This window comes from Peromyscus eremicus, chromosome 12, assembly GCF_949786415.1.
Source record: "Peromyscus eremicus chromosome 12, PerEre_H2_v1, whole genome shotgun sequence".
Classification (NCBI taxonomy): Eukaryota; Metazoa; Chordata; class Mammalia; order Rodentia; family Cricetidae; genus Peromyscus; species Peromyscus eremicus.
In genome coordinates, this window is record NC_081428.1 from 45074342 (window position 1) to 45218520 (window position 144179).

At 43.3% G+C, this 144179-nt stretch overlaps 1 protein-coding gene across 9 annotated transcripts; it reads right to left on the reverse strand.

Annotated features, from left to right (window-relative positions):
* Positions 1 to 49886: 49886 nt before the first annotated feature.
* On the reverse strand, positions 49887 to 103300 carry LOC131922193 (leukocyte surface antigen CD47). 9 transcript variants are annotated; one of them, XR_009382235.1, is made up of 13 exons: positions 103103 to 103300; positions 91830 to 92177; positions 90650 to 90733; positions 73187 to 73276; positions 63563 to 63670; positions 62371 to 62463; positions 61366 to 61458; positions 59778 to 59870; positions 57970 to 58013; positions 53979 to 54010; positions 52670 to 52694; positions 51985 to 52017; positions 49887 to 50122 (listed from the first exon to the last, which is right to left on the reverse strand). XR_009382235.1 is itself a non-coding variant. In XM_059276938.1 (12 exons), the coding sequence occupies exons 1-12, from the start codon at positions 103146 to 103148 to the stop codon at positions 50118 to 50120; spliced, it is 1050 nt and encodes a 349-aa protein (XP_059132921.1). In that variant the 5' UTR covers positions 103149 to 103300; the 3' UTR covers positions 49887 to 50117. The 9 variants fall into 9 exon arrangements, 6 of the variants coding, with proteins under 6 accessions (XP_059132921.1, XP_059132927.1, XP_059132923.1 ...); XR_009382236.1 differs by lacking the exon at positions 52670 to 52694; XR_009382234.1 differs by lacking the exon at positions 51985 to 52017.
* Positions 103301 to 144179: the final 40879 nt, after the last annotated feature.

Here is a 144179-nt window from a genome sequence, read left to right on the forward strand (position 1 = left end):
TTGTAAGTGTATTTTACTACTATTTTAAAAACTAGGTAAACTGAGATAGTCAGGACTTGCCTAGTTGTGGTCACTGTTGCTGTGATGAGACACGATGACCATAAACAACTCGGGGAGGAAAGGGTTTATTTGGCTGACATATCCTAAGTCCCAGTCAATTGAGAGAAGCCAAGGCGAGAACTCAAACCAGAAGTGAACCGAGAAGCAGAAGCCGACATGGAGGCCATGCAGAAGCACTGCTTAGCTTGCTCCTCGTGGCTTGTTTTTAATAGAACCCGGGACCACCAGCCCGGGGTGGTACCATCCACAATGGGCTATGCCTTTCCACACCAATCACTAATTATTAGGAAGATGTTCTACAGGCTTGCTTACAGCCCAGTCTTACAGAGGCGTTTTCTCCATGGGGGTTTCCACCTCTCAGATGACAGCTTGTGTCAAGTTGACATAAAAGGAGCCAGAACACTGAGCAAAGGTGCTTTTTGTCCACTGATTCTTTCCTTCCCTCTTTCCTACTTGCAGCACTTCCTCTAAGGACAAGCTCGGATGCAATCAATGATCCTCAGTGGCTGCAGGTACCTAGATGCTGGGCCTCCCTGTGTTGGCATTAAAGCTTATTCCTTATTTTAAACGTAAGGCTGTATTTCCCGATGAAGAAGATCTTCTTGAGCCATTAAAACTATGTTCCTAATAGCCCCACGCCTTCCCACAGAACTGATGTTATGAAAAAGAAATCATAGTAGGTATTTCAAGTAAAGAAAAATGAAAAATTTAATTTATAGGTGAAGTTTGGAGGAGGGCATCACACAGACACTGGGTATTGAAGTCTTCCCCTCCAGTTGCCATAGGAACCTGCTTGCTTTAAGCCCATGGGACTCTTTACTCCTGCTGCCTACCCAAGCAGCCTACCCAGCGGTCATTGATCATGGCCCTGGGCAGATGTTCTACCATTGCCACCTCTGTGGAGTCAGGATTTGATGTTTGTATTCCAACTGAAGACTGAAAAAGAGTCCTTGCTACCCACTCTTTTCGCATGAGGGCATCCCTTGGGCATAGTGTGTGCCGGAATCCCCTGGAAGAAGAGTCTGAGAAATGGAGTTGGTATGTCTCTAGTCCTTGTGATCTAGAGAGCACAGAAAGGCAGCTGCTGCACACAGTGGGCAATTTCCTGCAGGAACCCAATCCTATGCCCCAGGTAGATGAGGCAGGCTCTGCTCTGGAAAGATCATGGTTCCCATGTCACACAGGCATGGCTTGTGATCCCTGGGTCCTTGGGCAACAGCAGCCAAAGTTATTTCCCCAGCTCCTCCAGGAAGACACATGTGCTCTGTGATGTGCTTTAAAGCTTACGCCAGCCAGCCTGGGAGTGAAGGTGAATATTTGGACTTTAAAGATTAGATTGGACAAGTGACAGAGCAACTGATTAATGGGGCTGGTGGTCAAATCCAAGCCTGGTTGACTCCGGTCATGGCTTACTCTTTTGAACTTCAGATTTTTAACTTCCAGGGCTACTAGGTTTTCACTATGATCCTGGATGCCCATCTACAGTCTTAGGTTTGGCTCCTCATGCCCAGGAATATGGCATTCACTCTTCGACATTGGCTCCTCTTTCCTTCCTTCCTTCCTTCCTTCCTTCCTTCCTTCCTTCCTTCCGTCCTTCCTCCCTTCCTTCCTTCTGTCCTTCCTTTTATTTTGTAACTTTTATTAAATTTATTCTTTGACAATTTAATCCATCTATCTATCTATCTATCTATCTATCTATCTATCTATCTATCATCTACCTCTATAAATATAGAGATATATCTGATTATTGTCACCCTCATATCTTTCTTCTCCACCTATTCCTGCCAGTCCTCACCTGTCCTGACATGTCCCTGTCCCACATCCATATCCATGCCTTTTTGCTTTGTTTAGTGAACCACTGAACTTAACCAAGGTCATCTGTGTGACCATGGAACGGTTTGGAAGTATCCACTGGAACTTGGTGGGCTCATCAGTGGGTATGAAATGGAAGACTGTGGCTGCCCCCTCTCTGCAACCATCAGGAATGGTTCTTATTTTCAATGGGTTCTTTTGTCAAGAACAAGTCATCTATGGTTTCGTTTGGTTCTGAAATGCTACCCTCCTCCGCAGAGTAGATACAATCAACACTACTGCCTCCTTGGTTCTTAAGAATGCACCCAGTCCTGGACATAAGAGAGAAGCCAGGAACCTTCTTATGATTTCTGCTACCAAGCAATGCTATCATTATCACCCAAATCTGCTTAAAATGTCTGCTGTAAGGAATAGCCCTCAACTTGGTAACTTCCCAAACAGAAATATCTGCTCTTCCAATTCTAGAGGCTAGGAGTCTGAAATGTAGATCTCAGCAGCCTCCCTGGAGGACAATCTGCTGCCTTCCTGGTGGCTCCAGGCATCACTGGGGGGGAGGGGGGCTTCTCCCTGCCCCTGCACATCGTTAGTCTACGTGTCTATTCTCCTCTGTATCTCTGGTAAGGCTACTTATGCTGGTTTCTGGCCTTACCTGGATGATCCAGGATAATCTCTCCTCAAGATCTTCGCTTTCCCAAGTTCCCAAGATTCCTACGTGGCTACAGCTTCTGAGATGCCATGCAGCCCCCTCTTCCATCCTAGGGAACCTAGGGAGAAAGACTGGCTACTTCCTCCTCCCTGTGGTCTTTGGATGTGGGCCTATCTATTTTTTTTTCTCTATGTTATCCAGTTATTTCTGGACAATACCACTAGGGGAAGAGAATCAGCTCTCTCTAGGTACACATCAGAAAGTCTGATGTGTACAAATGTAGCATTGTTTTCCTGCTCAGCTATACAAAATTAAGCACAAGCCAACTTCCTTTCCAGCCACTTGATCATCAAGAAATTTCCAGATCTGCAGCGCGAGGCATTTCTGCTCTGTCCCCGCCCCTCACAGAAACCACATAGATGACTTTCTTTGCTTTGGGCACAAAAACACCACATTCCACTCGGCTTTCTTCTTTCTGGACTTTATTTCACAACGTTGTTTCTCCAGATTGCCTCACCGGTTTCTGAATTACTTCACTGTTAATCTCTATGGTGAATACCCAGAGCCAAACTTCCTGTTTCCTCCTGCTCTCAGCCCAGAGCCATTCACAACATTTTTTCATTTCTCACTCCTTCCCAGACTGTCATAATAGGAAGTTAAGGTAAGTCAGAGAAGTCGAAGATAGCCTCCCATGAAAGAGAGAAGAACAGTGGTTATTCTTCCATGCAGGATGTAGGAGAAGGGATTTCTGCTTTGGAATCTCAGTGCAAAGATGTCTTCTGGTCTCCAGCTCCAGAAATGCCTGGTTACCTCTCTTTCGGTGGTCAGTTCCACAAGATTCACAGACGCTCACTGTCAACCTTTTATCCCACTTAGGGACTTGCTTAGGGACTCATCATGTCCCCCTCCTACACTTAAATACAATGTCCTGGAGGGTCTGGTTTTGTGACTTTACCCCCACCCAGGCTACTCTGGGCACAGCTGCTCTAAACTCCAAGAAATAGTTCTCATTTGTACATCTCCAGCTTTGGAGATGGTTCACATCAATCTTCATTTAATAATGAAAAGCCTGAAGCAGTTGGCTGGAGATCACCACCTTCAGTTTACAAATTGAGAATCTGTGGTTAGAGGATTGGTGCGGAGGCACCAGCCGGAAGTGACAAGGCTGTAACCTAGGAGTCTTGGCCGTGAAGCTAATTTGCTTCCCATACTCAGACTATTCCTTACCATCTTGTTTTTTGTTTGTCCTCTTTTCACTGGCGATAAGCACTGACCAAAATCAACCCGGAGGAGAGAAGGGGTTATTTCAGCTTCCAGGTTACAGTCCATCATGGAGGGATTCCAAGGCAGGAACTTAGAGGCTGGAACGGGTGCAGAAACCCTGGAGGAACGCTGCTTACTGGCTTACACAGCTACTTTTAATATACAGGACAGGTCAGTCTTCCTAGGGATTGCACCTCTGATAGTGGGCTGGGCCCTCTCCCATGAATTAACAGTTAAGAAAATACCCATTGACATACCCATAGGGCTTCTGATTCTTCGGAAGGGGGACTCTTCTTCAACTGGACAATTAATTCTTCAATTGGATGTTCCTTTTTCCCAGGTGACTCTAGCTTATCTCAAGTTGACAAAAGCTAGTCATTACACCTCTTTTGTTTCCTATTTTCATCCCTGCTCCCACCTTAATTCAGTTCTCTACCATCTATCTTCCTCAATTCTTTCCACTAAAACTCCTGGACCTACATACACTGGCTTCACTATTACCTGTATAGTCTTAGGCACATTTCCTAACATCTCTGAGTTTCAGTTTCTTGGACTGAGAAGAGGAATATCATTCATTTCCAAGTAGGACTATGGTATGTATTTTGATGAAAACGTGAAGAGAGATGAGGAATAAGAGGATTTAGAAAAAACTACACGTGCAGAATTAAAATCCATCAACCTGGTTGACAATCAGCAGACATTCCTTTCCTCCATTTTTAACAGCAGGGATGTAAAGCTAAGATGGTTCACGTTCATCCCCCACTCACCTGAAACATCCTTATCGTAGAACTGTTGTATCTGATTTATCAGGAGACCCTGCCTATGCCGCTGTGGCTATGAGCTGTGACCAAATGGGAGAAGCCTCCCAGATGCGGCCAGAGTGATTAATAGCAGCCTGTCTCTGGAGCTTGGGAGTGGCGAGTGATCTGCGGTGCCCTGACTCCCCTTCTAATTCTATATTGTCATTTGCGGCTGTTGGCCAAGCGAAATCCCCTCCATCTCAGCATAGTGTCTGGCTGTGGGCCCTGGATTTCCTGGATCACCAAAGACATATTCTCTGGGCACTGGCATTTACCCAGAGCAGAGTACGAGCTCAGGACGTGTGGGCAACTGCATGTCTGCACTTGACGGATTGCATCTCGGGACAAAGTGTGGGTCAGAGGAAGCACGGCAGAGCCACGCCTGTGTGTATTCCCCTCGCTGCTACCGCAGTGCTGTGGTCTGGAGCTTTTGTGATGAGCTATCCATCAGCAGCACCCCATGCCAAGCAATGTTAAGAGCCGAGTCAGGCCAGAAAAGAGACAGGTCTCATTTTCAGATGCTGTGGTTGCTGACAGCGACACGTCTTCTGAAAAATGTAATAGCCGTCTTTTGCTAAAACGAGTACTTACCAGCTCCCCTTCTGCAGACATCCAGATGACTCTAGCCTTAGGGCAGGAGGATTAAAAAGAAAACTCCAACAACCTCAACAAACAGACAAAGAAACACAAACCCAACCCAGTACCCTGTTAAAGTTAGCCAGCCCCCCTCCCCCCATCCCATGTCTTGACTGCTGCCATTAGAGCACACACTGATTTTATTCAAGGGAAAACAGCAGTGAAAATGGCGTATTCTTCCTCAAGCCAGCTCTTAAATTGAAAGCAGAGTTGGTGGGACTGCAATCTGTCAGGAATGGGGAAGTCAAGGTCCTGGCCTGCTGGGCCAGCCTTCCTGATCTCACCCCCACCCCACCCCCGATAGAGTTGGAAAAAACACAGCAGTTCCTATTTCAAATTACACAGTTGGATGATGTTTCTCTTGGCTTCAAGTAGAAAAGCTGGTGCCCAGAGCCATTTTTTTGGCAAAAAACGCAATGTACGAAGTTTTTCTTCCTTTCTAACATTCTCAGCATCACTCTTAATCACTTTTCTTTTGATCTCCATCCAGGTTTCCCCAGACTGATTTTTTTTTTTCCCTTTGCCTCATCTACCTGTGAACTCTGAGGTATCTGAAACAGTTTCCCCATCTCTACAACGTGGAACAGTGTTCCACAACTGTAATGTGTATGTGAATCTGCTAGACTTGGTCCTGTTCTGAGAACAAAGTGCCCGAGACTCAGCAATTTAAACTAAGTAAAGAAGAGATGTTGAGAGGCTGGTAGTTCAAACAAAATTGCACTGGTCTGGTGAGGGCCCTCCTGGCTACATTGTATTATAGTGATAGAACCAGCAGGGATCCCGCATGTGAGAGGGCAGAGAGGAGCCAGGACTGCTTTGTTACATCAGCCTCTTCCAAGAGCCAACTCAGTGTTCCTAGAGCAGCGTTCCTTCCTTCCATTTCTTTTATACCCATCAATCTTGGTCGCCTATTTTCTTCCCATCAGGCTCCACTACCTTCCAATGGTCTGGCATCTGGGCTAAACCCAGAACACAAGAACCCAAGGTGGACGGACATACTCAAACCACAGCCAAACATAGGGTTCCTAAACTGAAAACTCGATCCAGTAGTTCTGGAGCAGAGTCTGAGTCTGTATCTCTAACAAACTCCTGGCAAGGATGATGATGCGACTGTTCTATGGTCCACACTTTGAATAGCAAAGCCATAAACCAACACCAGGTGAAGCCACCCAGAATAGCTGTGGCCATATTTAAGACAGGAAGAGGGGAGTTGAGGCAGGTGCTGAAATCCCTGGAAAAAATGATGACGGCCAAGGCCTGAGCTCCTGTGGGCTATTTTAGTCTAGGAATGAAGAAGTGGTTGCTCACATTTCTAGCTTTGTGAGGCTCACACTCAGGAAACATCAGCAGCTGGACACCGTGGTTCTGAATGTCCCCAGGGAAGGAGGACCAGATCAGACCTCACCCTACCGTGTTTGAAATGTTCCAGTAATGGGATTTTGAATAAATTAGCTATTCATCGTGAAAGAGGTATTATAGATAAATACCATACCTCATTGCTATTCTAAGCTGTCCACCAGCCGTCTCTTTTAAGGAGAAAAATAGAAGAATTAATGTGATTCTGAACAGTGATCTGCTTAATGATTTCAAGGTTTTTATCTGAAGAGGATTTCAATAAACTACTTTAAAAGAAGTGGAAGAAAAAAAAAATGTGTGAAGGGCTCATATAATTGCCGAAAGGTTGGTTCTCCAGGACTAGAAATCAAGAAAAAGGGTGAGTGTTATAGGGAGATGTTTAAGTACTTATTCAGGAAAACTAAATAGAAAATCAATCAGAAAAATAAAAAATTCATAAATCCAATTGCTTCTAATTGGCTTAGCACATAGTACAGAATCTCAAATGTTTGCCTGTGAACAACCCAGTCTCTTGAAATGATGCCTCTTAGCACAGGAGAGAGTATTTGGGTCGCATTCCTTTTCCTACCAAAGAGTACTCATCAAACCCACAGTAGTCCTTCAAAGGCTCAGACTGAAAAGCTCCTCATGGCGGCTATTTATGGAGAAATTCCCACTAAAGATTTACTTCAGTCAGGGAAGAACACATTTCCATTTCTAGTCCTTTAAACATTTATTAATTCCCTCCTATATATACAGCACTAGCCTGGGTCCCTCAGGAGGGACATTATATTGAGCAAAGATTCTCGGAAATTTGTGTTTTTTTTTTTTTTTTGAAGGGGAAAGAGATGAAAGCCTAATTAACGGAAGAACAAGATGGATGTGAGTGATTACTAACAGAGATCTCGTCACCCACAGCGTGAGAGGAGGGACGGGGGTGGTTTCTGATGAAGGGAACTGCAAAGGTCTTTTGAAGAAGGTGAAACTGACTCCAGTGGGTATGAAGATACTTCACACAGTGGGGGAAAACCCACAACTCTTTGAACAAATGGCCCTCGGAAAGACGAGATCGGCTCGGCGAACGACAAACTTGTGGCTTAGCAAACTCTACATTGTGAAAGCCTGAAGAAATGCCATCGATTTCCAACCCTCATCTCTGCCTGTCCATCTCTAACTTGTGTGGACGTTCAAACTCTGTCCATCTGTGATGGTATTGTGTTCCCCAAAATATTGTGCACACAATAAACTTATCTGGGGTCAGAGAACAGGACAGCCACAATATTAAACATAGAGGATAGGCAGTGATAGCACACGCCTTTAATCCTAGCATTCCAGAGGCAGAAATCCCTCTGGATCTCTGTGAGTTCAAGGCCACATTGGAAACAGCCAGGCATGGTGACACACTCCTTTAATCTCAAGAAGTGAGCCTTTAATCCCAGGGAGTGATGGCAGAAAGCAAAAAAATATATAAGGTGTAAGGACTAGAAGCATTTGGCTGGTTAAGCTTTCAGGCTTTTGAACAACAGTTCAGCTGAGATCCATTTGGATGAGGACTCAGAGGCTTCCAGTCTGAGGAAACAGGAACAGCTGAGGAACTGGCGAGGTGAGGTAGCTGTGGCTTGTTCTGCTTCTCTGATCTTCCAGCATTCACCACAATATCTGGCTCCAGGTTTGATTTTATTTGTAAGACCTTCTAACAATTTGTGCTACAGTCCACCTCCTTTGTTTCTCTTGTCAGGACAAAAGTCTCCCATTATGGCTGGAGAGACAGTGGGTAGGGTTCAAAGACTGGAAGACTGACTGGGCCTGGATTGCCAGCACCCACATCTGGCAGTTCATGACCCCCTATAACTCCAGCTCTACTGTATCCATGGGCATCTGCACTGCATGTACACACTCCCACACAGACACATACACATACAAATAATTAGAGAGAAAAGTAAACATTTTAATAAAATATCCCAGTAAACGCCTTTGTTATTGACAAAGTAAGGTTGTCCCTTCCAAGGAGTATTTGCTTTACTTAAAAAAAAAAAGTGTTTCTTTACTGTGTATTTGTTTAAGAAATAGAATTCAAGATAGGAGAGTATTCATAATGTAAACAGTAAAAACAACTTGACAAAGCTGCAGGTATCCCCCCCCACCAACTCCCTTTTTGTCTTGAGCATTTTCATTATTCCAGACCACGCTCAATATCTGTTTTTATAGTGGAGACAAAAGAAAACAATCACATTATTTTCTAAGGTACAATCTTTACCTCCTGGAGGAATTTCTGGCATCTGAGTGATGGTCACATTTTCAGGCCAGAAGAGTTACCAAGGGCCACCCTCAAGGTGGTACCTTAGTATTACAGGAGGAGCATGTGCTTTAGAAATGGAAGTCTCGATTTTGATTCTAACCCCATCTCTCAGAGCTAGGACATCTCTCCGTGCAAACTGGAAGTGATTGGTTATGAGCAAGGCCAGAATCCAGTACAAAGTCCCCTCTGATCATGACAGGAGATGGCAGGTGTACTGTTACCCATGAGCAAGGTCATCCTCAGCATGGATGAAGTCGACATGACTTGCCAGAAGGGCTGGCACAGCTGCAATATAGTATAATCTGAATGTTTCTCGGGTCCTACCTGGCCCCCCATGGACCCATGTTGCTTATAAAATAATCACTCAGAGGCTTAATATTATTTATAACTGCTCAGCCATTAGCTCAGGCTTATTACTGACTAGCTCTTACACTAAAATTAACCCATATCTATGTTTAGCCCCATGGCTTGGTGCCTTTTCTCAGTTCTGCCTTGTCATCTTGCTTCCTCTGTGTCTGGCTGGCAACTCCTCACTCTGTCCTTCTTCTTCCCAGCATTCTCCTCGTCTGCTCACCCTGCCTATACTTCCTTCCTGGCTACTGGTCAATCAACATTTTATTAAACCAATGTATAAGAGCATTATCCCATAGCAATATAGGTTATAGGGTCCTCTGCCTGTCTCTAGCTCAGAAGAGCTTCACATGCCCCTGCCACAGCCCTTGACAACCCCATACCACTCTCCTTGTTCAGTTCTTGCAGGCTCTTAGGGGAAGATTGTTTCTTCTAGGAGACTTTGCCCCACACAGAGCAGGTGGGGCTGATCTCTTATCACTCCTGTGGCAACTTCCAATTTACCAACATTCAGTGTCCTTACTCCTTAGAACATTCACATGGGTAAGTACTAGCTTGGTCTGTAGAGGGTAAATACAAATATTCTTGAGTGAGTTAATAAATAAAAGGGGAAGAAGTAGGGAGAGGGGGAGGTAAGGAGGAAAAAGCCTGCTGAAATTCCCTGCACTACAACCAAACAGACCAGTGTGGGGGAGTGAAGGATGGCGTGTTCAAACTAAGTTGGCAGCCGTCAAGAAAGAGTCAGAGATACCCCACCCCTATTAATATGCTAGGATCTTTCTGAAAAGAATGGAAAGACAGCACAGGGGCTCACTCATTCCTACAGGCATCAGCTCTGCTTTCTGCACAGGGCTCACTCACGTTTAACCGCCCTCACCATGATCCTGGGGCCTCATGAACTTCACGCAATAAATTTCCACAGGCTGACACCCTTCTACGGCTCGAGAGAGAGAGAGCTTCATGGGATCGCTCACCTGCTTTACAAACTGGTCGCCTTTTACTAAGTAGGGTAGATGAATATTTTAAAATAGCCTTTCAGGAAAATATAATAGAATATTCTATCATAAGGCATTCTGCTTCTGTTTGCAATGTAAAATATTTGATGGGGCCTGGGATGGGGAATTTGAAAGCCTCTCCTCATTTTGATCTTGGCTGCACACTAGAAGTCCTGGAAAGGAGGGGGTAAGGTTACAGAGAGGTGAAGATGCTCAGACAGGGATTAGGGTTCTGTGTAAGGAGCATCTATAAAGCATTTAGTGGGCTGAGCAGCTCAAAAAAAATGCCAAGCATCAGATACCTACCGTGTTAATAATTAAAACGTGTTATGCAGGTGTGGTGTCGGGTATTAAATTGTTTCACTCAATCCTATCTCCTCTGCCCTTGATAGCACACTGCTCCTGCTCTAGTTTTACCAGACACAGCAATCGATTTCAATGTGTACAAACAAACACACAAAAAGGTCTCATAGTCCTTAAACGGGAAATTCAAGAATTAAGCAGGACAACTGCTTCCCCAGCCTTGGGCAGCGCAGGTCAGGTCCAGTGTGCAGGAACGGAGGGAGAGAGGGGTGGGAAGACAGTGTTTATCTTGGAGAAGCTTGAGCCGTCACAGTACCTGGCAGGGGGAGCTCACACTTTGGTGTTTCTCCCCCTCCCTCAACGCACAGTACCTCCCTTTTGGAACTAGAGAGAAGTCTATTGTGTGTGTTGTACCGGCTCTTCCTATAATCCTCTCTTGTCCTTCTGATCCAGTGGCTACAGCTGACTGGACCTTGACAAATACTGAGGAAAGAAAAAAACATTTTCTAGGCAAAGGAAATCGCTTTTCAGGTGCTTGTTGCAATAATGTCTCAGATCTTAGAAGACCGTGCTATGGAGTGAGGGTAGAAGGAACAGAGTGAAGTCTAGACTCAAACGCTGTCTAGCCCTGCAGCCCAACAGCCCAGCAACCTTTAGAATGTTATCCTTTAAATATTGATTCAGCATTTGTTTAAACAGGAGGTGGAGATAGGCCAGGTAAAAGGTCAGAAGGAGGCCATATTCATCTGTCCCACAGTTCAGGCTGAGATCTGATCTCAAATATCGTGTTAACCCATCAAGGCCAAGGCTCTATGGCTTTTCCCAAAGACCAGCTTCTCCACGTCTCCCTCCACCACCTTCCTCACATCTAATTCTTTCTGTTATCAAGTTCCCAAGGTATAAGACAAATTGCTAAACAGTCTTATTAATAAAAAAAAATCCGGAGCCAGATATTGGGGTTAAAACTGAGAGATCAGAGGAATAGGACAAGCCACAACCACCCTCACCTTACCAACCCTCAGCCTCCAAAGAGACATGCTTTCTGTATACACATGCCTATATGCCTTTCTGTTCCTGCCTTCTCACTTCCTCTCTCCACCCAGCTACATCACTTCCTGTCTGTCTGTACAGACCTTCAGACCTCTATGGTTAGTACTGGGACTAAAGGTGTGCACCACCACTGCCTGGCTGTGTTCCCAGTGTGGCCTTGAACTCACAGAGATCTGGATGAATCTCTGCCTCCCAAATACTAGGATTAAAGGTGTGTGCTACCAGTGCCTGACTTCTATGTTTACTATAGTGGCTGTTTTTTTCCTCTGATCCTCAGATAAGCTTTACTGGGGTACTCAGATAAAATATCACCACACTGAGGGGTTTATCCTTTACCCACTTTCAAGTACCTTAAGCTTTCAAATGTGGTGATCTCAGAGAAGAGTGACTTCTTTGTAACCATTTGGTACCAAACTATGCTTAAATGTTTCCTCTATCACAGTGTTTCTCAATCTGTGGGTCGTGACCCCCCAGTAGTCACATATCAGTTATCCTGCACATCAGATATTTATATTATGATTCATAACAGTGGCAAAATCACAGTTATGAAGTAGTAGGAAAATAATTTTATGGTTGGGGGTCACCACAACATGAGGAACTGTATAAAAGGACTGCAGCATTAGGAAGATTGAGAACCACTCTGGAAGATTCTCCACTGGAATCGACCCAAGCATGTCACTCAGCTCTGAGAGGAGTGGTACATTGAAAAGGTGAGTTCATGACCACACAGGGCCTTGGCGGAGGACAATGGGAACCACTGGAAGTGTTAAACCGAAGTAATGTAGTTTGTGTTCTACAGAGGCTGCCGTGAACAGGGCTCTGTGCTGGCTGTGACGGCAGGGAGGGTCTGCTGCTCTCGGGGTGGTCAATATGAGAACCTCTCAATCCGCACAGAGGCGTGGCTTCGGTATTTCTCTTTTTAAGAGTAATCATTGTCACAGTGGTCACTTTGGTCTTTCTAATTCAGAAGGCCCAGGACAAAATGAAAACCCAGGCTCCCTTAAGAACTCCAAGATAAATATCAGCCAGGTATGGAGCTGGTTTGAGCCCAGAGCCCATGAAGCCTGTCGTATCTTTCCTGTTCCAAAATTTGCTGTAGTAATCCAGCTGTTTCCTGTTTCAACATCTCCGTTCTACACTTGCTGACTTCACTGTGCCCTTTTGTACCTCATCATCTGCTCACTGCTTTCCTGAATGTCACAGTCCTACTGGTGAGTGCGTCTCAATAATTCATGCTCAGAACCCCTCACAGGAGAGAGCTTGAAAAACTCAAATAGATAGCATCCAATGGGGATTGCTTTTTGTTAGATGAATATGAGCAATAATTAATCTCAAAGTCAGACTGAACTCGAATCATCCGTCCACTACTGGCCAGGCTGGCAGGAGCATATGGCAGAGCGGGGCTGGGTGTGCATGAAAGGCAGGCACACTTGTGTAATAGACTGCACTCGTATTAAAACAAAACAGAGAATGAGCCCTTGTCCAGGCTCTAGACCTACAAAGGATACTCAGAAAGACAATAGAGGGGGCTAGAGAGGGGGCTCGGAAGTTTAAAGTGAGTGCTTGCTGCTCTTTTGGAGGAAGTGAGTTTTGTAGTAGATGGTAGTCTGTGCTTTGCCCCTGAAGGACCGCCCCTAGTGAGGCAGCAGGTACCTGCCCCTTGGGCGTGGCCCAGATGGGGACCCTTAAGACCTGAGATGCACGTACGTGTGCTCTCTTCTCTCTTTGCTACCTCGTGGTCTTGAATGCTGCTGCAGATCAGGGCAGAGCTCTCAGGAGAATAGCACTAGACCGTGCCTCTCCTTTCTGGGATTCTGCTACAATCCCTACTTCCTGTATTGTGAGTTTCTTGTATCATGAGTTAACCTCTCAATTAATTCCTATAATCATTAAGCTTTTTTTCTGTGGATTGGTAGCGATTTAATCACTATACTTTCCCTCACCTTTGAAGAATTCTTTCTCTATCCAATATAAATCCAAAACTTTCCATCTTGATATTGAAAATGTTCAAGTTTTCCACAGTAAAAAAAAAAAAAATAAGTCTTTCCAGTAGCAATCTCTGAAGTCTCCTGAGGGAAGATGGGGCCCTATAACAATGACTCTACCCAGTCCAGAATGATGCCATGGTATTCATGAACATTACTCAATGATCAACCTTGGACTGAAAACTCTCCAGGACAGTTCCAAGATGAGATGGTCCATCATACTACACTTCTAGCCAGAATCTCAGACAACCTCACCCATTACTCTGAGACTGGGTACAGAATCTACAGTTAGTCCAATTGAGACCTAACTATCTGAGCTTTCTTACAGGACCCCACAGAGATACCATTGCCCCCTAAACAGCAGGAAGCAGTTCTAAGAAAATGACACCCCTTTTCCCAAAGGTTTCATGTTTCTTGGGTTATGGATGATGGCTATAGGATTGAGGGTGGAAGAAAATATTAGACTCAGTATTCTTAAGAAAGGAAAAGGGGAAATGGGTAGGTATAGGATACTAAGGTAGATTACTGTATATACTAGTAAACTAATTTAGTAAAATATCAGCCTTAGATAATTTGCACTGTTATGGATTCTTTTATATTGATATAAATGTAAACTATTTTTATATTCCTATTTAAGGTAATTTGTATATTGATACAAATACAATATATTTGTTGTAATGTACATATATTTCTACTCTTATTTGAAATATTTTGTATATTGATACAAATGTAAAATTATATTTGTCATACTGTGTGTATGTTATACCTCTGCTTAGGATATTTTATATATTGATACATATTTAGGATTGTTGTCATATTGCATATTGCACTATACATTTCTACCTCTGTTTAAGATATTTTGTGTATTGTCACAATTTTGAGGTCATTATCCTTTTACCATATATTTGCTTACAAACTATTTACCTTGCTGACATGAAGCCTTAGTCCTTAGGTTATTTAGGAGGATAAGACTTACAGATTCATAGTCATCTATGCTTGTTATCTCTATATATAGTTATGTTAGTTAGGTTGTCCAGATTTACAGATACATAGGTCAGATAAACAGGTAATCTTCAAACATTTCACAGACCTATAGAATATGGCATTTAAATAACTTAGAATTCTGTTGATGTGAGACACAATTGCTCCTGGTAGCACCAATTTGATCCCGAGAGAATGTTGGGCTTCTAAGACATTTACATTTGGAAGTTTGTCTTCTTCTTGGCACAAAATGGCCTACTGGGCAAAGAATTGCCCTTGCTTCAACTGCTGACAGTACAAATGCTGTCCTTTCTGGATGAGAGGGACACAAGGAAAAGTGACTACTGAACTCTGCCAAGACAGGGTAAGACGGTCTTTCAATATTCCTGCTTCTGAAAATGGTCAGTCAGATATTCTAGGCCTGTAGCCAATTTCGATGCACCAACAATACTGTCTACTCTTGCAAGACTTCTGTAAATTGCTTCCATTCATCTCCTGTTTTCTCAGGTATTATTATATTCCTTCTCAGGTCTTTGATGGGATTGAAGATTAGCAGTTACAGTTACAATCTTCTCATACCTTAGCTAGTTACATATTAGATTCAGATTCTTCAGGATAGGACACCTTTTGGAATAATCTCTGTAACATGTTATTTACCTATGATCTAGATTTCTCTGGATTTTAGTATGTGTCTCTTGTTTGATGCTACTCTTGTTGGTTGTAGTTTCATTGGTTTATGTTCCATTTATTTATGTCATTACCCTTTATTTCTCCTTGATAATTGTTCATATTGTATATCGTTTTTGTGTTCTGTTAGAACTTTCTTCCTTAGACAACAGGGGGAGATGTCTGGGTGGTTGTCTGTGCCATGCCCTGAAGCACCGCACCTAGTGAGGCAGCAGGTAGCTGCTAGATACCTGCCCCTTGGGCGTGGCCCAGATGGGAACCCTTAAGACCAGGGATGCACCTATGTGTGCTCTCTTCTCTCTTTGCTACCTCGTGGTCTTGGATCCTGGTGCGGATCAGGGCAGAGCTCTCAGGAGAACAGCACTGGACTGTGCCTCACCCTTCCGGGATTCTGCCAAAAACCCTATTCCCTGTATTGGGAGCTTCCTGTATCATGAGTTAACCCCCAACAAATTCCTATAATCATTAAACTATTTCTGTGGACTGGTAGCAATTTAATCACATTAGAGTTTGATTCCTAGAACCTACATGATGGTTTCGCAGCTATCCATGACTCCAGCTCCAGGGAATATCACACTCTCTTTTGTCCTCTCTGGGCACCATCTGGTGTGAATAGCATACATACATTTAGGCAAAAGATTTATACACATGAAAAAGAAAATAAATGAATCTTTCAAAAGAAAAAAGAAACTTAATAGAGCCTTTCTTCCTACACTCAAAGGCTTATGATGTTACTGGGAATTAGCTGTTTTCTGTTGCTGTAACACAATACCCAGGACTGAGTGATTTACAAAGAAAATGAGTTTACTTGATTCAGTGCTTCAGAAATCCAAGAGTACGATGAGGGCACCTGGTCAACTGCCCCTTCCAACACACCCCATACCCTAGTGCTGTATCATTCCATGATAAAAGATGGGCCAAGCTTCTTTCATGGAGCCCACTCCCATAGTAATAGACCCACTTTTGCAGTAACTGTTTCAGTCTCTACAAGGTGGTGGAGACCCTACCACCTAATCATTTCTTAAAGGGTCACCTATTAATAACCATCACTATGGTGTTTAAATTCCGGCATGAGCTTTAGAGGTTACCTTCAAACGGCAGCAGAGAGGTAGGGTATAAAAACCTACATCAAGCTAGAAGGCACCTGTTGGGACTATTGTCACGGGATAGGGAACCCACAGGTCAGCCGCAGCAGTGACTTGCAAGGAAGGCAAAGAAAAAGAGGGGGGTTTCGGTGATCATCAGGAGCAGGGACCATCAAGATGGTGATGCATCTGGCCTAGAACTGACCCTCCTCATCAGACTTAATCAATTAGTGTGGGAGCCGGGAGAATCCCAGCACTCGGGAGGCAGAGGCAGGGGGAGCTCTGTGAGTTTGAGGCCAGCCTGGTCTACAAAGCGAGTTCCAGGAAAAGCACAAAGCAACACAGAGAAACCCTGTCTTGGAAAACAAAAACAAAACAAAACAAAAAATAATTAGTGTGGGAAGATCTTTGCCTGGGGGGAGCAACAACCCAGTAGAGGCACATTTTGAGCCTTAATGCAACCAGAAGTTACCTCCCTTCCAGGAACAGGTATCCAATGTAACCCTTCACCTTAAGGTGACGTGGATACCTGTGTGGGGGGGTGCTCTTCCTAGGGAGTGGGCTGCAGGGCTCCTTTACCTGTACTAAATTTGCTTTCACTTCAGAACTCACTGTGTCTGCTTGCTATCCTACATGAGGCAAAGGCCCACCCAGCTACTGACAATAAGACATGCCTCCCAGTACTCCCATGCCCATCTCTTCCCCTCCTGGTCCAGGCTGGGAAGTCACCTCGTCCACACTCTCACCTAGCCTGTCACTTACTGTACTGTCTTAGACATGCTTCTTCATCTCTTTGGGCCGCAACTTCCTTCAGCTTTAAAATTGGTACAGTAGTTATGAGGTCCCAACGTCACAGAGTTTTGTGGGATAGAGTGAGAGATCATCGATTCCTGGCTCAGTAAATGATTTGACTTAATGCTTTCTACTATAAACTGCACCACTCCTTTATTGCTGAGTTCCCAAATCTCTTCTGAATAGGCAATCTAGTCTCTCTCCATCCGGAAGGGCCATGCTCCTCCTTAGCTCTTGTGATTTCACTCATGGTATTTCCACCACTCAGGTGGCTTCCTTTCTCTTAACCCACCGTGGCCTTCATGAAACTATCTTTGATTGTTTTAACCTCCAGACAGATTAGGCAGGCAGTGTTGAGCCCTAAAGGCCTCAGACCCTGGAGTGCAAACCCTCCACCATCCTGGAATTTGGTGTTGGCTGAGTCCAAGGTTTATGGCCTCTTTCCCAACCTCCTACTTTCTTATCACACATCATGGCACTTAATCACTGTTGCCTCTGCTCTTCCTGCCTCCTGTTCTAAGAGCCACTCAGCATTCAGCTCTCAGATCAAAGGAATCTTTCAACTTTTCTTTTCTCCCCAGAACAGACTAATCTCGACAGCTAGCCTCTCTCGGGCTACCTGTTCTTCTCATTGGCAGACTTCTCCAAAGAGCGCTGGGGAGTGCCAGCTGCAGTTAGGTATCTAATGCCCATCTCCCTCCGTCACTGGAATGAAAGCTGCTACTGTTTAAAGATCAAATGTTTCCTGAGCGTCTACTGTACGTAGTGTGCTGACTATTAATGACTCAATGGTCACCCAAGCGATTTGTTCCCTGTCTTCATGAATTCTATATAAAGCTACACAACTGAAAATTGGGAACGAGCTCCTCGGATTTATGGGATCTCTTATGAGCTGCAAGTACCTCTTAAAACATAAAAAGAGATCTGGGGATTCCCCCCTCTAAATGAAGTGAAACAGTGGTGGAATTTCTATGGTCAAACAAAATCTAAAAGAAATAGCTCATGTTTCTAATAAAAAGAAAAGGAAATACCATATTCTTTTTGAAAGGTTTTGGGTTTGGGGCTCAAGAGAGATACTGAGGTTGACTGTCCTTTTAGATAAGAGATTTATTCAAAGAGCTATCCGTGCCACTGACAGACAAGCAGACAGTGGCATGGTGAGGACTCTGTGGGCAGTGTGGAGTCCTTCCTTACAAGTGTCAGGGGGAAAGGGATTCTATGCAACATGACCGTTAAGCAGTCCATACTACATCCTTGCAGTCAGCCTGTCTCTAATCAGCTATGGGGGTGGGGAGGGCAAGAATCTAGAAACTGTCACATTTCAACCAAAATGGAGGTTTATAAAATGGCGTGGCCCTACCTAACATCTGGGGAGTCCATAAGTGAGGGTCCTCTTCTGAAGGGCGAGACTCAACGTTTGCTTTATTTTTAGCTCTTTAACCTTAGTACCATTCCCTTTCCCCAGCTACTGCTTGTTCTGCAAGGAGCAGCCTGGTGCTTTGTGAGGAAGATGGGTGGTCCCGAGCATCTGAGCCTTCTTCTTCCTTTGCTAACTGACACAAATGTAGACAAAGTTCTCCTCTGAAGTTCCAGATTTCCTTTGCTGACTTGTTAAAACAACCAAATTCTTGTGACGCGGCGGGGATTTATAAGCATCCCACCCACTAAGGGTGACCTTAAGAGTTCTCTCGGCTCCAGCTTGTGCACTTTAGGAAATTTCCACCTTCTGGTGAGTTTGTTTGGAAATAGTCTCTCCAGGGGTTAGGATGGTTTGCGGCATTTCCAGCTATAGGTTTATGCTCGCTTAGTGGTCGGTTCTGTTTAGCTGTCGGCAGAGAGCTCAGTATCAACAGATTCCAAATGGAATTGTGATCTTTTCTCTTATTCCTAATACCCTAAACGACCCCTCTGAGTCAGAAATCTGAGACACGCTCCTCACTCCCTGTTCAAAGGTAGAAGTGGCTGTTTTGACCTCAATACTGTTAGAATGACTCTGACCCCTGTTCCACCCCTTCCTTACACACCTCAGCCTTCAGAATTATGCCTTTATTACAGTGGAAGGCACTTGGCCTTCCTCACTTTCCGGAAGTCCCAGTGCCTGTTTTTTGTTTTTTTTTCTGAATCCGATCTCCTCAGGTCAGCTCTTTCTGCGGTTACTATCTGCCCATCAAACCCTTCAGTGCATTCCAGTCACACTCAGCACTTTTACTAAAGAGGCTCCTTGGAGACATCAGGAGGGACATGTTTCTGAATGTCTGCCACACTGTAAACCACTAAGCCACCCCACCCCCGCCCCCGATCATTGTCATAACCAACGCATGTAGACACATTTCCAAATATACCTTGGTACCACTTTTTCTCTGCATCAGGGTCTTGCTTCCCAATCACAAGGACATGAGACACAGGAATGGGGAGCAAGGAGGATTTTATCAGGAGAAAGAGAACACTCTCAGCAAGATAGGTTGCAGCAAAGAAGCTATGTGTGTCTAGCTCTGTGGTTCTCAATCTTCCTAGTGCTGTGACCCTTTTATACCGTTCTTCATGTTGTAGTGACCTCCCAACCATAAGATTGTTTTCATTGGTACTTCATAACTATAATTTTGCTACTGTTATGAATAGTAATGTAAATATCTGATATGCAAGATATCTGATATGTGACGCCTGTGAAAGAATCAAATTGGTGGTGACCTACACCTTGAGAACTGCTAGTCTAGTGCCAAAGTGAAGGAATCGATCTGATTGGTTTGTATTTATGCAAATTAGGTGAAAGTAAGGCCCAATTGGGAGAAAGCTTACCAAACCAGGAAGGGTTCATCATGACGTTTACAGGGGGCTTCATCCCTCCCCATCTCTTGATGTTACAGTGTTTGTGGGAGAGCTTGAAGGGAGAAGTGAGCCTTTGGTTGTCTTAAGACCTGGAGTGTAAAGTAAAACACCTTGTATCCCACGGTTCTTATAAAGGACCCAAAGCTGAAGTTTCCGTGTTTAGGTCTAGAGAACTGAATGTTTCTGATCATTTGCCCACAGCCCAGAGAAGACACGTTACCATGACTAGCCAGGAGCCCTTTTCACCTAGTTAGAGGTCTATCTACCCCTTACTTCTATCACTATCCTGTGATAATTTCCTCTCAGAGAATAATATGACCTTTTATTGGACTCCAGCACCCTCTAAAACCTGGTCCCTGGACTCCCACCCCTCGGCACTAGCTCCCATTTGATTACTGTTAACAATGAACTGTTGCGCTCTTCTGTACCCCCTTATCACCTCCTTCTTCCTCACGTAAATGACTCCTCATTCTTCAAGGCTCAGTTCAGGCGCATCTTCTGGAAGCCTTCCTTCCTTCATTTCCTGCTTCTACTTTGTTTCTCCAGTGCCATCCTGCACCCTTCCTGACTCCAGTAGTGATTGGTAAAGTGTTTCTCCGAGCACACTCAACAACACGGCAACACTCACAATGCCGAGCCTCGTCAGGTTACTGTGACCTGGTTTTTGCCTGATAACTTCACCAGTATTTTGGGGACAGATGTATCTTCCAGACTTTATTTCAATGGGGGACTTTGGTGTCTATATTAGTTTTCTATAGCTGGCATAACAAAGTGTAACAACTGAAGTGAATTTCATAACCGTTATGGGGAGCTGAAGTTCGAAATCAGGGTTTCAACTGGGCTGTTCTCCAGCTGACAGCCCAAAGGGAGAACCCTTCTTTGTTTCTTTCAGCCTTTGGTGACTCCAGGGGTTCTGGGCTAGTGGCTGCACGATACTCATTTCTCCTCAATGTCTTTGATGTCTTTTCTGTCCTCACAAGTACTCTTGTCATTGGACTTAGAGACCTCTGGTCATTTCAGAATAATCTTATCTCAAGATATTACCTGTGGTTAGAGTCTGAGTTGGGTATTCCCGGGTTTATATCCAAAGAGTTGAAATAAAGGTTCATAAAGATTGCAAAGTAGCAAGGAAACCTTACTCAAAGACAAATGTACAGATAGTACAGCTCAGAAAGAAACACGCTCTTAAGGAGTGATAGAAAACCACATGGGTGAAACTATTCCAGGACCCAATTACTGTTTGGGGGTTCCTTTACTTGAGTGTATATTAGTTACTTTGTTATTGCTATGATGAAACACCAAGATCAAGGCAACTGATAAAATGAAAAGTTTATGCTGAACTTCCACTTCCACAGGGTGAAAGTTCACGCACGATGGTGGAGTAGATGCAGCAGGTGGTCAGTGGCTAAAGCAGCAGCTGAGGGCTCACATCTCAAACCACAGATAGGAGGCAGAGAGTGCAATGGGCACGGCACATGGCTTTTAAAACATCAAAGCCCGCCCCCAGTAACGCACCTTGTCCAACAAGATCACACCTCCTAACTCTTCCCAAACAGCTTCACCAACTTGGTGACCAAGTATTCAAATATGTAAGTCTGTGAGAGTCATTCTTATTCAAACCACCACACGGTTGGGGAGATTGGTTTTTATGGGTGCATGTGGTTCTCCGTTTTTATTGATATGTTTGGATTATGTAAACCTTGGGCTTACTATGCATGGGCCTTCCCATGGTGCATCTGATTGTTTTTCTTCCTTTGGGAACAGATTTTTTTTTTAGTGTGTGTGTGTGTGTGTGTGTGTGTTACACATTTTTTATTAGCTCTCTGAGAGTTTCAGCAATGTGTTTTGATCATATTCACTCCCTAGTTCCCAACTCTTTCCAGATGGGCCCCCTTCCTTATCCACCCAAATTCGTGTCATGTATTTTTAATCCTCCAAGACCAATTTACGCTGCTCGAATATTCTTGGATGTGCAGCTTTCAACTGGAGAGTGGTCAACTTACCAGGAGCTACATTCTTAGAGCTATCTCTACATCTTTCATCGGCCAACCACGATGCATCTGGTTTTAATCGTATGCATACCTAGTTATAAGTAGGGGTTCTCTCTAAAGGTTCACTCAGAGGACACAGTTGGCCTTATTGATAGGCACCCAAAACTGGTGCAGCCTGGATGGACCCATTGCTCATAAGTCCCAGATGTGTCCCCAGATGTGTTTGGGTAGAAAATGGCATTGCCCAGGGATCACTAAAGGAAATAGCTTACTTGCATTTTTAAAAGCAGGTAGATGCAGCCTGGTGCAGGTGAGAGTCCCAGACTGCCATCAGATTGCTATATGTGTGGTTAGAAGAGCGCTACGCCAATCTCTATGCTTGCCTGCCTCAAAGAAGCTTAAATTAGTTACATCTTCAATTATCCCTTTAAAAAGAAAAGAAAAGAAAAAGAAAATGATCGCAATCTCAGGTCCCAAAGTTTAGGATAAGGTGTGTTTTGAGAGGGTCCACTACCCAACTGTGCAGACCAGGCTGTGCCCTGCTGTGAGTTACCATCTTTCTCTGAGTTGTGTGAGACAGTAGCTTTCATACTGTGCCTTGCCCTGAGTGACTCCATTTTCCAAAGCCTCATTTGGCTCCATGTTGAGGCAGAATGACTCTGTATCTCATTTATGCGCATATTTACCATCTGTCCAGGAGCAACCATGAGGAACTAATAACTGATAACTTTTTCCTACAAATAAAAGGATATTGCCTATAAACTTAACAAAGTAGATCAGAAGCACATGGGTACATGGGCATATTAAAACCATATTGGACAAACCAGGATTCTGAATTTACCAAACACACCAGACCAACGGAGAGCACAGCATCCTGAAGTAGAAGTCCATAAAAGGAAAGACAGAAAACATAGCTGTGCTAGCTGGTTTTGTCATCTTATTACAAACCTACACATATCTGGGAACAGGATCTTAATTGAGAAAACACCTCCAGAAGACTGGACTGTAGAAAAGTCTGGAGAATATTGTCTTGGTTAATGATTAATGTGGGAAGGCACCGTGGGCAGTGCCACCCTTGGCAGTTGGTCCTGGGGTGTATAAGAAAGCAGGCTAAGCAAGCCATGGGGATCAAGCCAGTAAGCAGTTGCGATGGTTTGAATGAGAATGGCCTCTATAGGGCTTGGATGTTGGAGTGCTTGGTCCCCCTTTGGTGGAACTGTTGGAGAAGGATTGGGAGGTGTGGCTTTGTTGGAGGTCTGTCATGGGGAAGGGTTTTGAGATTTCAAAAGGGTTGTGGCATTCCCCGTGTGCTCTCTGCCTTTTGTACGCCATTTGAGATCTGAGCTCTCAGCTGATCCCGCCTGCCGCCATGTGTTCACTCCACCATCATGAATTCTAACCCTCTGGAACTATAAGCCCAATTGACCACTTCTTTTATAAATTGCCTGGGTCATGATGTTTTCTCACAACAATAGAAAAGTAACTAATACAGTGGTGTTCCTCCATAGCCCCTTCTTCCAGGCTCCTGCCTTGAGCTCTTGGCATGCTTCTGTCAATGACTGGCTATAAACCGTAAGCTGAAATCAACCCTTTCCTCCCCAAGCGGCTTTTGGTCATGCTGTTTATCACAGCAATAGAAAGTAAATTAATACAGCTGTAATAGTGATGGGCACGAGGACCTGTCATGAGTCCACCCTATGTAGTGTGTGTGTGGTCAAAGGACTGACAGGTAGACAATTCCTGTCTCTGAGGATTCAGTTTATAGTTCCCACTGCCTGACACAGTTCACTCTAATATCTATCCATCTATCATTCCTTTCAGACCCGGACATGTGCCTCCCCTAATGGTCCTTTGCCTCCGTTGCAGACCTCAGCATTTGGTCTCTGTAGCTTTGGTTTAATTTTCCTCACCTCTAGCAGAACTCTGACTGGTTTCAATAATATCTCACCCCTTGTGGTGACTTCTTCTGCATTTGTCTCAACTAACTCCCTGCCTCCAGCTTTAAGTAGTCTTTAAAAACTGTGGATGGATTCACACTGGGTGGTGGTGGCACACATCTTTGATCCTAGCACTTGGGAGGCAGAGCCAGGTGGATCTCTGAGAGTTCGAGGCCAACCTGGTCTACAGAGCAAGATCCAGGACAGGCACCAAAACTACACAGAGAAACCCTGTCTTGAAAAACCAAAATAAGTAAATAAATAAATAAAAACAAAAAACTATGGATTATTTAATGTCTTTGTAGCCATTTTATAGTGTGTGTGAAGAGTTGATATTAGGAATTAAGACTGAAAAAGAAGAAAGTGTGATTGTGGATAGCCACAGTGTCAAGGGACATTGTGATCACCTGGTAAATTGTAGCCAGTGGAACCAGCATAACTTGTGAATTCATTGTTATTCAATAAATTGTGACAGGATGTGAAGACACAAAGGTGACTATGTTTCTGGCGTAGAGTACTCCTGATCCCAGTACACTTTCCAGTGGCAGAGATACTCCAGTTACCAGCTCTACAGAAATCCGTGGTAGTCTGGATCACCTGATAGTTATTAGGATGAGTCACTGAGGGTTAGTCACCTTCCATCTGGAAAATGGCTGGGAATACCCATGGCCAAATGCACTCTTCATTTATTCTCACCTCTTCTGGCCTGCATGACTCACTTCGTCTGAGTTCCTCTCCGTGTAAAGTTTCTGAAATCCTTTAAGGCACTCATCGGAGATGCTGAGGTTGCCAGAGGAGGCAGCTAATAGGTTTCCTGCTCCTTCTGGGCCAACCCTCAGGATAGGAAAGCCTTGATTACTTACGATGAGCAGTAAAGTATGGGCTTCCGGGAGGGAGCAGGGGCAGGTTCTTTGGGGTTCAGTTTCCAGGGCTTGTGAAGTCAGATTGTACTTGGATGTCTGAAAGTTTTCAATGCCAGCTTCTCTGCAAGCTTCTCTGTGGAGGCTGAAGTCACAAAGAAAAGTTTCCTGCCTGCTGTCGGCCCCGCTGGGCCATACAGAGGAGTACCTTCAGCAAAGGATTGGGGGGGGGGGGGGTCCACTAGCCCGATAGACTAGGGGGCAAAGGAGCCTGGCATCTAGCTGAAGAGGGAGTGCGTTTTCCTGCATAGACTAGGAGGAACTGTCTTTGGGAATGGAAGAGCAGGGATAGCCTATTGGAGCTCCAAAAGAGGGGTGGGGTGGGAGAGGTAGGAGGTGAGCTTCCAAACTATCATTTTTCAATTTTTTTTTTTTTAGGACTGGAAGGAGTGTGTCTTGTGGTAGAGCACTTGCCTGACCTACTCAAGATCCTGGGTTTGACCCCAACCATAATAAAAACTGTTTTGCTTTTAGGGAAATTGTTCAAAACACTAGGAAAAAGTGAAAGAGGAAGCCGCCACCGCCGGGCAGTAGTGGCTCCCGTCGTCTTTCATCCCAGCACTCGGAAGGCAGAAGCAGGCCAATCTCTGAGTTCGAGGATAGCTTGGTGTACAGAGTGAGTTCCAGGACAGCCAGGGCTACACAGAGAAACCCTGTTTCCAAAAAAAAAAAAAACAGGTACAAAACAACAAGGAGAGAGAGAGACAGAGAGACAGAGAGACAGAGAGAGACAGAGACACAGACAGAGACACAGACAGAGACAGAGAGACAGAGAGACAGAGAGAGAGACAGAGAGACAGAGAGAGAGACAGACAGAGACACAGACAGAGACACAGACAGACACACAGACAGAGACAGAGAGACAGAGGAATGGGAAACCAGCTCGAGATGCCCGTGTAGTGCCCAGGCGTTTGGCAGGCCAGGACTTAGAGCTGAGGCGCCAGTGCTGTTAGAAACCCCTGTGGGTTGTTGATTTATTAACTGGTGTGAACTTTAAAGGGAGACAAATCTCAAATCATACCCAACTGAAGAGCCTGGGAGACACTGGGAAGTACAGATTTTTTTCTTTTTTCAAGATGAGCTTGCCTTGGGACATGCTGACCTGCCTTAATGTCATGAAATTCAAATGGAAATGCCCAGTTGTTTGTCAGAGATGCCTCGTGGCTGGCCCGTCACTGCTGCAGCCTTGTCCTGTCACAGGCTGGCCTAACAGGCTGTCTCCTGGGGAGACAGCTTCCTGTGAACGCCACAAAAGCTTCCTCCGTCTTATCTTGAATGTGACCTTTCCCTTCATTTATAATATCTACTCTGGAATCTCTCATTATGGTGGTATCCATTTTCTACTCTCTTGTAGGAGGAAGAAGGTCAGGACAAGACACATTTATTTGTTCAACAGATGTTTATCAAACATTTTTTGAGTTGAAACTGTGTTAGGGCTAGATGTGCAAGAATGGAAACAATAAACACGATCACTATATGGTGGGGCGGATAAATGACATATATGGGTGACATGCATGAAATGGAAGGGCAGGATTCTTAGCCCTACAACGGGAATCCTGGAGAACCCAAAGGTACGCACTGTAGTCAGGTCTTGCAGGAATTTGTGAGTCGGTCAGAACTGATTCTGCCTTATTCTGACTTAGCGTATGAGACATTAATAATTATAAACCCACTTATCTGTTTGTTAATTTTCATGTGAAATTAGAGTATCTGTCACGAAGACCAAAGATTGACAGCCTAGAGGTGCTGACTCATGCTAAGTAAATTCCCAAGGCATAAATATATGCAAGCCAGCCTGCTGATTTGCTAATTTTCTGTGAGAACCAGAGTCTGCCTGTCAAGCAGACCTGAGATTGACAGCCTGCCCTCTTCCTGTATAGATGACTCCCTGGGAGGCTTAATTATCCTAGTGTTTCGTGGTGAGCCTGGAATCAGCGTCAAGAACAAACAGTTTACATGACCTGCAGATTTATGGACCTCTGCCTCTATGTCAGATGCACCCGTTTCTCGTGGGGACAGGCTCAGTGGGCTTGTCAAGAAAAACGAGCAATGTGGGAGCATAGGGTGACCTCCACGTCTGTGTCACCAAGCTCATTAACCTGCCTGATTCTTACACGCCTCTTCCTGGGCCTTAATGTGTTTACTACATAATTTTATAAAATCAGCAGTGTGTTGACGTAAAGGTTTAGTCCTACTGTTCATGTTCTCGTGTGGCTCTCCTGCTGTCCTTAGGCCTCCCCATATCTCCAAGCTAATTTGCTTCCTTGAAGCTCACATGCTTTTAGTCTCCAACGTAATAGTGTTGAGAGACGAGACCTAAATGGAGGTGGCTAGGTCATGAGAGTTTGGCCCTCAGGGAAGGAAGAATGCTATTCTAGCCAGAGTTGGGTGGCTGTTGCCAGAGTGGATTCTTGACAAAAATGAGTCCATGTGCCTCTCCCTCTCATGCACACAAGACATCTCACCCTTCTGTGTTTTGTCGAGGTATGTAGCAGCAAGATGATCCTCAATAGGCGTGGGCTATACTCTGGGCTGCTAGTCTTTAGAGCTGTAAGAAGTAACTGTCTCTTCTTCATAAATTACCCAACCTCAGACATTCTGCGAGACCACTGGAAAACAGGTTAAGATGCTGGATTGTCAGCAACTGTAGGGATTGTGCGAGAGGCTGAATGTAAAGCCACAGGTACCCAGGGAAAAGGCAAGAGTCGCCCTGGGATATCAATTAAGGCATCCTGTCAAGAAAAGAACTCACACCTTCAGACTTCCTGCTCCTCTCTGCTAGGACCAGGGCAGGCCTGGCTACACACCCCCAGGCTCTGGCCCTCTGTATAGTCAGTCCTGCTCAGCCACATACTTAGTGTGTGGATAGGATGAAGGACTTTGCCTTACTCCATTTTGTGTTGCTATAACAATAACCACAAATTAGATAAGTTATAAACACTTCAACCTGTCCATTTCATGGTTCTAGAGGCAGGGAAGTCCAAGAGCCAGAGGCCACATCCGGTGCTGCATCCTAATGTGGCAAAGGCATCTCATGGGGACAGAATACACATGGAGAAGAGCACACGGTCCCAACTTGACAGGACCTAGGACCAACGAGGAGACAACCTTCGGCATGTCTGTGAGGGTTTCTAGATCAGGTTAATTGAGGTAGAGGGACCCATCCTGAGTGTGAGTGACCACAACTATTCCATCGGTTGCCCCAGCTAAATACAATATGTGAAGTGATTTGGACACCGGGGGTCCTCCACTTCCTGCTTTCCGACCGTGGATACAATGTGGCTAGCTGCCCCATGCTTCCTTGCCAAGGCTTCTCCACCAAGGTGGACTCTAAACTGTGAGCCCAAACCAACCCTTCTTTAGGTACGTTGCTTACACCAGGTTTCTTACTGTAGCAACAAGAAAAGTAACTAATGCCTACCTTCAAATCATCAACTAATCACCTCCAAAGGCCTCACCGTCACATTGGTCGTTATGGTTATTATTCAAGATGATGAGTTTGGGAAGAGACATTCAAGCTATCACACGACCCCAAAACATACACACCCTAATCCCTTCAAACTGCCAATGCAATCTTACCTGATAAAGGGGTCATGCAGATGTGGTTAAGTTAAGAAATGCTGAGTAGGGGAGAAGGTTGTGGATAATCTGGACGCAGTGTAATCACAGTGGTCCATATCAGGAAAGGAGGCAATAATAGGAAGAGCTGGAAACACAGGTCAAAGATTTAAAGATGCTATTCTGCTGGCTTTGAAGATGCATAAAACGATCGTGTTCCAGGGAGTGTGACAGCCTATAGAAGCCAGAAAAGGCAAGAAAATGGATTCTGTCCTGGAGCCTATGGAAGAACACAACTCTGTTGACATCTTGATTTTAGAAGACCTAACACAGAACTGTCCGATAATACATTGTATTGTTTTGTGCCATGTTTGGGGTTGTGACAACTGACTGGAGGGAATGGGTACTGTTAGCTTCTCTCGTCTCCCAGACCCACATGGCAGTGACCACCCTACCTTCCAAGACTCCGATCACTGTACACGCTGGAGGTCCTTTCGGCGGTGGGAGATAAGCCCTCAGTGTGTACAGGACAGAGTTTTATTTCTTATGAATGGCGCAGTAGCGTTAAACCTCCAGCTGACTGTTGCCTGTGTGTAAGGGGTGACTCCATGGCCTGGAGCACAGAGTGTTCACCTGGGTCTGACACAGCCCCCCTGGAGTGCTGATGAAGCTGTGGGCTTCCTTTGAAGCTCCTTCTTAGGATCAGCTCTATGGGGGGCCTGAAGCAAGATGAGAAATAGGTCCACGATTCTCATCATGATGCAGGTTTCACATCAAAATGCACAATCAACTGACTGGAACAGGAAATAATTAATCAGGACATTAGAAAGTAGTTAAGTATAATTAATTCATACAAAAGAATGTGAGTGTGTGCAGTTTTAGCTGCCAGAGTGATTTTATTTCCCTGCAAATTTAATTCAAGATAAACAAACATCAGAATAATCTTTTCAATTTTTTCATGACTCATGGGTTATTACTTCCTTTTTCATTTACCCAAAATATTCACAAACTCATATACAAACACCTTAAGGTTGGTCATATATATTTCAAAAACAGCTGTCTGTTCTTGGTATGGGAAACTAACTCTGTAAGAGGATCTCATTTTAGTTATATTAATGCCTCTTTGTGCGTGAGTGTGTGTGTGTGTGTGTGTGTGTGTGTGTGTGTGTGTGTGTATGCTTGTGCATGTGTGTTTGTGTGTATGTGCACTGGAAGGAAACTATGCTGTGGGTGCTGAATAAAATCTAGAGGGAAGTTTTTATTTCTGCACAAACAACTTAAAATCTGAGCAAAATGCATAAAAAATTTATGCTGTGAAAACATCATCTGAGAAAGCGACTTCATCCCAAGGGTAAACTTACTGATATTGTGTGGATTTTCCTTTCTCTTATCTTTGTGGGTTTTCTTCCCTTTCCCTAGAGCTGAGAGCTCTTTATAAAGAACGAGGTGAAAAATGTTTGGCAGCCTGTGTCGGCCACCGCGGCGGTATTATTGGTGTTCAACCAAGTTCTCTTCTCATAGTAGGGACTCAAAAAGGCAAAAAGCCATGCCCTGTGCAGAGGGTTTTATGTAGAGGTGACAAAATTCATCTTGCAGGAGTGTTGGGGGGTTGATTTCCTCCCCTCTGTGGCTTCAGAGAGCACAGTGTGCTCTGCCGAGCTGGAGAAACAGAACCGGGTTGGTGTGATGAACGGTTATTGTGTGGAGGTGCAGATCCATCAAGGCCAGAATGGGAAAAGCAGGGTTCAGAAGGCTTGCAATGGACCCGTGGGCTCCTCTCTCCCTGATGGATGTCTGCAGGGTCTTGATTTACTTCTCAGATTCACCTGATCACAAATTCTATGCAAAGGGCATCTCTGATCACCTGGGTCATACCGGACTTAGTCTTGTCATGTTCAAATGCAGTGGCGTTCTAGTTTCTGGCCCCACCCACAGTGCTCAATGTTCATTTCCCTCCAGGCTTATTCCGGGCTGCTGGAATTCGTCTGGTACCCAGGCCCTTGGCTTTGATGTCTTCAGTCTCTACCTTCACTGTAGGATGTGCCTTTCAAGATGAAAGTTATGACCCACCTGGGCGTTTTCAAACACATTTAGTGGGTCACAACCAGCATTTTTATTTTATTTTATTTTTTTGTACAAAAAAAGTAGAATAGAAAAGAAAGAGCCAGAATATGTCACACCTAGCAGTGATGGTGGTGTTTAAAACCTTAGTTTCAAAGAAAGTGTGTGTTCTTATCTATCCATGCTACCTTATATGCATTGACTTACACACTTACAGGTTGCATTTACATAATGAAAACTAATTTGTGATGAGGCAAATATCAGAAAGTTTCTGCTGTATGTGTAGCCCTACCGTATCTCCTGCAGGACTATGCAGACCAAACGCGATGGTATTAGTCTTTAACGAGGGGCAATAATGGGTACAGACAAAAAGATGGGGACATTCAGAGACACATGCAAAGAGGCTGCTCTGGCCTCTACAGCTGCCTCTGACTCTGCTGAGGTTTCTACATCTGCTCACAGACATGATTCCCTCCCTGAATGTGTAGGACAAGCCTTTCACCTTTTTTGCTGTACATGTACATGGCATGTATGAGTTTTCATGTGCCAAATGGGATGTAACTGATAAACTAGGGGATATGTACAGAGTCTCTTAAAATGAACATGGAAGTGGATTGTGTGGAGAGAAGGAAGAGCCTGGTGCTTCAACACCACAACTCCTCTGTTGTGCTAAAAATAACGGAACCCTACGAGATGCGATACATCACCGACGGCCTCATGCATGACTGCTGAATGGGAGCTACCTGCAGCCACACGCTGTATCTTTGTTTTATGTGTCTAGGTGTTCAGCTCATACACTCAGAACTGTAAGCAAGGGTTTCGTTATAGAAATTCTTGCAGTCTCTGTCACCTCTTTGTCCCTGGTTACCCGAAACCAAGGCTTGTGTAGTGCTGTTTAGTTTAGATGTGGTTCTGTGGGCCCACTATGCCTAAGTCACTGCAGAACACACAGGTGTGAACAGAAAGGGTTAGTCTTCTTTGTAATTGAAAGCATCAAACGCTGAACAGGAGACACAGCTAGCCTCTCAGACCCATCATTTTTAAGGATATTGAAGGTAGTTTTAGAATGTGGGGCCGCCATGTCAAAAGTACTGATTATGATAAAAGCTAAGCAATCATCAATAGCTCATAACAACTAGACAACCAGGCATACATACTTCCTGACAGACGTACAAAAGCCAGGCATATCCTTACAGCAGCCGATGTCCACTTATAGGACACATGGGAGAAAAGGACATGTACTAAACAATGTTGCACAGATCCCATGAAGTGAAGCCACATGGTGGGACTCTCACCTCACCAGGAGACCTGGTTTCTTTAACAATAACAACAAACAGGGAAATAGGTATGGGCCTTATCTGGATCTTAAGAAAAAAATAACTTCAAAAAGGAAAAATGATGGAGGTTATGAATAGGAGAATAAGGGAAATGGAAATACTGCAGTGTTGTTGAGGGAGTTATTAATATTGGTTTTAGGGAACTGTGTTGAGTTTAGGGTGGTGTGTTAATGTAATAGTTTTTTTTTTTTTAATATTACTTGTCTTTTTACAGATACAGCCCCAAATGTTTACTGATGAGAGGATCTGACAGCTGGGATGTGCTTCAAAATTTATCTGGAGCTGAGCGGGTGTGGGTAGGGGACAGAGGAGAGGAGACAGCCCATGCATTGAAAACACGGGAGCTGCACAAAGCATACATTCAATTCTTCAGAACCTGTTTGACAGTTTTCCTAATGAAAAACTTCAGTGTCTATTTTACTGAGGTATTTGTTCGTCTAACAAGCTTATTTTGAAATCCTATTGAACACCAGGTATTGGTGCTCTGGTCAGACGTTGCTCCAGTTTCTCTTCCTAAGATTGCCATTGATTTTTGAGATACATAATTATTTTAATTGCAGCTTTTTTTTTTCTCCTGACCCGAAGGTCAATAACTCTTCTTAGATAAAAACAGATAGGGAGAAAGGAAAACGAAATAAAACATCAGTTAAAATTATACACTGATTTTTAAGATACAGCCTGGGTTTAGATTATCAATACTATGTGTCTTAGAATCAAGAGAGGATGGTGATTCTTTTTGTCTCGCTTTGGCTCTATAGTAAGTCACACTGTTTATGTATTTGTTTTCCAATGTGTCCGAATGTAGCCAACAAGTTGAAATGAGTCAGTCTGCTTTTTATGCCACCAGGCTAGTTAGTCATCCGGAAGACGTGGCTGCAGGAAGTCACTCTGGTACACTGTCCAAGAAGACAGCTGGAGAAACCATGTTTGCAGCTGGTGTAAACTGCTTCCCAAGAAGCCAAGGGAGACTCAGCAGTCTGAAACCCCAGCAGCCTTCCTGGGCACTGTGGGGAACAGGGTGAGGCTTTGAGGCAAAGGAACTGGTTGGAACCTGCCAGTGTCTGATCTCAACAGGATGATCTTGGATAACATTTTTTTCCCCTCAAGATCCTGTGTGGCTCACGGATAAAATGTGTCTGAAAGAATCTACCACAGAATGCTGTGAGACTTAAGGAATGATAACAAATCCAAAATACTTAACAGAGTGTTGGGATCCAGGAGCAGCTTGAGGAGCTATTACAAACTACTTCCTGGAACCAGAAGTGAGCTTCCATCAGGCTACACTCGGGGTAGAAGTTTTGTCCCAGATTTCTAAAGGGTACTTTCCATTACTGGTCATTCTATAGAGCTATCATTTGGTGGATTCATAACCAAAGAGTGCCTATGGGTCGTATCTTAACTCAGGCTGCTGCATCAGTGTCCTGTGGACTATGTACTTCGAAGAAGCACATTTTGTTCTCACATTCTGGACACTGGGAAGACATAGGTATAGCAGCTCTTGTGTCTGGTTATTCCTCCTTCTTGATTTGTAGACTGCTGTCAGAAAGTCCTCACCCTTATGACTCAGTCTAACTGTACATCTCTAAGACCTCACTTCCGGTATCATCCTACTAGGGGGTGTGGTTTCAATCTGAATTTGGAGGAGGAACACACACATTCAGTTGATAGTAGGCTGTTTCCACCCTGACTTAGGCCTGCAGGCACAGAAGCCTTGGGACTGCCTTAGAACTTTTCCTGAAAGGATGCACACACAGCAAAGAAGTGTCTCTGTAGCCTGGGTAGTCATAGACAGGGATGATAGGGATGCTGTATTTGTTTAAGAACCTAACACAGAGTAGGCACTTGTCAAATAGACTCGGTGATTTTGACTAAGGGGAAGAATCTCAGAGTCCACAGCTTGGCCTGTACCTTATTACTACTAATAACAATGCTGTAGGTTTTCTCTTTAATGAGAATGTGCACACACTATTAGTTTTGTATCCCCAGGGGGTGCTCTAGACCACAGGTAGTACTAAATCATATCTGGGTTTCCTTTTCATTGAAAGACACCTTTGATAAAGTTTATAAAGCAGGCACAGTAAGAGACTAATAAATAATAATAGACCAATTATAACAATGACTACAATAAAAGTCATGCGATTATTCTCTCTCCTTGAATATTGTATGCTGTCGTCAAACCTCTTGGGATGATGAGGCACAGAGCTTCCATGAGAGGAAGAGAAGAGGAGAATATAATACATGACTGAGGCTACCCAGGTAAAGATTAATTGAACAAACACTACAGTACCATAGCAGTTAATCCAACAACCCAGGTGGCTACTTAGCAATAGGGAGGTAATGTATATAGCTTGGAAACACTGGACAAAGGGGTCATTCGATCACGAGCAGGATAAGGCAAGATGTCATTATGCTACTCAGAATAGTGTGCGATTTCAAGCCTTTGAATTTTTGTTATTTCTGAAGTTTCCCACTTGGCATTCTCAGACTTGAGTTGCCCATGGGTAATTGAAACCACAGAAATTGAGGCCGTCGATGAGAGTGGAGAGGGGCTGCTGTACACCCTCCACGTGTTAGGATGTTACTACTCTAGTATATTGGTCTACGTCACACTGCAGCTCCAGAATGTGTGTGCATGTCCATCTCCAGCCCTTCCTGCTGGGATATAGGCAGCTCAGTGGAGCCAGAAGCAGAAAAGGGAGGTGGCTTCTGGTTGTCCTTGTCCCTAAGCAGCTGGTGTTCTCAGCACTTTAAGACCTGGCTTTCATGATGACGCTGTGTTAGCAGTGGGCATGTCCTCAGACTGCAGCCACCTGGCTTCTCTCTGTGCCTTGCTCCACCCACCGGCTAGATGGGGTGACATGGAAGGTGGGAAGAGCCAGCTGGTGGGATGTCATGTGACCATCCTGCTGGCATACTGAGAGAAGAGGGAAGGGGACCACGAGGGGATCTCCTTGTCCTTCCCAAGAAAAAGAAGCAAGGGCAAGTTCACATCTAGACCAGCTGGTGCTCCATTTCCACCCTTTGGGCAAATTGTTTGCCTGTCTGAGCCTGTATTTCCTTATGTCTATGAATGATGGAAGAGACAGAAATAGCAATGCATGCTCTTAACATTCCAAGCAAACAAGCTAAAGGTTAGCTTCCCAAATCCTACCCCTTCGAAGCCTGATGGATGAGATTTGCTAAATTCGCCGTAGGCAATGAAACAAGCCAGGCCTGAGGACTGTAGAACTCCAGCTACACTGGTGCCCGAGGAATCCCACCATGACCCACGGAGAAGGAGGAAGGGCTTGGAAGAACAGTTGCAGACTGGCTGCTGATTTCTACTCTCCAGTTTTCCCAGAGAGACGCAACAAAACCAGTAAGAGCCAGAGTAGGTAATGCAAATGAGCCTAGGATGCCAGGGGTTTGTGTGGTAAGCATTAGCATCGTTCCTTGCTTCCAAAAAGATACTTCTTCCACTCGCTGGGAAAGCCCCCGTGGGCATATGTTTTGTTTTCTCAAATTTTGTAGATTCAGAGGCACAGAGAAATACTTCTGTACTTAGGCTAAGCACAACTCTGAAAGACACGCTCAAATAGCAACTGTGGAAGGACCCATGGAGATCATCACTTCTACCCAGGGGCCCAGGTGAGGCAACTCCTGCTGAGCACTGGGGGAGAGGTCATGCAGGCCCTGTGCAGCTACGTCTTTTTGTTGTTGTTGTTTTTTGCAGAGATCTAGAAATTAGGAATTTTTAAGATGCAGGATCTTTTCTTTTTGCTGTTTGTTTTTCTACTTCACTTCTTTTAATATTCAAATATATATATTTTAATTCAAGCAACCCCTGCCTGCCTGTGGCCCATTTGCATGCTGTCTTCTACACAGCCCTCTGAATGCTGAACAGTCTTTGCTGAATTTTTCTGAAGGTATTCTATGTTGGTTATATCGGCGCTGCTCGTGGCTGGCCGCTGCCTGCGGCGGCCATGCTGGCAGAGGAGAGTGTTGATCAGAAGAATCACAAACCATGGTTACCTTTTTAGAGCTTTATTGGGAGAGAGGGGGGAAAGAGAGAGGGAGAGGGAAAGGGAGACAGAGAGAGAGAGAGAGAGAGAGAGAGAGAGAGAGAGAGAGAGAGAGAGAGAGAGAGAGGACAGATGGAAGGAGAGAGCGGAAAGAAAAAGGGGCACACAGAGGGCCCATCCGCTTTTTAGGCTGGGACGCCATCGCAGGCTGATGACGTAATTAAGGACAGAATCCTTACATCCTGGCCTTCTCAAACTGGTCCTACATGATCAGAAAGGCATGTTTTTGAGCTTGAGAAAGCCTGATTACCTCAGGAGTGTGGTGATATTTTATTTGTGCTCTAATAAATAAAGCTTACTTGGAGATCAGAGAAAAAAGCCAGCCACTATATTAAACATAGAAGTCAGGCACTAGTAGCACATGCTTTTAATCTTAGCATTCAGGAGACAGAGATTCATCTGGATCTCTGTGAGTTCAAGGCCACACTAGGAACACAGCCAGGCAGTGGTGGCGCACACCTTTAGTCCCAGTACTAACCATAGAGGTCTGGAGGTCTGTACAGACAGACAGGAAGTGATGTAGCTGGGTAGAGAGAGGAAATGAGAAGGCAGGGACAGAAAGGCATATAGGCATGAGCAACCAGTGCCTGACTTCTATGTTTAATATAGTGGCTGGCTTTTCCCTCTGATCTCCAAGTAAGCTTTATTTATTAGAGCACCAATAAAAATATCACCACAGAGGGGAATGCCTCTGGCTAAAGCAGCCCGAGTGGAGGGGATATCTGCCTTTCCCACCAGGCTTTCCTTTCTCTTGTCTTCATATCAACTGAAGTAGGAGCTGGGACCCTGGTTTCTTTTGTAAGTCACTCCTGTCCTCTACCTGGGTTCAAGAGAAGTAAAGACACGCAGTCCTGGATTGCTGAGCTCACAGCAGAGGCGACAGATGAGCAGGGTTGGATGAGGCAGTAGGCAAGTGAACCAGACCCTCCTGTTACACAGAAACTAGCTGGGATGCAGGATGGATGCCGTGTGCCCGTTACAGGCTGGCAGCTCGTCAACTGCAGTGTGATGGAATAAGACACTCACCACTCCATCGCATGGCCCTGACGACACCATGGGCATCCAGGGTTTGCTAGCCTTCCCTGGAATTCAATCATGATTCAAGCCGAGTAAATAAATCACTGAACGTCAGAACTGAAGTTGAGGAGAACTGCCTTAAGACCAGGGGAAGATCTGAGGGTAACGGGGTGTGGTGAAGATTTAGACAGATTTTGAGAGAATTGTTTCCTTCTCCAGGTGTCCGAAGAATGCTCTATTCTTGATTTTGTTTGTTGTGAGCAATATGTACCCATGTGCCTATGGGACCTGAGGGCCTGGCCTGGGCAGGACTGTGCATGTCTTTCTGTTTGCAAAGTGGCTGTCATTGACAGCAAGGAAAGCCATTGCCAGGAATCTGGGTGGTAAGTGCCATTTCCCAAAGCCTCTTCCTCCTTCCTGGAGCCTGGGATTTGGATGGGCCCATTGCCCATCCTTCACTGCTGGTGAGGATCTACCCAGGAAAGCCGCCCCTGAACTCCTATGGGTTCTGTGATTTCTTCACTGTAGACAGCTGTGTAGAGCTAAAGAGCTCACCTTTCTTTTTTCTAATATTCAAAAGTTCAACTTCTATCCAACATGACCCTTAAAGTAATTAAGAAATGGGAGGGGCGACAGAGATGGCCCAGCCAGCATTGAAGAGCTTTTGTGGCTTTCACCGAGGACCTGGGTTTGGTTTTCCAGACCCACAGGGTGGGCTCATAAGCATCCAGAACTTTAGTTTCAGGAGAGCAGATGCCCTCTTTTGACCCCTGAGGGCACCAGGTATGCACATAGTACACAAACATCCATGCAGGTGAAAACACTCATATACATAAAATAAAAGTAAATATAAAAAAAAGATAAGAAATGAGAGATGATAATGGATACAGTTTTTTCTTCTCTTCCTATTTGTCAGTGGTAGGGGAAATGAGGAAAATTTGTCAAGTTCCTCATTATATCTCATTAGATACTTTTATATGTAAACGAATTACCTGACATGCAATAAAACTGTGGAGTTCATTTGAACAGAAAGCAGTTTGTGAGCTGGGGGAAACCAGCGTGAGAGGTTTGGTGTGCCGACAAGTTATCAGAGGCAAGAGTCTACAAGGAAAATCAGAAGCAGAACAAAGAAACCATTTGATGGGCTGTATCCAAAATCCCCTTTCCCACTTTGCCCGTCAGAAATTCCCTAGCCACAGAAATTCCCTAGCCACATCATCTGACATCGGCTGCCGTGACTGGGTGCGGCCAAGCTTTGTCGCCATCTGACATTTCTAAGTGATGACTAACAGTTACCTAGATGAAGTGTTGCTTTTCTCTGCTGTTTAACCAAGAGTAAAGTTATGTTTGAGGCCTAATTGTGTTTGCTCAAGAATCTTCTAGGCCTTGTTTACATCTTGGTTTTTCCCTAACCACGCCTTACAAAACTCAAAGCATGGCTACAAATGGAAAAAGAATGTTATACCTTTATTTCTGTTTTTTTTTTTCATTAGTTAGAAAATAAGGGGCTCAGTGTACACAGAAGGTATGAAAACCTGCTAAATGTTTACATTCTGTCTTGGAAGAACCCAGATTCTGTCCGTATTTCCAGTCTCTTTTGTTATATCCAGCACAGAGCACGATTGCTGATAATGTCATTTCCAGGGAGAATGAGCCACCAAATGGTATCTTCCCAAAAGTGGAGGAGGGGAATGTGTGGGCTGAAGAAGACAGGAATGAAGCCGATGCAATTAGCAGCGACATACAAAATGACACTGATTTATGTCTCATCCCATCTTTCTTTCTGGGACGTTACGATATTCGTGTCTCACCTGTCTATTCACCCGTCAGGGAAATATTCCCGAAAAGTGAGAGGATACCCATGTGGAATGATTTGGTGAGGGCTGAATATGAGACTCTCTAGGGCTAAGTAAAATCACTTCTAGCTCCTGGTCTTGTTCGTCTCATACTCTGAGCTTTCTAGGATTGTAGGGAGGGGGAGGTCTATGTCTTCCCACCTCCTCCTGCCACCCACTCACCTTTCTGCCATTTAGCACAGATCAAGTCAGGTATCACCCCTGGGTGCTTAAGTTCATGAGGGAAATGGAAAGGAAACAACCTAGAAAATAAATTGGGGTAAGTAAAGCATTTAGACAAAGCAGTTGGGGGGAAATCCTGACGCCTGACGTCAACGGTGCACTGCCACGCTAAGATTATCACAAAACTCTAACCAAAAGCAAAGGCATCAAGTGAATTCTTTGCTGGGCATTCCCGTATGGACCTACGGGCAGAAAAATACCATATTAATCATTTTAGCTGCACTCTTAGCTCAAAATGCTGTTTGTTTCATCAGAGCCACAGACCGAAAGGCACAGTAGAAATAGCTTAATTTATTTTTCTTTTGGTGTGTTTGGACGCATATGTGCCTGTATCTGTGTGTGTAATATTGGAACAGGTAGAGGCTGGAAGCCAAATTGCGTCTCCCTCTGTAGCACTCCTCTTCATTGGTTTCGAGAGTCTCTCACTGGGACCCAGAATCCACCAGTTGACAAGACTGGCTTGTCACTGAGCGCCAAGGATCAGCCTGTGTCTGTGTCCCCTCTGCCCCGAGTGCTAAGGTTACAGATACCTCCTGTCACACCCAGCGTTTATGTGGGTGCTGGGGGTAAAAGTCAGGTCCCCATGGTTGCACAGCAAACACTTGACCCACTCAATCACCTCTTCACTCCAGAAATAGCTTCATAGTCACAGTTCTGGATGCTTTCTCCAGAACGGACGGAGATCTACAAACCTAAGCACGGAAAGGCAGAGGAAGTTTTTAGGAGACTCCAGCTACACTACCACCCATCTTAAGAGCTCGAGATGCAGAATTCTTGATTAAATTCAGAAGATAAGACATCCTGAGTTGATTTTTTCCTTATGTAACATTACACTCTCTTGATTTAAGCAGCCCAGTAAGGAGTATAACATAATTCAGACTCACTTTTAATTATGCATATAGATAGACATTTATTTACTAATTCCAGTGAGATATTGCTTAATTTTCATTAACGCTGTTGACTTCTATCTTCCTGTAGAACATTCTTGTTAATGTTGCTGGAATGCAGTTGGTTTTTCTGTGTTTATCTAGACGGTTCTGTCATCAAATCCACTGTAGAACAAACGCTTATATAGTCTTCCTAATGGGCACATCCCTCTCACTGTGAGTTCACTGGTAAAGCTGTGAGTCACAGCCCACTTCTGTTTCTGGGAGGAAAGGAATGAATGATAGGTTTGGAGGAAGACACAGGAGGGAAATGGGTGTAACACTCCTTTCATTTGGTACACTGGAACTACAACGTTCCCGATGGAGGACACAGGTCGTCACCCTTTGATGTGATTCTGGTGCAGTGATTGGCTCTCTGCAACACTTTCTGTTCTTCAGGGACAGTGAGGAAGGACCCTAGAAGAGTGACTGCATTTGCCACCATCAAGTGAAACACAAAACACAAAAAAACAAAACAAAAACCGCATGAAGCATCTTTTAGTGTACCATGAGCTACAGACGCTTCATAAGAGCCTGTTCAAACTGGGAGCCAGGGGCCAAACACTGACATAGGACAATCCAGCCTCCTCTCAACGGGCAGTACATAGTATTGTAAGCCTTGAGGGCTTGGCAGAAAACCATGCTGCACAAGGAATGTGGGCCTATGAGTCAGTCATTCTTCTAAACAAATTTCTATGCTGTGCTTGAAGGACTCTTGGCCTACATGACGCTTTGGTCCTACTCGAACTGGGCACTATCCCTGGCCACAGAAGTGGGCAGAGGAAAAGTAAATAGAAACCACTTCCAGTTCACGGCATCTCACCAACTGCCTTTTCTTGCTCCCCACGGCACCCGAGAGCGCGGCTGGAGCAAAGACGTCAGTCATTTTTGGAGAAGGGAGCAGGCTGATTTCTATGTAACCCAAGCCTCAGCAAAACTTCCAGCCATAAATGCTTCCATTTGTGAAGTAGTATAATGAGGCTTCAATTTCTTCAATATGTGGCTCCACTCCCATATACTTTGATTTGGTCTCTGCTGGTTATTAGGCTAAGACAGCCCCGTGTTCTTAATCACATTCTGTCTAGCATGATTGGAGGATCCGCTCTTAACATATTTTCCAGAAGTCTTGAGAATCAGTCACTGGCGTGAAGGAATAAATTAGGCTGAGTACTGCTGGCGGGAGTGGAGCCCCAAGTACCCTCCCCTTGTGTTACAGGGATGGGCCCCTCCTCCCCTCGATTCTTTGCATCCAAGTATAAGAAGAATTATCTGCTGCCTAATGTCACTTCCTGTCTTTGGTTTCACTCATCAGAATATTGCAGCTGGGACTGGTGTTTAAGTTAAGCCATGGTGGTTGTTTATCCTGTCAGTCACTTCAGGTTCTATTTGGCTCGTTGGCAAGAACAGCGAAGGATACATACAGACTTCAGTGTATGCATGCTCATTGCTAGATTCTGCCATGGCCAATGAGCAGGCAGAGGAAAAAGGGAAATTGCTTCCACTTACTGGGTGTTTACACAGAGCCTGGTGAGGTCGACTACACGGCTTCTCACTGAACCTCATATTTAATCTTCATTTGTAAAATGGAGAGGCACAGAGAACATAACTGTGCCAAGTGGCACAGCCAGGGAGACACAGGACCCTGGGACTCTCACTGTGTGCATGTCACACCCACACAGCAAGGCCTCCCAGGAGATGCTCAGAAGATGCGGAGATCTCTTCCACAGATAAAGCAACAATTATCAGGAGACACGACACGGCAGCCGCTGTGGCCTTCCTCCAAGGGCAACGACATATGCGATGAACCATCCTTTATGGCACTAATAACTGGGCTTCTGAGCACTACCATGGCTATTACTGCTTTCCATGTGACACTTGGCCAGGTCTTTTTCTTCTTTTTACTTCCAGGCTGATAATTAGATTTAAATCCCTGACAGAACTCTAAACATCACCACAGGGAGCTCTACATCTCCTTACTGTTGCTTACAAAGATTTCATTTTAAAAAAAGGTCCTTTGAAATTATCAGTAAGTTATACTCAGCAATAGCTTTAAAAAAAAAAATCTGTTATCTTACTGAGTCTTTTGAAAAACACATGCTGCTCTCCCCCTTTTTGCCTAGAGAGTCCATCCCTTCTTTTTAATCTCCAGCTGGAAGAATTAAAATGCCCAGGAGGAACAGGGCGGATTGATCCAGACAGCATCTATGGTCCTAGAAAGTGTGAATTCGGGAATCTTGTTCTCATTTCATTACAAAACAAATTTGTTTTCTCTACCTAGTGAAATGGTGGTGGCTTTGTCTCTTGGGGGAAACATGAAAAACAACTGTTGGCTACAAATTAATCTCTCAGCCTCTGCATCTCAGTTGCACGGATCAGAGCTGGAACAGGTTGTGCACAGGGGTGTTAGCCGGGCACCATTCTGCTCTCTCTATACCCACCTAGCCATGTCCAGTGCAGCTATGATCATGGGAAGTCACTTTCCCGTCCTTTGAGGAACAAGAGGGAGTCACATGAGGAAACCACATGTGGCAACATGGGCCTCATTAAGACACGCAAAGGCAGGTGAGTGGTCTCCCTGGAGACTCACCAGCCAAGGAAGACCATTCTCAGTCCTTCTTAGCACGACCGAGTGCTTATGAGAACCCAGCTGCTCTTTCTGGTCTCACTGCCGAGCCCAGTTGTGCAGGCTAGTTTTATGTCAACTTGACACAAGCCAGAGTCACTGGAAAGGAGGGAACCTCAATTGAGAAAATGCCTCCATAAGATCCGGCTGGAAGGCATTTTCTTAATTAGTGATTGATGGGGGAGGGCCCAGCCCATTGTGGGTGGGGCCATCCCTGGGCTGGTGGTCCTGGATTCTATAAGAAAGCAGACTGAGCAAGCCACGGAGAGCAAGGCGGTAAGCAGCACCCCTCCACCACAGCCTCTGCATCAGCTCCTGCCTCCAGGTTCCTGTCCTGTCTTGCTGTGATGATGAGCTGTGCTGCAGAAGCTAAGCTGAATACACCCTTTCCTCCCCAAGTTGCTTTGTCATTGTGTTTTTACAGCAATAGTGACCCTGACTAGGACACTAGTCTATCCACACAACAAAGAAAAACAATTGTATCCAGAAGCCTAAAGATGCGATGTGGTCAACTATTCCAGTCACGTCCTTTACTCAGATGTTTCTCTTGAAGAATGTAAATACATATTTAACATTTCTTCCAAGGCACACAAATAGAAGAATAGTCAATTTTACTAAACCTGACTAAAACCCATGTAAGTGGAGAAAATTGTATACTTCTAAAGCACAATTCTTTTAGGCAATTAAAGGCACCACCGTCAATGGATTTAAGGCATAAACCTTCTACAGTTTGTTGGACAGCTTTCTTTGAGCAGAAATGTGAAGATATGCAAAACTATTATTTTTGGGTGCTTCAAATATTTTCTTACTTAGGATCCAGGAGGCTTTTCAATTGATCCTAGAACTTGGCACATCGTAGGCGAGAAGTATACTGGATTGGCATCTGCAGCCTGATCCAGGATAATCTGTTCCGTGACGTTTAGCAATAGTTGCTTCTAGAACCACTTCCATGAACAGGCATATGATGAAGGACATTAGTACTACTGAATCCATGATTATCAAACTAAAGATTATATATATATATGTATATATATATGTGTGTATACATATACATACACATATATACATATACATACACACACACACACACACACACACACACACACACACACACACACATATATATATATATATATATATATATATATATATATATATATATATATTCTCCAGCCCATCCAACTGTGAGAGGAACACAGTAACACCAGAGTGAGAAAAGGTTTCTTTAGGTAACCAAATACACGCCTCTGCTAACTTGCAAATGGAAGGCTTATGAACCTCACCTTCTAAAACTCCCAGTTGAGCTGGGGGTGGATCTCCCAGGAAAGCATGAGAAGCCTTCCTAGAAAGTGTTGTCTAGGAAGTGGGGTTCGAGGCTAGCCCACACAGGACTCTTACCTAAGGTGAGTGGGATTGCTCAGGTGCCTGTGATTTGAAAGCAATCTATAGTGATTAGCTGGGTGTGGGTACACAATTCTAGCACACAGGAGGCTGAAGCAGGGAGATCATGAGGGTCAAGGTCAGCCTGGTCTACACAGCAAGTTTGATGGTGAGAGTCTGTATCAAAGAACAAATTGTGTGTGTGGGGGGGGAGGGGGGGTGTTTGGAAGACGGGTCTATGATGCAATAAGCTTGTTTTAAGTAGAGGCTCTCAGAAAGCCTATTACCATGCTACAGTGTTCACCATCTGCCCACAGAGAGCAAGTGCACTTCGTACAAAAACCGCAAAATTAGCATGCTGTCACCAAGATTGACACCACACTTCAGTCTCAGATTTGCAGAATATTAAACTGAGAAATGTTTACTATCACCCAAATTGGGTAAAGCTATCTGGTGCTCTACACCTGAATACTGCAGAGTTGAGGGCTGTCGCCTTCGATTGACTAAGTACGTTCTACATGGTCTATAGCGCTGTCTTTAACATGAAATAAGCAGCCCAATTATCTGTACCTTCTGGTTCAACACTTCATTCCCCTCTGATGTGGGAGGTGAGTGCCTGAACCTCTAGCTTACCAATAGCCTGCTGTGGGAGTTCCCACAAGGAAAACACCGCCAAGTGGGCAACCTCAGATTATTACCCTAATCCATTGTTTTGTAAAGTTGTCAAACCTGAGGCCTTGGGTGGAAAGGTGCCACACAAAAGTGAAACCCAGTCGTACTTGAAGCCTACACCCCAGTGGGAGTTCTAATCAGGTTGAGTACAGTTCTGTGCTACAGGGAGCAGCTTTCAGTGCAGGAGGTAGGCCATTAAATGCTTTCTGAATTCCATTAGTTACTCCTGCTGAGAATGAAAAAGTCCTCCTAAGTGCATAAAAATTAAATTGCCTATGATGTAGGGAACAAGATGGTGCTTTGCTGCCAAATATGATTTCCCGTCTGAATAGCCGACAATCACACACAAAATGTAGACTTGTAAGAAGCACCTGAAGGGATGTGGTACTGACTGGGAACCTGTGCCTCACATCTAATGACTTCAATTGTTTGCTAACTACCCAGTTCTGCTTCAGGAGAAGTTACCCTCCGTTCTCCAGCTCCCAGATGGGTTAATGCACTGTGGATACAGCCCACAACCTCTGTTCCAGGCTGGATGTGGACGTGGGTCTGGCCATCAAGAGCAAGAGATGTTTGGTCTTAGTGACTCAGAGACATGGTACAGTGTGATAGCTAAGGACACCAGTTTGACAGGATCTAACACCACCCAGTAGATAGGAAGATAGGATTCTGGGCATGTCTGTGCTGGAGGAATTATTTAGATTAGGCTAAGACTGGCAGAGCCATCTTATCCACTGTGTGAAGAATAAGGAGAAAGGAAGCTGAGCAATAGCATTCAACTGCAGCTCTGCTTCTTGACTATGGATGCAATACGCCAGCTGCCTCAAGACCTTGACGCCACGACTTCCGCACCTTGATGGACTGTAAACCTCGAACCATGAATCAAAATCAACCCTCTCTTCCTTAAACTGGGTTTGTCCAGGTAACTGCCTCACAGCAATGAGAAAGGCAGCTGATAGGTACATTCTTTTCAACTGGCTGTAGACCCTTTGGTGGCACATGGAACTGGGAAGGCAGAGTCAGTCCACAAAGAGAAAAGTCGAAAGACGGCAGGCAGGATCCCAATTCCTTGACTACTAGCTCAGAGGCCCAGACTCCAGCTGTTACAGCTGAATTTTCAGGTTACACTGGCCACTTAAGATTTTGAGTTTTCTTCAATTCCAGTCAAAGTAGCTTAATCAAGGAAAAAATAAATGGAAACCATACATTTCAGTTTGGGCAGGGGCTAGTCTCACCCTTCAGAGGTATAGGTGAAGAGCTTTGTTGGGATCTTTTGCTAGGAAGTGGTACTGCCAGGACTAGAACCCAGGACCCCCATTTTCTCATGATGTTCACACTCCATTGAGGGGAAAAAAGTTATGGAAAGTTACCTGTAACACACACTGCATCTGTTTCAAACTTCTAATTAAAACTCTGAAGTTTCCTATATTGATTATACTTAAACCATTAAGTAAAAATTCTTTCTAAAAATCATCCTTTCCATTACATAGAATTTTGAAAACTAGAAAAATGTATTAAAAACAAAATTTCTCAGAAAGGTGCCTGTGGTCTGTGGTCGCAGGAACATGAATAGCCCAACAAAATAGCTTAAAATGTTTTATTAAGTATATATAATATTACAGGGTAATATTTACACAGTTATTTTTTTTTAAATAAAAAAGTATCTTGGCAAAGATTGCAGGTATTCAAAGCTTCAAACAGTGATAAATTGATTTAATACATATAAAAAAAAACTTTAAGGGTAACACAGCTGTAAAACAACTTTGGTCTTTAAATTACTGCAAAAAATGGCTACTGACAAATAGCACACCTTTAATTGCTATGCAAAAAGGCCCCCAGGAGAGAACCTTGCACATAGCAACACTGGAGTCCTCTTACAATTTAGAATGGTTAATGGATATTTATATGACGTGGGAACTAATTCTCAACAATGGCTTTCTGTAAATAATGCTCTGTTTAATAAAAATCAAAAGTATTTTCCTCTTTCATCCATTATGATAACAAAGACGCCCCCTTTCATCCGTTATGATAACAACACTCTAAAGACGCCCCTGATGCCATCTTATAGAAACGCTTATTAAAAATGCCCTTTCTTTTCCTCCAAATAGTAGATTCATGGAAAACTCAGTATTAAACAGTCATAATTAAGGGCGATCAAAGTTATAGGCAGGACAATATCCTGGGTACTGCTCATCTCTTTAAAGTTAACTTGGATCATCCCTTTTAGCCACAGAAGATGACTTAACAAGACCCCTAGTGGGTGTGGCGATTAAGAGATTTTTGAAAATGCTCATCTCAAAATAAACCCTCAGTTAAGTACAGTAAAAAAACAAAGGGTTGCCAGACATGTTTTTTTTTTTTTTTTTTTCTCTAGTTCCCAACACCAGGCAAATACACGCGCTTGTATTTACACACACATCCTCTGGTGGCCATTTTTGAATACCCATTATAAGACAAGATAAACCTAGACGATGATATACAGCTGAACTCTTATTAATGAGATACTAGCAGAATGAACGCATCACTTTTTGAGCTTTATTAATGCAAATACAATTTGGCCACTATATTGACTACAACATCCTGAAAGAAAGCCTATTATGTATGATGCTGCCCCATGACTTTTAGTTTGATATTCTCAATAATTTCAACAGACCAGACTTGGAATTTTCAGGTGAAGCATCACCTCTTAACGATTTTCAAAGCATGTGAAATTTGTCCAAAAGAAAAGAAAAAGAAAACGCTCTAGCTCACCCTATTAAAACGAGAAATCTAAGTACAGGCAACTCTTGCCACCAAACTTCTATACTGAGTGGCTGCTAATGTATGCAGAACACTGCAGGAAGAAAAGGAGAAACGGGAAGCCACGCTTTTGCTGCCAAAGGAAATTTTTAAAGTCCAGTGAGAAGAGGAAGAAGACAAAAAACCCAACAGAGCTAAGCGGAGATACATGAAGCACCGGGAAGGGTAAGTGAGAGATGAAAGGGACCCCCAGACAGATGGGGACAGAGCGCAAAGAACAGCTATTGACGGATGAGGGCTGAAGCGCAACGATTTGAAAGAGAAGAAAAATGGGCTTCAGCCATAAAGGCTGGAAAGAGTGTTGCGGAAAATGACAAATGGCATCACTCTGTACTATTGTATAAGTGGAGAGCAGACAATAAATAAAAATCGAAAAGCAGATATGACAGCAGAAACTGGGATCAGGGAGAAAAAAGCACATTGTGGGGCAAAACAGAGGCATGCTGCCCACAATACTGTTAGCAATTTAAATCTGCTAGGATGCCAGCCGGGAGCCATTGTGGGATTGATTTAAAGAGGGTGAACTGGCCCAATAATGCCCAGGCAGAAGGACTCTTGCTGCTGTGGTCCCTTATACAGAGAAGTTGATAACTACGAACAACAGTTGAGTTCATCTTGTGTTTCCCAGGCTACCACTGGTGGCACCGTCTAGGGTACTCAATGCCTCTAATGGTGGGCAGCAAAGAGGACATGAGAGCTGGTTAAGACCCAAGACTGAACCCCGAGCAGAGGGGCAGTGACTGCGCATTAAAAGGTACAACTTTAGTTCATAAAAAACAACAACAAAAAACATTGACTATAAAGATTTTCACATCTGACTCTTAATGGAGAATAGGAAAATTTGGGTATCTTCCAAGTCCATCTGCTTTTTGCTCTCTTCATCGAAACTGATTTCAAAGTAACCAACGATATGAGCAAAGTATAAATATTTTCAGAAGGAGAAGGAAAAGCATCAGGAGCCATCTGATTGGTATAAAGGCATTCAGCTCCCTCTCTATACAGGGATATTTTGAACAGGTACAAAATCAGGGAGGAAACCTACTTTTCTTTAGAAGCACTATCTTCATAGTGTGGTCAGTTTTCTGAGAGGCCTCAGCAGGTCCTAAGTTTAGGTTTGCCATGGACAAACCATTTGGTCCCCACATGAAAGATGACAATAAATTTGGCATACAAGAGGCACATGGAAACATTCAGTGGACTGAGAACAAATAACCATTAGTAATGCAAACACAAATACAAATGCCTTATTACACAAACAGGAAAAATTATTGGTATTTTTTTTTAGAGGGCATTGGTGAGCAGTCAAAAAAGCTTGGCACATTACCTAGTTTTAAAGTGATCAAATATTTGCATCAAATATAATTCCACCCAATAAGGACCTTGGTTTTTAAATGTATTTACTAACAGCACAAAGTTAGCATTTGCACTTCTGTAGATGCCTCACTTTTGTCTGTACAGAAGATGCATGTGCCTACCTTTATACATGTGCACATACAAACACGCCCACAAACGAGGTAAAAACAAGTGCTAATAATCTAAAAGTACTCCATGCGATCACAACTGTCAGGACGTTGGTTGTCTTCTAACCGGGTAGGGGATGTGGTCATTTTGTTTTCCTTTTTGAACTTAGGGGAGGAGGAGGAGGAGGAGGAGGAGGAGGAGGAGGAGGAGGCAGAAGGCAGGAGACAGGAGGAAGGAGATGAGTGTTCATCATGCAACAAAGAGACAACAGGCGTAAAACCTCCTCCCCGGCCCAGCTAGGGCCTGATGGAGACACATGTTGCCATGCAGGAGACGCATAGTTTAGATTTCAGTCTTGCTTTGTCATGCCTCCCATCAGAAAACATGGGAAGAAACATTGTGGATTTTTGCCTTCAAACCAGAGGTCTGGAATACACATGTTACAACCATAGCTATTTTTCTTCTTTTTCTTTCTTTTTTTCTTTTTCTTTTTCTTTTTTCTTTTTTTTTTTTTTTTTTTGCTGAAGAGTATGAGTGAGCACAGTGCTTTGAGAAGAAGTCTGGCTCCTTTCTGCAACTGACACTACTGTGTCACAGGACCACGTTTGAAGAGGGGAAAAGGTACTCCATCTTGTACCGCAAATGCAAGCAGCAGGACAGGATAGGGTGCAAAGGATTGTGTGCAAGAAAAGAAAACCACATCTATAAGGAAAAAAAAAGTATCCAAAATCTGGGTGCACTTTATGTCAAAGGGGTGTGTGTGTATGTGTGAATTGGAGGCAACCCCCAAGAATGAAAACGCCAGTGCCATCAATATCATAGCACACATTGGGGGCATACAGGATCTGCCTGGACAAATTAATGTTTCTACTTCCGTCTCTACCCCTATGACCCAGAAGTGGCAGTCACATTATTCAGCTAGCAGCATAAAGGACAAAGCTGCTGGGAACCTGAGTTTACTAAGGCTTGCTGGATACCACTGTTTTTCACAGGTATCTCTGGGTAACCTTCAGGTTGATGCTAGGCAAGTCTCCTCCAGAACTGATTTGAACCCTGTGTCCAGAGACTCAAGGATCTAGCCAACATTATTCTTGGAAGTTGCCCCTGATACTTTTGCCCCTAGTTGAGTAGAAACAATAGAAAAATGGATTTCAATTGGTTACACGACACAATCATAATTCTTTTATTAAGTAAATTACAGCTGCTCTGAATATAAACTGAACTGGGATAATCATCTATGGGTCAATGACATGTTCTTTCATAGATGAAAATCAGTTACTGTTGCTTGTATTCTTCTTGCCAGCCATGAGTCCTCAAGGTCATGATGCTTAAACACACATGTATTCCTCCACTTCGGACACTCCAGTTACAGTCCATCACTTCCCCTCACTTATTCTGGAAAATAGAAACATCCACATGTCATCACTACTCACATGTCTACTTCCTATGCATTAAGACATGATCTGGTTCTAAACGTGAAAACTGTTTCAGATATATCAAAAATAATGAGAACATATCTGTAAAGGTCACAGAGAGAAATCAGGCAAATCACGAGCCTTTTCAGTTTGCTAAGTAAAATGCCAATGACAAATGAAAATGAAATCAACACAGACTGATCATCTTGGTTTGCTGGGTTAGCTCGACCAAAGGCGAGAGATGTTGGTTTTCCAAAGCAGAAGTTATTGATCCGAGAATAATATTCTATTGCACTCACTTTGGATTGACACCATTCAGTTAATATACATGAAACAGACTTGTGATCTGGCGCAGGAAAAGCAGATGGCACCTTGAGCCTCAGTCAGCGTGACAGGCACACCAGGAGCCCAGAGTGGATGTCAGAAGACTGAGCCCATCAACAGATATTTAAACAAATTGTAATCAGCTAAATGTGGCCAAAACTCAGGGCATTTCCAAGGTCATTACAGACCTCATGCACTACACAAACAAGAGAAAAAAAAAATCAAACAATAGCTCTTTATGCTATCTCCTGATATGGTGACTTTAAAAAAAAAAGTCACATTTTAAAGAAAATTAACAAAGAGGCACTGAAGGTTTTTTACAATGGTTTTCTGCAAATGGAGAAAAGTTTGTCTTTTTTTTTTTTTTTAAATCCCCTTACAGAAAAATGACACCACGATAGGTAAAAGAAAAGAAACAGAATATTTGAAAAACAAGACACAGAAGGGCAAACATGATAAAACCATGCCAGGAATGCTGGCATGCTGTACACTTGTTCCCACTAAAACCACTATTTTTAGGTAGCAGTGGCGTGCATACACAACACACATTTGAAAGCTACGACAAAGCCTGTAACTAGGGGCCCATTCTGGATTTCCCGTTAAACACACGCCTGAGCCCGGTTTTAAATTTAGCTCACCCACCACATGATCGAAGTGTTTTTAATCTCATGCAGAAGTTAATTGTGCTCTGGGGAAGATGGCCTCCCGTGTTACCTGCAGTTCTTTGTTAGGGAGGTGCACCAGCAAGTCACAGGCCTTATAACAGCAAACTATGGAGCCAAGAAGGGTTTCAGGTACTAATGGTGTGAGGACGTTTTTTTGAAAATAGGATAAAAATACAAATGTAGTTCCTAAATGCCCATGGAGCTCGAGAATCACAGCATATTAAGGTTAAAAAGAAATGTATACATTAGGGGGAAGAATCAAGACTTCTTCGGTTAGAATTAACAAGTACATGTGTTGGTCATGGAAACATGTGTTGCTACTGATCTGGTGTTCAGAAAAGACAGAAAGGCTGGGGGAGTAAGCAAGTCTCTCTCTTTCTCTTTAGTCCTTTCCCACAAGGTTGAAGTTATGGATATATCACCCTTAGTGTTACATGCAGCACAATCATCTCAAGGAGTATAAGAGAAGCCCTGTCAAGGGGAGACAAACTTGTGCCAGGGTATCTGCACACTTCATAAAAGCATTTTAAAGGTTCAATAAACAGGCACATGACTTGGAAACACGTTTATCAAAGGCAGCAGCTGCTCGGCTGAGGAACCAAGAGGTTCCAGGGTTTGTGAGACCCAACAAGTTTTTGTTCTTATCCACCTACAGAAAAAATGACACCATGTAGGTAAAAGAAAGAAAGGAATATCAAACTCGGTCTGGGCTTTAAACATCAAGAAATGTGGACATTGATGATTGACAGTGTCCCTGTTATTTTTTGAAAAGTTGTAATTGCAGGCAGCTTTGCTTTCTCTTTAATGTCCATGCATCAATCAGGGCACAATGACAGGTGAATTTCATACTTACCATCATTCATCATTCCTTTTGATTCTTTAAATGCTGAGGATTAGTAACAAGCAGGCAATTAGTGAGAAGGCAAGTTAGTAAGACTTCACAGCTAGAAATAGTCTCAAAGTAAACAAATACGCAACGACACGATGCCAGCTAGTCCTCAACCAGACAGCTAGACTCATTTGAGGCTATCATTCAGGGGACGCATTTCTAATGCTTCACTCCCACAGCATCCACAAAGGCAAACCGACTTACTGGGGAACACAGATCTGGGTTTACACAGAAAGAAGTGAAACATGTGGGTGTCACTCCACGGTGGCAACCTGTGTTTTTCTAAAACTGACAAATTAGAAACTGGAAGCCACTGACATTTTTCTCCACTGAGGGTGGGACACTTCACCTTGTAAGTAGGTCAATGGTCCCCTTGCCCAAATGTCCCTTTGCTAAAGTAAGCAACTGCTATAGCACAGCACAGTGAGAACATCGCAGAAGCAACATTACCAATTTCTGATGAAAGATCAAGAAAGAATCTCGAGATCAAGGCAAGAGGACACATTAACAAAATAGCAAGCAAACAAACAACATTCCCAAACTAGATTCTTCCCCAAGGCACAGCTGGGCATGCTAATGTCTTTGTGGATCAGTTCAAATTACGATCTGCTAATGGACCAAGACTACTAAGTTTATAATAATCACATACCGTTAAGGGGTTCCTCTACAGCTTTCTGGAAAATATTTAAAATATATTTATATAAAATACATGTTATTTCATAACTTTTATGCTAAAACTTACACTACTATTGAACCTGTATTATAAGTGGAGACTCCTATGGTTTAAAAGCAAAATAAGATAGCAAAAGCTAATGAAACAAGGCTTCCCAAGGTTAGTTAATGGTTTAATAATAACCAAATTATTCTCTTAGTAGTTTTTCCTGTGCAAAATTTCCCACTCCACCCACCATTCCAGTTCAAGAAATCTCATGAAAGTATTAATGCACAAACATGCAAATTGCAGTAAGAGACAGAAAATACAGTTAAATAAGAGATGGTAGCGGAGCGGAATCATCTTCACATCATGCAAATTGAACTCAGTAACAGCAAGAAATTGTTGGGATTTAATGGTCCATTGGTCAGGTTAGCTATAAGAGGCGCTAGGAAAACTCCTGGCTGCTTGTGACTATGACACCAGCCTCTTCAGAGTGAAAGGCTGAGGTAAATTAACACACTCGGCCCCTGCCTGCCCTTTGGGTGTGTTCTTTGAGGCTGCCACATTTCTCTGTCAGTCATCATTTACAGGAAGCTGAGTACAATACAGTCCCCTCCAGATCTTAATTTCATGTAAGAACTCTCAGGCCTGTCGCCATGGTGAGTCGATATGGTAGTTTGTTTGTTTGTTTTTTCTTCTCCCACTCATACATCTCCTTCTGAATCTGCTCTTTTTCTTAGAATTTTCCCCAAAGAGCTTATGAAGGTAGGCAAACACAATGAGACCTATAGTGTACTTTCGGGAAAGAAAAGTACTGATAAAATGGGAGGAGTCATTATTTGGAACAGATTTTTTTTTTCAACCAGGGATACCATATAGACTATATTTTTAAGTAAAGTCAGTTTAGCACAAGCTTCTCTTCCTTAATGTCATGCTTGAAACTGTCATTCTATGAACGCACATCAGAAAAATCCAACAGGTGGGGAGACATATTGGAATCAGCTTCCTTCTGATGGAAGAGAGAACCACATTCCTTCCCCAGAGACTGTCCAATTCTGGATATATAAATTGAGTACAACCTTACAGGATCACTTCTCCTATCTCACAGGTATTTAAACGTTCCAAGGTGAGTCTTACAACAGATCAGACCCATTCATACTCAGGCCCTGAAACGACTTCAGCATCGTCTTAATTGGATGTCACATTAAGCGGAGAGCAAAGCTGTTCAATATTCCAATTATCAACCCCTCATTTTAATCCATCAAACAATCATTCTTAATTCATTTAATAAACTTGAACTTACCCTAGGAGGTTGTATAGTCCTCTGGTTGGAAGCTGGTATAAATAAAAATATAAATTCAATAATTAAAATAAATGAAGCAATACAGTACTTAATTTTAAGATAACATGTTCAGGGCTAAAACCAGAAGGTGCTAGATACTCCAATGAAGGAGTTCTAGTTTTGACGGTCTATTGGAGAACTACAGAGGACTCTTGATTATATACATTGATAGGAGAAAAGGAAGCAAATAAGATGCCTATAGCAGCTAATAAACACAGACTTGCTCATGTGCATGTGTCTCTGGCATGTCGGTTACCTACTCTACATCATGTTGAAAGACACTGTCAACTACTCTTTCCCACCAGGGTCCCATCTCTGCCTATTGCTCCGATGGGTTGGACAGAATGTGGCAATGAGTAACTTCCCCTCAAGAGCATCCTCCTTAGCACACTGTTCTCATTCCTAATCTAGTGGCCTTCCCTTCCTTTCTTGCTTCTTTCCAGTGTTCAAAGCTCTCAACAGTAACAAAGTAAAAGAAAACCCAAAAAACATGATGATCCCACTGAGCTTAGAGCTCTCCCAGACAGCCAGCTTCAGACCAACCAGGGCCTGCTCTGTGTATTCCTCCTTGGCATTCTGAGTTGCTCCTTCATTGCTTCTGAACAGATTAGCCATTGAAGATGCAAGAATAGGGAGCATGCACTAAATGACAAGAGGGAAAAGAACAACTTTGGATTGGTAAGAAAGAAAACTTCCATATGAAACCGGGCCAGGAAACCCTAGAGTGACCAAAGCCAGTCTTTCACACACGGCCAGTGCCCCAAAGCCAGGAAAACATGACCAGCAACACTCTCTCAATGACTCAATACTCTTTGACTAGCCATAATTTCCTACCACACCCATCTATCTCAGTTCAAGAAATCTAAACTTCTCAAAATAACTTTTACAGTACATTCAGAGAGCAACCCTGAATGCACAATGTAGTTATAAGATGAGCGTGGAGCAGAATCATTTCTGAGTCATGTGGAATGCCAAGAAACAGGGTTAGAGTTTGCAGGGTTCTGGCGAAACCCTGCTGGCTAGCAGACAAAGGCGGGCCCAGGACAGCCAACATCCCCCACCCTGCCCAGGCAGACTCAGCAAGCTTCTAACGCTGACAAGGACCAGGCTTTCTCAAACAGGAAAACTGCAGCTACCGCTAGAATTAGAAGAGGATAAATAAAAACAACTAGAGACTTGGTGATGGGAAGAGCAGGTTAAAAAAAAAACTAAACAGAAAGCAAGGAAGAGCTTGGGATGTACAGCTACAGGCAGGAAAGTGCTTATAGGAAGAGAGCAGCTAGGAACCATCACAGTGAAGCAAGGGATGGGAGCAAAATGCAATGCTCTTCAGTTTATGTAAACTGAACTCAGTCACAGTGTCGGACAGTAAATGCTCAGCTGTCAAAGGCTTTTACACCTTCCCCACCAAGGCTCAGAGGACACTGGGCAAGAGAGGATAGAAAGAATCTAAGAACTGGGAGACACGAGGTAGAGCTACAGAATGCTATCTTCTGGACAGGATACACACATTCTGATCAGGAACTCAGTGCAACTACACTTGCCTACAACGCACCTAAACAAGAATGGGCCTGTCAGGAGCCAGACATTGATGGAGGAGGGACCCAAGGAGGGTCTGAGTCCCCACCATCAAACGGATGGCCAATGACAGATTCTGAGAACTGGAGAATTACTCCCTCAGTGGAGTAAATACTCACGAACCCACCCAGGCTCCAACAGAGTTTCAAAATAACGGTCACACAGACGGCCCTGGTTAAACTCGCTGGATCTTCAAACAAAACAGTAACTCATGAATATGGCTAAGAGACTTGCAGGGAGGAGAGTGGGCTGATGAAGGCAGGTGATAGTAATCAGAATGCACTGATTGTGTGTGTGTGTGTGTGTGTGTGTGTGTGAATGAAAACAGCAAAGGACACATTTCATAATAAAATATAAAAGATTGAGGTAGCACCATAGTGTATGCATATATTCAAAAACAGGAGAAAAAAAGGATGTTTAGGTGAGAGTACATGCAGAAAGCCACATTGGTGCCACTCTCAACCTCGGTCAGAGAAGTTTCTTTCTGCAGTTGTTCGTTAGTGGTTAGTACAGACTCAAAACTAGTCGGAGTGCTGAGCATCAGTGACTGTGACTGCCCAGCCACAGATGGGCCCTCTGTATCAACCTCTCTCCACCCAAGGCTCAGCGAACAGATTGGAAGAGTGACTAGGAAGGATCTGAGAGCTGGAGGATGGAGAGGAGAGCTGTGAAACGATGTCTGGACATGACATCACTGACGGACACACCAACTCACAGCAGAGGCAGCTGCTTACACAAGAACTGTACCAGTTCAGGCCACCCAAAATTCCAGCATGGTCGGGAAGGGGCTCACGGGACCTTCACCCCTAGGTGAAGAGTTATTGGCAGCTGATGGTCACTGAGGGAGGGGAAATCAGTTTTCTCTGGTGATGTGGATCCACTAATTGGACTCAGGAGACTATCATTATTATCATCATTATTATTGGCAAAAATATTGCCCAGGCACATGTGGGCTTGTGGTTTTGAGACGTTCCTGCTCCTGAAAGCAACCCCAATAAAACTCATTGGTTCACTCAATTGGATTTTGAGGTTCACCATGCTTTGATCTGCCACTGTTTTTCTACCTGGGAAGAGGAAAGATTTCTCATCTCCTCAGGAATATTGCATAATATTTTAAAATTATATTCAAGCTCATAAACATGTTCATTGTAAGTAATACTAAGAAGTGCTCTGCTGTGCTTCTCCCTGCCTCTCCACTAGCATATGGTGGCTGCTAAGTTCTCACTTTCAAGTCTGATTTGCCTAGCTCACTCTGAAACAGAACTACAGGAACGCCATACGCTATGATGGCCACTAGTCAGTCCCGATCCTCGGGTATCATAGAACTAGCTGTATGGGAGTTAATGTTACCTGAGTTAATGCTCTCTAGTGGGGATGTAAGCCATGTCATAAAGAATGGGGATGATTGGTCTGTTGCTCTCATGTGTCATGAACCTAGGCACTGGTAGTCTTTTTTTTTTTTTTTTTTTTTTTTTAAATCAGAAGCTTTAAGTATTCCACATGTTTACTTGCAGTCTTATAATGATTCTTGGTATGTTGCGCTCACTCTGAAATACCTGACTACATGCCATAAATATATTTTCAGGCTTTCAATTCCTCAGGAACCATTTATCTAGTGATTTATATATAGCTGGTACACAGTGGACAAGAAAATAGATCTGAATAAATACACACACAATCTATGTGTGTTTCTGTATCACTTCAGAACACCTGAGATGTTGCAGCAGACATGGTTCTGACTACCACCAAGTTGATGTGAACCAGCACGGCTGTACCTGCTCTTCTAACTGTACTGAATGATAATGGCTTTAAAAACAACTCCTGTACCACATAAAATAATGATTTCAGGTGCCCTCCCCAAAAACAAGTTCTGCTTTAGGGAGTGTGATTAGTTCCCTTTCATATTTCTTACGTGCTCATATTAAGTTAATATAATTTTCTGACTTTATAAAATTAAAATCCTTCTCATAAGAAAAAAATACAATATAATTTAAAAATTATATTTTGCCATAGAAAGCAAAAGTTAAAATCACATCCCTTAAAATTGCAATTAAGGCTACAAATTTAAACTCAGAAATAATGAAAAATATAAAAGCTATGATTCTCACAGGGCTATTAACTCACTTTAGAAAGAGAACTTTTTTTTAAAGTATGTGAGAATTTTATTACATTTCAATCAAATGTCACCCATTTCTACAATGGTGTCTGCAACAAGCAGGAATTATTTTGGAAATATAGCTTTCACTTCCTAATAAAAATGCTCAAATTTGCAACCTTAATGCTATATACATTCAGATTTATGCAGTCAGAACACATAAGCCAAACATTCATTGTCCTAGTCTACTATAGTATCTACAAAGCAGCCATCCTGTACCTTTTTTCTTGCCTTTCAATTGACTGAAGGGGTCTCTCTCCACTCTGGGGTCAGACAAGTTGATTTGAAAAGTTAATTTAGGATAGTCTCAAAGTGTCAATAAAATTGGACTAAATTCTTAACTTACAAACAATATATTTATCTAACAAATCATCATAAAGAAAAAAATATCTCTGGGTACTTTGATTTCACTTGTATCACAGTAATGTGTAATTCCAGTGGCTTTACAGGCTTCACAGGGACATAAGCCATGGAGGAAATGCGAGAGCAGAGGCAGAAGCCAGCCACTGGATGATAGCAATTCTCATGGCAGCTATGCTGAACATCACTCATGACCAGATATGGAAGCCAGGGAACAAAAGGATGCATTCCAGACAGAGAGGAAAAAATAAGAGCGGAGAGTTGACCATCAGTCAGAGACACCTAGTCCCGCTGCATTGGAGTTATATGAATACTGCAGGTCACATACTGTTCTCAGCATTCATGGGAGCAACAAAATCAGCAGTGTCAGCCTTCAAGTCCAGACACAGGCTGATTGGGAGACTAACAAAAATAGAATATGCATCAGAATTCAAGGCACCAGAGGCAGCTCCTGAGCACCAGCCTGCTACAGATGTCTTAGTTGTGTTTCATGGGGTTATGTGGTATAGTGTCAGGACAATTCAGTAAGCAACAACTAATACTTATGAACACAGAAACTAAAGGCAGGTAGACTTCGGAGTATTTTAACTGTTTACGTAAAAACATTAACTAAGAGAAAAGACTATATATTATATGTATGTAATAGACCAGACTTCATGATCAGCGATTAAGAAATGAAGTTCAGAAATAAAGGCAAAATTTCTTTGAAAGTCTTATGTAAATAACATGAAAATTTTATTAATCATAATGATTCAACTTTTGCATTAATTTTTAAAAAACGTTCATCTGAGAACACATTGGAAATGCTGATTTGTTTCAATGACTTTTAACGTTTGATTTTCTTGTTACCCAGTGATGTGTTCACTGTATACATTCATACAGATGACAAATGACCTCTTTTAAGGGGGACTGTCATAAATCGGGTGGCTGGGGACAGGTGTGGCTTGGGTAAGGCACACTCTCGTTCAGGCACCGTGAAAAGCACCTGCCTCTGTGTACACGTGTCCATGTTTCCGTCTGCAGAAACACCATAGCTGAGATTGGCAGGCTAATCACCAAACAGTGAGGGCAAGTACCAAAAACTGACCAGAAGCTGACGTGAAAGGCGGTCAAATCTTGAATTTAAAGATCTCTTACTATACTGGGTTGTGACTAGAAGCATTTTTAAGTAGTGCACTGGAAGCCATGGTGCACTAAATTAAAGACGTGACAGGTTTTAATTCCCAGTTCCTGTCTCTGCAGGGGTGTCTGGGTGTGTAAGCAGTGTATACAAAGAGCAGACACACCAAGAGCTCCACAAGAGGACCCTGGAACAGGGAACGAACCTTTCACACTAATTTAAAATGGAGCCTTCGAAGGTGTCTTCTTTGGCTTATATTAATAAATTCTATACTTTCTAGTACACACAGGCACCTCCTCTCCTCATTGGTAACTCAAACTGTGTGAATTCACACGCCTCCCCCCCCCCCCCTCTTTAACTGCCGTCTCTCCAATGACGTGAAACGCTGTGGGAAGCTGTGGGTGGATGGGGACTAGAAATATTTTTCTCATTTTTGGAGACATCAGTCGATTTCTATCCTCAGCTGGAGAAACTGACTCAACTCATTTTCTAAGTTACAGATCTGAAATTCGTCGCAGAGGCTTAAAAAGTAGCGAGATTAACTTACCGATAAATTTCATATAAACTAGTCCAAGTAATTCTGGTAGAGCTATGATGCCCAAACCTGAAATCAAAAGGGGGCCGTGCACTGGTTCACAAGCTGTAGGACAAATGGAATTTTGTTAGAAATGCAGATAAAGGAAACGAACTTTAATTTAAAGGGATCATCAATGACTAATATTATAAAGTTTTTTTTTTCTTTTGGTGTGTTTGGTGGTGCCAGATTCCCGCCTCTGTAGATTTATATACTAGGCAAATCGTGCTAACATGAAGTACACCTCAGCATCTGCCATCTTTACAGATAATACTTCTTATTCTAATGATCAGCAAAAACATTACCTGCATGTATGCAGTATAAGAATATCTTTATTAACAACTCAGCAAAATAGCCTAATTATTAAAAAAAAAAATTAAACATAGTGTACTGTTATCATATCAAGATTAGTGAAAAATAGTGTGTAAAGTCCAAGGTGTCCAGCAAGGACAGTCTGGTTATTTGACAAGTTCTCCCACAAATATGGGCACCCTTGTTGGGCTATAAACAGTCATCCCACAAACCATATATAGACAACATTTCTGTAGCAAAGGGAAAAATACTATTTGCACTGATGCACATGTAAGTGTATTTGTGTGTGTGTGTGTGTGTCGGGGGGGGGGGGTGTTGAAAAAGAAAGGGTCACACTTCCAAATGCTGAAAAAGACTCAGAGAAGCGAAATCATCGCTCCCTGATGGTGTTACCAAACAGAGTTTGCCAGTTTGCTACAAAAATTAGCTGTACCTTACCACACAATGCAAAAATTACAGCCCTTGGTATTTAGCCAACTAGAGCTGAAAATTTATATCCACACAAACACATGCTCAGTGATGTTTACAGTAGCTTTATTCATCTGTCACAAAAAGAGAGAAGCAACCAGGATGGCCCCTCAGTAGGTGCACGCAAAATACTAAACACATTATGGCAACGATATTTTTTTCAGCACTAATGAGCTATCAAGATATAAAAAAAAGACATGGATGAAACTTAAAAAGGAAGGAAACCCTCGGGAAAAGGCACAATCATAACCTCTGTACTGTGTATAGACAAGATCTGTGCTTTTCTCACAGTATAAATCTAGCTCTAAGGCCTTTCGGAAAATGCAGAACTACGTGGCAAGTTAAAAGGCCAGTGATGTCAGGGGTTAGGGAGAGAGACAAATGAACAAGCAGAACATGGGGGGTTATTCCATGTGATACCACAATGGGCATACACGTCACTGCACATCCGTCACAGCCCCAGAACGTACTGTACAACACCAGCAACCAACCATGATGTAAGCTACTAATTTGGGTCGGTAAGGATGCCTCCACGTTGGTTCATCCGCTGCACGGACGTGAAACGCTGTGGGAAGCTGTGGGTGGATGGGGACTAGAAAATGGGTGGGGTACATGGTAAGTCTCTGTCTGTACTTTCCACTAGGTTTTTCTATGAATCCACAACTGTTCTAAAAGAAAAGGCCAGTTTAAACTTTTAAAAAAGAAAGAAGACAAAAGGGAAGAAATGAGAGGTCTAACTTCACTGAAATGAAAACCGGAAACATAAAAGAGTGTGACTCACCCATGATGCAGAGACACAGTCCAACCAGAGCCAGGACATAGCCCAGCACTTGAGTGATCAATATGGCGATGGTGAAGGAGGTCATTCCAAAAGCTGAGGGAGGAAGAGGACATAATAGGGTCGTGTCGAGAAGACTGAGGAAGCAATTACTCGGCCTGGCCTTTGACACGCTCAAAGATGGGCCTGCAGCTCCTCATCAGAGGACAGGTTTGCCAGCTAACCTTTCCGCCGGAGTGTCGGTGCCAGACTCACACGTTCTGCAAGCTTTTACTGTCGGCCGCCTGAGGGGGACTGGCAGCGTTTTACCAAATTCTCGAAACCATGTCCTTGTCACAGTTTTAAAACTGTACGGTACGAATGGCTTGTTATGCGTGGCTTATCCACGTGCACACCCCTGTTCTGGGGGGAACACACCACCACACAAATATAACCTCTGTGCTGTGGACAAGACCTGTGCTTTTCTAACTAACCTTTGGATGCGTCTAGAGGACCTAAGACTCAGTGCCAAAAAAGACTCTTTAACAGTAACAAAATACGACCGAAACCACAGAAATTATACTGATTATAGTTGGAATACCCATACTTTTCAGTGTCGCCAATAATAAGAAACTGGGTTTCTAAAATTTGTGACTTATAACCCCATCTTACAGAACCAGTCTTTTTACTGCAAAGGGTTAGTAAAAAGGATGCTTCGAACACTGACTTAAAGCTACAAAAAAATCCTAAAATTAGAATATACAAATAGCCATTAAAAATTATGCACACTTTAAAATTACACCAATTTCATCAAATATGCAAGAAAATGGCTTTTCATAAAATACTTGTTGAGAAGACCTAGCAACCTGAAAATCAATCTGTATGGGAAATGTCACTAAGAATACAATGGACAATCTAATAAGCCAACTTGTACTGAACTATTAAAACCATACAAGGATATTTTCACCAAAGTACTTTTTTTTTTTTAAGGGAAAAAGCCAAAACCAGGCTGTAAGAATAAATACTCACCCGTCATAAACACATTGTACTGAAGTGGTATTAATATTCCTATAGAGGTGACAATGAGCCCAAGTCCAGAAGCACTCTTTACAGGGTTTTCTCCTGTTATAAATACATATATTTAAAATATTTTCTTATATACTTCTTTATGAAGTTACATACTTCGTTTATTAAATGTTTTAATCTCAATGCTATCGTATACACTGTAAAAGGCTTAAAATGTTTTCCCCGAGTTCATACAAAATAAGTAATTCTTATTTTAACATTTAAGGCCAAGCTAAAGGATTTGTATCTCAACATACTGAATCCGTTATTTGGTTTTAACTCTTTTACTGTCTTACATAGTTCCAGATGATAAACTTGCCCTCACTGTCCACCATCCATTCATTCAGTATTCAGCCTGTCCTCAGGCCAAATCAAGTGCCCCTTCATATTGTCTCCAGACTTCATCACCTTCCCAGGCCCTCACCAGCCCTGGGTGCAGACAGGACTACCAAATCTGTGTTCTAAAGCTCCGCCTGTGCGGGATGGCAGTGGGGTTCTGTAGTCTGCCACAGTGGGTCCCGGCCTTTGCTTTTCTTCTCATCTGTCCCCTGCCACTATTTTCTACTCACACTCTCTCAGCTGCGATGACCACTTCAGAAAGACATGGCTCCCATGTGCATGCCCGTTTCCATGTCTTAGCCAGTGAAGCCTGCCTCCATCGTGGATTTAACAGGGGCCCTGGTTATATATTCCCGCCTCCCCGTTCCTAGAAACTATGAGTACCACCTCATGTGGCAGAAAAAAATACTGAATGGGAAAAGATATGCTACTAAATTGAGGATGTAAACTGTGTGAGCGCCTGAATACCTACTTCCTGAGTGTCAGTGGAAACAGGAGAAGGGGAAGAGAGACCCCACACAGACACAGCAGACCCAGGGCAGGAGGAGGCAGTGACGGGGCTGCTCTACCAGCTGAGGAATTCTAAGCACTGCCTGTAAACAGTAGAAGCCAGAAGAGGCATGGCAAGGGTTCTTCCTCAGAAGGGTCTACAGCCCTTGAGAGAGACTCCAGGTCCTCCACAGAATTTCTATTGCTTGAGACCACATCATTTGCCACAAGCTCTCACAACAGCCCTATTAAACCAATACACAGCTCCTTGGGGTGCCTCTCCCATCAGCCCCGCAGCAGCCCGGATCCCAGAACCCGTGCATCTTACCCGGGATGAGGAGGATGGCTCCAACAATGACGATGACAGTGAGCACAGTCCCAGCGATGAGCAGCAGAATGATTCTCTTATTCGTGCGAGTGGATTTATATTTCAGTGCTTAAAAGAAAAACAAAGAATTACATAACTCAGTCACAAGTGATGCCATTTTTATACCACATAATGTGAGAAAGTGACAACTCCCCATATGTGACTAACCTCAGAAGCATCATTCCTTACCATCAAGTCTCCTCCTACCCCTGCATTTTTATAAGGTATGGCCATGTAAATGTGGATGTTGAAGGTGTAGGTGACATTTTATTCCCTGATACAATAAAACTACATATAACAGGCTTTCTAAATTGAAGCATCATTAAGCCCTTTTCACATTTTCTCCCCAGCAGTGAATCTGTGCATACAATATGGCAGAATCCCTGAACCCCACATACTAGATGCCATTAAGGGTTCCCCCACTTCCCTACTTATCAATCAACGTGTTTTCAGGCATTGTCAATGTCCCCAGAGGGGCAAAATCACCCAAATAACACATCAGAGGCCACACAATGCTGATAAGACATAACTACTTAAAGAACAACACTGAGAAAACAAATATATCCATTTTCAGAACTTAGTAGGACATCTAGAAGTCAGGGCAATTGAATTTGAAAATGGAAACAGAATTAAACATTAAACAAATCACATCCTTGTAAAATCTCTATGGAAAAAAAATGCCTAGAACTTTCAACTAAGACATCGAAATAAAAGCACTGGCAGCATTCAAGAGGCTTCATCGTGGCAGATATCACTGGTCCTGATGCAGGTCCCACCCTCAGGTACCGCTACCCTCCCTGAGACCACAGGTAGTGAGTGATAAGCATCACAACATTTTCTTTTGATCTCTTTTGGACCATTAAAGGCCACCTGAGATCAGACTGAAGAGAAGAGAGCTGCAAGATGTGAGACTGGCATGCTGGCGGTGCCACCTACACACTGATGTCCCGCTTGCTGGCAACCACGGGGGTGTGCTGGTTTGAATGAGAAATGCCCCTTAGGCTCATACATTTGGACACTTGGTGGTGCTGCCTGGCGAGGGGTGGGGTGGGAGGATAATGGAACTTTTAGGTCATGGAGCCTTGTTGGAGGAAATAGGTCATTAAAAGCAGGCTTTAGGAGTTTATAGACTCTAGTTCCAGTTTCCTCTCTCTCTGCTTTGTGTTTAAAGCTGAAGATATGATCTCTCTGCTCCATGGCTGCCATGTATTTCTGCCATTATGGACGTTCCCTTTAGAACCATAAGCCAAGATAAATATCTCTTCTTTAAATTGCTTTTGGTCATGATATTTTACCACAGCAACCAAAAAGTAACTAATACAGTGGGGAATTATTTTAAATGTTGTATTTGCTTTTAATTTTCTTCTACTGAAATGATGAACAGATTAAACATAACAAAATTGAAAAAGTACTTAATGACCATAATAAAAATCTATCATGAAGACACCTGAAGACTTTTATTGCTCTACGGTTCTAGCCTCTTTCCTGTTGTGAAAAACACCCTTTCTGTAAATGACTTGTGAGAGGGAAGGGCTTATTTCAGCCTACTGGTTACAGTCTATTATTGAGGGATATCAGGGCAGGAACTCGAGAGACCACGGAGGAACACTGCTTGCTGGCTCATGCTTAGCTAGAGTTCTTATACAGCCCAGGAGCACCTATCTGTACAGGGAACAGTGCTGCCCACAGTGGGTTGGGCCCTCCTGCATGAATTGTCAATCAAGACAATTCACCACAGGCCAATCTGATCTGAGCAATCCTTCAACTATCCCTTCTCAGATGATGCGCTGGGCTGTGTGTCAAGCTGACAGTTAACGCTAACTAGCACATCCTCCTACCCATTCTTTTGATTACAGCCTCAGTTCTAGTCACTCCAGGAGGAGCCAGTGGTCTAAGCAATGGGAGGCCACAAAGCTGAGTAACGGACACTATTAGGAACCAGAGTGCATCGTGTGGCAAGATCCCTGGGCTTCGGTTTGGTGGGTCACCTCTCCCCAGTCTTGGAGCTCACACGACCTCTGTTCGGTCCCACCCCTGCCTCCTCAGAAGGAGGAGTCTTCACAGCTCCCCGACTTTCAGATCTCAAATACCAGCTAGAAAGAAACTGAGTGTCTGGGTCACAAAAGACAAAGACCTGTTTCAGAAAGGCAGAAACCCAATGTTTCTCTAGGCATACGGCTCATTTTCCATTTAATCCCATATATACTGCTATGTAAATAGAGCATGAACACTCAGCAAAAGTTGCCACATAAAAGCTGCTTCAAATGGATCACACAGTCAATCCAGGATTAATAAAAAAAAAAAATGTACCATTAAAAGTAAAAATAAGAGTTTGAACAACACATAAACTCCATCCCTTTCAGGCTGAGCGGGCAGAGCTGCCGAAAGGGAAATACCACCACCAATAGCAAACCAAAAAAACGCCAAAAAAATATTACATCAATAGGTCTTTCAAGTAATCTATGTGTTGGAGTCAGCCTTAGTTCTTGGTGACTGGTTCAACTACTATTTTCCAGTCTACTTATTTTTTCTTAAACAGGTATTGTAGCAAATATATTACTGGGTCTTAAGTAATCCCAAGCAGTGGAAGAACATCTGTGTTTTCTTGAGCAAACACTCAGAGGGCATCTCTTCAGGCTCATAGTCTTTGCTCACAATGGCTGCATTCAGCCAGGCCCCACAGCAGGCGGAGAAGGTGTCAATGAGATTCCATAAAACCCAACAATTTCAAGGGTTTTTGCTGGTGATTTCTTCGTGTTCTTTAACAAGTGGATTTATCCTTATTTACCCAATTTATCAAGCCATTAAACATAACAAAGACAACATGGACGCAAAAATTTCCAAAATGCGTAGGATAAAAATTATTTTAGGTTTTTTGTTGTTGTTGTTGTTGTTGTTGTTGTTGTTGTTTTAAAGACAGGGTCTCTCTATTCAGCCCTGGCTGTCCTGGCTGAAACTCTCTATGTAGACCAAGTTGGCCTCACATTCACTAAGATCACCTGTCTCTGTCTCCCGAGTGCTAAGATTAAAGGCGCACACCCCTACACCTGGGTTAATTTAATATATTCTTCACAGCAGGCTTTTATCAAACTTCCTAGCATAATTTTGCATCTTAGCAAAATAATCCACACGGTTTTAATAATGTGTATGCTTTTAAAGATTCCCCTCAGCTAAAACTACTGAAACCAATACTTAAAATACTTAAGAAATAATAGCACTTACATTTTGTTTTGTTTTTGGAGACAGCCCTGGATGGCCTGGAACTCACTCTAAAGATCAGGCTGAGATCACTGTGTGCCATCACATCCCGGCCAGAATTCACAGTTTTAACAAAGAGTTTCTAACTTTACTGCTACCAGATACAGGAAAACCAAGTATCAGGGGAAACCACATGAGGTGACTTCATTTGTTTTGTGATACAGTCTCCCTATGCAGCCCTCGATGACCCTTGACTCAACACCCCTCCTGCCCTTTTATTAATCCACATCAAGGAACAAATAGTGGGTTGCTTTACTCAACAAGGACTAAGTTATTCTGAACCAACCAACCCATGGAAGGCAGAGGTCTAGCCTAATCTTAGTTTCTTGTGTACTAAATCTTCCAGTGAATGAAGAATCTATATGCTCTGCCAGCGGCCCGAATGAGGAGCTAATGTTATGAACCGACACAATTTTTCTGATCTCTGCCACTGACACACAGCACATATTAAGATGGCACCTGAATTGTGGCTGATGAAACCGAGCAAAATAACCAAGCCAATTTGGGCTGAGAAACACAATCTATCATGTTAAACTTTTATGATCCTCTAAAAATGAGATACAGAACACCCACAAAGGCCCACTCAGACTGTGCGCTACCTAGAAAAACCCAACGCTAGCTCAAAAGACATGGCATTCACACAGTCCCTAGCCACATGACTAAGGTGAAGAGACAGGAGGTAAGCTATGAATTTATATCAGATTAAGAGTAAATGATAAAGGGAGCCAAAACCATCAATTTAATTATCATAGTGGTTTTTTTTGTCTGATAACTCTGACAAAGTAATTTAGAATCCTTTGGTGTCTGTTGGGCTGTAAACTAATATTATTTTCAATATAATTTGATAAAGTACATAGGATTACTTTAAAAAATCAAAGTCAAACTTCATTTTTTAAACACACACACATAGATGAAGGCCTCGTGGAAATGGTGCTGGAGAAAAATGAACTGCCATGTATAAAGTGTTTACTTGCTGTGAGTGTGTAAGATAACTGTAATAGATTCCACATCCTAGCCAACTTCTCTGAAGAAATAAGTTTATCAAGATGATACTACCGAAGATCACACTCCCTGTCCATAGGACCTAGGAAAAAAAGCTATTTTTTTTTTAATGGCAAATATTTGAACACAACAGAGGAGAATGTCCAGCAGACATCTACTGATGACAGATTACCCTGTTTCAATGGAAGGTTCCAGAATTTGAGAGTATATTCAAGAGCAGTGGTGTCTGGATTTTGGAAGCATAAAGCAACTGGTGACTACATTTCTATAAGAGTAAAATGCTGTGCTACATACAGCTTGGGCCAGTTCCTCTTACAGTGAAGTCAGTGAGTAACTACACAGCTTCGGGATCTGATGAGCACTATAGGGAAAGGATCAAGTATAACACTTGAACAAAATTAAACATCATTTACAATTAGGGCCCACCAACCAGGTCACAGGCTGACTTTTGGTAGTAATATTTATCAGAATGATATTTTTATTTTCTTGCTTGAATAGAACTCTCCACTTCAATTTAGTGTTTCTTCTCATGTCTTGAGAATTATTTTTCCTACTCACTGAGAAAAATCCCTGTACCATCACTTCTTTACCATGTGCTTCCAAGGTCTTGCCATTTTCATTAAGCTAGGCTCCGAGGGCTTAGTAAGACCTCAAGGCTCTTGTGATGGACACTTGTTTTCTTTGAATTTTCCAACAATGATCTTCACAGCAACATTTGCCCAAATACCACCAAGTGATAACCAAATTGTCCATGGGGCAATCTTAAGTTGGGATGAGACAGAAGAGGAAATGAAAGGTGTCTAGAGCACTCAGAAATAAATCCCAGAAGCTCTCACTTTACACAGTTCTGGCATGCATGGATTCCATGGCTTACTTGTATAACTCAAGTCCTCGAATTACAGTTGGAAGTTTCATTACCAAAATGCAACAAGTGAGTAGTACATGAAGGATGCTTCATGCTCCGTCTTTAATCCAAATAACAGAAGTGCCATCATGTCACAACTATTGAAGACTGTTGGTGACAGTCACTGCATGCTTATTCTTCAGTTCATGCATTGACAACCAAATGGGTAGTTCTATCTCCTCATCTCCCAGTGATAAACACACAGGACACTCTATAACGCATTATCAAAAAAGGAAACCGGGCAGGAGAGGTACAAGAGCAGGAAGTGACAAGTGTGAACACCGGCCATGAAATTCAAACAGACCATAGCAGATTTCCAGAAAAGCTGCTGTGGGGATGGATGGTGACCCCACCACCATGGAGGCAGCTCAAGAGACAGCCCAGGAGCTGAGGGAAGGTGAACTCACGGACATGAGTGAAAAAGTAAGGACCATGTGACAATGAGAATGTCCCTGAGGATGTGACTCTGGTAAAGAAACCAACAAACAAGCAAATGACAACAGAAACATCCAATTAAAAAAACACACCATAGAACTCTGAGATGTTTCACTGCAAGTATGAAGATGAAATGTTGCAGGCTGATATGAACTAAGAAGGGAGCCTGACAATTTACCAGGGGATGTTTGCTACATTCCCAAAGTTATAGAGCAAAAAAACAAAAGGATCATTCAAACCTGACTGTGACACTTTAAATGCCGACTTTTTAATAGTCTGACTCGCTGTGCAATAATTATTAACTTGACTATTATTTTCACCTTCCAATGCAGTTATACAAGGAAAGTTTTTATATTTTTGAAGATTTTTGCATGAGACAGGTTCTTGCTGTGGAGCTCTGTTTTGCCTGGTACTTGCTCTGTAGTGCCAGGATCACAGGACTGCTTCACCAACCCAGCTTGTTTTCCCAACGTATTTTGAAGGCCACTGTATGATAGTAATTTCCCTGTCTATTATCAAGATGGTTTTGCAGAGCTCAGCTTCCACAGTCAGGTTCATGGCCATGTAGCGGAGTGCAGAGCAAGGGATCACCTGTCTAGGACAAGGGTTAAAGGAAAGGAAGACAAAGAACAGATATGCCTGTGACAAAGAACCTTGGACAATAGCCAGCTCTTTATATATAGCGGGGCCTTCAGCCTCAAAGAACTACAATACCACACGCAGCTCTTGAAAGCACCTATCAGCCATCTAAATGTAGGAAAGAACTTACGTTACGTCCGTGCAGATGAAGAACCCTGAAAATCATCCAGGAGCCTGTCAACGACATGACTGACTGAGTTGATACAAGATAAGGGGTCTGTGTTAAGGTTTCTACTGCTGTGACCAACAGCAACCAGTGAAGGAAAGGGTTTATTTCAGCTTAGAACTCTCGAGTCATACTCCATCACCGAGGAAGGGCTATATTGTCCCGAGCTGTAGTTCCAGACACAGCTTTCTGTAAACAAACTGTCTGCAAAGGTTTAGGTTTCTTCTCGCAGCATAACAGATGCACATGCAGAGCCAGAGAGACCACTGAGAGAAATGGCCTGTGGTCAAGTACAGACCAATATGGAAAGCTAAAAAGAACGAGATAACCAGAAAAGAAAACTCTTGTTACCATTAATGCATGACCTCACAGATGGGACAGCAGGTCAGAACCGAGGAGTCTTTTACAGGGTGGAAGTGACTGATTGGTTGGTTGATTGACTGACTGACTGACTGATTGATTGATTGAGGCCAAGTACGAGATAGGCAGCTGTACCATCCTGACCGCACAGACTGACATGTAGTGGCCTCAAAGCCAACAGGCTTGGACACTCACTTCCACACCTCCAACCTTTAGCTCAGTACCCAGAGGTCAACCAGACATCCTGCAGTAGGTACTAGTGGGGGAAAAAAAACCCAACACGTGAGACCAACATCTGCTCTACTACGAACAGTTTCACAGGCTCAGAGTGGTACACTAGACACACACTCACCCTTCCTGCAGATAAATTCAAGGACGGCAGACAATCTAGTGGTTACCAGGAAACTGTAACCAAATCCAGGATTACCAGGAAACCAACCGCTGGGTGACTGTGGACAAACTGCCTGTCTCTTATCTTCAAAACAGGAACAACAATAGTCAGGGCACTGGCAGAGTCCCTGTGGGAAATACACGGGGAGAGCATGGGCACAGTGCGTGGTCGCTCCTCAGAGCCAGAGCTCCACAAATATCCAGCTGCTATTAGAGCAACTCAACTCAAGTGCGAGGCCTGTCAGGGTGAGGCAAACACAGAGGTTCCTCTTCCAAACGATTACTCCTACACTCCCTCAGGCTCCCCACTTAAGATGACCCAAACATTCCCCTTAAATTGATTTCTTTAGGTTCATACATACACTCTTTAAAAATGCAAGTGGTATCATAAGAACGTTAAAAAGAATGTCTACACTCACTAATACAACACGGACAATTTTTTTTTTTCTCTTCCACACATCAAATTAGCGAAGGATTTTAGAACTCTAACAGTGTCAGGACCCTGAGATGAAGGGTGACCGTTTCTCGTCAGTGGCAGCAGTAACTGAGAGGGTGGATCTGGAACACACGTTGGTAGAGTTTATCTGCAGGCTTAAAATACCACTGATGGCCAAAAGCACATACACTTTCATCTGAGTTTCACAGTCTCTCTTAATAACCAACCATTAAAATGAAAGTGCAATAAAACAGGACGCAGCCCTAATGGGAAAGCACAAGCGGCCAGGTAGCACTCTGATGATGTGGGACCCAGAGATGTACAAGTACATAAGCTGTGTGATCACACTGACAGTCTCCTTTTGTAGAAGAAAACCAGCCAAACACAGACAAGGACAGAAAGGGAAGCCGGAAGGTTACTAGGACCAAAAAACAAACCAACAAATAAAAACCCCAACAACCCTTATTTCTAGACACAGGGCCAACAAGATGACTTATTTTCTTGACAACTTCTTATATAATGTATTTCACAGTCAGAAAAAAAAAAGTCCTTAGTCTTATTCGGTATAAATATGGCTGACCAGAAATAGATTCATTTCTGATACTTTCCACTGAAGATGGTGTTGCTGATGATAATGTCATAACCAGGAAACTTCTGTCAACTCAGATTCAATGGCACTGCTGAGAAATCACTGTCTGGTCCTCAAAAGGCTGTTTCCTGCCTGAGTCACATGACTGCCCTGAGAAAGCCTGGGTCTGCCAATGTGGCTGAAAGCTTTCCTTAACGCCAGTGATCATGGGGCAGGGCCTGAGGCCATATCAGCTCTTTCCTTAAAATAAGAGGCTTTCTGGAATTCTAAGATAACTTCCAACAGCATCTCCCCATCTCGAAGGTGAGGGCTATGGTGTCTCAACAGTTGCCATTGTCAGGCCTTATTCATGTCTTTTCCCATTTAGACACAACCTGGGAACGTTTCTGAAGCCACTAAGCATTTCCAGAGCTCCGTGCTTTAGGCAAAGCTCTTCAAATAAGCCGCCAGTCATGTCCTGTCTGTTTTTATGTCTCACTGTTTTCGTGTCACACACACAGCCTCACCCTTCCCAGGAAAGAACTTCATCCACTACCCAGCAGGCCTCCTCTGCAGTGATTCACCAGCTAAAGGCTGGGGAGCAAATTTAATGAGCGTGCTTTCCTCCTTACCTTTAGAGGCATTTCCTGGTCTTTAGTGGCTGTGTCAGGGGGCTCAGAGGGTGAGCAGATCTTACATTTTACAAGTTTGAAAGTTTAGTCGGTCAGCTCAGAACTTCACAAATGTAGTCAATTTCTCTTACTACGCTGGTATGGAAATACCGAGGAGAGATCGGCATGTTCCTGGTGGAACAGCTACGGGCTGGTATGTGGATACTATTGAGTATAAGCCTGAACTAGGACGCGTATAACAGATTACCCTGTGATGACCAAATTTATACTACTGAGGCAAATCAGACACAGAATCAGGTTTGGCCTTCAGAGATTTGGTTACGAGGCTGTCAAAGCAAGGTCACAGAACACAACAGCGCCTTTCCATCAGGGGCCACAGAGCTGTACAACAGGCACAAACAGGCCTTTGTCTATAGACAAGCTTAAACTGGAGGAAATGAGGCGGAGCATCCCAGGGCCCCCAGCACAGGATTCTGTCTTCACACTTAAGTAGCCTATGACCATCTGTTTACCATATAAAAGAACATTTGTAAGTAACCATGTCACAGGATTTAAGGTGTTGTTACTAACTTTTCTACTCATCCCTCCCACAGAGATCTCAAAACACCACTCACAACCAAACACCTTAAACTTAAATAATGAGCTGCAGTAAAATATGAGAAACAGTACATGTTTTAGAGAAACTGCACTTTTCCCAATACAGGCTAGTTAGATAAGACTATTCCACTAGTAACGCCCTAGAAATAACCATCGTGTCACAAAAGCATAAATGAAAAAATGCATTTGAATACTTACTTAAAATACCAAACTTTCCCCAGAACAGGAGTATAGCCAAAATTGGGAAAATAACAATGAGGATCTTTTCATTTGGAGAAAACCATGATGCTGTGGAGAAAGAAAAACAAAAATCATAATTAGTGTTTACCATACTTACTGTTAATGGTCTCCAATATATCCTTATTATTCTAGTAGAAGGTAGAAACAATTCAAACAGTGGGCCATGGTTTACACACACACACACACACACACACACACACACACACAGAGAGAGAGGCAAAACACATTTCATGTCTAACTTCCTGAGCAACAAATTCTTTGACTATATGTAGAGCGTGTGCAGCTGTATGGAGTCAAGGTCAACATCTGGTGTCTTCCTTGATAGCCTGTCACCTCGTTCTTTGAATCAGGGTCTCTCCCAAACCTGGAGGGCACTGACAGACCAGGCTGGGGCCATTGAGCTCCAGGGGCATGGCTGTCTCTGTCTCTCCAGGGCTATGCCCTGGCCTTTTGTGTGGATGCTAGGAATCTGAACTCAGACCCTCAAACTTTTACGGCAAGCATCTTACCCACTGATCTAGTCCCCCAGACCCCCAGAACAAAACACGGTATGTAGGAAGCCCGCAGCTCTGGATCTGGATGAGTCCCACCACACTCTCCTGTCCTGTGTTCTGTGGAAGGGCAGTTGGCAGTGGATAACAGGCCCTGGCCACACTGCCAGGCCAACTCAGACTCAAAATCTGTGTGGCTGCAGACAATGTCTGAACACCTCTGTTTGTCAGCACCCTTGAATGACACAGACTCTGTTGGCTGGAGGATTTCTACTACTAACGAACGTTATCTATGTAAAGGGCTTAAGGCACGTGCTCGGTAACTGTGAACTGCAGTTATCATGTGGTTGTTTGCTGAGTACCTGTGTGTGTTCATAATGCCAAATCATCATCAAGGAACAGTAAATGTTCCTTTCAAGCCTGACTCGGGGAACCACATGAAGGAGCTCTCGGGACCACTAGGTCCTTCTGCGGACTGTGACTAAGAAAAACACGGGTGTCCCTGGCCTTTTTTCAAACTGACTCTCCAAGAGAAGACTTAGCTCGTAAGCCACAGACTTCAAAAGGATAGTTTTAGGGAAACATGAGGGACTTCAGGTTATTAGGGAAGGTGTTTAGGTGCATACCAAGACTCCAAATAAGACTTGTTCAGAACTTTTAAAATGTTACGTTTGACTGCAATTGATAATCCTATAGACTGAAGTTTTATGCATGAGATCTGTTTTTCTCTGACAGCAAAGCTGAGTACATGCACTGCAAGAATTTCAGAGTTTGCCTGTACCGGGACACATGCTAGCTAAAGGGCCCCTTTGCTCCTGGCTGCTGTCCCAAGCAGGCACTGGCGCTCCTCTGAGATCAACCCCAGGTAGCCCTTCTGCCCTTGGTGTCAATGCTGAAGTTCATGGGCTTTCATTCAAAATGACAGCCATGTGTTTCTTATATTAAGCTTACAAACAAAACACTGGCAAAATGCTTACAGTAATCCCTATAACATAAGAAAATTGTAAATTCTATCTCAGAAATATCAGCACTTCAGAATCTAATGTTCTGCCCTATCCACAGTAGAGTCAACGTATCTGCTGTTGAAGATAACAAGTATTCCAAATTAGTGAATGAAAATAACCCTATTTTCTTGACAATGTAATTAATTAATTAATTAATTCTGTGTATGTGTGTGTGTGTGTGTGTGTGTGTGTGTGTGTGTGTGTGTGTGAGAGAGAGAGAGAGAGAGAGAGAGAAAGAGAGAGAGAGAGAGAATAGGTCAAATAACATCTTACAGAAGTTGGTTCTCTCCTTCTACCACATGTGTCCTGGGGATCGAGTTCATGTAGTCAGATGTGACAGTGAGCCATCTCGATTCCCCACACTAAATTAAAATGTCTGTCGGTCCTGCAGGGTGGAGCCCAGGATCGCAGTGAAGCTGTGATCAGAATGTCACGGCCTCAGTGACGCACTGAGAGAACCATGTGACCGACAAGCACCTCCCTGGGTTCAGTTTTCCTTGTCACATCTGAAGCTGAAACAGAGGACTGACCAACGGAAGGGTGACAAAACAAGGAGGTGACAGCATCGGCAATGGCTGAGTGAACGGGATGGAGGCAGTTGGGAGAAGAGCTGAAGCCCTCCCAGCAAGGGAGAGACCACAGCACAGCAGGTCCCAGCTGAACTGTGACCTCAGGCAGATCCCAGGGAAGGGAGGGGTCGCTGCACGTGCAGCAGTTAGGGAGCAAGCTGGAATGGTCACAAGCAAGCTGCCTGGCGCGAGAGAAATTGGGAATGAGTCGCCGCGATGGAGTCGCTGACTACTCAAGGCCTAGAAGATTCTATGAAGGAATAATGAGAAATGGAAGAGGACAGTTCAATGACAGAAAGAAAGCAAGACAGAGCCAAAACTATTACGGTCTGAGGTTCTCAGTCGGAACACATAAGGATCTCCCAGGGGTGGATGAAAACTTCACACACTCTGCTCTCATTACCACACCAGGATGTTAGCATGTTCCCTGGTGCTAAGTGTGTGTGTGGGGGGGGGGGCGGGGGCGTCGGCGGGGGGATGTCTTCCACTCTCTGTTTAAAATGACTGCTGTGGATTTCTGCTGGCGTCTAGCTCCGGTCGCTGACACGAATGTGTTGTCTTTCTCTAGTCCATTATGCTGGAGAAATGCTGAGTCACTGAACTGGACATTTAAAAAAAAAATCAACTGAGCTGACTTGGATCAACTGAACTAGGCGTGGCGGTACACTTCTATGATCTCAACACTCAAGAGGCTGAGGCAGGAGGATCATGAGTTCCAGGCCAGCCTGAACTATTTAGCTAGACCCTGTCCAAAGGGGAGATGGGAGGAAATGTGGGGGAAAACCTCCAGTGTTTTATATAAATCCATTTAGATGTCCATTAAGCTGCTGATTTACAGAAGTGTCAGGTGCCATTAACTCCTCTTCCCCAAGGGGAGTGAAAGACTAGGCACTTCTCTGAGATCCATTTCAACTCTGACTTTCTATGGCATTAAGAAAATTAATTAAGCATAAAATGATCTAAGAAGAGTATCTCAGTATTGGGAAAGATACTCCAAGGACACTCACTTTGGTTCCACCCAAGCTATGGCCCACAACTTTCCCCTCATGTTCCCAAGCTCCCATTCCTCGTCAGGAAGACGACACCCAGGAAAATGAACCTATTACTAAAAAGACAGAGATGATACTAAGGAGGGTGTGGTCTGTGGGTGAGGGTTTAACCCCTGCTTCCAATCTGACTGTTAGTGACACCCAGGATGCCACTTCTGCCAAATGGACCTGGCTAAAAGGGTGAAGGGACCATTCCTCTTCTTCAAATACATCTGCAACATACATACACATATAGTTTAAATGCAATCTTCCCTTCTGGCCTGACGATGCTTTCCACAAAAGCCACAGACTGTGTATCAAAAACACCAACACCAGGCACGAGAATCCCCCTTTTGAGTTGTTGGTAAAGGCTGTCCAAGAGACTCCCAAAACATTATGGGCTATTGCTGCTGCACGTGGTGACCTCCCAGAGGTGGAAGGTAAGACCCTACTGCTGAAGACATCATGAACTCCAGACATAGGACTTAGAGGACCTGAGCTAGATCTGGCCTGAAAGCCTCCTCCCTGAGGATAACTATCACGGTACTAGAAGGTGGCATGCAAGCTTCCAAAGGAGGGAAGCAACCAATCCTTGATACCTATGAACCACTGCAACAACCGGCATGGCAAATAATCCTAGGGGTACAACAGAGGCCTGTATACCTCAGTAGTAACCAAAAGCTCTTTGACTGTACCTAAGGCCAGCTCAGCAAGAGGGAAACGCTTCCTGGTACTATAAACCTAGCCCGACTACACAGCGTTAGTGGAGCCATGGATCTTGGAATCAATCTGCAACAGTCACTTTACTACACCGGTACAAGCTCTGAAAACATTCTAAATACTTATCCTTATGCACACAAATAAGTGGTCTCACCCCTCATTAAAGAAACTTTTCTTTGCAACAGAGACCACTGTGAAAATCACAGCTGATCAAACTGAAGAAGACAAGAGACCCTGTGATGCCCAGTCCCGACAGATACATCTACAACACAATTCCTGCATGCAAGCCTCATGTTATTGCTGAAGCGGGGTGTGGAAAGATTTTTTTTTAAAGCCAGAGAAACAGGAAGTTTTCTGTGAGATTGTATCACACTGACTGTAAAGAGAATACACCCAGGAAGTCCCCCCAACACGGCCGCCTAAACCATGATACCACCACTGAACACGCTGACCCCAAAGTTAAAGTTCATAGAAAAGCTCATGGAACCTCAACTACAGACAAAGAACCACTGGCAACTGGAGACTGCTGAGAACGTGAGAAACAGTCTTCCCCAGGGAAGGGTCCCCCAACTGGTTATCCAATACCAGCGGTCAACCCTGAGATCTCACACGTACAAGTAACATTATATGGATTGAGCAGTTTGTGTTTGTGTATTTAGAAGTGTGTGTGTATGCCGGGCGGCGGTGGCTCACGCCTTTAATCCCAGCACTCGGGAGGCAGAGCCAGGTGGATCTCTGTGAGTTCGAGGCCAGCCTGGGCTACCAAGTGAGTCCCAGGAAAGGCACAAAGCTACACAGAGAAACCCTGTCTCGAAAAAAAAAAAAAAAAAAAAAAAGTGTGTGTGTGTGTGTGTGTGTACAATAACAATTACATAAAGAGGCCTTGAATTTGAGAGAGTGGGGGGTGCACACATGGTAGGAGCTGGAGGAAGTAAAAGGAAGGGGAAATAAGGTAATTTCAAGAAATAAGAAAATATTATAATATTTTAATATAAATTATTTAACATTTATATTAATTACTTAATATAAATATTATATTGATAAATATTATAATATACATAAAATATACATATGCAAACCTCCAAAACATAGAAAAATGAGCTTTGGCAAAAGATCCTAAGAAACTTTAGAACATTAAAATTCGAGCTAAGTCTTGACGACACTTCAGGATTGAAATGGCTTTTCTGGTGTGTCTGCAATTCACCAGTCATTTGAGCAAACTCAAAATTCTAAGGTGAGCTCCAAAAGCCCTGGCAGCACTAGCCCATGCAATTCTCTCTCTCTGCATGTAAGACTGAGCACCTTAGATTTCCTATGACAATTACAACTAGAAAAGGAAGTTTGCTGAGACCATTAGGATGCCAGTCAGTTGACATTAAGGATGGGAGGTTGTCCTTGAAGACCAGAAATTGGTCCAATCAGATGATTCTTAAAGGGCCCTGGGCTCTTCCTGGAAAGGTAAGTTCTACATATCAGAGGGATTCAATGAGATGGAGTCCCTTTCCCTGACTTTGCACATGAGCACGGCCAGAGAATAGGTGAACCTGCAGGAACGGAGGGAAGACCCCCACCCCTGGCAGACACCCAGCCGAGTCAGGACCTCAGTCTTGCTATGTCAAGGAGCTGACTTCTGCGGCAATTATGTGAGCTTGGAACAGGATCACAAATGCCAATGAAAACATACTGTGGCCAATATCTCGATTTTAGTCATAGAATGGAGCGTAGGGCATGGTCACATTAGGATCAGAACTACAGAACTGTTAACTAATAAATGTGTGATGCTTGAAGCTTCAGGGCCTGCGGCCATTTGTTATCCAGCACTGCGCACCTAATGAAAGAACCCCGAGGTACCTTCCTGTCACCACTGTGAACCGAGTCTGTAGCATGTTGATGGGGCCAGAATTGACAACAGTGTGAAGGTGACCTTTTAACACAAAATCCGAATCGCTTAGGTCCCTAGCGCAAATAGTTATTCTGAGTTTTCTGTCCCACTGATAATAGAAGTATCAATAGCTAATTTTAAGTATGATTGTTTGCATATTTATAAAATATTTTCATAGTAATCACGGATTATGGCATTTTTTTCAAGCGAGGGAAATCGAGGTTAAAGTCCTGGATGTGTGATCGAGCTTTGGACACACTACTTGAATCTCATTTGCTTTCTGTACTGAGAAGAAAGAACACCTACATCTGTGTCCTGGAGTTCTGGGCAAAGCAGAGCACATGATATAAATAATGCATCTGGGATGCACCCAGATAAACGGGAGATCCCTCCTCTCCTGTCAATCACTACCTACAACTTTGAAGTAGCATCTTTCTCATCACTGAACTTTGAAGTAGCATCTTTCTCATCACTGAATCCGTACTGCCCCCCTCAGCACCCGACCCATAGTCAGTACCCAACAAAACTTTGCTAAGGAGAAACCTTACTTCTAACTCAGACATTCCTCTGGAGACAGCACCCTCATTTCGCTGATGAAAAACAATTAAGAACCAAAGATTTCGAGAATGTGTGACTACTGGATGCTCAGCCATAAATGGGACACTGTAGCATCATCTCCAAAGCTCAGATGCCATCTCAGAAGAGGGAATAAAAGTAATTTTAGAGCCTGAGGACAGGGCCTAGCATTGTGGTGTGCTGTCTTCTAAGCATGACAGGGCCATTGTTCTACTGGACTCACAGCGGCTATGATTCCATGAGCAAGATCCGCACAAGATTGGAGCTGTCAATGTCCTGTTGTGGAGGCGAGAGGGACTCACAAGGTCCCGCCCCTCTGGGAGAATCTACAGGCACGTAATGGCAGCTGGGGTCGGGGGAGGGATACTTCCTTCAGTGGTTTGTGTCACATCTTTGCATGATCTCAGGGATTTGACCTGACTGGGGTATCAAGGGAATGAAGAAAAGACAAACACAGAGACAGACAGACAAGTTGGAGTTGGGTAGAATGGGCTGGCTCTCTGATGGAGAAACCTCAGGACTCTGGGAGCTCAGGACTCTGGGAGCTCAGAATGTTTACTTTATGCAGCTAAACAAAAAGGCAGGGCTATTACATATAGATAAACAAGGAGGCAGGGCTATCACATACAACTAAACAAGGAGTCAGGGCTATTACATATAACTAGACAAGGAGGCAGGGCTATTACATACAGATAAACAAGGAGGCAGGGCTATTACATACAGATACAGAAGGAGGTAGGTTTAGCTAATCTGGGTAGGACAAGGGGAGCAGTCTTCAGGCTGTAATATATCAGGAGGAGAGGAGAAAGCTATGGTGGACATTTTCTGCACACACCATCTGCATCTGATGAAGGCTTTGCCATTACTCTGAGTTTCAACCCCCCTACCCCACCCCCGCCAAGGGTGGTGGGAGGCTTTGCCATTTTCCTATGGGTCTGAGGCTACGGACCTTGATACGGCCGTGACCATGTCAACAGCACACATTCACTCAAGACTTCATTACTCAGGTGTGCACCACTCCTCAGAGTATAGACACTGGTAGGTCGTTCCTGCTCTTGTAAATAAGATGATGATGGGTTACATGTCACATGAAAGCAGAAATGGAGACTAGCTGCGGGGAAGAAATGGACCAGCAAGAGGAGGTTGAAGTCAGGAGAGAATAGTAAGGGGGCAAATAAGAACAAGTATAATGGTATAATGTTGTGGAATATTAATTTAAGATGTGTTACATTCATTTATTCTGTGGAATATTTGTTTAATGATGCAAAGATGTGTTGCAACTAATGTTTCTATAAGCAACCTTAATAAAAGCCACTGTAGCACATACACATACTAAAAAAGGACATGAACGCAGATGGGGGACTACTTGGGAAAAGAATGGAAATCAGTGGGAATGGGAGGACAGAGAGGGTAATGGGGGTGAACATACATGTATGAAAACATCATAATGAAACCCACTACTACATTTAAGATATACAAATAAAAAAAATATTTTAAAAGACCCTGAAGATCAGGTAAGCCGAGTCTCTTAAGTTTTTTTTTATGTTGGCAAATGATGAAAACAAAAAGCTCTCTCTAATCTCAAGTCCTGAGGCACTGTCCTAGAAACACATGAATGTCATCCAGTGTTTACAGACAGTCACCACCACCCACCACCCACCCACCCCCACCATGCTCCAAAGCAACAAATAGTCACCATTACCTGTGCTCTACTGAGTGGAATTCAATTACATCCTGGACAATTTCTCTTCCTCATTTATGCTTACATTTGCAAAAAAAAAGTACAACACAGTAAAAATGATTTCTAATACCTAAATCTCCACATCCACAAAAACAAGCATCACTGTAATAACAAATATATATTCTCCTCCAAATAATTTTGTATGCCAGGGTTGATTTTATTGACTTTTTCTACCACTCAAAAAGGGCTCCAAGAACACAGAGTCGACCTACAGGACGGGAGAATTATCTTTTGCAGACACAAACTGGACAGAGGATTGTTGCCTAGAACCTATAAATAATTCCAGAAATTAAACGCTAAAAAGTTCCCAATTCATCTAGTCAACAAATGGGCTACTGAGCTGAACAGAGTCCTCAGAAAGAGAAATCACCCAATCAACAAATCATCCCAAATCAACCACTTAGCAAATGAGCTTCAGACCCGAACAGTTTTCAGAGGAATAATGACCAAAAAAAATCAAAGAACACTTGAAGAATTGTTAAATACTCTTAGCTTTGAGATCCCATCTCATCCTAGCCACAATGGCTACCATTAGGAAAACAGACAATAAATACTGGTAAGGATGTAGGCAAAATGGAGCCTTTATACATGGCTGGGGACATACAATCCTGTCACAGGCACAATGGAAATCAGTAAATTAAGTCCCTCTAAAAACTAGAAGTAGAACTACTATAAGATCTGTCTATTCCAGTCCTAAGTAAGCCAGAAGGATTCGTGTATTGTTGCACTACTCACAATAACCAAGCTGAGGAAGTAGCCTGCATATCCATCAACAGATAGAAACGTGTGTGTGTGTGTGTGTGTGTGTGTGTGTGTGTGTTTGTGTATACATATACACAAAACGGAGTTTTATTTGGCTGTAAGGAAGAATAAAATTATGACATCTGTGGGAACTTAGATAGAACTGGGGAATCATTATGTTAAGTGAAAAAAGCCATACTCTTTTGTTTTACATAGATTCACATATATTTGTAAATAAATAAATAAGTATGTATATGTAAAACATGAAAACAGAAGACTGTGAGAAGGGAGAAATTGGTTTAAAAGAAGAGAAAGGCAGGAAAAGAAGATGATGATGGGTTACATGTCACATGAAAGCAGAAATGGAGACTAGCTGCGGGGAAGAAATGGACCAGCAAGAGGAGGTTGAAGTCAGGGGAGAATAGTAAGGGGGCAAATAAGAACAAGTATAATGGTATAATGTTGTGGAATATTAATTTAAGATGTGTTACATTCGTTTATTCTGTGGAACATTTGTTTAATGATGCAAAGATGTGTTGCATTCCTTTATGTTGCATTCGTTTAACTCTGTAAAGCTGTATTACTCTGCCTGCCTAAACAGCCTGATTGGTCTAATACAGAGCTGAATGGCCAATAGCGAGGCAGCAGCGGGACAGGTGAGGCTGGCCGGCAGAGAGAATAATTTGTAGAAAAAGAGAAGAGGGAGGAGTGAAGAAAAGGAGGAGAGGAGGATGCTGGGGAGCAGCCACCCAGCCACACAGCCAGACATGGAATAAGAAGAAAAGATATACAGAAATAGAAAAAGTTAAAAGCCCAGAGGCAAAAAGTAGACGGATAATTTAAGAAAAGCTTGGCTTGAATGCCAAGCTAAGGCCAGGCATTCATAAGTAAGAATAAGACTCCCTGTTTTATTTGGGAGCTGGGTGGCAGGTCCTCGAAGTTTAAAAAAAAAAAAGGAACAGTATAAAAGTATGAGAATGCTATAGTAAAAAAATGTTCTGTATGTGAACTATAAAAGTTGCTGATACCTGGATATCAATGCCAACAGCCCCAAATTTCATTGCACAGCTGAAATTCAACATTCCTGGAGTCCACCACAGGACTGAATCTTTGGCTTCAGTGTTTATCAGGGGACCAAGCCTTTGGCTCTAGTAGTTCTAAGCCTTTAGCTACAATAGTGTACAACTGGGATTCTGACTCCTGCCCTCAACAGTTTACAGAGTTCACAGCAAGACAAGCAAGTTTAACAGATGTGGTTGGCGTGGTGATCAGTGTACGGCCCCATTAGTGATCCTGCTATCATCCAGACAAGCCCAGATCATCTTAGCAACCTCATCTGAGAATCAATATCAAATATGACCAGTCTCCAAGGGTGAACTTCATGCAGACCTTCTTCTAGGAAGACTCATAGAAAACAGAACATCCAAATATAACTGGAAGAAAGAGAATTAAAACTTTAAGACCAATCCATCCTAGCAATGAACAAGATATGACAAAGAAACAAGACTAACATTATACAACTACCCACCACAATGCATCCCAACCTACCAATCATCTATAATGGGATCCAAAATCATACTGATAGTTGAAATGTCTAAAAAGGAATTCAGAGTTACTTTTTAAAAGAATGAATTATGATATAAAAATACAAACAAACTACAGCACAGTCCAAGGAATCTACACAAGACCTTTGCAAGATAATCTCTACTGTGAACAAAACAGTAAATTGGAGGAGAAAGTCCAACAATGGAGGACAAACAGCAAGGAAACAAAAGACTGACAAAGAACCAAACTGGAACACTGGTAAAGAAAAGACATGGTCAAACAGAAACCACACCAGAAAGCATCAGACAGACAAGATTACTCACAAGAATGATTCTCATAGATTAAGACAAAGTGCAGGCAGTAACATGGTAAGACACATAACGGAAAAGATTAAGGAATACGACTAATATTTCCATGCAGTCTGGGATACAATCAAGAGAGCACACCCCCAAAGTTCACAGTGAACTTTGTAGGAACAGAGAGAAAGCCAAAAGTAACAGGCAGACTAGTTAATGGAGAAGGTTTTATAGAAGAAAACTTGTGAAACCTAGAGAATGAAGATATCCAAACACAAGAGGCATGTAGAATTCCAAGAAGACATGACCAGTGAAGAGCCTCTCCATGACACACCGTAGTCATGATGTCAAAAGTACAAGTGATGAAGCAACACCAAAAGCGGTACGAGAAAGACACCAACTAGAATCCGATGACGGGAATACTGGAATAACCTCAGACCTTTCCTCAGAAACCCTAAGAGACAAAAAAGGCAAAAATGCTAAATTTTAAGTTCTAAAAGTAACCGTGAACCAAGAATCGTATACCTAGCAAAGTTATATTTTAAAATTGATGGATAAAGAGATTTCAAGACAAACACAAATAAGGGAATTAATGCCAACAATGTCAGTATTGCTGAATATTCTTAAAGGAAGACTACATAGGGAAAAATAAGAAAGGCAGCCTCCCTTTAAAAAAAAAACACATGAAAATACATGCTCTATGAAAGGAAAAGATGAGCAAGGAAGAGTGAGGAGAGAATTAACTACATGGAATACAGCAACCTCCCAAAACTAACAAGAGGAAGGGAAAGAAATGCCAGTAATAGAGCACCATAGAACATCACCTAACAAATTCTTAGGAAATAGAGACCTCCGTTCAGTAATAACTTTAACTATTAATGGCCTCAACTCACTAACAAAAAGATGCAGACTACCCAAATGGATTAAAAAACAAGAACCTACTATCTGTTGTATCCCAAGGGAGGAAAAAAGCCTGCACACAGTTAGCAAAAAAGGTCAGAAACAGATTATCAGAGTATGGAGAACAAATTAGCAGGCAAGCAGGATCTAGAAACAAGCAAGCACAGCTATCCTTACACATGATAAAAGAGACTCCAAATAAAAACTAACCAGAAGTGATACAGAGAAAATGCATATTAATGAAGGGGGCAACCCATCAAGAAGTTATAACAATTACATACATTTATGTATCAAAAACCAGAACCCCCAATTTCATAAGACAAACACTAAAAGGCATAAAAGGCCACATAAGTCCTGATATAGTAACAGTAGGACACTTTAAATCACATTGTCATAGTCAGACAGGTCTTCCAAACCAAAAACAAGCATAGAAATTTCAGATTTAGCAGACACACACAGACTATTCCATCCAACAGAAAAGGAATGCACATTCTCAGCAACACGTGAAATTATCTCCCAAAATGATTACATAATAGGTCACGAATCAAACCTTAACAACAACAACAACAATAACACCAACAAAAAAAAACCTGTGATAACTCTTGTTTCTTTTTTTTTTTTCTTTTTTCTTTTTTTTTTTTGGTTTTTCGAGACAGGGTTTCTCTGTGTAGCTTTGCGCCTCTCCTGGAACTCACTTGGTAGCCCAGGCTGGCCTCGAACTCACAGAGATCCGCCTGGCTCTGCCTCCCGAGTGCTGGGATTAAAGGCGTGCGCCACCACCGCCCGGCAACTCTTGTTTCTTATCAGACAACCAGGAAATAAAAGTAATAATCAACAGGAAGAAAAACTACAAAAATAGTCAGAGACAATGAATTTTCAAACCAGGGAGGAAATTTAGAAATTCCTACAGCCAAATGAAAATGAGAATACAATCTCTTAGAACCTTCAGACACAGACAAGATAGTCAGTCCCAAGACTACCTTGTACACAGTGATAAGCACTTCCATTAGCAAGCTAGAAACATCTCAAAAAACACAACAATGCACCTCAAGGCTCTAAATAAGCAAGAGGATAACATCAAACACAAAGATGGCAGAAAACAAGGAAGATTGTGGAAAAAAGTAATGATATAGAGACTAAAAGAGCAATATCCAATGTCAATCAAAGTCGTGGTTCTTTGAAAAAGTTAGTGAAATTGGTAAACCTCTAGCTAAACTGAAAAAAATGAAGAGGAAGCAGACCCATATCAATCAAATTAGATAGGAGAAAGATATTAAAACAGATTCTAGAGAAATCCAGAACATCATTAAAGAATGTTTTGAGAACATATACTCCAAAATCTAGAAAAATCTAAAAGAAATAGATGAATTTCTAAATGCATATTATCTGTCAAGATTAAAGACAGAAGATATAAGTAACTTAAATAGACCCATTACAACTAATGAGATTGAAACTGTAATCAAAAGTCTCCCTACAAAGAAAAGCCCAGGATAACTTGGGGTCACTGCTGAATTCTATCAATTTTCAAGGAAGATCTAATTCCAACAGTCCTCAATTTGTTCCACAGAATAGAAAGGGAAGGAACACTGCTAAATTCATCCTACAAAGTCATTATTATTATGGTATCAAAGACATAAAAAAAAAAACGAAAAAAGAAAGAAAGAAAATTACAGAGAAATTTCCCTGAGGAACTTAAATACAAAACTTCAAATTTCTGAAATTCAAGAACACATTAAGAAGCTCCTACATCATGACCATGTGGGCTTCATCCAAGGGATGCAAGGGTGGTTCAACACACATAAATCAGTAAGTGTACGGTATATAAGTAAACTTAAGGGTGGTGATTATATCATCATGTCAAAAGACACAGAAAGATATCTAACTTTAGCATGCTTTCACGGTAAAAAGTCCTGGAGATATTATAAGAATATATATGTATGTTTATGGCACATATACAAACCTAGACCCAACATTATAGTAAACAGGGAACAACTGAGAGCATTTTTCTCTAAAATCAGGAATGAGACAGTGATACCCACTTCACTGTTCTAATTCAATGTGGTGCAATGAGACAGGAGAAAGACACGAAAGGAATAAACACAGGAAAGGCAGAGGTCAATCTATCCCCATTTGCAGATGGCATGAAGCTATATTTGAAAGGCCTTATAGGATCTATCATAAAATTGCTAGATTTAATAAACACTTTTAGTAAAGTTGTAAGGTACAAAATAAATATACAAAAAATCAGTAGCCTTAACAAATTCCCACAGTGAACTCAGAGAGAAAGAAATTAGGAAAAATATGTCACTCTGTCGTTCAATATAGTTAGGAATACAACTAATCAAGAGAGTGAAAAACATCAACAATGAAAACTTCAAAAACACTGACAAAGGACATCAAAGAAAATGCTAGACAATGGAAAGACCATTCCATACTCTTGGCGTGATGAAATTAGTATCATGAAAATGTCTGTAGTATCAAAAAGTAATTTACAGATTCAATGCTACTCCCATCAAAACCTGAGGCTGTTCTTCAAAGAACTAGAAAAGAACAATCTGAGAGTCCACAGGGAACTACAGAAGACTACAAATGGCCACACAATCCTAGGAAGGAGGGCATAGCTGGGGTTGTGGTTATGACTTCAAACCGTACTACAGAGACCCAGTGACAAACACAGAGCACACAGGAGACTGGGAGACCAGTGGAGCAGAACAAAGAAACCAGCAAAGGTGCCAACATATGCAGCTAAAAAAAAAAAGAAACAAAAGAAAGAAAGAAAGACAGCCTGTTCAAAAGAGTGGTGATCGGCAGACCGGGTGTCTTCCTGTAGAATCTTCAGATCCATTTCACTAACCCGGAACAAAAATCGGCTAGAAGTGGATCGAAGACCTTGATTTCAAAGGTAAAACACTGAAACTGTTAGAGGGAAACATAGGAGATACGTTTCAAGATAAAAGTTTAGGTAGGGACTTTCTGAACAGATCCCTAATAGTGCAAGAAGCAGCTCCAAGACTCAACAGATGAAACTGCAGACCATTAAAGTTTCTGTACAGCAAAGAGAAACCACCAGCCGAGGAACAGCCAGCCTACAGGACGGGAGAAGATCTGTAACAGTGATCCTTCACAGAGGGGGCCAATATCAGAATTTACAGAGCGAAAACTAAAGAGCTAAAAACCTGCCAATCAGTAAGAAGGCTATTAAATGAACGGTTCTCAAAAGAAGAAACACAAATGGCCAACCGGTCTTCTAAAAAGTGTTCAATATCCTTAGTCATCAGGGAATTGCAAATTAAAGCTACTCTGAGATACCCTCTCATCCTAGTCAGCATGGCTCTCATCAAGCTATCTCACAACAGATACACCTAAGGATGCAGGGAAAGAGGAAACCTTTATCACTTCTGGTGGGGGTTCGAACAAGTGTGGCCGTTATGGAAATAAACATGGAAGTTTCTCAAAGTATTTGAATGAAGAACTATTGTATGACCCAACTGTACTGTAACTCTCAGACATATATCCAAATGATTGCATATCCTACCTCAGAGACACTTGTACATTCATGTTATTACTGCACTACTCCCAACAGCAAGGAAATGGAACCAGCCTAAATGAATAATGAATAGATAATGAAAACATGGTACGTATACACAATAGGATTTTATTCAGCTGTAAAATATAAAACAGGGAAGCTTGTAGAAAAATTAATGGTTCTGGAGAGACAAAAAAACAAAAAAACACACGTTCTTTTTCCCATGCAGATCCTAGCCTGATTTGTGTGTGGTGGGGTGTATGGGTATAAATGTAGGTAAAGCCTAAAATGCTACAAAAGAGACCAAAAAAAATTATACAAATAGGTGATTAGAAAGGATGGGGAGCAGGCAAAAGGACATAGGGGACATGAAAAAGGTAAAGAGACTGTGTGTGGGGCAGTTACAAAGAGGAGATCAGTAGTAGTAAGGTAGGGGTATGAGGGGGTAAGAGAATCTACTAAAACACACGCTGAAAGTGCCATACTGATATTTAATTATCTTGTATGCTAATTTAAAAACTAAGAAACTCCACCATTTTTAAAAAATGGAAAATGTTGCAAAACAGTGGCACCAGATCCCAGCAAAGATGCAGAGACATGAAGCCACTCACGCTGCTGACCACAATGTGAAGAGGAACACCAGCTCTGGAAACCCACTTGGGCATACACTGAATGGGTAATCCCAAACTGAAGAGGATCCCAGAGTCTCGCAGAGGTGATCGACGAACCAGGCTATGAGAATTCCACAGACAAGCAAACAAATAAAACACAGTCCAACACAAGAAACCCACTGTCTTACGGGCATCATGCTGAGTGGGTGCACCTTCAAAGACCATCTATTAACGATTCCAGTGATGAATTTTTATTGAACTGACCAAGTCATAGATGTGGACAACACCGTTAGTGCCTGCCGGTCAGGAGTAATGGAAAGTATGGTGAGAGATGGAAGGGCTAGCCTTGGGGTGCTGTGCCGGCAGACCAGCTCCACACTGCAATCACAACGGTGGTTGGCGAAGTGTGACGAAAGGAGAGAAAACCTCGCATACACAGGACAACTGTGGACTTCCTGGTTCTGGTACCATGGCACAGCTACCTAAGATGCAACCACTGTGGGAGGATGAACTGAGGGTACAAGAACTTCTCTGTCTCTTCCCATGTAATGCTACTTCTTTTATGTGTGTGTGTGTGTGTGTGTGTGTGTGTGTGTGTGTGTATTTTTAAAATAGGTAAAAAAAAATCAGAAACATCAAGCTTCTGGTAGAATTTTTACATTCCCTACAACAAAATTTTCTCCTCTTAATGGCACAAGACAAAGCCCGTCTCTAAGTTCTGTGGGGGTATTTTGAAATCAAGGATAAGACAATTACACACAAAATAAACTCTGTCTCCATCTCAGATGCTGAGATCCCCTTCCCACTTCCCTTCATTCCATTTCTGGCTGTTTCAGTCTCAAGCTCATGGGTTTTTATCAGTTTTCTTCTCAGTGACCCATATTACCTCGAAAGTCACTGTTCCTATGTCTGTCTGGCTCTTTTACTCCCATAAACCTGTCCTCTCTCTCAGAAAACCTCCACCTAGGTATTGGATGACCTCTTCCTATGCGCACTGCTGACTGACTGACTGAAAGACAGACATTTAAAACGAAAGCTCTTTAACCCAAATTAACATCAATCGCAAAGTAACAATATGTGTGAGATTCTCACAGAAGGATCTTCCAAGTTCTTCTTGCCTCCTAAGCCATCCCCTCCCTTCTGAGCAGACTTCCAGGCAGCACAATGAAAACACACAGAACAAACACCCCAAGAAAACAAGATTTCCATCCTCATTTTAGAGTCACGCAGCTTGGTCTCCGTGAAGTATCTCCCACCGTGGCACAGGTGAACAGTGAGTCCTGAATAGGGTGTGTAACTCAGACTGCCTGACTTCTAATCCTACGTCAGAATAGTTAATCAAGCCAACCTCCCCTCCCAATCTGCTACCAGACAGTTTGTCATTTGAAAAGCGAGAACAGATGGAAAGTGGCTGACCTAATTTGGCCGCCCTGATCCCACCCAGAGCTGGTTCTCCAAGTGCCATCAAGCCTGAGATCAGTAAGACAGCTGGTGGTTTAAATAGAGTTCAAGGTGCACTCTTTAAAACTGTTAGGACTCTCTGTATGTATTTTTTTTTTTAATCAGCCAGCACATCAAAAAAAAAAAAAATAGAAAAGAAAGGAGAATGTTTACTTCAGATAACAGCAATGCTGTCCATGACTCACCAAACCATTCACGAAAAGAGACTCTTTTCATGGCTCTATCACCAAGACTGAATTCAGTTCGGTTAGGGGGGATCCCCACCTCCCCAGTGTGCTGGCAAGTGTGGTAGGGTGGGCCACAGAAGCCCTCAGGAATCAGCATGATTACCTAATCTGCAACCTCCTTTCTCCTTGTCGTCCCCTGCTGGGGTAGTGTGGTTAGAACAGTCTGATCCTTGGCAACAGTTGACGTCTATAAGACCACAAAAAGATGAAATAACCAGGAGGAACTACACAAATTAATCGAATACTAAAAAAGTACATTTTTTTTTTTTTTTTTGCAAAAAAAAATTATTTTGGTTTGGTGATGTGGGGTCATGACCTGGAGCTCTGGGTTGTCTGAAACTCACTATATAGTCCAGGCTGGCCTCAAATTTGTAGCAATCCTCCTGCCTCAGCCTCTGTAGTGCTGAGATCAGTCTTGGGCCACCAGACTCAGGTGAAGTACCTTGGATGACAACAAACAGAACCGCCTATTACCTTGACAGAAGAGTACTACGACCAAGATGGGGAGCCACACAACACACAAGAGAAGGAGAAGCAAGCAGAGTTTCTGGGAAGAGCAGAGAAGTAAGCAAGACAGAACTCCTAGAAGCCACCAACCAGTATGTCAACATTTAGGAATGGTCAGCTCTTTGGTTCAAAAGAATTTCTATTTCACTTTGCTTCTTTCTGCTCTCCACTTTTCGCTGTGTTTAAAAAGAGGTCTCCTGTTACCCAGGCTGGCCTCAAACTTGATAGGTAGCTGATGCTGGCCTTGCTCCTGGGTGATGGGGCTAATAGATGCGAACCAAGCCATCTGGTTACTATTGTGCTCCCTTTCTAATAGTTGCATTCAGTTTCATCAGGACACGGGAGGCCTTTAGATCAGTCCTACTGTTTTTACTCAGTCTGTTTCTCCTGCTGTAACGGAGTAGTGGGAGTAGGTGCTCTATGAGCAGGTGTAATTTGGTTCCTAGTTCTGGGACCGAGAAGCTCCACTGCGCGGTGTTAGCACCCGCCCAGCCTCTGGTAAAGGGTCTTCGTGCTACCTCACAACACAATGGAAGGGCAGAACGAAGAGTGAGTGTGTGTATCCGAAAGAGACAAAAAATGCGACTGTCAGGCTTGCCTTCTCACTGGATGACACACCCAACCCGCCTGAGAAATGCCTTGATCCCTCATTTGATCCCTCATAGTGACTTCCGCAAGGTCCCGCCTCATAGTACACACCCCACACCCCCCCCTCCCCCCGCAGTGGCCATCGCACTTCAACCCAGGTTTCAGAACGGACAGCCTGCATCACTTACCCATACGGTACTTCAGCTCTATCACCGTTTTGCCTTCTCTGGATAACTCTGTAACTTCACACGTATAGTTTCCCACGACGGCATTGTGCTTACTCATTTTCAAAGAGGCATCGCCTTTCAGTAAGTCTGAGACGGAGATTTTTGCGCTGGCAAAGCTAGTCTCTACAGTAGAGTTGTTATTGCTCCCATCATAGATGAAAATGTACGTTTTGTTTAACTTCCACTTGACATACATTTCTTCAGTGCTCTGTGCCTCCACATTGAGGACGATGCACGGGATGACGACAGTCTCATTGCACGAAGTGTATTCTACAGATTTGACTTTACTTAACAGTAGTTGCGCTGAACCTGGAAATCAGACACAACGGTATTTCATTATAATCTGTATATATATTATACTATCTTAGGTGTATTACAAACCCTTAAGGTAAAGAAAAATACTTCAATTGTTCATTTACACAAGCAGGACAGGAACAAGGTGAAAAACAGCCACAAGTTACTTGCACACCAGCTGGCAGACTGGAATTTTTTTTTTTTATTCAGTCTTAATAATACAAGGTATACATCACTGTGCTTTTGAGGGATAAATCCACCAACTGTGTTGGGAAATGCAAGGAGTATTGAAAGTTCTCAAGTAATCATATCTGCTTACTGATATATGTAGGAAAATACTGGCCTTACTGTGGGAACATTCTGAACAAAAAACCAAGTATTATATTCAAGCTCAACTTCTATACACTTCTAGATGGAACTTGCTAAAGTGATATGAAATTTATCTCTACACTCAGGCTGCATAACCAAAAAAAAAAGAAGTGGCCAGTTCTATTATACTTTAATATACAAAGCAACTCGAATGAATCAAATCTTATCTTTCCAAGAGGATGGAAAGTCTCAGAATACTAACGAGGGGGAAAAAAATGTTCTCAGTGGCTATTTCCCACTGCAAAAGGGAGAGCGATAGACATTTTGTATGCAAGTCTCAGAAAGGATTACATACAATTGACTGGCATTTTCCTACCCCGACATTTCATTGAGTCTACAGAACAATTTTGAAATATAGATTACAGGTATTTCTTCCTCCAATAAACCATAAACTACTCAAAAAGCCAAGAAAGAAGAAACCAGGAGCAGATGCTGCTAACGCGTAGTGCACACTCATCGGTTCTTCTCAATGGCATAAGGCACCAGGAGCAGCCTTGCCCTGGGTGCCTGAATGGCCAGAGTAAATGCAAGGCTCACCATTCAACTGAAACAAGATGCAGAGTTACTCCAATTGTATGATAGAACTTGGCCATTTATCAAAGTTCTTATCGAAGTAGCTTGTTGACTTTTCCTTCAAAACCCAAAGTACCAATGAAGACAAAACATTAACTCTGTTAATCTTTAATACTTCCTCCTTCTATGTAAACCAGAAACAAAATCAAGGGCATAAGATGTTACTGTAAGAGTGTGATTATTAATAAATACCCATCCAGTTGAATATAAGGGCATACACTGGAATACAATCTGAACTGTGTTCAAGAAAATTCAAGCACCAGTCCCCTGCCTGGCACACTCTGGGGTGTAGTCATTCATTTTACTAGAGCATGGTTTAATAAGGAGGATCAGAGCACACACAGTGGGTGGCTTCATAGAACACCGGGGAGCCCCATGGGAGAAAACATCTAAGAAATGCTCCCTAAGCAACACCATGCTGCACAAACACAGGGCAGCAGCATAAAACTGGACACTGTGCCATCTACTGCAATGACTTCGGCCTTCTCAATGTTCCTGGCAATGTGCCACTTGAAGCAGCCTTGGGGCATTCAAGGCTCACCTTTTCCAGTTCTCTAGATTTTTAGCCACCCAGATATTAGGAAGCTCCAGGCAAACCTGAATGCCCAATTATGTTTTCTACACCCTTGGAGTTTTGAGTTATTTCCCTGGAGAAAGAGCCATCAGGGTGAGAAGCTATATTGAAAAAAGAGAGATGGGGGTGGGGGCAGGTGATGTCACAACTACAAAGGAAGGCAAGTATCAGAACATACCTGTGGGGATTTTAAAATGGACAAAGTTCCCAGTGTACCCTGTCAGTGGGTTCTGGTCACTATGTCGCAGATCTTCTGCAATCATCAGATTCAAGACGGGCAATGCTTCCACTGACTTCAACTTGGCTATCTACAACTGTCGAAGTTGTTGGAATTGAGGGTCATGGACAAGATTTTTCTATAGAGATAGACATTTTGCTTTGTAGCCAAGCTTTGCCTCATGGAAGAAGGTTCCAAATAAAATCACTTCAAAAATACTGACCAATTTTTGCTTCCATTAATAAATGCTTTCAGTATTCCTGCTAGCCTATAAATGTGTCTGCTCTACCAATTTGCCTTCAAAAGTGATTCTGTCTAATTTCTGATTTGTTCCTTAAGGATTAAAATTAAAATTCTGATGTATGTCCATTTTATAGCAGCATGAATCATTTCAAAGTTTAAAAATTATATTCCTATGAGTCATTTCAAAATTATTCTTCACCAGAAGACACAAGTGAATGGCTCAGTCATCCTGTGAGATTTTCTTCTTCTTTTTTTTTTTTTTCCCAGAAGACCCCAGGTAAGAATGAGGTGGTTGGCAAACACTCTACAATTCTGTAACTTATTGGAATAGAAATAGTTCGAGGAATACACAGGGTATTCATTGTACTGTATTACTTCTTGCAGTAAAGACATTTTCTAGCTGAAGCAATTTATGCAGAATAACTGACCTGGTTAACCAAGGCAACCTTTACACCAAGAACTGGTAAACAACAGTAGCCCAAAATATCCCTCCAGAGGTTAACTTCAACTTCTTTATGTGAAAACACATTGTTGAAAACACTAAGGAACATCATCCGATAGGGGATTTTATCCATTGCCCATTGCCTCTTGATGGAATAGCAAAGTGAGGAAAAACCGGCTAACCTGGGGCGTAAGTGACCATAAAAAAAATGAACATAAGAAAATTCACATAGATAAGAGATGCTGTACTGTAGCAGTCTATTCTACAGAGCATGGAGACTTGGCCAAGGATGATGCCAGAGTTACAGGCCAATTACCAAATAAGCTGGGAGGATTAACTTATATCAAATGCCAAAAGGTACTGGATGTCACAACTTGCATGAACACGGCGCCAACGGAAACCTCCTAAGTCGGTCTTGAGCACAGCTGTGCTGCGGCAGAAGTCTGATCCATGGGTTACAGTACACGTGCTCGGCTCAGAAACTTAAGACATTAATCAGTAGTTGTTAAGAGTGACCCAGATGAGACACTGACAGGATGGAGGGATATGATAATGAAAAAAAAAAGTGGGACTTATCTTGAGGAGCTTTAGTATTCTCATATGGGGACTATAAGCAGGTTATACAACACAAGGTCACAAGTGTGGCTCTTTTTGCACGACCAGAGTGCTACGGAGGGCAGAAAATCAACCTGCCTAGCAGGTTTCTAAGAAAATGTACATTGCTACCAGAGAACAGGAGATTTTCCTCTACTCACCGCTCATCGGGGCCCCTAACGTTCATCGACATCCCTTGTAAAATCTCTCCCCTTTTAATGACTCTGAAACAAGTCACCTTCTGCTTCTCAGCCTGTATTCTCCAGGTGCCATCTCTTCCTCCTTAATTGAGTCCTTCCAGGAAGCCAGAAGCTCGGAACACTTCCCACATACACTTACCTGCAGCCTCGATTATCCATAGGGTTTTTTTTTTCCCTCTCTTCCGGAAATGAATTCCTTCACTCGGAGCTTGTTTCAATGGCTGCCTCTAGTCCATCATCTAGAGGACTCACAAGCTGCCAGCCTCCACACCCTCTAATTCCATTTATGGAGTGTTTAAGTTATCTTTTAATAATTGTATATATATATGCACCAAATTTAAAAAGCCCCACATACTCATCTCTCTTTCCCAGGACCCTAAGATAATGATCTGTGTGCATTTCTTGACCTCATTGCGCTCCCAAACTCTGTGTCAACAGGACGCCACTCTGTGCCCTATTACTCTACCATCACTACAATACTTGCTCAAATTACCAATGACCTCATGTGAATAATCTACTTCACAAGGTTCATTTTGTCTTGACTTCTCTATAATACTCGATCCAGGGAGCAGTTCCTCATTTTTTTTTTTTTCTTACTCTGTCCCTCCATCGTTAATAATCCTTTTGATTAGAAAATTTCCTCTGCCCTGCTCTACCTTTCAAAATCTAGTCTTTGGCTCTTACTAAATATTAGTGTTCCTAATGTGTGGTGGTTTTCCATGAGAATGGTTCCATAGGCTCCTCTGTTTGAAAGCTTGGTCCCTAGTTGGTGGAACTCTTCGGGAAGGACTAGAAGGTGTGGCTTTACTGGAGGTGTGTCACTGGGGATGGGCTTTGAGGTTTCAAAAACCCAAACCATTCTAGTTGATTGTTTCTCTACCTCCTGACGTCAACATGTAAGTTCTCAGCTACCGCTTCAGTGCCATGCCTGCATATAGCTATCATGCCAACAACCAGGAACCTCTTGCCAAGTATTCCCCCTTACTCCATCAGTTTTAACAATCAGCACATTTCCTTACTCCAACAGTCCCCACCTTTCCTCTAAACTGTAGACTTTACTCAATGGTCTGTTGTGCACTCCAGTGAGTTACTACAATTAGTTAGAAACTAATAATTTCCCCAAATTATATAACACTGTATTTCCCAATCTTCACCTCCCTAAAATATTTTACTAGTCAGTCAGACTTGGACCCATATATCAAGTTAGAGTCCTATCTCTTTCTTTAGCCACAGAGGAATCTTGTTAAGCTAACCTATTCAATAGTTTTAAATGAATGAATTACACCCTCACCCTTATCCCTTGAACCACTGCCAGACTTCCAAGCTGGCTCCCTGCCTCTGTCTTCCATACTGTTCCATGCCAATGCCAATGCATTTTCCACAGTCCTCAAAATAACTGTTCTAAATGCAAATGTGTACTCCTTTGCCCAGTGACACCCCACCACCCTCGTTCTCAAGCCAAATTCTAAGGACATTAGCATGGAAAACAAACAAGGTCCTCTGAGATGCTTTCCAGCCTGACATCTTGTACTCTCATTTCCAAAGTAATCTCCCATCAAAAATGACCTTCTTGCAACCCCATGAATACGCAAAGGTGTTCCTATAAACATGCCTTAGTACATACTGATCCCCAGCATAGAGAGGGCCACATCCTTCTCTGGGCATAGAGTGTGTGGTGCGATTAAGAGCACACATCCACCTTGCAGCCAGATCCTACATCATAGCTGTAGAACCTGAAGCAAGTTGCTTAACTCTTGGACTTCGGTGTTCTCATCTACAAAGCATGAACAGCAGTACTCGCTGTAGGTTGTGTGAAGATTTCATGAGAAGATGAACATGAGGCTCTCACTGTATCACCTTTCACATACTTAGCTGTGCTCTTCTTATCATAGTATCATTGAGATGACAATTCCTGCCCCCCTGCCTGCTATCAACCATCACTCAAGTGCTGTTTTTACTGCTCTTTGCTCCCTTTTCAAATGCTCTCACTGTACTGCTTTACACATCTTTCCATTACTCTCAGAAGGCAGGAAGATGGCTTGACTGGTATCCTAAGGGTCTTTGCAAGCATCCAGAAATGATTCAATACCTTCCTTACGAACATAAACTTTAAAGCAAATATTAAAAAATAAATGAAGGAAGGAAGGAAGGAAGGAAGGAAGGAAGGAAGGAAGGAAGGAAGGAAGGAAGGAGGACGAAGTTTGCAAGTCATAAGGGAAAGGAATTACTCTTCATCTGTCAGGAGAATCCCCAATGCTTCTATCAGCCTGTTTGTGGATTTGCAAAGCTGCATGTTATCATAGAAAAATTTCAAGTCAACTGCATATATGGATAGAAAAATTCCTCAAAACAAGCCCCATGCGTGTACTTAAGAATGGCCTTAGGAAGGAGATCCCAAAGCTGGGACTGAAGCATGAGCAGGAATGTGTTGGGAAAGGAAGGACATGTGACTTAAACCACCTAGACAGTATGTAGAGAAGGACAAAATAACTGAAACAGAAAACAATTCAGGTGAGCTCTAGGAAAGGCGATTGGGAAGATGGCTGAGAAAATCCACGAAGGCTTCCTTGAATGTCAGGTTGAACAGTTTAGACTTGACAAGAGAAGGTTCAACTTGGGTTTATTTTAACTTAAAGATAACATTTGACAGCACCATGAAAGGGGGATTAGGGGCAGGAAGGGGAGAAGAGAGGACCCATTAAGAACCAACTGAAACAGTCCAGGTAAGTGACAAGGAGAAAGGAGGCCTAAAAAATTGGCATTAAAAATCAAAGCAGCAAAATCAACAGAAGTCAGATGTGGGAGGTGAGGAGATAAAAAAGGAAAAATGAAAATTGGAAACTAAAATAGTCTGTGGAACTAGCTGGTTGTAGATTAATTATATGGAAAAGAGGCTGAAGATTTAGGGGAGTTATCCTTTCAGGGTTTCAGGCTGAGCATTAAAAGCTCCAGTGGGTCAATGAAGTGGCCATGTCCAGTAGATCCCAGAATTTATGACTTTGGGTTTCAGAGGAAGGGTCAGAGCTATAAAGACTTGGGAATCAGTAGGAGCATCGCTGGTAGTTGAAATTGTCGGCATAAAGAAGACTGACCACACAGGGTCCTTGTAAAACCAACAGCAGAGAGCATAAGCTTGGGAATGGCAATATTCATGGGGATAACAATCAGAGAGAATAGGACAAAGGAGAGAGAAGCAGGAGAAGCAAACAAAGCAAGCCACCATGCTAACATGGCAGACGTCAAGGCAGGGTTAGGGTTCCTACAGACAAAGGAGATGCTACCCTGGATGTTAAACACTCAAAAACCCAGCCGAGGACTGGAAAGCAGCTGCTTTCTATGTAAGGATGCCAATGGACGGGTAGGACCACGTGGAACCTGCACTCGGGAGGTGAGAGAAGGCAGAAGTTGCGAGCCTTTAAATAAACCTCACAGCCAGAAAGCAGAGAGAAACGTCCAACAGGTGTTGAGGTGAGGACAAGGGCAAGGATTTTTTTTGGATCTTCTTGGGCTTTGGTTTTCTTCTGTATTATGAGGTAAAACTTGGTAATGGCTGCCAGCTAAGGGGAAGGAGTCAATGGCCAGGGCAAGATCTAGACTGTAAGACTGAGGAGTAAGCCCTGAGAACAGGTCTCCGAGGTGGTGGATCTGAAGGAGGTGTAGAGAGGCTGTCGTCCCCTTGGGAGTGTGAACGGGGCTTCTTTGGGGCGAGCTGAAAGAGGGGGCCATGAAGCTCAGTTTAGTAGTGTTCGGAGGGCAGCTGTGAGGTGAACACCACCCTACCATTTTTCACAGAGGAGTAAGAAGTGAACTGTCAGCTCGGAGTGACGCTCACGAATGGGTTGAGGAGCCCCAATGGCTGCTGAGGCACCTGACGCATCCATGATGAAAGACGTTGCCTGGCAACAAGGAACCATACAACTCTGCCCTCAGAACCAGCCTCTGGCAGGAAAAACTTGGGTCTGAGACTAAAATGAAGTCAGGAGGGGAGAAGGGTAGAGTCCAAGCTCTCCTTGGTAGATGCTAAAAATAAAGGTCAGGGGTCCAGTGGGGAGCCCACAGCTTAATTCAGCCTGACTCAAAGCAATCCTGCCCCATTCACTGGCCTTCAAGTGTCCTTATAAGAACAGAACTAGGCAACCTAGAATTACAGGGGTTAGGGCAGGCTGAAGTTGGTAACATCCTGCAGTCTGACCTTATCATGACCTGAAGTGCGCCAAGTGCCACTGAAAGATAAATGTTTTTTCCTTTCTATAAACCACACAGTAAGTTACTAAGATGCATACAAGTCTGAAGTCTGAAATATGACTCTGTGCCTTTAAGAGTCTGGTAGAGTATTTAGTGGAATGCAGCATAGGCTCACACTTGCTAAAAATGAAAAAAGAAAAAAATTTTTTTTTTTGCACATGAATTCTCTTGACCTCCCTCCCCCCTCAAAATCTGGAAGCTGAATAGACTCTAAATCCTGTGCAGTGCACCATGGGTAAGGAGTGAAATATTCAGAGAAGGGTGGAGCCTCTCATTTCAATTTCAATTCCATGTAGCCAACCACAAGGAGGGAAAACTCCACATCTGGAGTCTTTGTCTTGGACAGTGGTTTTCAACCTGTGGGTCGTGATGCCTTTGGGGGGGGGGGATTTATCAGATATCCTGCATATCAGATATTTGCATTACGATTCCTAACAGTAGCAAAATTACAGTTAGGAAGTAGCAGCTAAAATAATTTTATGGTGGGGGGGGTCACACCACTATGAGGAACTGTATTAGAGGGCTGCAGCATGAGGAAGGTTGAGAACCACTGCTCTAGGGAAGTAAGAACCACTTCTGCTGGGTGCTCTGTTCCCTACTTTTGCACTACAGCGAGTTTAGCAAAATTGAATCTACAGTTATTCTTGTTCTTTTTCCAATGAGTAACTGCACTCATATGCAAAGTGAAAGTAGCTTTATAATCGAGTATGCATTATATTAGACTGAGACACAGGCTATGAAAATGCAGCATTTTGTATTTTAACTAAAAAATCTACGACAGCAGAAACCTCAAAGACAGGTAAAATAGTTCTCTGCAAATGGTAGCACACTGCTGAAATAAAAACACGAATTTCAGTGATTCTGTATTTAGAACATGTACCAATGGAGGGAGGGAGGGAGAGACCCCTCTTTTGCCTTCAGAACATGGCCTTCCAAACTTTTATGAGCACTTTCCTGATGAAGTTAAGCTATCTGTCAAAACCCAGACGACAGCAGGAGGGTCCCAATGTAGACATTTAATGCAGTGCATGAGCAGGTTGCTCCAGACTGCTGCAGCTCCACAGACAAGGGCACGCACAGAGGCATTTATTCCTTTAAAATGGCAACTCCTGCCTTAAAATCATGTTCTCCAAGAGGAAAGAAAACACTTTTACCTGAGCAGCTACATTACTGCTATATTTAGATAATAAGACATTTTAACCCAATCAGGTGCATGCCTGACTTCTAAAAGTCACTTTGAACAAAGAAAAACCATTCAACCATCAAAGAAATTATTGGTTCATAGATACGACTGACATTATTTACTGAAGGTTGTATTTACTATTTAGTGACTACCGGGAAACTGCTATCCTCTTAAAGGAAGTGTGACTGGACATACAGGGGAGGGATACAGACATTCATTTCATATCCTGTAAACCATTACAGAGGGCTGCACTCGGTTTTAATTGGCTGAAGGGGGTGTTAGAAGTCCCCCGTCCGTCCCCCCCCTCCCGCTCCCCTTTTACCACAGAGGTCACTGAAACTGTAAAGATTACAAAGACATGGCCCCTGGCTGCCCATTTCATCATGAATGAAACTGAAAACAAAATTAACTCCGGCACGAATGAACATTCAAAATCCACGACTTTCTAGATTCTAAATCCAGTCTCCCGGGTCCCTTGATGACTGCTTGTGTTCTCAGACTGTTAGCATGTTTTCATGCATGTTCTTTTGAACCTACTACATATGATACACACACAAAAGTCTATTTTATCTTTGACAAACATTCACTTCCTGATTTACATATATCTAACAAGTCAAAAGCATAATGCCTGTATTTTCGGTTTGGGTTTTCTGTTTTTTTTTTTTTTTCCTAGTGCAAGTTCTGAATTTTGCAACTCCTTGTAGATTCAAATGTGTTAACACTGGACAAAATGAGCATTAATTAATCATAACTATTGGTAACAAAGGCCTAACACAATTCCTATCACCATAACTACCTTTCTAACAGTTTTGTTTTTTAATCTACTTGAAAGTCAGGCTTACAAAACAACATAGTATATGGCTTATATTTTTACTTTTCAGACAAACAAGCTTCATCCTCCATGGTCTGAATTAGTGGCATTTTGTTACAAATTTATACCTGGCTCAATATGAAAGCTCTCTGATTATACAACAGGTATCTGAAAACAATGTTACAATCATAGCGATGGCAACAATCATGGTAAAGATGACTGAAATCGGAGAATACCTAACACCGACAATTTAGATACCACAGATCTTTATTATTACCAGCTACAACATGCAGGATGCTTGGGGAGGGGAAAGTGGTGAGCAGGGAACTAAGGGCATCTTGGAAACAGCTCCCAGATGCGGGCCTTTATGAGTGGCACACTGAGGTTAACCATCAGTTTAACGGTGAATTAATTTACCATCCTAAGACAAATTCAACATTTACTGTTATCCTTGCTTCAAGCCTGTTCTGAATCTTTCAAAAAAAAAGTTCGCAGAGGAATCTACGGATATGAAGCTTGACGGGCAGTATATGGTCACATAAATTCCTATTCTTTCCTCAGCTTTTTACAGAGGAGGTACACGTTTATAAACAGCAAAATACTTTACAAAAGATGGGGAGGTGGGGTGCATCTCTGGCATCTAAGGACCAGTCTGCTGCATATGTGTTTTGATTCGTTATTACTGTCTTCAGATCACTGGCAACATCTGAGTAAATTCTAAAAAAACGTTCCCTCAAAGGAGAAAAAAATAAAAATAAAAACAACTTTAATCTACAATAAGGAATATATTAAAGTGCTGGCGGAGGGGGTGGCGGCAGCGGGGGTGTCAGGAGAAAGTATTTCCAGGAAGCTTGTTTTTAGGATTCAAAACAACCACCACCAAAATACGTGGCCAGAAAAAAAATCTTTGAAAAATGCTGGTTGAGAAATGAAAGTTAGGTTCCTCGCGTCCCCTCTGCTCCAGTGCTGACACGGTAGAGCAAAAGCCTTTCTGGTCGACTTCACCAAAATGCGCACTTCATCACAAGAGGCCCGGTCCTCCCACTTCAGTCCTTCAGCCCCAAATGCTGCGTGGAAGCACCGAGAAGGGAGAGGGGTACGAGAGGAGGGGGGGTCTCTGGCAGCTGCCCCCTTCGCTTTCTTCGCAGTTCAGGTTTGCACAGTTGCAGTTGTTCCCAGTCTTCCTATGTGTGCGCACTGGAGAGTGAGGAGCTTCAGCCCGCTCGCCCCAGGGGGGAAAAAAAGGGACCATGGAAGGAGATCAGCGGAGGGGAGGGAGGAGGCAGGGGCGCCGATGCCCCGCGGGGCCCTCCCACGGTGGCGCTCGGAGGTGCGCAGGGCCCGCGCATCCCGCCACCCTCTTCTCTCCTCCTCTCCTCTCTGCTCTTCTCCCGGAGCCGCCTGACCGGCGGGGGTGCAGCCCACACTCCTGCGGGGGCGCCCGGGTGCTGCGCACCAGCCCGAGAGCCGGGATCCCCGAGCCACTCACCGCAGCAGCAGGAGCCCAGCAACAGCGCCGCCACCAAGGGCCACATCTCCGCGCCGCCGCCGCCGCCGCCGGGGGGTCGCCGCCGCAGGTGTCTGGAGCAACCGCCGCCGCCTCCGCTGCCTTCCAGGGAAAAAACGACCAGCGAGCAGCAGCAGCGCCGCAGCGAGCAGTTACAGGCAGCAGCGGCCGCCCAGGCTGCCCGGGGACGCGCGCGCGCGCGCGTACCCGCCGCCGCCCGGAGCCCGCTCCCACGCCCCGCGAGCCGCGCACGCGCACTCCGCCCCGCCTGGCCGCCTCTGCTCTCGTTGACGTGACGCCAGGCTTCACACCCAGCTCCGGGCAGGCTCCGGCAAGAGAGCGAGCGCCGAGACCCAGCTTGCTCCCGAGAGCAGGGCGAGCTGGACTCCCGGCTCACAACCCCGCTCGCCAGTTCTCTTCCGGCTTCGTGTCCTGGGCCGGCCTGCAAGACAGAGCGTGGAGCGTGGGACACATGCGCCCCTGCACAGCCGGGCTCTCCCCTTCTCCCGCAGCCAGCTCACCCTGACCTCGGAGCCGCCCAGCCCCAGTCCTCCCTCCTCCTCCTCCTCCTCCTCTCCGGGAGTGGGCGCTGCTTCTGCTTTCACCACGTCCCCCCTTCCCAAGGCACCGCCTTCTCTTCTGCGGCCCTGGAGCCCCAGGGCGGGAGCTGTGATCAGGTCCAAGCCCCCAAGGAGGAGCTCCTTCCCTCTGGCTTCCCCTAGCCCTGTGCTCTCCCCCCGCCTGACTTGGTCCAGAAGCGGTCCTCGTCCGTTCTTCTTACTTTGTTGGCTAATGTTTTCATCCCCTCCATTCAGGGCTAGACAGACAAGTTCCATGCATGATGACTAGTTTAAAACGTGAAGAACAAAAAACACGGGGGGTCGGGGGTGGGGGGGACAGGGACACAAGGATTGTGGCGGACAGGTCCTACTGTGAGTAGACAGATCCATGACACTACCAACAGGGTTGAGAACCTGGCGTGTGTCTGCATCTTTGTGTAGACCTCTGCCCTGTTTGGGTTCAATTCTTGAATAAAAATGTTAAAAAAAAAAAATTTAAATGTGGGTCTAAGCCACACCCTTCATCCTGAAGCAAAAGTCTTTTAACAGCTGCCTTTATCTAAGTAATAAGGGGTGCGCATCCTGCCCACCCTCTGGGTGATATTGGCTATCACACTATTCCACTTGAAATCTACCGGAGCCATCTTCTAAATATCCAGTGTGACAGTAATACAATTCAGGATTTAAAAAAAAAAAAAAAAATGCCACTGTCTATGATGCTGTGACAGTGTGTCGTTATTTCATGATATTTTCCTAGAGAGACACCCGCTCCTTCCAGATAGGGTACCCACAACAAACTAAAGGAGCATTCCACCGAACTTGGTCTTGAACCAAATGTTTATTGAGCTTTCTGTAAGGGGTTACTTCCGGTCCAGCAGCATGGAAGGTCTCAAAGCAACCACACCTGAAATTTTCACGGCAGCATGGATGTCTCCCTCATTCTTCTGTTACCTTCCCGTAGGCTGTGTACTCTAGTGCCCACTTAGAGATGGCTGAGAGGCGCGGGAGGGGTGGCTGGAATCTCAAGGGAGGGTTCCGATGACCTTCCTCACAGTCTCCTTCCATGAGGGAACATCCACACTCAGTGGACCCTACCTCGAGAGTCACAAGTAGTCACAGCTGCTCTGAAGAAGACGATGGCTGTTATGCTCAGAGAATAGCACTCAACAGCCATCCTTTAGTATATAACTTTTCCATGTGGGTGGTGTGTGTGTGTGTGTGTGTGTGTGTGTGTGTGTGAGAGAGAGAGAGAGAGAGAGAGAGAGAGAGAGAGAGAGAGAGAGAGAGAGAGAGATTTTTCTCCACATTATCAATTCCTTACAACTAGAAGGTGTTCTTCTCTTTCCATTGATCTAGGCAATGGAAATTATTATATAATAAATGTATAATAAATGTGTTGTGACTTGAGGGTTAGAGTTATGACGGTAATGATTTGAACGGGAGCCTAGACATCCTAAGGCTATCAAAGGAACTGGTTGATTCTAGTATATCCACTGCTGATAGGGATACAAAACAGTCATCACCCACCAGACTTGGAGCATTAGGGACACTGTGTATCAGAGAGCAGCTGCTTGGCTAAAAAAGGCTGTCAGCTGTCCCTGGAAGCAACTAACTGGGTAACACTGAAGAGTGACTGGAAAGGACTGTGCCCAACCTGCCCAGGTGAAGATACAGTGATGCTCTGTTATGCTAGGAGCTACTGGGGCCATGTGCTTAAGTCTTTTTCTGCAGATATGGGAAGGGGCTTAAGTCAAGTGGATCAGAGCCTCCTGGGTGATAACTGTCCTCTCAGGCATTCAAGATGAGACATGTTAGGGTTGGGGTGGGAGCTATCCCAGAAAAAAATCCATAGCAACTTGCTCAGATTTGGTAGCGTCTCTCTGAAATAACTTTAAACTACAACTTCAGAACCTCAAGTCCTTGAAAGTTCTCTTTTAATGGATCCAAGCATTTCCCCAGACTTTGAGCTCGGCATGGGAGAGGAGGGATGGTACACATTAGGAATTCTGAACACAGCACACAAAAACTATATTAACTAAATGAGTCTCCATACAAGCTGTGGAAAGGGTGCTGTCATGTCCAGTTTAGAGGAGGAAACAGGGAAAGAGGCACAATAGACGCGTGTCCTGTAAAGAGCACATGACATTTGCTGATGCTTTCTGGAGATCTACCCTGTGCCCTTTCCCCTGCATTTTCTTTTAAACGTCAGACATGGGGTTCCCCCTTTGTGTGCACAACAAATCACTTCCGTCCTTATAGATGAGGAATGTGGAGCTTGGTTACAAGGTCAGAGAAGGGGCTATGATCAGAAATCTAGCTACTCCAAGGCCAATGGAATAGTCACATCCTTCTTTCCCTGTTTATGACTAGTTCCTCCTCATTCACGTTCTGTCTCAACCACACCTCTCCTTTCCTTTACCTCCCAGCCGGCACTACATCTGCCTCTGACCCTGTCTAAAATCTCATGTTGATACAGTAATATACTTATTGTTGCCTTTCATGTAACAAATTACTTGCTCCGTTTAGGCGAGGCACACAGTGGCATGAGAGACACAGAGCTTTCTCAGGTCCCCCTGAAAGCCAGCTGCAGCTCGAGTGCCTAGCAAGACATTGCCTTTGGACAGGACAGGATGCAGTTTTCTTCCCTGATGGACCTACTAGGATCTCAACAGAAGCCCAAAGCCCAAGAGAAGGCCAGTATAAGTCAAATGGCCATCTCTTAGTTTCCATGTTGTTAACCACTGAAATGATCTGTTTATGTGGCTGTCTTTTTGGCTAGTGCAAACTCATTCCTAGACAAAAAGAGCTCTTTTGGGTCATTCTCACTGCCATTCTTATTGCCCGACACACAGTTACTGCTCAAGGAATGGCCATTGAATAAAAAAGAATAAAGAAGTGTTCATAAACATCTGTGAACCGACTCTTGCACTATGCTTGAAGCCTACCTGGCACCAGACCTTAGTAGCATCATTGAGTTCCTGCATTAGACTCATTAGTGATCTGCTTATCAGCTGTTTGCAGCTCTTGATTGCGTTCTCTTTCTTCTTAGTCTTGATGCTTCTAATTACTTATGTATGTGTGGGTGATGCATGTTCGTGCACGTATGGGCACAAGTGCATATGTTTGCGCCTACCTGTAGAGACCAAAGAACAACCTTGGGTGTCATTTCTCAGAAACTGTTTTTTAAAAAAAGTTCATAGATGAGACATCTTCCCAGACATTCTGATTATTTTTCAAATGAAAATTGCTATATATTTTTTTTAACATGTCTGGCCTAGAACTTGCTACATAAGCCAGGCTGGCTGGTCAGTGAACTCCAGGGATCCTCCTGGCTCCTCCTCCTCAGTGCCAGAATTACAAGACATCATTTAAAGGTCCTTGTGCTCACAGATAATCACTAGGAAAACCTAGAATGTTAAACAAGCAGGATTGTCTCTCCAAAGGAATTTATAATCTGTTTTCCACCCAGAAGACTGAGAATGGAGTTGGCCAGTAGCCTAGGTGACCTCTGTGCTCTCTGTAGGGCCATGACATACCTTGTTCACATAAGTTCCCACAAGCAGGACCGGAGGTGGCTAACACCCTAGGTGTCCTCTGCGTTATCTGTACGACTGAAACCACACTAGATCCTCCCCCAGGTCCTTAAGATAACACATGTAGCCTATCTACAGAACCCATCTTCATGGAAGAAGTGACACGTTCTTTGAAAAGAGTTTCAATGTAATTATGCCTCATTGTGCATATGGGATTGTGTTACACCAGGAAACTTTTTTCCAGATTGTACTGTACTTAAATATGCCTGAAATCAACTGCCCAGTGTCAGACTCTCAGAGTTTGAACCAACACTGACTGCTGAGTCCTGTTGAACTGGACTTTCTTCTAGCTTCACAAAGGCAGTTACTCTACCAGCTGTGGTGTTTGTAAAGATCCTCCCATATGTGTGTGTTGTCTGTGTTATGTGTGTATGTGTTATGACTTATGAAAGTTATGACTGATTATAAGCCATTCCAACAATGGCGGTCTCCCGATACAAAGGCCAAACTTCTAGTAGTTATTTAGTCCAGGAGATTGGATGTGGCAGCGGTCACAATATGGTGCTGGAGTCCCGGGGAGGTCCTCAAGAGATGCTGGTCTTTGGTCTGTATTGGAATCCTGAAATAGTAGGTTCTAACACCACTGTAAAGGAATACCTTAGCATCAAGATACATGAACTTTCCATCAAGAGTAAAGTCAAGCAGACGAAAAGCAAAACCATCCTTCTTCCATGTCCTTTTATGTGGGCTGCTACCAGAAGGTGAAGATTTAGGGTGGGTCTCTATAGCTTAAATGGTGCAATCAAGAAAATCCCTGAGTGCATTCCCAGCCACTTGGGTTTTAGGTGATTCCAGATATAGTCAAGTTGACACCCAAGATTAGACATCACATGATGATTCTGGAGATGATTTAGTGACTGAGCTTTCTCCACCACCCATCTGATCTTTTCAAAGGAGGTTTACATTTTAATACCCTGGCCAGTGTCATCGCAGCTCACTTCTCCTCTGTGATCAGGCACTTTACACTGGCTCACTCTTCTGCTTTCTAGCGTCTGTGCTCTAGCCAGGTTGTTCCCTCTACGGGTGTGTTTTTCCTACGTTCTCTTCTCTCCCAACCCAATGAATTCCAAACTATCCTTCAAGGGCTGAGATTAAACATTACCTTCAAGAAGTCTTTCTTAACCCTATTTACTGTCTTTTCCATACCTCACCGTTTCTTTACAGATACAATTACTTGTCCCCTGACTCTCTGTCCACCTTGTCAATAGATATTTATTTCTATATGTGTGTCTCTTCTCCCACCACATTAGCTCGGAGGCGTTTGTCCTAGGTATGTTTGTATCTCTGTATTAGCTAGGGTTATGCAGAGAAGCAGACCTGACAGGCTGTGTCATACACTTATCCCTTGGTATTTGTGGAAGATTGGTTACAGGATTTCAAAACCTATAGGTTCTCAGGTCCTTTATATAGAATGATGTATTAGTCAAGGTTCTCTAAAGGAACAGAACCAACAGGATAAATATATTCCAAAGGAGATTTATTAGAATGGCTCACATGATAGGGACAAGGTAGCCAAAAATGGAGAGTGTGTATGAATTATATGAAAATATACCATTTATGATGATTCATCTGAGCTAGATCTGGAATCAGCTAAAAACACCTCTGGGCAGATCTGTGAGGGCATTTCTAAGGACTAGCTAGGAAGGGAGGACCCTCCTGTAGAGTGGGTGGCACCTTTAGACTACAGCCCAGTTATAGACAGGTCACAGGAAAAACAGTGGTTCTTTGCCCATCTGCTTTTGCTCCTTTCTGGTGAATGCATCTCCTGTTACTACTGCTGCTGCTGCCGCTGCCATCCTTCACTGCATCAGAACCACACTTCTTTGACCTTCCAACATGGACTAAAGACCAGAAGCTCTCCAGGAATCCTCAAGGCTTTCAGTGTCAGATCGGGACTGCTGAGACATCTAGCCTCATAGATTGCTCAGCAACAGGTTTCTCAACACAAATAATGTATTTGCATGTAACTTATTTGATCATCTCTAGATTGATTACAATAGTAGATACAATGTATATAACATGTAAATCTATGATATCCTGTATTCTTTAGAAAAGTAATGAGAAGAAAAATATCTGTACCTAGTTGCAAAATCATAATATCTTTTTCTGAGTGTTCTGCACATGTTGATTGAAAGTGTGAATGCAGAACCATGGATACATAGAGCCTACTCTATGTATGCGTATATGTAGGTAGGTGCATAGATAAGTAGATAGAAAAATAGCTGTCTGGAATGATGGATGAATAAATGGTCAGATAGATGAGGGTATTTATTAGAGGGATTGGATTATGTAATTGTAGATGCTGGGAAGTCCCATGATAGGCCTTCTGCAAGCTAAGAATCATGAAGCTGGTAACATAGCTCATCCTGAGTCTGAACTCCTCAGAACTAGGGAAGCCAATGATGTAACTCTCAGTACAAAACTGAAGATCTGAGAACTTGGTGGACTTCTGCTGTCCCTGCTAAAGTCTGAAGGCCAGTGGATATGGAGTTCTGATATCCAAGACCAGGAGCAGTGAAGCATCCTGGTTTCAAAGACACAGAAACCTCTTTGTGGTGGTATTGTGTTCCCCAAAATATTGTGTACCCTAATAAACTTATCTGGGGTCAGAGAACAGAACAGCCACTAGATACAGAGGCTAGAAAGTGGTGGCACTCACACCTTTAATCCTAGATTTCCAGAGGCAGAAACCCCTCTGGATCTCTGTGAGTTCAAGGCCACATTGGAAACAGCCAGGCATGGTGAGACACACCTTTCATCCCAAGAAGTGAGACTTTAATCCCAGAGAGTGATGGTAGAAAGCAGAAAGATATATAAGGCATGAAGACCAGAAACTAGAAGCATTTGGCTGGTTAAGCTTTTGGGCTTCTAGCAACAGTTCAGCTGAGATCCATTCTGATATGAGGACTCAGAGGCTTCCAGTCTGAGGAAACAGGATCAGCTGAGGAACTGGCAAGGTGAGGAAGCTGTGGCTTGTTCTGTTTCTCTGATCTTCCAGCATTCACCCCAATAACTGGCCTCAGGTTTGATTTTATTAATAAGTAACTTTAAGATTCCTGCTACACCTCTTCTCTTCATTTTTGCTGGATTTTGGTCCCCAGCTGATGCCTACTCTATCTACCAACTTCCATGTCAGTCTCGTCTCAAAAGAGGAATTAGTCGAAGCGGAAGCTGCTTCAACACAGGGCCATAGGACTGAGAGAGGTCTCTCCTGCCATTGAGGTGGTGATCCGAGCTTCGGTGCACTTCCTTCTGCACGGCAGACACCAGCAGATGCTTGATTTTTCCTTGGCCGTGGCAGTGTAGTGATTCTTGTTCCTGCCTCTGCTTTTCCTGTCGCTGGTAATATTCATGCAGGGACCCTATAGTCATAGAGGTATGAAAGCACCAGAAAGTCACCTTCCAGGTAGACTTTAAAATCAAAGTGCATACAGGCTCTGAGAGCTGGGAGTGTTTGGGGTCTAGAAGCACTTTGGTATCTAACGCTGCGTTTTGAGGGTAGATAGCACACATGTGGTTGATGTATACAAGATGTATGTATTTATTTTTCCATTACTGCTGTAGCAAAGAGCAATGAACTTAGGGGTTTAAAATCGCACATTACCTGGAAGTTCCAAGGAACAGAAATCCAAGGGACTCAGCTGGTCTCACTGCTTGAGTCTCACAAGGCTGAAATCAAGGCCTTGGCTGGGCTGCTGTCCCTTCTGGAGACTCCAGGGAAGAATCTATTTCTAGCTTCATCTAGGTGGCAGACAGGCTTGAGCATGTGTGGGATCAGGGTCTCTGCTGCCTTGTTGACTGCAGCCTGGAGTTCTTCCATCTCTAAACATCTCAGAACTCACACTGCGCACTGATTCCTTAGGGTCTCCCATTGCCTCTGCCTCCCCGCTTCTTCCCATGTCTTTAATTTCTAAGCCCACCTTCTTCCTTTTTCTTGTAAGTCCTCCAATGATTGGATGGAGCCCACTTGGTAACCTAGGATAATCTCTTTTTTGTAATATCTGCAAGCATTCTTTCACCCACACAGTCTCTGTTTCTTTACCAGCTAACACTAACACATCCATATACTCCTGGGGATTTGAGCTTAGAAGTCTTTAGGGGACATCATTCTGCTCATTATAGATAGGTTCTTTTTTTATATGTCCTATATTAATTCTCACAACATTCCCCCCCAAAAGAGTAGAGTCATACCCACTGTTCATGAACAGAAAGTGAGGTTCTGGGAGTTCCGTATCACAGCTAGTAAGCTGGCCTTGGAACCCTGTCCTAAAGCTTAGATCCTGCCTCAGTCGGAAGGAGGGAGGACCGAAATCCAGGGGATCCACAGGCCTGCCACTCTGATTTTACCTCTTCTGTTTCAATGATACTGCTCAGCAAGGTTGTCACTGTCCACTGGAGATGCGCAGTCACCTCTGACGTACATTGTTCATGTGTTTTCTGTGTCCCAGCAGAAAACAGATGGCATGCTTCAATGAAGTTACTGGGAGATTAATAACAGGCCCGTTGACAAGTCTGTGGGTGGAGTTACGGAACACCAAGAAGACAGGCAAGTTACCTTTGTAGACACCAGCTATCTCACCCTGGCTGTGGAGGGACACAGGGAAGAAATCGTCAGCAGACACCTGAGGAGATGTAGAGACTGCAGGCAGGGTTGCACGGCAGGAACCATGACCTTCACCACAAACAGAGCCAGCCTGGCTTTGCAGAGGAAGGGTGTAAGAAAGACTCTGACTTCTTTCTTCATCCCCAACTCCTATTACTGGCAAATCTCAAACAGAAATCGGGGGAAAGGGGATGTTGGTGCAGATGAAATTCTCCATTGGCCCAGGGCACAGGAGAGAGGGATAGAGGAAGGACTTGAAGGAAGCCATCAGCCCTGCAGGATCACCCCTGCAGCAACTCTTTGGGTACTGGCGATGACACAGACCCACTTTGGCAAGGATGTTGGTTCCTATGGCTGGCAAAACAAATTACCATAAATGAGACGTTTAAAGCCAGAGACCACTGTGTGCAGTTCTGGAGGCCAGAGGTCCAGAGTCAAGGTGTTGACTGGGCCCTGATCCTCCTGAGGGCTGGAGAGGAACCCTCCCTTGCTTCTTCCTAGTTTCTGGCAGGGGGTCCTTGGCAGCCTTGGCTTTTCCTGACTTGAGCTGCATCGCTCCAGTCTCTGCCCCTCTCTGCGCGGGCCCTTTGTTTCTATGTCCTCTTATCCTCACATCAGGACACGAGTCGCTGGTTTTAGGATCACTCTGAGTCTGATATCACCTCAAAACCCTTAACCATACACAACTGCAAAGGGCCCGTTCCCAAATTAAAGCCATAGTCTAAGGTTCCAGGTGGATACGAATTTGCACAACAGCTAGTCATAGCCAGTGAAATGTGTTATTTCTGAACAGACGCTTCAGTCCCTAGCATGCAATGTGCCTCTGCCGTGGCAATCAGCAGGACCCTGAGGATTGCTGTTCCCTCAGGCTGGGTCCTGGAGTGAGGATGAAACAGAAGACGGAGCCCCAGCTGACCTGCTGAGGAAGCACAAGAATATAAATAAACATGTCATCTTTGCTGACAGATGTCCCGTGCAGTGTTCAACCACAGTCCTACTCTTCAGAGATATCCCCAGTTGAATAAAACTCCCTGCTTCCTTCTTTTTACATGCAAACATCCTCAAATGGTCCCAAACCATGGCAACTTTTTAGTTTACTAGTGCTCCTCTTCTAAGGCTAAGATATAGAAAAAAAAAACCTGACTTTAAAGACTGCTGAGGGTCAAGTTTTCTAGGACAAGCAGCATGGATGTTGTCTTGGTTACTTTACTATTTTTTTGAAGAGACACCCTGACTGTGGTAGCTTGAAAGAAGATGGCACCCAAAGGGAGTGGCACTATGAGGAGGTATGGCCTTGTTGGAGTAGGTGTGGTTTTGTTGAAGGAAGTGTGTCACTGTAGAGGTGGGCTTTGAGGTCTCATATATGCTCAAGCAATGCCCAGTGAGATAGATCACATCCTTGTGCCTGTGAGTCAAGATGTAAGGACTCTCAGCTGTTTTTCCAGCACCAGGTCTGCCTGCATGCTGCTTTGCATGAAGATAATGGACTAAACCTCTGAACGGTAAGTGAGCCACACCAATGAAATGTTTTCCTTTGTAAGAATTGCCGTGGTCATGGTGTCTCTTCATAGCAATAGAAACCTTAACTGAGATAATGGTTAAGGCAAATTATAATAAAAGAAATTTGTTGGGAGCTTACAGTTTCAGGGGGTTAGTCCATGACCATCATGGTGGGGACCATGATAGCAGGCAGGTAGGCATTACTCTGGAACAGTAACTGGGTGCTTAAATCTAATCTGAGGGTTGGAGGCAGAAGGGAGGTGATTAACTGGGGATGGCATGGGCTGTTGAAAGCTCAATGCCCACCCCCAGTGACCCACCTTCTCCAACAAGTCCACACCTCCAATTCTTTCCCAAATAGTTGCACTAACTTGGGACCCAGTATTCAAACATATGAGCCTATGGGAGTCCCAGTCACTCACACCACCACGGGTGTTCATTGTACTTGACTATGGAGTAGTTGTCTACATTTTAGATTGACAGTCCTGTCTCCAGTTTCTGCTGAGTTCTCACCAGCAGCAGCCAGGAAGGTCAGTAGAGGACTCCTTTTCCTGTCTACATCAAGGCTTTCTGGGCGTGTCCTTCCTGCCCTGCTGTGTTCACTTGTGCAAAAAAAAAAAAAAAAAAAAAAAAAAACACTATCAAAACAGCACCTCACCAAGGTGACTCATCTATGAATTCTCCGGGTATATCTACTGGTCTCTAACTCTGGGCCAGTGGCTGTGGCTGTGGGCCAGGTCACGCAGATTTGTCAGACAGTCACCTTGAAAGCAAAGCGGATGAAGGAGGACCACTCTCCCTGGTGCGACTCCTTCAGATCTGGAATTGGGAGAAAGGTTGGTGGGTCCATGGCTCTTTAACCTTCCTTATCTGTATTGAAGGGAGCATGGGCATGGCGGCCCCACACACCAACCGCTGCTGCAGACACTGAAACGTCCCCCTCTCTCCACCACCACATCTTCCTTGACCACAGTGGGACAGGAAGCCAGTTAGACACAGTGTGACCCGAGAGTGTAGTTCCCCAGGGTGGCACCTGTGCCAACGGCCGCCCTGAGAGTTTGCCTGAAATGCCGTTCTTATGCTGCACCCAGCCGCCTAAGTGGGACATCTGGGAGGGCCCAGCAGTTTTGGTTTTGGTGATCTCCATAGAAACATGTGACTGCCTGTGGCCTAGAGTAGAACCTAAGAAGGCAGGTGGCATGCCTTCGGAGGGATATGAAGTATTCAGAGGTCCTCCTCATCTTCTCTCTGCCCTTTCTTTCAGCAGGAAAGTTGTATAGTGGGTGCAGACCCTCAGCTCTCCTCGTCTGCTGAGTATCTGGTGCCTTCTGCAGGTTGCAGATGTCACCTGGGCTTCTCCAGAACTCAGTAGATGAAGCGTGTCTTGAACTCACAGTGAGGCCTCTCTACGGGCAGCTGGGTCTCCAGCACCTCATGCTGAAGGAGGGGATCCCTTGTCTGTTCTGACAGAAACCAACATGCACTTCCAAGCGGCATGAGGAGTCTCTGTGCTCTCTCTAGTCAGTGTAGACTCAGTTTTGCAGGTAGGGTCTTTGGTAATTACAAAGTACCTTTTTACGTATCCAGCAAGAAACTGAGTGTCTGAAATCTGCGCTAATGTCTCCTGAGTTTCCACTGAAACTGTCTCCTGACATTTTGATAAAACTTGGAAAACTTCTATAGGCAACACCCTTGTCCAGAGAATAAAAGAAATAAAACCCAGGATTCCCTGGGGAAATGACAGATCAATACCCATTCTACCCGGTGGCAAACTCAGAAGCCTGTATGGCACTGTGTGGATGAGAACAGAAGAAAGCTATACTATACTGTAATTGGAAAGAAAACTTGTTCATTTTCAACAATCATGGGGGTTGGTTCTGAGAAACTAGGCAAAATGCTTGGCCCAACCTGCTCTGTCTTGGAAAGTTTGGGAGCATTCTAGACAGGTCAAGTGTGAGTATTGGTCCCCTAGAGATGGAATAATCTAGATTGCCATCTGTGCTTGTTAGTGGATAAATCCCTCTTCTTTATTTGTTCCGATGACTCTTGTCTGACAGTGCTGGAGGAATATGCTTACCATTTGTGTCCTAATATCTGACCCCCTACCCAACTAGTCTTTCTTTTCTTTTTTTTTTTTTTTTTTTGGTTTTTCGAGACAGAGTTTCTCTGTGTAACTTTGCGCCTTTTCCTGGAACTCACTTGGTAGTCCAGGCTGGCCTCGAACTCACAGAGATCCACCTGGCTCTGCCTCCCGAGTGCTGGGATTAAAGGCGTGCGCCACCACTGCCCGGCTAGTCTTTCTTTCTTTTGACTGAACCTATGCCTATACAGTTTTCTTTTTCTCTCCCAAGAAGTGTTTTGCACCAGCAGAATTGAAAGCTAGATGAAAAGCTATCAAAGCTCTAATGGGAGGAATCGATAGTACTATGTGTAAGTGCGTACATATATCACAAACGACAGGCTTATTTCTATGCAAGTTAAGATGTTCCCAGCACCTCTAATTGGCTCCCTGCCTAGCTGTGGCATGCATGCTCTGAGGAATATACATGGCTAGGCTCATCTTGCCAAGACAGGGTGGATAGCTAGGTATGGGTTGTGATTTGATTTTTCTGCAGGGACCTTTCTGTGGCTGCCCTAGCTGGCCCAGGCCTAGGGCCTGCTGAGAATTCCCCCATCACTTACCCCTTTGCATTCAGGCACTAAAGGTTGTTTAAATGCAAATTATTTTCCAGGTGGTAGAGCCATTATTATTCATTAATATTTGGCCTCTAATGAGTTTATCAGCTTAGAAGAGAATGTGCTAGAGTCTTTAGGTAATAGAAACTAAGGAGATATGTTTTAATAATGATGGGTGGAAAGCGTATAAGAGTAAATTCTAAAGCATTGAAATATAACTGGAGATTCGGGCATGTCATGAGACTGCTTACAAGGAAGACATAAGATGAAGGAAGCAAGTGTGAAGGTGGACATCAAAATGCCTTCACAAATATAGGTTGTTTGTGCCTGACCTTCTTAGCATTCAGAGCAAGACCATTTACAGAACCTTTGCTGGGATGTGGATAAATGAATGCCACCTGGAACGTGGCATCATTGCCTCCCAGAACTTGCTCATCTATCATGCCCAGGTCCTGTGGGTGTAGTAGAGAAACAAACTAGATAAAAAAAAAAAAATATGCCTTTGTGGTGCTTCCAAAGGTCCATTAAGGCAGAAGGGGCAGAAACTGCAAGGCTCTGCCTCCAGGACATGCCTGGTTTATTTGAGGAAGATTGGGTTGGGAGAATGGTGGTCAGCATGACAGTCCAGCTAGATCAGAGTGAAGGGAAGTGAGAAGAGCAGGTCAAGGGTAATGGAAACTCCAGATCACACAGGACCTTCCTAGACTTTAGACTTCACCTTTTACCCTGATGAGGGGTTTTGAGGTCAACAGCGGTCATCTCCCAACTTACAATACAGCTAGAAGCCTGGAATGATGGCTCATGCCTGTAATCCCAGTACTTAAGAGGTAGATACAGGAAGATCAGGGGGCAGCCTCAGCTCCATAGTAAGTTTGAGGCTATCCTGGGCTATGTGAGACACTGCTCAAAAAACAATAAAAGCCTATTACACATGCTGGAAAACTCAGTAAAGAGACAGAGGTGGTAAATGTTTTCAGTGAGGAGGTCTCTTCAGTGTGCTGAGTCTTCTATCATTGCCCTGACTAAGTCAGCTAATATGTGTGGCCATGGGCCAATGAAACGTCAGTCACCAAAACAGGTAACTATTATGTTTGGCACTTACTGACCTTTGTGCCATTGCAATAGTCCAAAGGAAAAACTTATTTTATACGACTACTTAAAATACATATATAGCATAGACAGAGATATAGATGCTATATATGTATATCGATTAAATGGAGTTACCTACACAAAGAGATAATATGCCCCCAAGAGCAATAGATTACTTAACAAAGATTCCAGTGCCAGGCAAGAGAATTGTTCTTCAAATTGTTGGTCAGGGGGCCAAGAGGACCACAAACCATGTAGGTTATTGCCATTGCCCTTGGCTGCCTCCCCCAACCTGAGTGAGATCCTATTGCTGAAGACATCATAGTCACAGACCTGGAGAACTACACTAGTACTAACGTGGAAGTCTCCTCCCTTAGGGCTAGCTCTCGTAGCACTGTAAACTGTTATGACAACTTTTAAAGGAGAAAAGTTATCAGCAGTCCTATGCAGCTCTAAATCCTACAAACCACAATGATGACGAGCCCAGCAACACATCACCAACCATGCAACAGTGGCACTGATATCTTGTGAAACCAACGGCTCTCTCATTGGAATTAAGGCTCACTCAATAAGATGGAACTCAGGCTTGGCACTGTGAGCCTAGCCAAGAACCTATGGCTAGAGAGGTCATAGACCCTAGAGAAGAACCCACAACTACCATTTTGCTAAGCTAATATAATTTCGAATTTCCTTCGAAATACTTATCCTTTTATCTATACATTAGTGCAGCTCCTACTCCTTATCAAAAAACTTCTTTAGGCGGCAGAGGGGAGCTATTACAGAGATCTACAACTGGTCAAAATGACCATGGGGTGCCCAACCCTAACTGATGTATCTATAATGTAATCCACACACTTACGTCTTACAGAAAATCATGGAAGAAATGGTGGGATGATTGCAAAAGCCAGAGGACCAGGATACATGCTGTGAAAGAGTGTCTTCTCCACATGAGAGGAACGTTGCACCCTTGAACTCTCAACACCATACAACACCTGCATATGACTCTATCAGTTGATCTACCAACATGATCCAGGAAAAGCTCACACGTCTCCACTCCCACATTGTGTGTGTGAGGGTGTTATCTCTGAAACCTTCATGGGCAGCAGAGGGACAAGTGCAGGAAGCAAGAAGGCATTTGGCACAACATGACTCAGTAGCCAATGTTGGTTCATACTTCAGGAATCTGGCCCCGAGGTGGTTTATTTTAGGCACTTTTAAACACATCACAATCTGGTGGAAACTAATCTTTTGATAATGAACTTAATCCCGTGTGCACAACAAAGCACACACAAATCTCCTTGAGGAACAAAGTAATCTAAATGCAAGATAAGACATGCTACATCAATACTCTTTGTAAACTACCTGTGACACCTTCCATAAAGACAAGTTCTATAGATTGAATGAGAAAAACGGGTTTAAGTAAGAAGGGTGTGGAGGAGGGTCTCCAGCCACACGTTTGCACAAAGGTCACCAGGCTAGAAGTCAGGTCACCTCCAGACCTCTGGGCAGAAAACCGGTTTTGCATTCCTTCCCTAGAAGGGACCCTGATTGCTTGACACTCCAGGTTTCCCAGTGCATGCATGCCTGGGAGCACAAAGACCTCTGTGTCCATAGGCTACAGGAAGAAGTACAGGCAGTAAGTGGCTGCTGAGGGAGGGAGAATCAGTTTTCTTCAGGGATGAGCCCAAGCTTAAGTCATCCCTAAACCTGTGTATATATATATATAAGAAACACTAACTGAGCTCAGTAGGATATATCTCCTCTCTCTGTGTGTGTGTGTGTGTGTGTGTGTGTGTGTGTGTGTGTGTGTGTTTATATGCACTTGGATATGGAACTCTTTTAAAAAATAAGATAAAATATATGACTTCAGCTGTAGCAGAGGAGATAATAACCAGGGGCCGAGTCTTGCATGTTAAAAGGAGAACTGATAGCCTTGGCTGTCAGAGCAAATGTGGAGCAGAAGAAACTCAGGAGGTAAATGTAGTTCTGCGGTGTTTGGCCACGAGTGGGGGTAGAGCCAGCTCTGCTGGGCTGTGGAAAACACGGAAGGGAGACAGACAATCGGGAGAAGGGCTACTAGGAATCAACCTGAGTCGTGAGAATGTAAGATGCCTCTAAGATAGAGGAATCAGGGTGGATGTTCCCCGACTCTCCTAGCTCGAACGTTCTCCGATCACGTGACTATGAGACAGTAACAGCCCTGCTCTTTAGAAAGCCCTTGCACACAGTCCTACTCTGTCTTTCCCAAAAGCAGTTGGCAGTTGTGCTGACCAGAGAAAGGAGAAGCGATGTAAATTTCACTTCCTTCCATCATGTGGTCAAGATGAGCACACTTGAGATGTGTTCACCTTTTCTGGAGCTCTTCCGAGCCATGTGGAGATTCTGATAGCCTCTTTGCTCCCAGTAAGACACAGCAGGACTTTTGCCAGAAGCTCCTCCAGACCATTTAAATGTTCTCCCTGAAACCCCGACTCTCAACTCTCCTCCCTGAGAGCCGTCTGCCCTCTGCCTTTATTCTTTGTACCCAAGCAGCCGCTGAGCCTGTGGGGTTGTCTGTGGTTCAGAGGCCCCACCCTTCTCTGTGGGGGCCGTTTGCAGCATAGAGCCGGCAAAACCGCACTGGGCATATGCCGATAGTAACATATTTAAAATATGAGCATTTATCGGAGGCAGCAGATGGAGGCAGCAGAGTGGAGCTCCCAGAACCGAGGGCAGGGAGTGTTTCATTCAAGTGTAAAGCTCGCACCATCTAGACTCAGCTGGCACTGGCTCATAAAAACCAGTGAAGAGAAAGAAGGGTGGAAGAAAAGCCACCTTTGTGCTAGGTTCGGAAGGTCACAGCATTCCCTGACCTTGAGTCCTCCGGAGTGGTGAAAGACAGTATTCACTGTGGGAGGGGAAGAGCAAAACTTCCTGACTGATGTCCTTAATATACTGTACTTTCTTAAAAAAGCTAATCAATTTAAGGAAAATTCAGAAGCTCAGAGTAAATAGAAATAGAAATCACTTTACTTACGTAGGTGTAGCGAACGTTCATTCTCTGACAGACGTTTGTTGTGTGTCTTACCCAAGAGCACTCTGAGACAAGGAATTAGGCAGGTCTCTTCGTGGAGGTTCTTAAATATTCCATATGTTCAGTGGATTTCAGCTTTGATTTCTTTTTTGCTGTCCTCACAGTTCACCCTAAAAGCATAAATATATTCAAAGCCTACTCTATTGACTACTTGAACTAAGAAGTATGTTTCAGTGGTGAACTTCCTCCAGGCTCAAGTACCAAACTCAATACGTTAATGGTAAAAAGAGAGAGAAGAGGGAAAAAAAAGATAACATTTTTAAAACGCCTGTTTGAGAAAAGAGCTACGATTGTGCCGCTCTGTTAGGCAAAGTCAATTTTAACAGTTGATCTCAGGTTTACAGAAGTGCTCAGAGTCACTCAAAAAGGGGCCAGTAGATGAGGCCAGAACAGTAAACCTTTGTGTGATGCTCGCCTTCCATTATGTTTTGAGAGGCACTGAGAAGTGAACGGAGTAAATCGTGTATTTCCTCCCCATGCCCTTTTAGGAGATTCTTGAGGAAACTTCGCATCATTATATAAAAGGAAGGTATGGATCTCATCCTCAGCAGCTCCCATCCCCTGCTGCCACCCAATGCCCTAGTCAGAATTAATCACTCCTTCCCATTGGTACCACTAGGAAGGCATAATGTCACATTTAAATATACCACATTTTGTACTTAGCTGGTGCTCATGATGCATTGTGAATCTGTCAGAGAAAGTATAGCTTAGTGCCTGGCACACAATTGGTACTGAATTCATTGAATAAAAGACTAAAGACTGTAGAGAAATATGTAAGGTTTATGAATAGGGGGAAAGATCATCAAGTGTCCTTTTTATCATAGTGTCTTCATATAGAATAGATCTACTTAGAGAGGCTCCCATTTGAGGGGGGCGGGGTTTGACAGTATGTTCAAGGTACTGTCGGGGTTGTTCTGATTTCTGGTGTTTTGTTTGCTTGTTTCCTTTTAGCATTTGTTTGACAATCTTTTCAGCATTGATTCAATCAGGTTGGGTGATTGCTTGGGGATGATAAGACGATTAGGGGACTTTTCCTGCTCCTCTGCAGGCACCTGTGCTTTCCAATGGGCTGGAGAGAGAGCAGAGAGGAGGGGCATGAGAGCGGGTGGGGGTGGGTGGGGGTGGGGTGGGGGTGGGGAGCCAGGGCGGAGCCAGGACACAGATGGCGATGTAAGTTGAGGCTTTGAGTGAGCTGCAGAGTATCAGTCAAGGCAGAACTGCACCCTTCGGACAGTCTGGACATTCTAGAAGGCCTTACTGTGGTCACTTACAGGAGAACGAATCTACCCTCCAGTGCCAGAGATGATATATGTTCTTTGGATTAATCCATAGGTCCCGAATCTAGCATGATATGTAAATATAGCCCAGACATTCATGGAGGTGCCTATCTGGTTATGATTTTCACAGCCTAACCCCTGCCCATGTCATGTATGAACACAAAGCATACAACACACACTTTTAGAAAACACCGCATTTTCTAGGAAAATGATTTATTTTGTGACTAAAAAGAATACTCTGTCCTGCTGTCTTTGGAACCTTGCCAGAAATTGTTCATCATCTTGAACATTTCCTTAACTGTCACATTGTTCTTAGAATGTATGTCCCCGACACAGTCCATCTGAATCTGTCTCCATTTGTAGCCAACAATCCTTGGTGCTCCTAGGAAACATTTTTTTTTTAACTTTGTTTTGTTATAGCCTGTCCCCCACCCCCTCCTGTTTTGTTTTTCTGAAACAGGGTCTCCCTAGGCAGTCCTAGCTGGTTCAGAACTCACTCTGCAGCCTTGGCCAGCCTAGAACACACCATCCTCCTGTTTCCACCTTCAGGATGCTTGGATACAGGCCTGTGCCATCACACCAGTTTGTGCTAGGTCTTAGTATAGTGGTGCCCAAGGAAATTGTGTTTAATATGTTGCTTGCCCTTTGCCCTTTTTCTACCCTCCCCGTGTGCATGTGTGCATGTGTGTGTGCGGTATATGTGTGTGTGTGAGTGTGTGTGCATGTGTGTGTGTATGTGTGTGTGTGGTGTGTGTGTGGTCTATGTGTGTATGTGTGTGTGCATGTGTATGTGTATGTGGTTTATGTGTGTATGTGTGTGTGGTATATATGTTTATGTGTGTGTGGTGTATGTGTGTGTGTACATGTGTGTGTGTGGTATATGTGTGTGTACGTGTGTGTGTGTGTATGTGGTGTATGTGTGTGTGCATGTGTGTGTGGTGTATTTGTGCATATGTGTGTGCATGTGTGTGTGTGTGTGTGTATGTGTGCTCATGTGAGCAGAGGCCAAAGATAGACATAGGTTGTTGTTCTTCACTCATTTCACCTTATTCCTTGAAATAGGGTCTTTCACTGACCCTGCAGCGCACCAATTCGGCCACATGACTGGCCAGCAGACCCAGGGCATCCTCCTGTGGCTGCCTTCCTTCTCAGCACTGGGATTAGATAAACACACCTCCATACCTGGCTTTTCCATGGCTGCTAGGGATCAAATTTAGGTCTTCATGCGTGTGCAGCAAGCACATTATTTACAGAGCCATCTTCTCGGTCTATTCTTTTTCCCACTTCCTCAATGTAGTTGAATCACTATGTGAAAGTTTATTAGAGTATGACTATAGATACCCATGTTCTCTATATTCAAGATAGTAAAGACAGGTTATGTGAATTTTAACATGAAGAGAGTGAAGTGGTTTACAAGGAGTCAGGAAGACAGGCACAGTAAGAGTAAAGAACATTCTAGGCAGTCCTTCTAAACATTTCACATATACAAGAATCGTCTGGTGAGCTAGAGAAAATGTGGTTACTGGTTTGCTGGTTCTTACTTGAAATCCAAGTATCTACTTTTTCATTAAGACCCACCCCTGGTCATGCTACAGTGTTGGGGTGTAGACAGACCAAAATCTGCAGGGGAAAAAAGATCAGGTGCAAAGGCGTAGAGACTCTGAAGAGCTCTTCTCTGTAACTTAGCATAATTGGAGAACTAAGCATCCAGGGCCATGTGGTAGGAGGTGAGGTTTGAAGAGATGGAGTCAGAACACACAGGAATTTGCCCAACGTGTTTGGCCTTCATTTCATAACCAGTGATGCATGTGCCAGGCTTTAAGCAGAGCTGTGCCATGTTAGACCTCTGCACCTTAGGACATGGTTCTGCTGGAAACATGATGTCCAGGGAAGATGCTTTTATAGCTGTGTTGTCAAGAAATCATGAGACCCCCCTAGTGGGGGATTTATTAAGGCAACTCCACATAGTTAAAAAGGAGGTTTATTTTGGGGTAACTTACATCAAGTAAAGGGGTTGATTACAGGGTCCGGGAGAGGCGGAGTGCAGTCCAGTGTGGTTCTCTGGAGAACTCAGCTCGGTCTACCATCCAGCATCCAGGATCACAAGGAACCAAGAGAGCTGGCACATCCCTCAGGGGCAGATCATAGGTAGGCGTGGCAGTTACTGGAAGCCTCACTAAGGATAGTACTTCCAGGTCAAAGCTGGAACAGCTACCCACTAAAACAACAAACCCTACTAAGGAACTCACAGTAGAAGTAGAAGAAAGAGGAGGAGCATGCTCCTTTGGAGTTAGGTTTTCCTGACACTGTGGTTGCCTGAGTGTGAGTGGTAAGGGCAGATCAAATAATGCTTGTGAGTTTCTGCCTTGAGTCCTGGTTGTAGACTGATGGAGGACATTAAGCTCAAGGACAAAGTTCAGGGACATCGATTTGTAGACATATAGAGTGAAGGTACCTGCTCTATAAAAAAAAAAAAAAAAAAACAGGACGCTAACCCACGGAACCAATGGGAGAACTTCTATTCAGATATTCTGACTTACCAAGCTGCGCAGAGGAGGAACATGTACAATCCCAAACCCACGGCTGGCCAGCCCAGCCCTAAGGATGAGGGGAAAAAGTAGTAGCTATTAGAGAAGATGTGTTGCCCACTCTGATCACCTGGGTGTCAAAGATTAGCCAACAGATGAAACGAATTTCCTGCCTCCTAGGCTCAGTCTTTTTCCTCGTTTCACATTCACACAACACACACACACGCACTGCCGCTGCTGCTATGTTATACCTCTGAAGGCATTAATTACTTCAGTTTGGAATCCTCCTGCTCAAAAGGCCACATGGCTGTCTTACCTAGCATTCCTTCAAAATGCTGCCAGAGATCTCCTGCCTGCGAAGACCCTTTCTAACCCCCTGAGTTCATGTCCTGCTCAAAGCTCCCTCTTGCTGCGATCACACAGCACTGTGTTTGAAGGGTTGTGTTTGCGGTTCCCCACTGCTCTGCCGGCTGTGGGCTCCAGAAGGGTGGGGGCGTGTCTTAGTCCTCCATCACTGCTTGCTCGGAAAGTCAGAACATTTACACATACAACTTTTTACCAACAGGGGCTTCCACACCGGCTTCCCTCCTCCCCCTGAACGCTCTCCCCATTAATATTATACTTAATTATTTAGATTTGATTTATTGGGAGTCAATACTTAATTTAAAAAAAAACTAATTTCTATTTAGGATTTTAATAAATAATAACGTTAAATAATTACCAAGAACACATCAGAATATAAAAACATTTAATTCTTCACATAATTAAATTTTAAATAAAATCTAATGGAAATAAGTCCTTTCCACAGAACCCTTAGCTAAGTTTTCATTCTAATTCTTGTCCTTGTCTGTCTTTGCCCTGCTTGTATCTTCTGTTTGCTGGCTCTCCTTATGAGCTCTTTAGTGAGGTTTATGTGGAAGAAAGTGGACTTCCTTCAGGCCTGCCATTAAAGAAGGGAACTGTTACTGGCTCAAGGAAAACATAGTCACTTTTAATGTAACAGAAAATTTGAAATGTCTATAAATTAGCATATCTGGGTTTGGATACTACATTCCGTCTTTCTGTAGCAAGTATTTAATTGTATCCCCCCAAACACAAATATTAATGGTTAAAATATGTAGAACACCTGCCTTCTGACTTTGTAATCAGATGATGTACTGTAACACAGTAAACACATTCATGTGCACGCAGCACTCACACCCACACATGCTCTCTCTCATTCTCTCTCTCTCTCTCTCTCTCTCTCTCTCTCACACACACACACACACACACACACACAAACACACACACACACGTTTCCGGAAAGCTATTGCGTTTGTCTGGCTCACAAGGAAGAACTCAAGGAGAACAAATTTATTATGAGACCGTGTTCCTCAAACTGAAGTAGCCCTTATCTCAAGCTGAGAATTATGGGAAGCAACTGGAGTAAACCGTGTAGCTGATGCCCTAAATTGTTTATTTTAGTCAATGAATTAAACATCATTTTTTTTTGTATAAAAACTGGTACAGCTACTTGAAGGAGGAGAATGCAAATTTCCCATGAAAATTTAAAGACTGTAGCAACATAGACTGCAAAGAAATGTAGAACTTGAGGTAAAAACTGCTTGGGCTCTGTCAGAGTGCCAGTCACACAGGTTCTGTTTGTTTCTTTGTTTAAGTGGGGAAGTCAGGCATTCTTGTACAGGCTTCGCATAGAAACACACACAGCAGCTGCCGCCCCACAGAAGCCAACGTGGAGACTACAATGCCGCTCTCCTAACTAAGTCAACTCATGCACCGAGGGGTTCTGGGAACAGAGGTATCAGGACACCCATCAACAGCAGAGAGCCCCATGTCCTTGACCTCTGGAACTTGACAAGGGTCTCTATGTCAGCTTCAGCAGTTCTTATGCCCACCAGCTGACAATCCTTCCACACTCTCAATTTCTCTCAGTTTCTGCTTTCTCACAGGTTTGTTTTCTAATTTTAGCATATATAAGGTCTTCTTGTTAGCCTATATCCATTGTAAAAACGGGTTTCAGTATGACATTTTCACAGATGTGCATGATATACTTTAAACATGTTCACCATCCCATCCACACCCCTTGTCCTCTTTCCCTCTCCAGCTGGTCCCCCTCTTCTTCCTACATGGTCATCTTTCTATTCATGTCTTCCCATAATTTGGGGGGGCCAACTTTCTCTCTGGGTCTTTGGCTCCTAATTTCATATCTCCAATGTCTAAATAAATTTGTATGTCAAATTTCTATCTCCACAAAAGTGAGAAAACAATTCCTTCATTTAACCACAAGTATCCCCATTTTAAAATAGATTTGGTGCTACACTGGCACAGAGCACACTCGCCACCTTATACTCTGCCCCTGAGCTCACCGTCGGCTTTAGGAAAGGGCCACTGTGTAGTTGGGGTACCACGATTTAAGGATTAAGGTCATTCAACTTTTGGATCGACCATGGTCGTGTTTCCTCTGCACAACACTGGGAATATGCTAGGGGAATCCTAACTCGCTCTGAAAGGTGTCAGATACTGATTCACTCAAAATGATGGCTCAGTGACAGAGTAAGATAAAGAGCCAAAAAAAAAGGCTTAACACTGAAACCAAAATTATATAGAAATGTGAAGAATGGGATCTCTAGTTGAATGAAGATTCCTGAATGTTGTGGGTATCTTTTTTTATATGTCTTTTCTTTTAAAAGTTTTTTAAAATTTTCTGTTCGAGGGGTAACTTAAATATCCTTAGTACCAAGCCTACCATCACTATTCGCTAATAGAACCCTCGGCCTCAGAGTTAGTTATGCTGCTATGACAAAATCCCTGCTATTAAATATTTCTTTTAAAAGGCAAAAATACACTTCTCACAGTCTTGCGTGTTGGGAGTTCAAGATCAAGGACCTCACAGGTTTAGTGTCTGCTACAAATCAAGTTTACACTTGTATTGTGTTGCCTTGTTGCTGCATTCTCTGGAAGGGAGAACATTTGGACTTCAGGTTAGTGAAAGAAAGCCAGAGGGAGATTCCTTCAAGTCTGAGCCATATCATAAGAAAGCTAATCCTATTTACAAGGCCAGAGCCCTCAACTTATCTCCCAAAGACAACATTTCTTACCACGTTGCGTTGGAGATTGTGATATATGTTTTAGTTTGGACTATGTGTTGTGTGACTTTTCTCTGAGAAATGTGAACAAATGTTTCTTTATCCCAGGTACAGACCAAAGAAATGATTCACCCAAATATGGCTTAGCAGAGCAGTACATTTATTGGAGTGAGTTATAGGAGAGGAGTGAGAGGTTATGCTGTGGGATGTCTTTCTGTACGTTGTGAATATATGTTGCTGTGATTGGTTGATAAATAAAGCTGTATTGGCCTATGGCAAAGCAGGATGGAGTCAGGTGGGAAAATCCAAGAGAGATAGTGAGAGGAGAAAGGAAAGAAAAGAGACACTGCTAGTCGCCACCAGCAAGATGTAAAAGTACAGGTAAGCCACAAGCCACGTGGCAAAGTATAGATTTATAGAAATGAGCTAATTTAAGATGTAAGAGCTAGCTAACTAGAAGGTTGAGTCATTAGGTCATATAGTTTAAAAATAATATAAGCCTCTGTGTGTTTATCTGGGACCAAGTGGCTGCAGAACATGGGTGGGAGAGATGCATCCTGATCACAGGGCCCAAGCAGGACTGGAGAAATCTTCCAACTACAAGGTTACTTATAGAAACACAGATGACTCAAAGGCAGGTACATCACTAAAACATCCACCCCAGGTTGAGTGACAATTTAGGAGTACCACATCCCTGGAGCTTCCTGTCTCGCTCGCAGGCAGGTCTATATGCCAGAGAGTTTCTTCTCGCCAGAAATAGCTTCACTGCTTTTCTAATCTTGATTGTCAACTTGACACACCGAGAGAGAGGAAATCCTAATAGAAGAATTTCCTCATGTCAGATTTGTCTGTGAGCATGTCTGTGTGTGGGGGGGGAGAGGGGGGGCGGTGATTTTCTTGATTGCTGATTGATGTGACAAGACCCAGCCAGTCCACTATGGGAGGTGCTATTCTTGGGTGAATGGGCTATATAAGAAAGGCAGTTGATTGTGAGCCTGGGAGCAAGCCCGTAAGCAGCATTCCTCTGTGGTTACTGCTTCAGTCTCCTGTCTTGAGGTTCTGCTGTGGCATCCTTCAATGGTGGACTATAACTTGCAATCTAAAATGAAACTTTTCCTTGCCAAGTTTCTTTTGGTCATACTGTTTATCACAGCAAGAGAAACAAACTAGAATGGAAATTGATAGCAGAAACAATGTGGAGTTGTTGCTGTGATGGACCAGACCATGTTGTTTTGGGGTAAGTTTGAGGAAATGTTTCAAATTGAGCTGTAAAATCCATTGAGGACTCATAGCTTAATATTACTCTCTGTGGGAGGTTGGGTGAGACTAATAGAATGAATGGAAAAACAGGATCCATCCTTCTGCTGTACCTAAGAACATCAATATCAAGAATAGACATTACCTCAGGGTAAAAGGATAGAAAAAGGTATTCCAAGCAAATGGACCTAAGAAACAAGCTGGTGTAACCCTTTTAATTATCTGACAAACTAGACTTCAAACCAAAACTAATCAAAAGAGATAGGGAAGGACACTACCTACCCACCATCAAAGGAAAGACTCATCAAGAGGATATTGCAATTCTTAAAATCTATGCATCAAAAACAAGGGCACCCAAGTTTGTAAAAGAAATGCTATTACAGCCTAAATCACATATTGACCCTCACACAATGACAGTTGGAGACTTCAATATCCCACTCTCACCAATAGACAGGCCATCCAGACAAAAACCAAGCAGAGAATTGTGGGAGATAAGTGACGGTATAAATTAAATGGACCTAACCTGTATATCTACAGAACATTTGACCCAAATACAAAAGAACCACATGGAACTTTCTCCAAAATTGACCACAGCAAGTTTCGACAGACAAGGAAACTGAAATAACTCCCTGCATCCCATCCGACCACCACAGATTAAAGCAGGATCTCAATAACAACAGAAACAGCAGAAAGCTTACAGACTCATGGGAACTGAACAACTCTCTACAGAACGAAAAATGGGTCAAGACAAATTGAGAAAGAAATGAAAAAGACTTTCTAGAATTGAATGAAAATGAATACATAGCATACACAAACTTATGGAAACAAAATGCAGGTGGTTCTAAGGGGCAAGTTCATATCACTAAGTGCCTACATTTAAAAAAATGGAAGAAAAGGAAATCGAGAGACCTCATACTATCTAACATTGTACCTGAAAGCTCTAAAAGAAAAAGAAAAAAATCACAGCCAAAAGAAGTAGACAGCAAGAAATAATCAAACTCAGGGCTGAAATCGATAAAATCAAAACAAACAAACAAATACAAGAATCAATGAAATGAAGAATTGCTTCCTCGAGAAAATCAATAAGATAAACAAAACAAACCCTTATTCAAATTAACTAAAAGGTAGAGAGAGAATATCCAAATTGGCAAAGTCAGAAACGAAAAGGAGACCATAACAACAGACACCAAAGAAATCCAGAGAATCAAATGGACATACTTTAAAACCTGTACTCCACCAAATTGGAAAATCTAAAAGAAATGGATAATTCTCTCGATAGGTACCACTTACCAAAGTTCAATAGAGATCAGATAAGCGATTTAAACAGACCTATAAATCTTAGTGAAATAGAAATAGTCATTAAGTCTCCCAACCAAAAAAAGCCCAGGGCCACATATCGTTTTAGTTCAGAAGGTGGGGAGGAACTGGGAGGAATAGAGGGAGGGGAAATCATTATCAGTATATATTATCTGAGGAAAAAACCTCTATTTTTAATAAAGGGAAAAATACAGGGAAAAGGAAGCAGGAATTAAAAAGTGAGCAAAATGGAGACAATGGAGGTAGGACTGTGACATTTCTGATGGAAACAAAAACTGTATCAAGGCTGTTTGTGTGACATTCCCTGGGATAATGGATGTGATCATCTGGGGCTGAAGAACCTGTTATGATAATTAAGTGGCCAGCATCATTGAGGCAAAGTCTTCTGGGAAGCATTTTTGCAGAGTCAGCACACAGAAGCCATGCTGCAGCAGGGCCCGGGATGCCTCTTAAACGGACAGTCTGATTTGGCAGTGTGTGAGAGTCTTTCGTGCGGTACTGGTTCCAGTGGCATGGAAGCTATAAGACTCAAGGGGTCATGGAAAGAAGCTGAGGCTTGGAACCATGTGTCAGGGTTAGAGTCGCTAAGGGAAGCCAGGACACGACACTAGTGAGGGTGAAGTCTCGCGAGATTGTAGATGCCAGGACTGTGGGTTACCAACAAGAACAGTGACAGGTATGGAATGGCGCCATCCTGAGCCTGTGTGTGCTCTTCAGGTGGCAGAGCCAGAGAAAAAGAGCTACTCAAGCGCTTTGGAGCCAGAAGATCACGAGAGAGCCCCTGATGTCCGAAGCTGAGCCAACTATACTATTGGAATTTGGTTTTACTTAAGTGTGACTAGAACTGTCCCTGGTTCTTCTATTTTGGAATTAGAAAGTATGCAATTTAGGTTTGATTCTGTAGGAACCCTCAAGTGAGAGGCTTTGGATTTTTAAAGAAACATTGGACTTTAAAAGTGTTGAAAAAATTTTAAAGCCCGTGAGACATTTGAAGTTGTGCTGTGTTTTATATTGTTACATTAACATGTGATCTTGGTAAAAAAAAAAAAAAAAAGTAAAGGTTATAGTTTAGCGGTGACGTGTTTGTGTGTCCAGTTGACAAGGGGTAGACTTGTGATAGCTAATCTTGGTTGTCAATTTGACATACGTAGGAAGAGAGAACCTCACTTGAAGAGTTGCTTCCTTCCGAGTGGCCTGTGAGCACGTCTGTGTGGTGTTCTCTTGATTACTAATTGATGAGGCAGGGCCCAGCTCACTGTGGGTGATACCACTCCTGTGCAGGTGGTCCTGAGTTGCATAAGAAAGCTGTCTGTGCATGAGTTAGAGAGATAAAACCAGAACAGTGTTCCTCTGTGGTTTCTGTGTCAGTTCCAGCTTCCAGGTTTCTGCATTGGCCTCCTGCTCTAACTTCCTGTAATTATGGACTGTAACCTGAATAAACAATTTCCTTCCCAGGTCATGGTGTTTACCACAGCAACAGGGGAGCACACTAGAACACTAAAGGTTTTTCAAATCCTGTAAGTTTTAGAAACTTCCTGGGTCTCGTACAATTTTTCATTTCATGAGTCTTAGGAACCTCCTTCCTCTCTCCAGGAGGGAATGCTTATACTAAGGGGAAATGGCTGCAGGTTTCTCAGATTATAAATCCCTAGCAATGGTGAATCATTAAAGTTCTAACCCCCCTGCCTTCAGTTAACCATAAAGAAAATTTCCAAACTACTTTAACCTAATAATAACATCCTCCTTATTCTAGAAGAGTTTTGTCTTAATTCTCTAGAGAATTCTGCACAGAGGAGTTCAAGTAGATCCGAATACACAGACCTTGCTGGGTTCCTCTCCTAGCCTATAAACCAGCATGCCTATGTAACAAAACTTCATAAAACCTCTGAAGTTCATAGAGCTTCCGGTTAACCGAACACATGGACATTAGTAGAGAGTGGCTGGAGAAGGCTTAGAAACTCATGGCCCTGTCTCCCAAACCCACCCTATACATTTATTCATTTGTATCCTTTATAATAACACACCTGCAAATATCAGTAAATGCTTCTCCAAGTTCTGTGAGTGACTCAAGTGAATTAATTAAATTCAAGGAAGAGGTATGGGAACCATCTCTCTGTTACTCAAAAGCTCAGGTAGAATAATCTTGGGGTGTGCCTGGAATCCAAAGCAGTCTTGGGAACTGAGCCCCGATCTTGAGGCCTGATGCCATTTCCAGGAAGGTGGTGTCAGAATTAAATGGGATTAGAGGACAGGATCTGGATTAGAGTGGAGCAGCTGGTGTCCACTGCTGCAGGATTGCTTGCTGGTTGGGGAAAACTTGTGTTTTGAGGTCACAGAAATTCTGTATTGACTGCGATGTGAGAATGGATGGAAGCAAGCAGTTTTCTTTTTCTTGGCACAGGGGTTAAACTAAAACATGAATTTGGGGCAGAGAGAAAAACATTTCAATTACAGCATCTTCTTTGATTGACTGATTGATGATTGACAGAACTACTCTCCACAATATGCATCACAGGTATTTTAACTGACACCTAGAACTCACTGTCTTATAAGAGCATCATCTTACTATACACACACACACACACACACACACACACACACACACACACCCCAAAAAAAACAAAACCTCTGTAATTTTTAGATAATTGTTTCTAATATTAAGCCAAAATATCTTTTCTGCAACTTGTTTTTAGTTGTCTCGGGTCTTTCTTGTAAAACCATATGAGAAAAGTCTATTTCTTCCCTCTTCAAAATAGAATCTCAGCTCCACCAATTCAGCTACCATAACACCAGGGTTTTCACTTTCCCATGTGAAACACAGTGTTTCCTCACTAGTTCTTCATACAATATGGGATTAATATACCTCAATATCTAGTTACCTTCTCTTACACACACTCTGTTTAACATGCATTTTTAAACTGTGGGTTGTATTAGTCAATCAATACAGAAGGAGGAGGAGAGATGGGGTGCAAATACCACCAGGATTTTTTGATAAAACCCCAAGAAATCATAGTATTTCAAATTTACCTAAACGTATTCTATATTTATGTATATCTTGAGGGAAGTAATGCCACTTGGACTGATCATGTTCCCCACAAAAAAAAAACATAGACTAACAAATACCCCAGTACCAGTCAGGAGAAACCTCTTTCCCAGTGGTTGGTCAAGGCAGTCCAAGAGAATCCCAAAACAATATGGACTATTGATGTCACCCTTGGCTGCCTCTCTGAAGCTGAAGTTAAGCCCCTGCTGATGAGAACACAGGGTTTGGATTATTTGAGCTGGATCCAACCTGAAAACTCCCTTGCTGGAATTTAGTTTCCATAGTACCAGAAAACCTATGGAAGTTGCCAATGGAGGGAAGCAATTAATAGCTCTATGTAGCAGTGACACCTATGAACCGCAACAAGGACTAACATGGCAAGACACCCCTAAAGGTGCCTAAGTGGCATTCACATATTGGTGATAGCCCACAGCTGTCAAATTGGACTTAAGAGCACTCAACAGGGGGGAAATCATGTCTGGTACCGGAAAGCTAGCCAGCATCCTGGGCTAGTGAGATCATGTCCTTGAGAAAAGAATCTGCTACCGCCTCTTTGCTAGTCCAGAAAAGTTCCTAACTACATTCTAAACATTATTCTTATACCCACAGGTAAGTGTAGCTGCCACGCCTCATCAAAGAAGCTTTTCTTTACAGCAGATGGAGAGACCATTCCAGAAAACCACAGCTGGACACAATGCTAGATCAACACATTGTGGTGATCCCAACCTCAAAGAGTACATCTCCATCACAGCTCCTGCTTTTATGACTCAGGGAACATCATGGAAGAGGGACAAAAAGATCGTAAGAGGCAGAATATCAGGAAATCAGCTATGAAATATTCTCTCCTAGAAATCATTGCATAAACAAGACCAGAACAATGGCAACATCAATAGACATGCTGATGTGGAAGGGGGAAAAGTTCAAGGATTTCACCCCTAGACAAAGAATTGCAGGTAACTAATGACTGTTGGGGAGAGAGAATTAGCCTTTCTCAGGGATAGTCCCCTTATTAGTTAGCAAATAAAAAATAGTCAACCCTGAGCCCATATGTACACAAAAGACTAAAACAGACTCAGAGGTTGTATTTATGTATTTGTGCATACACACACACACACACACACACACACACACACACACACACATATATATATGTAATAATAATAAAGAAAAAAGGATAATTTGAAAGTTGGTGGGGATAGAAGAGTTTGGAGGAAGGATACCTGGGAGGAGCTGAAGGAGGAAAATTATATAATTCTGTTTTAATGTAAAATGTATACAAATTAATAATGATGAAAAAAATAATAAATAGGTTGTACTAGTCAGTTCTTTGTCACTTGAGGCAACTAATTAAAAGCAAAAGACTTATTTTGGCTCGTAGTTATGGAGATTCCAAGACAAAATTGATCCCTGCCCCCTGGCTTGGGGTTCTGTTGTAAGGGTGACACCTCATGTCTGGAATGCACGGCAAAGGACAACTTTGACCCCATGCTCCAGTAAACAGGAGGAAACAGACAGAGAGCATGGGCCCACAGTCCCATGGCCTAGTAACCTCCCAGAGGTTCTTCTTCCTAATAGTTCAACCACTTCTCATCAGGACCACCCTGGGGAGCAAGCCTTCCCTACATGGCGCATGAAAGATATTCAACATCCAAACTCTAACAAGGTTATTAAACTACTTACATTTTTAAACATTTGAAAGTAGTTTGCTTCACTAGCACATGAAGTAAGGGCACAGCTTTGCCCCTCCCCGCTTAAGTTCAAATTCTGCTAATGCCTTCTCAAATTTGTAGTAGTTTCTGTTCAAAATAATATTCCCCTTTTTGACTCTCATTGAACTTTAAATCTTCATCAAGTGAACTACTGTCAATCTGAAGGTTGCCTACCTTGTATTTAAGTAGTTGATTCTTTGAACTTCGATGCAAAACTTAACATTTAACCCTATTAAGCGTATATTGTTAATTTCATTCCATTCTTCTCCTTTTCAAGGTCTTTTGACTTAAGTTTGATTTTTTTTCAATCTGGTTTATCAGCTTTACCTCTAACTTTCCGTCATGTGTAAATTTGATAGGCCAAGTTTTTGTTTTGTTTTGTGTTTTGTGCTTTTTGTTTTTTAATGAGACAGGAACTCACTATGTAGCTCTGACTGGTCTGAAACTCACTGTGTAGACCAGGCTACCCTTGAACTCACAGGGATCTGTCTGTCTCTGCCTCCAGGGTGCTAGGATTAAAGGTGTGTGTTGCCACACCTGGCCAGCCTGGGTGTATATTAGAATCCAAACTACTAACTGATTAAAATGTTGACAAGTTTAGGAGGGTGGAGAATGCCTTCACAGTAATTCTCAAACTTGAGAGTGTTAAAGAATCACTCAGGACATGTGTTCAATATGCTTGATCCCTGAGTCTCATTTCCTGAAATTTGGATTCAGTGAGTCTGAGACGTGACTCCAGGAATGTGCATTTTTAACAAGCACCATATGCTACTCTGATGCTTTTGGTCTTAGGCCACATCCCGGAAGCATCTTCAGAAAGTTTCCTTAGGTTGAAGTGGATGATGCGCTCCCTAGTTTGAACAGTGTGCTGTGGCTTTCTGGCACAGTGTAGAATAGAGAATTAATAGTGACTGAGTGAAGGTGTGAACAAAGGAAGGAATGAATGGCAGGATGGTACGCGGCTAATAATTGAGCTATGGTTTCCAGCTTACTCGCGAAGCCAATACGATCAGCCTTGTCAATTCCTCTGTGTAATTAAAGTAATTGATACCGTTGATGCTCCTCATTGGGAGAAAAATAAAGAGGGAGGTTTTGCATGACCCATGCTTCAGGAACATATGTCGTCTCTTAGTGATCACTGCTTTTCTTTTCCAAGTGCTCAGAAATCACATACTGCATCTGTCGGGACTCTGAGAATTAAGCAGGGTCTTGTCTTAACCCCCAGAAATTTCCTCCAATGCTTCCTGCTTCCCTTGCAAAAAATTAGGGTGTAGGCTTAGGTGGCATTGTCTGTCCTCTTTTTAGTGTGTGTGTGTGTGTGTGTGTGTGTGTGTGTGTGTGTGTGTGTATGTGTGTGTGTGTGTGTATACACGCGCTTCTAGAGACTAAAGCAGTGATTCTCAACTTTCCTAGTGTTGTGACCCTTTAATACACTTCCCCATGTTGTGGTGACCTCAAGCATAAAATTATTTCGTTGCTACTTCGTACTGTAATTTTGCTACTGTTATGAATCATAATGTAAATATCTGATATGCGACCCCCCAAACGGTTTGCAACCCACAGGTTGAGAACCACTGGGCTAGAGGATAATCTTCGTCATTGTTCTCAGGCACCTCACATTTCTCTTAACACAGGGTTTCTAACAGGCCTGAACTTGTCAAACAAGCCAGCAAGCCCCATGCTGGGTCACATGTATGCACCACCATGCCTGGCTTTTTCATGGGTTCTGGTGACTAAACCAAGATCCTCATGCTGCAAGGCAAGGACTTTATCAACAAAACCATGGCCCTGTCTGTCTGATTGTCCTTACTTCTTTTTTTTGTGGGGAAGGGGGTTTCAAGACAGGGTTTCTCTGTTTAGTCCTTGCTGTCTGGATCTTGTTCTGTAGACCAGGCTGGCCTTGAACTCACAGAGATCCGCCTGCCTCTGCCTCCCGAGTGCTGGGATTAAAGGCATGCACCACCACCGCCCGGCTGTCCATATTTCTTAATATTTCTTCAGAATAATAAGAATCTAAGGAAGAGGTGCTTTAACCAGTCGGCATTTTTTAGTATCCCCCAAATATATCTTCAAAGAAATTTTAAGGATCACCAGAAAAATTCAGAAATAAGACACCGTTCTTAATCCAGATGAATGCTTGTTTGCATTTTGCCCTGCCTGTGAGGCTTTTTCCTGACCCAATGGATCCTTGTACTTCTTCAGTCCCCTTTTAGAGAACAATTCCTCTGCCCTGTTTTCGGCCTTCCCAGATGGTCACTTGAGTTCTCAGAGTGTACTTAATTTTGTTTGCTTACTTTTTCCAGTTTTGTTTTTTAGATCAAACAGTAAAATGAAAGAGACTTTACCAAAGCCAAAGTTAAACATTGCTCCTGCAGGGAGAGTAAAGTTGTACTTAACTCTTCGCCACCAGTATGAAGGCATCTAGAGAGGGCTGATCTTAAAGTAAAAGAAGAAAGGAAGGCTGGAAGGAAGGATCTAGGCCACTGGGGAGTCAAAGGACACAGGAAAACCCTCAGGGATTTCTCCAACAAAGTCAGCTAACAGATCCATCCCCACCTCAGAGGAAGGGGCCTGCATGACTATCTCACTAGCCGAAAACAGTGGTGGGAAGAGTGGCCTGGACACAGACGGATTGTAGACCGTAGTCCCTCAGTCTGCAGGAGGAGACCCAGGTGGTGACTCTCTCAGCTATGACACAAAGCCCCCATTTTATTCTCTGGGTGACTCTCTTCTGATTGCTTGTGGAGACACAAAAGCCCCACTCTCACCCCAGCTTGGGACAGATGTGGAAGCTTCTCACTGAGGTTCTAGGAAGACTGCATCCCAGCTCAACTGCCTATTCTTGTCAACCTGCCTTCTACTCTTCCTGGTTCTTGGTACTCCTGAATTTCGGGGCACCTTTCTGCGTACCCATCTACAGGCACTGCTCTGAACTCTTGCTGCCTGTATAAATCTTTACAGCCCTGTGGTGTCCATGCCAAGAGCACCCTCCATCCATCGTATTCCTGAGGTAACTGAGGCTCAAGAGAGTGGGCATGTAGCCGCTCCAAGGTACTCCCGCCACTGGGAAATGCAAGAGGCGGTCATTCTGATTCTTTGCATCCCTCTCACCTGCCATTCACTGTGCCTCTTATTGACACGGAGACAGCAGTTGCTTCACAGGGCGCTACAGAAGAGCTTCCTGAAGACCTACCGTGGGAGAGGGTTTGTTGCAGCTGTGTAAGACCGTCTGTGGGAAAGTCGGTGCTCGCCTGAGTCTTTACTCTTCCACAGAGCCTTATGGGGGAGGCGGGACTTACATCATCAGTCCAATGCATTTCCCAGGGCTCAGCTTTCCCCTGGCAACTGGAAGCCAAGTGCCACTCACCCCCTACACAAGGAAAGCATATACACAGTGCCAGAATGAGAGACAGACAGGCAGGCCTCTCTTCCTCAACACAAGAGTGACCTACTTGAGTGCACATTGAGACTGAGTGATGTAGCTAAGCCGGATGGACAGTCTAAGCACTCTGCTCATTATTAACGAGCGCTTTAAGAGGTGACTTAGGCAGAAGTCTGCAAGGCCACTGTAGCCATAGCTATATGGAGACTGAAGCAATTATTAAGCCGAAGGTTGACATTTAGAGGGGAAATATTTTTATTAGAATGAGGCTCTCACTCCAAAGGTAGGATGATGGCCAACTGTCCTCACTTCCTTGAGGATTTTGCAAAAGCAGAGAACCCTTGACAAACTGGCATAGTTGGTGGCACTACAGTGAACATTATATGGCTCAGCTTTTGTGGCTTTTAACTATGGAGTGTCTTCCCCTGTGTTGAAGATACTTTCTATTCTTTTCAATGGTGTTTATATGGCGTTGTTCATCTAGGAAACTGCCTATTGAAACTGTAACAGGGAACAAAATAGAAAGTGAAAACTATCAGAGCTCATACTATAGCAACCACTGTTTAAATCTTCCACAGCTTCCACATGTCCCTATGTGCACGTGTGTGCATGTGTGTGTCATGAATACAAAATTGGGCAGTGCAAATACTTTTGTGGGCCATTTTCCCATCAATAAACATTCTTTAAAATCCCACTGCTAATGGCTGTATGGCCTCCATTGAGGATGCTCAATGCTTTAACCACTTTCCAGTTGTTCAATATTTAGGCTAATTTCCACTATGAAAGGTAATGTTGCTGTGAATATTTTTAGGACTCTAATGATTTCTTTTGGAGAAGCTTCCGGGACTTTATTGAACAAAGCCTTGGAGGTATAATTAAAAGCCACTGTATCTTATCTCTAGAGCACCTCTCTGAAGGCTGTACCTCACAGCGCAACCCCCGCTTGACTACCGCTAGTGTCTAGGTTTTCCATGTTCAGCAGCCCTAGAGTTAAGAGAAGAAAATTTCTCCGCACATTCTTCATTTCTTTGTTTACTAGCACAGTTCAAACATCTTTCATCTCTTCCTCATTTGAATTTTTTTCCTAAAATTGTTTGTTCATACACTTTCCCAGAACTTTTATTGAGTTTTAAGATCTTGCTTCTCATTTGCCTAAGCTAGTTACAAACTTGCTACAATAAATCTTTTTATGACATCCTTGTTTTGAACACTTTCTTGACTGGAGTTTGGCAGTCGTTTTAAAAAGTGCTGTCCCTCAAAAATGTTAACTGTTTATGGTCTTTAAAGGAGTTAAACCTGTGCACATATCTCCACTGGAGATTCCTCCTACCCACTGTTAGCTCATTAGCACTGACTGAAATTGTTTTATAATGCCTGAAAACAAAATGTCACGTACATATGATGAGGAGCTTGAACTCATCAGCTGCACTGTGCTGCACCCCTCCCCGCCCCGTCCTGCCCCCACATAGACCTTGATTTTTCCAACATGGGACTACCATGCCCCTTGTGTTGTTATTGCTCCCTCTGTTTCTAACTCCTACCCTTAGTTTTATGATGTATGTTTGTTCTCTAATCATGCATGTGCTTTTCTTACCTTTGAGCTTCAGGGAAAAAAAGAAATCTTTGTAGTCTGAAGTTTTCCTGTGTCCTGCCCAGTCCTGCAGCCACTGGGACCCAAGTAAACACAGAGAGGCTTATATTATTTACAAACTGTATGGCCTAATGGCTCAGGCTTCTCGCTAGCTGGCTCTTATGTCTTAAATCAACCCATTTCTATTAATCTATGTTTTGTCATGTTTTCTGTGGCTTTACCAATCTGCTGGCATATTGCTTCTCCTTTGGTGGCTGCTGGCGTCTGTCTGCCTCTCCTTTCTCTTCCTCCTATCTGCTTGGATTTTCCTGCCTGGCTCCATCCTGCTCTGCCATAGGCCAATGAAGCTTTATTTATCAACCAATCAGAGCAACACATATTCACAGCATACAGAAAGACATCCCACAGCAGTTCTTCACAAAAATTTATTTTTTTATCTCACTTATTTTTTCCCCTCTGTGGGTATAGCGTTTATCTATATTTTATAAAAAGACGTGGCTCAGTCATTTTCACCAGTGGATAATGTTTTGTTTTCTAAATATTGGTGTGCATATTCTTGGAGCCTATGGGTGAGGGTTTCTCTTGAGGCTACATGTAGGAGTAATATTACTAGATGGAAATGTATTTGCATGATCTGTTTTACAAGCCAGGGCCAAGTAGTTTTTTCCAGTGGTTGTGCTAATTACATCCCCAACTGCAGACTTTAAGATCATGTTGTTGGGTTTCCTTGCCAACACTCTGATATTTTCAAGTATTGAAATCTGCTAGCCATTTTTACCCAGTGGATTTGCACCAAGGTTTTAGGCTTTTTTTTGTCCAAGTTCCTGACACCTAAAAAGCAAATCTCAAGAACAAATCAAACCCCTCTTATTTGGCCTTTCAGTTTCTCTGTAGGGTCAGACACTTAGCAAACTATTCATACCTGTCGTGCTGAGCCTGGTGTTGGGCCCTGGGAAGAGCCGGTCACATCAGCTGGGATGAGTGAACAGCAGATTGAGTAGAAGAAATTAAGAAGCCGGTGTTCTAGCCTGCTTCCACCCCTGACGCTCTGCAGAGCAGGCATCTAAGTCACATCACCTCTGCATCCTAGTCACTCACCAGGAACAACAGAGCTGACCTCTCTCCCCTCCCGCTGTGAGAATGAACACGTTGCGTGTCCCCCCCCCCACCCACCCCCCACCCCGCACAGCACTTTGAAATCTTTGGATGACAAGCAAGACAGAAGCGCCAAGTGTGATTGTTACCCGTGCCAGCAACACTAGAAGACAGCATAAAAATAGGAAGCAAAGAAAATTTCCCGTTGTACAAGCTTCAGTGAGAAAATTGGCTGGTCAGAATGTCATTCCCTGTTTTGGGTTCCATAGACATTGGCATTTATAAAATTAAGAGGAAAAAATAAATAATGTGCACAGGATTTTTTTTTTATCTTGGCCAGGTAGAAGTCTTGTGAGTACTCTGATTCTTGTGAGACCAGGTGAGTCACTGCTTCAGAAGGAAGGGTGATGCCTGAGGAGCTCCGGTCAAAACAGTTCTTATGGATGCCCTTCACACTCCACCTTTCATCCCAGGCATCTAAGCCATAAAGTCTGAGAGGATGTTACAGGCTGAGGACTGGGGAGAGTCGAAGCCTTGATCCTGTCAGAAAATGGTACTTAATCTACTTGCAGCAGAAACAGATCATCCTTTGGCTGTGGCCTACTACATTCCACTTCATCTTCTCAGACCTCCTTCCTGCCCTGTATGTGAGAACATGAGAGATGCAGAGAGGAGACATTTTTCAGCAACCTTTGATATATTGGGAACCACAGAATAAGATGAGTCATGCCCATTAATATGATGGCTCATTCTAAAACTGCCTTAACTGTGATTTTAGTAGCTCATATCCATCTTGGTCTGCTGCTCTAAGTGAGTTGTGATGGGCCATAATCACCTTTACTTATAAATTCGATGGGCTGTGGAGACAATTCTAAGCCACAGAAAAGGCGTTTCCCACTCTGAGCTTGGAATCTGAAATAAGAGGTTTCATTTGATTTTTTTTTTCCCCCTCTGCTCTAGATCTTTACACTGGAGATTTTAAGAGTCAAAATTGCACAGGGTGGTTTGGTTGCTGCACCCTACAGAGAAGTTCAGAAAGTAAAAGGTAAGGAGGTGTAGCCTTAGGCTTGTAAGGGGGATGTGAGTGACGTGTGTCCACCCACAGGAACTGTTCTGTGAAGTTATGAATCATAGAGTACTCGACTCCTAATTTTCACCCAGGAAGGGAAAGCTACCGAGCACTGTTGAAGTGTTTTGTTCAAACGTTTCCCCCAGAGAGGGTCCTCATAATGCCTTCTAGGGTGAATGTGTGCTCTAATGGATGTAATTAAATTATTGCCATAGAATTGGTGTGGTGTGGCTCCAGTAGGAATCCTTTCCATCAGGAAACATTTCTTAAGAAAAACATTGTCCACTCTGGTATCCAGTCACATGGCAAAGTGTTTATTCAATTCTTTCACTTCCTGAGGAGGGGCTTGTTCAACAGATTTGGAATCACCTCACTGAAGAAATTAGTTGAAAAATGGAATGCCAACCTGCTGGTAATTTCTTTTTCTGCCCACACCTAATAAATGGTTGAAGTGATCTTTCTCTTTAAATTGACAGATTATTTATTGCCATGTGAGTTACAGTGTTGCTTGAATCTGTTCAAAACTTGTGTGTGCATGTGTTTTAAGTTTAAAACTATTCACAGTAACCTCAAATTCAGTTTCCCTTTACCAAGTTCATCTTTATCTGATTTCTTAACAATGACAAGGAAGGAAATAATCATCCAGCCTTGAAATGTCACCGTGATGGAGGGTATGGAGAAACATAGGAAAGTGATACAATGCTAAGTGGAAAACACCCTGACAGATATCCAATGGTATGCTGTAGTTACAAGGTCCCTCCCGAATGCATACTGACATGGGACGCTATTATAATCAGTGTTAAGGGGGTGCCAGACTTAAAAATGTGATTGGATCACAAAGTCTTTCACGAGTGAATTAAAAGTGTTCTGAGGGAGTGGGCTTTTGATGAAAGAAAAAGACCTTCCCCCGTCTTACTCTGTTGCATTCATTTACCTCGCCACCATGTTAGGACATTAGCCGAGAGAGCAACCAGATGACAGTACCTGTCCTTGGACTTCCCACCTTCCAGACCCATAATTCCTGTCGTTCATAAATGACCCAGCCTGCAGTATTATGTTATAGAAGCATAACACGCATGAAGGCATCATGGTTTTGGCCTTATAAGTTGTGCATGTGAGTGAACATAGAAAAGAACCCAGAGAAGAGAGAGACAGATGGCTGGTTAAGATGGCAGAAGTGTGAGAATTCCCTTCACCTTTTGTTTCCCATCAACACTCTTACACTATTGCTCGTATAATAAACATGGCTGTAAAAGTATTCAGGTAAATGCAAGAGAAGATATATAACGACGCTAATAAGGTGTAGGTTACAGGTCCCTTCCTGTTCAGGGTGTTTGGTGTGAGTGCCTGGGTTGCTAAGGCTCCAGGTGGAGAGAGGAAGCCGGGTTATAATCAGCAAACGTTTCTGTGTCAGCATTTCTGGCAAAATCACTTGTAGGGATTTTTAGAAGAAAGGGGCCTAATTCTCCAGCACTCCTGTAATTTGTCATGATATAATTTCTCATTCTAAGTAAATATTCAGTTTCATGTCTAATTTTGTATTTGTAATTCCGCATCTTTTTCTTAACGAGGGCTCCTATAATTGGTTCAGCATCATGTCTCACAAACTCTGAAGGTGCCTTTGGTTAGGTGGGTCGTGGGAACACAGCTATGCACAGTGGACTGAGAAGCAAGCCCTGGCTCCCACCCCTGCTGTTCCTGAGTATCGCTATCACGGGACAAAATGCTATTGTGGCCAGTGCTTCCTACCTCACCACATCCCCTGATTTCCCTGGCCTTCTAAGTGGCTTGGAGGTCTTAGTCACAAGAAAGTCGGCTGGAAACACTGGTTTAGGGGATGGGGGAGGGGGAGGGAGGGGGAGAGGGCGGGGCGCACAGTGACGTCATGTTCAGACATTCTCTTTTTCACTCTTGCCTTCATTTGAGGGGTCTCTAGCCCAAAACCTTTAGTGTAGGCAACCCAAAGAAAGATTTTCCTTTTCTGAAAAACCAGCCAGCCGCCACTGGTGTTATTGTAAACCTCTGGACTCGGTAGAACAAGTTTAATCAAATTAGATGATAGTGGCAGAGGAAAAGAGAAAGAGAGGAACATTAGCTCACCCCCCACCCTGATTCCTTGTTAGTTATGCTGTGTGGTATTTGATTTAACCTCAATAACATTCTGAGGAGGGTATTATTATTTTTAATATCTAAGATTGCCAGATTTAGCAACAGAAATAGAATAAATTTGACCAAATAAATTTGAATTTCAGATAAACATAGTTTTTTAATATATAGTTAAGATAAACATAGTTCTTTTAATATATGGTTCAGATAAACATAGTTTTTTTAATATATGGTTCAGATAAACATAGTTTTTTAATATATGGGTTCCCCAAATCAGAATTGATTTGTGTCACACATTTTGCCGGGCTCTCAGATCATTATTCCTATCTGGGAGCTGATGGAACCAAAGCCCAGAGCTTCCTAAGAAGCCCAGCCGGTACTCAAGCCCAGGGCTCTGCCTTTTAAGCACGGTTTTAGTGCCCCCTCCTCATATCACGGAATTATGTAATATCAGCTCTCCTTCACCCCTAGATAAGTGAGAAATTAATTGGCCCTTAGAGGAGAT

What these genes read in the sequence shown, in the direction of transcription:
- LOC131922193 (XM_059276938.1), bottom strand. Translation starts at nt 103,148, where the DNA reads ATGTGGCCCTTGGTGGCGGCGCTGTTGCTGGGCTCCTGCTGCTGCG. An exon ending in GCTGGGCTCCTGCTGCTGCG is followed by an intron (nt 92,178 to 103,102) that starts GTGAGTGGCTCG and finishes TCTGATTTCCAG; the next exon opens with GTTCAGCGCAACTACTGTTA. An exon ending in AGCCATCCTCCTCATCCCGG is followed by an intron (nt 62,464 to 63,562) that starts GTAAGATGCACG and finishes TATTTATAACAG; the next exon opens with GAGAAAACCCTGTAAAGAGT.